General features: G+C 41.3%; 23 protein-coding genes across 23 annotated transcripts; 13 read left to right on the forward strand and 10 right to left on the reverse strand.

Annotated features, from left to right (window-relative positions):
- Positions 1 to 8,302: 8,302 nt before the first annotated feature.
- Positions 8,303 to 8,781, forward strand: MELLADRAFT_85988 (uncharacterized protein; the record flags this gene model as incomplete). Its single annotated transcript, XM_007409456.1, has 2 exons — positions 8,303 to 8,395; positions 8,488 to 8,781. 2 exons carry the CDS (start codon positions 8,303 to 8,305, stop codon positions 8,779 to 8,781), a joined length of 387 nt encoding a protein of 128 aa, XP_007409518.1.
- A 10,347-nt stretch (positions 8,782 to 19,128) lies between these two features.
- Positions 19,129 to 19,985, forward strand: MELLADRAFT_85989 (uncharacterized protein; the record flags this gene model as incomplete). The annotated part of the gene is made up of 6 exons (XM_007409457.1): positions 19,129 to 19,299; positions 19,377 to 19,418; positions 19,482 to 19,542; positions 19,629 to 19,697; positions 19,762 to 19,820; positions 19,884 to 19,985. The coding sequence occupies 6 exons, from the start codon at positions 19,129 to 19,131 to the stop codon at positions 19,983 to 19,985; spliced, it is 504 nt and encodes a 167-aa protein (XP_007409519.1).
- A 1,302-nt stretch (positions 19,986 to 21,287) lies between these two features.
- On the forward strand, positions 21,288 to 23,000 carry MELLADRAFT_85990 (uncharacterized protein; the record flags this gene model as incomplete). Its single annotated transcript, XM_007409458.1, has 8 exons — positions 21,288 to 21,360; positions 21,450 to 21,643; positions 21,723 to 21,933; positions 22,011 to 22,147; positions 22,236 to 22,333; positions 22,405 to 22,610; positions 22,656 to 22,718; positions 22,972 to 23,000. 8 exons carry the CDS (start codon positions 21,288 to 21,290, stop codon positions 22,998 to 23,000), a joined length of 1,011 nt encoding a protein of 336 aa, XP_007409520.1.
- A 156-nt stretch (positions 23,001 to 23,156) lies between these two features.
- On the reverse strand, positions 23,157 to 23,694 carry MELLADRAFT_106099 (uncharacterized protein; the record flags this gene model as incomplete). The annotated part of the gene is made up of 2 exons (XM_007409579.1): positions 23,157 to 23,451; positions 23,567 to 23,694. 2 exons carry the CDS (start codon positions 23,692 to 23,694, stop codon positions 23,157 to 23,159), a joined length of 423 nt encoding a protein of 140 aa, XP_007409641.1.
- A 245-nt stretch (positions 23,695 to 23,939) lies between these two features.
- Positions 23,940 to 28,015, forward strand: MELLADRAFT_85991 (uncharacterized protein; the record flags this gene model as incomplete). The annotated part of the gene is made up of 2 exons (XM_007409459.1): positions 23,940 to 24,242; positions 24,308 to 28,015. The coding sequence occupies 2 exons, from the start codon at positions 23,940 to 23,942 to the stop codon at positions 28,013 to 28,015; spliced, it is 4,011 nt and encodes a 1,336-aa protein (XP_007409521.1).
- Positions 28,016 to 29,620: 1,605 nt separating this feature from the next.
- On the reverse strand, positions 29,621 to 32,252 carry MELLADRAFT_106101 (uncharacterized protein; the record flags this gene model as incomplete). The annotated part of the gene is made up of 4 exons (XM_007409578.1): positions 29,621 to 29,796; positions 29,855 to 29,907; positions 29,988 to 32,052; positions 32,129 to 32,252. 4 exons carry the CDS (start codon positions 32,250 to 32,252, stop codon positions 29,621 to 29,623), a joined length of 2,418 nt encoding a protein of 805 aa, XP_007409640.1.
- A 2,006-nt stretch (positions 32,253 to 34,258) lies between these two features.
- MELLADRAFT_85992 (uncharacterized protein) lies at positions 34,259 to 38,339 on the reverse strand (the record flags this gene model as incomplete). Its single annotated transcript, XM_007409577.1, has 5 exons — positions 34,259 to 34,374; positions 34,454 to 37,292; positions 37,362 to 37,620; positions 37,693 to 37,929; positions 38,008 to 38,339. 5 exons carry the CDS (start codon positions 38,337 to 38,339, stop codon positions 34,259 to 34,261), a joined length of 3,783 nt encoding a protein of 1,260 aa, XP_007409639.1.
- Positions 38,340 to 41,044: 2,705 nt separating this feature from the next.
- On the reverse strand, positions 41,045 to 41,600 carry MELLADRAFT_85993 (uncharacterized protein; the record flags this gene model as incomplete). Its single annotated transcript, XM_007409576.1, has 4 exons — positions 41,045 to 41,150; positions 41,227 to 41,369; positions 41,442 to 41,476; positions 41,546 to 41,600. 4 exons carry the CDS (start codon positions 41,598 to 41,600, stop codon positions 41,045 to 41,047), a joined length of 339 nt encoding a protein of 112 aa, XP_007409638.1.
- Positions 41,601 to 41,780: 180 nt separating this feature from the next.
- MELLADRAFT_71777 (uncharacterized protein) lies at positions 41,781 to 42,534 on the forward strand (the record flags this gene model as incomplete). Its single annotated transcript, XM_007409460.1, has 1 exon — positions 41,781 to 42,534. The coding sequence occupies one exon, from the start codon at positions 42,091 to 42,093 to the stop codon at positions 42,418 to 42,420; it is 330 nt and encodes a 109-aa protein (XP_007409522.1).
- Positions 42,535 to 45,112: 2,578 nt separating this feature from the next.
- Positions 45,113 to 45,559, forward strand: MELLADRAFT_71778 (uncharacterized protein; the record flags this gene model as incomplete). Its single annotated transcript, XM_007409461.1, has 1 exon — positions 45,113 to 45,559. One exon carries the CDS (start codon positions 45,221 to 45,223, stop codon positions 45,431 to 45,433), a length of 213 nt encoding a protein of 70 aa, XP_007409523.1.
- A 1,603-nt stretch (positions 45,560 to 47,162) lies between these two features.
- Positions 47,163 to 48,958, forward strand: MELLADRAFT_85995 (uncharacterized protein; the record flags this gene model as incomplete). The annotated part of the gene is made up of 5 exons (XM_007409462.1): positions 47,163 to 48,114; positions 48,171 to 48,275; positions 48,370 to 48,504; positions 48,586 to 48,645; positions 48,732 to 48,958. 5 exons carry the CDS (start codon positions 47,163 to 47,165, stop codon positions 48,956 to 48,958), a joined length of 1,479 nt encoding a protein of 492 aa, XP_007409524.1.
- A 989-nt stretch (positions 48,959 to 49,947) lies between these two features.
- MELLADRAFT_123438 (uncharacterized protein) lies at positions 49,948 to 51,352 on the forward strand (the record flags this gene model as incomplete). The annotated part of the gene is made up of 6 exons (XM_007409463.1): positions 49,948 to 50,308; positions 50,391 to 50,480; positions 50,545 to 50,676; positions 50,744 to 50,803; positions 50,876 to 50,888; positions 50,964 to 51,352. 6 exons carry the CDS (start codon positions 50,101 to 50,103, stop codon positions 50,998 to 51,000), a joined length of 540 nt encoding a protein of 179 aa, XP_007409525.1.
- Positions 51,353 to 66,745: 15,393 nt separating this feature from the next.
- MELLADRAFT_123437 (uncharacterized protein) lies at positions 66,746 to 67,958 on the forward strand (the record flags this gene model as incomplete). Its single annotated transcript, XM_007409464.1, has 6 exons — positions 66,746 to 66,953; positions 67,039 to 67,128; positions 67,218 to 67,349; positions 67,417 to 67,476; positions 67,550 to 67,562; positions 67,638 to 67,958. The coding sequence occupies 6 exons, from the start codon at positions 66,746 to 66,748 to the stop codon at positions 67,672 to 67,674; spliced, it is 540 nt and encodes a 179-aa protein (XP_007409526.1).
- Positions 67,959 to 70,245: 2,287 nt separating this feature from the next.
- On the reverse strand, positions 70,246 to 72,275 carry MELLADRAFT_106108 (uncharacterized protein; the record flags this gene model as incomplete). The annotated part of the gene is made up of 5 exons (XM_007409575.1): positions 70,246 to 70,389; positions 70,617 to 70,903; positions 70,990 to 71,382; positions 71,468 to 71,527; positions 71,600 to 72,275. 5 exons carry the CDS (start codon positions 72,273 to 72,275, stop codon positions 70,246 to 70,248), a joined length of 1,560 nt encoding a protein of 519 aa, XP_007409637.1.
- A 1,503-nt stretch (positions 72,276 to 73,778) lies between these two features.
- Positions 73,779 to 74,533, reverse strand: MELLADRAFT_106109 (uncharacterized protein; the record flags this gene model as incomplete). Its single annotated transcript, XM_007409574.1, has 6 exons — positions 73,779 to 73,801; positions 73,891 to 73,966; positions 74,064 to 74,134; positions 74,220 to 74,284; positions 74,325 to 74,383; positions 74,450 to 74,533. The coding sequence occupies 6 exons, from the start codon at positions 74,531 to 74,533 to the stop codon at positions 73,779 to 73,781; spliced, it is 378 nt and encodes a 125-aa protein (XP_007409636.1).
- A 4,712-nt stretch (positions 74,534 to 79,245) lies between these two features.
- On the reverse strand, positions 79,246 to 79,944 carry MELLADRAFT_86000 (uncharacterized protein; the record flags this gene model as incomplete). Its single annotated transcript, XM_007409573.1, has 2 exons — positions 79,246 to 79,674; positions 79,753 to 79,944. The coding sequence occupies 2 exons, from the start codon at positions 79,942 to 79,944 to the stop codon at positions 79,246 to 79,248; spliced, it is 621 nt and encodes a 206-aa protein (XP_007409635.1).
- A 4,105-nt stretch (positions 79,945 to 84,049) lies between these two features.
- On the reverse strand, positions 84,050 to 86,479 carry MELLADRAFT_35740 (uncharacterized protein; the record flags this gene model as incomplete). Its single annotated transcript, XM_007409572.1, has 12 exons — positions 84,050 to 84,372; positions 84,466 to 84,521; positions 84,701 to 84,762; positions 84,853 to 84,962; positions 85,070 to 85,202; positions 85,302 to 85,427; positions 85,517 to 85,678; positions 85,751 to 85,813; positions 85,883 to 85,937; positions 86,004 to 86,098; positions 86,177 to 86,289; positions 86,392 to 86,479. Coding segments are annotated over 12 exons (1,386 nt in total), but the record flags the coding sequence as incomplete, so codon positions are not given.
- Positions 86,480 to 96,553: 10,074 nt separating this feature from the next.
- MELLADRAFT_106111 (uncharacterized protein) lies at positions 96,554 to 97,363 on the forward strand (the record flags this gene model as incomplete). Its single annotated transcript, XM_007409465.1, has 2 exons — positions 96,554 to 96,929; positions 97,230 to 97,363. The coding sequence occupies 2 exons, from the start codon at positions 96,554 to 96,556 to the stop codon at positions 97,361 to 97,363; spliced, it is 510 nt and encodes a 169-aa protein (XP_007409527.1).
- Positions 97,364 to 97,780: 417 nt separating this feature from the next.
- MELLADRAFT_86002 (uncharacterized protein) lies at positions 97,781 to 98,491 on the reverse strand (the record flags this gene model as incomplete). Its single annotated transcript, XM_007409571.1, has 5 exons — positions 97,781 to 97,920; positions 97,963 to 97,991; positions 98,182 to 98,218; positions 98,281 to 98,339; positions 98,469 to 98,491. 5 exons carry the CDS (start codon positions 98,489 to 98,491, stop codon positions 97,781 to 97,783), a joined length of 288 nt encoding a protein of 95 aa, XP_007409633.1.
- A 4,157-nt stretch (positions 98,492 to 102,648) lies between these two features.
- MELLADRAFT_86003 (uncharacterized protein) lies at positions 102,649 to 104,014 on the forward strand (the record flags this gene model as incomplete). Its single annotated transcript, XM_007409466.1, has 2 exons — positions 102,649 to 103,893; positions 103,967 to 104,014. The coding sequence occupies 2 exons, from the start codon at positions 102,649 to 102,651 to the stop codon at positions 104,012 to 104,014; spliced, it is 1,293 nt and encodes a 430-aa protein (XP_007409528.1).
- A 1,017-nt stretch (positions 104,015 to 105,031) lies between these two features.
- MELLADRAFT_62834 (uncharacterized protein) lies at positions 105,032 to 105,958 on the forward strand (the record flags this gene model as incomplete). The annotated part of the gene is made up of 1 exon (XM_007409467.1): positions 105,032 to 105,958. One exon carries the CDS (start codon positions 105,032 to 105,034, stop codon positions 105,956 to 105,958), a length of 927 nt encoding a protein of 308 aa, XP_007409529.1.
- A 4,351-nt stretch (positions 105,959 to 110,309) lies between these two features.
- Positions 110,310 to 111,637, forward strand: MELLADRAFT_86004 (uncharacterized protein; the record flags this gene model as incomplete). Its single annotated transcript, XM_007409468.1, has 6 exons — positions 110,310 to 110,378; positions 110,439 to 110,861; positions 110,924 to 110,938; positions 110,996 to 111,076; positions 111,133 to 111,251; positions 111,376 to 111,637. The coding sequence occupies 6 exons, from the start codon at positions 110,310 to 110,312 to the stop codon at positions 111,635 to 111,637; spliced, it is 969 nt and encodes a 322-aa protein (XP_007409530.1).
- A 17,720-nt stretch (positions 111,638 to 129,357) lies between these two features.
- On the reverse strand, positions 129,358 to 133,918 carry MELLADRAFT_106113 (uncharacterized protein; the record flags this gene model as incomplete). Its single annotated transcript, XM_007409570.1, has 9 exons — positions 129,358 to 129,371; positions 129,401 to 129,495; positions 129,886 to 130,002; positions 130,466 to 130,697; positions 131,822 to 131,990; positions 132,101 to 132,330; positions 132,571 to 132,684; positions 133,301 to 133,521; positions 133,779 to 133,918. 9 exons carry the CDS (start codon positions 133,916 to 133,918, stop codon positions 129,358 to 129,360), a joined length of 1,332 nt encoding a protein of 443 aa, XP_007409632.1.
- Positions 133,919 to 143,022: the final 9,104 nt, after the last annotated feature.

Below are 143,022 nucleotides of genomic sequence, written 5' to 3' on the forward strand. Positions count from 1 at the left end.
ACCGTAGTTGCTGCTGTTCGTCCAGCAAGGTATGTCTGGCTTCATTTCGTTAAGCTGCGAACCCGTGATTACAACAAGTGTGGTGTCATTCAATCTGACGGATCGATTTGCGGCAAGGAACTCAAGCGCGATGAGACAGGAAGTACGAAGTCCATGAAGTCTCATCTCGAGACTAAACATGGAATCCGTGACGCGAATCTTCCCAATCAAACCAATATACTTGCTTCATTCAAGAAGGTCAAGACGGACCACATGGTGAGTTCTTTTTTTTCTTTTTCTCTTTATCAATCAGTACGAAATAAGTTGCTTACGTTTGATGTTGGAAAGCGCAAACTGGATGCCACTAGCCTCATGACAGCCGTTTCCTACTTTATCGCCGACTGTGACCTACCTTTCTCGATCGTCGATCGGAACTCTTATCGCGAGCTCTTAACACTTTGTAACTACCAAGTCAATGGCATGCTCAGCAAACGTCATTCGATTGCTCAACACACTCGGAAGATATACTATTACTATGAAGAATACATCAAGAAAGAGTACCTTTCAGTATCTCCCGCTATAGCCATCACTCAGGACGCTTGGACTTCTCCGAACAATGTGCCATATATGTCACTAACCGGGCATTTCATCACCAACGAGTGGAAGTTGATGGATATCACACTCGGTATTGGCGAGATTAAAGGTGAGTCTCTTTTTTCACTTTTGTTTTCTTTGGTTTTTAATTCAAGTTACTCATTCTTCTGTAACTTCTTAACTTCTAGGTCCTCACGATGCAGACACCTTTGCCAATATCATACTCGAGTATTTGAAAAAGTACAACCTTACTGGTAAGTTGTCTGCAATGACTGCAGACAAAGTCGGTACCAATGCTGCGATCGGTGTGGTGATCTATTTATGACATTAAGCAAAAATGATCATTCAACTCAAGTCCACGGTTGTGTGGCACACGTTATCAACCTTGCTGCCAAAGAAGGCCTCAAGGAGTTTGGTGAAGTCGTCGATTTTGAAGAAGGCAACCTCCCCTCAAACTCGATGGACGTTCGCAATCTGGTTGACCCCCCAGATGTCCTTCAATTTAATCTCAAAACGATCTACTCCCGGTGTCACGGACTAGTGAAGGTTACTCGGTCCAGTCCACAACAAGCGCAAGCGTTTGCCGCTGTTGTCGCAGCGGTCCGACAGCTTGCAATTACTTCCCAACCAGATGGCAATCAATCCCAAACTCCAGCTCCCAGCGCGAACAACCCTCAAGACGATGAAGCAGTTGCGTACATGACTCAAGCCGCCACCAATGAAGAACCTCACCCTACGCCTGCCTCTCGTGATGGTGGGCCAAATCGATTGGTTCCCGACGTACCCACACGATGGAATTCGTCCTACTACATGTTCAGAAGGCTCCTCCTATTACGCAACGCTTGCGATGAATTCTGCAAGGGTCGTGATTTCAAAAAATTCGCTCTTTCACCTGCTGAGTGGGATTACGTACAACAGATGTGCGATTTTTTAGAGCCTCTTAATGCAGCAACAGAACTGCTTTGTCGATCAAACTATCCAACTATGCAACAAGTTGTGCCTATGTACATCACAGTCATTAAAGGACTCAAGTCGGTCAGTTACTTTTATAATCATCATGTAACATTTTCTACTTTTCTAACAAGTTGATCGAGATTGTTCCTTACTTCAGGTGGGTCAAAGGTACGATCACGATCAATTGATCCCGGCGTCGAAGAAAATGACCGCAAAACTTGAAGATTACCTCAAGAAGGTCATTTCCAAACCGGGACCGATTTGTGCAACTATTCTAGATCCGCGTCTCAAACTTCGTTACTTTGAAGTAAGTCGAAGACCTCTTCCTCCTAAATCGACTATGTGCTAATCTGGTCTAAATTATTAATAAATTTGATTACAGGAGCGAGAGATCCTGCTCAGCGATTACGATCTATTCACGCCAGACATCAAGGCTATGTTTGAAGTTCAAGCGAGAAAGTACGAGGTCACTCCGGATAACGAAGTTGAAGAAATCTCGAACAAAAGACCGCCACCCCCTTCAAGCGCTCAGTTTTTTGATGATGACATCTACGGTGATAGACACAATCGTCATGATCAATCGATTGCCAGTGAGATCAGCCGATACTTGGCCGAGGTAACCGAACCGCGAGAAACGGACGTTTTGGCCTATTGGAAAGCACGCCAGGCGATATTTCCTGGGCTGGCTAACATGGCGATGACATTCCTAGCCATCCCAGCGACCAGCTCTCCCTCCGAAGGGGTTTTTAGCAAGACTAAAAACATCCTAGGCCCCCAACGTGCTTCTTTGTCTTCTCTGAATGTAGAGGTCCTTTTATGCCTTAAAGATTGGTACAGATTGTTTGGTCCTTTATTTGTTTTTAAACCCGAGGTGGAACGTTTCCTTTCCAACAAATAGTTCTTTTCATTTTGTTGTTTCCTTTCAAAACCTCCTGTTTCGCTCTTTATCTGGTATTTACAATACAAGTCTTGACATCCCCTGAAATGCCATTACCCGCCGGGTAAACCCGGCGGAACGCCGTTTTTCCTAATCCTCGTCCCGAGCCCCGACCCGAGGGTATCCCCGACCTCCGGGGTCCTCAGAACCTCTGCCCGACTCCCGGACCTATCGGGGGCCCCGTCGGGGGCCCCGATCGGGTCCACCTCCGGGGCTCGGGGTGAATACAAAATGTTTAAAAAGTGGATGTGAGTGACACAATCAACTTGAATGAAAGGGATTGATGATGCGAGCAATGAGAAATTAAAGAAGACATCACCAAAAATGATGGTATGGAAATGGTCAAAAGTTGTGACAGGCAGTACAAAAACCTGTTTGCACAAGATAGGACAAGAAGAACCCAGATTTAATGACCAAAACGTTTTGTGTCTTAAAGGTTTGTCAGAATTTGGTTGGGAATTTACATACACAATTTGCAGTATAAACCCATACATCATGGGTAGGTGGGGGTTTCTCAGCATTCTCAGAGCGTTCTCAGGGGATCCCCCGCTTCTTCGGTTTACCGAATGATTCCAAAAAAGCAGAGTGTTTCAAACAGACCTCGCAGCCTATCAAACTCAACAATGTCTGTCGCTGCTTCTTGCACACACTCTCTGACTCTCACACAGGGCTTAGTTGGGTTTAGCAGCGTATGGGTTATCCAGACCCTGCCCAAGCGCCCATATGTCACATAACACGGTTGTATCAAGCTCAGGGCCTGTTTGGCATGTAGCCCTTGAAGCAAAGAAAATTGGAATACACTCACAGTGGCCACTGGCTATGGTCCATGTACGGGATACATAAAATCCGGCCGCGCGGGCAGAAATCCAGATCCCATCTTTTTCTGGATACAAGTTGAAATTTGGCAAAAAGAATAACCAACAGATCACTGGCCAGTTCTCAGGCCAGAATCAACACAATTAATTTACAGTCGTTCCAAGAAAGGTTGACAACTTTTTTTTGGAGAAAGTTGTCTCCGCAGCGGCTAAGACCAAAGACAAAACTTGATTACAGGTTTATTGTTTCCTGTATTCTTTCAATTAGCGGAGAGACAAAATCAAGTGAGGGACAAAACCCGGGTTTTGCACATTGGCGAGATTTCCAAAAAAATCAATCTTTGTTGGAACAGCTGTAACCTCATCTCCTCAATAACACCACTTACATATCAAACATGACTAACTCTGAAAGCCTTCAGTTGGATTCCACCAACCCTTCTTCCAATGGGGATGTTGAAGTTCTATCCGGTTCTCATTTGACACCAGGCACCCTGCAAATTGATACTTCCACTCTCAGTCAAGTGCTAACTGGAGCAATCCAACTTGCTCAATCAGGCAATTCTGCACAAAAACCAAGTCTTCTCAGACGATGCGCTGAAAAAAAGCTCCAGTGAAACCATGTGCTAAACAAACTCCAACAAAAGCTTCTCCTACTCCTAAGTCAAAACCGGCAGCTAAAGCCAAACCTTTTAACTCAAAGTCAAAGAAGTCCATGAAGACCAACAGGACTGAACACAAAAATGATAATTTGTCATCTTCTGACAAAAATTCTGACAAAAATCACAAGAATACTATTCATTGAGATAATGATGATAAAGAGGAGGGAAAATATTTGATGTACTGACTTATCAATTGGCTCACAGACAAAGACTACTTCACTAGATTCAAAACTAAAAACAGAAAAGAGAGGTTCAGCTGAAGAGATTGAGCAGTACTTGATCAAGAATGGCATCTTATGGCAAGATGCTGCTTCAATCCAAAAGAAGGTATTTTATACTTTATATCAGATTTTTCATGACTTAAGGGCCCGTTTGGCTGGTTTTCCAAAAATCTGTTACACAAAAACGATTTTTCAATCTGCCCCTTTTTCGAGGGGCGGATTGAAAAACTCGGAATTCGGCTTTTTTGTTGACCGAACAGTCGACCAAATAGGTCAACGAAAGATTGAAATGGAGGGGCAAACAGGGCAAAAACACTTTTTGGTCTCAAAAACAGCCTCAGGGCTGTCTTTCAAAATTGAAGATTTTTTGATCAAAAACCGTTTTTGGTTTTGATCAAAGACCGTTGCCGAACACCTGTGTTTTTCATGAAATTCAAAAACCGTTTTGACCCAAAAACGGTTTTTGGCTTTGGTGGTGTTTTTGACCAAAAACCGTTTTTGGGTTCCAGCCAAACGGGCCCTAAAGTCTTTCTCAATACCTTTAAATTTGATTTCACTTGCAGATTGGTCGTTTAGATACCGCTTGGTGTGCTGACAATTAATGTACGTGACCAAACTGGATCTGGAAGCTGGAAAACTACTTCTGAACAGAGGGCAATTGAGGGCTGGGCAGATGATGATCAAAAATGGCTTAGTATGGAGAAGGTGGCACTTGGTAAGCATAAATTTTCATGTGGTATTGAGTTTTGTTTGCTGAGTCTAATCTCTCTCAGAATATAGCACCCATCTTGAAGAAGTGCAAGTATTTCTTTGAGCTGAAGCCTGTTTTTGAAACACAACATGGTAATACAAGGCTTTCAGCGGCTTGCGTTCTACTTGATGAGGGCAAAGAAAACCTCACTCAAAAACAGCATAATTCACAGGAGCATTCAGTCAACTCTGTAGCAGGGTCTTTTACCCAAGCCCAAAGCTACAAGTAAGAACAAGTCCAAAACGGGCCCTTACAGAACAAGGACCAAGACGTTTCAGACTAGTCTCCAGGACCAAGTTATTATACATGAATAGAATGTATAAGGGTCCAGAAGAAGGCTACAAGCAAGGCACAAACCCTGTTCGAAGCATGACTCATACCCAGTCTTGACCTGCAATACTCACTCAACGGAAATGATATAAATCAAGGAACTATTCCTTATTGTAATAGTTTTTCAGCCAGACATTCCGTTATCTTTTGTTATCATCTTTCAATTCACCTTTTATCTGTTATCATTTACCTTCTGGTTCATAGTCGTCTTTTCTAGTTTTATACATTTACAAAACATTCAGAAATCAATTGCAGTATCCTCGTCTACGCGCCATACCTGATCAATTGTCTATTTCCTGTGTTGCATAAAACCCCAATCTCTACGAGATCTTTCATCTATCCTCTTTTCGTGCCCTCAAAGCTCGCCCCTAGGTTCCTAACCCTGAGTACTTAACGTGGGTAGTTTTGTCCCTGTTACAACTCTAATCTGGCTCATCAATAAAATAATAACAATTATCACTTGGAGCACAACCCTTTCAAACACTCTCTCAACTCTAAATTAGCTTATGAAGATCATTGTTGACCTCATGAAGATGTTCTTGGTGACTCACATGATGATAATCCGCACATGTTCAACCACAATGACAACTTTGATGATATCATCAACTCAAATCCTATCACACCATCTTGACCATCTCAAAGCCAATATCAACGTCTGATTTCCTCCACATCAATGAAATGTACATCTTCAAAAGCTTCTTTAGCATCATCAAGTCAAGGTCCCCCAAGCAAATGTGGCCAAAATCTAAGGTCAGGCTTGGCTGATTCCATTCAGGAACTGATTCAAAATAACCCATCCGATGCAAATTTGAATACTATTCAAGTGCCTGTCTTGCAACAGGCCCGTCAAGCATCAAATCACTTGTCACGTTTAGCTGATAATATGGCTATCACTATGTTACCCAAAAAACCTACATTAAACAAAGAGGGCTCTAAGAGGAAGGCAAAAATTGGACTTGAAATGGCTGATGTTCAATTATTGGACGAAAAAAGAAAATTGAAGAACATGCTTTCAACTTGGCCTCAAAGAAAGAAAAGCATTTGCTTGAAATGCAAAACTTCAAAGCCAAGCTCAAACATCAACAAATTACTAGGAATGCTCAACTCATCAGAATGTTGATGAAGGATGACAATCTCACTCTTCACGACACTATGGTGGAGGCTCAAGAAGCGCAAGAAATGCAGCAATCAAACTCCAGTAAATGATACATATCAGTGTGAGCTTGTGGTGTTTTTCTCTCCAAAAACACTTAAAACAAATCTCACCATGAGTTTTTTTGGTTGATAGGTGAATTTGGCGACCAATATATATTCAAACAGATTCAAAACCCCTATGACAATGGTTTCCAGAAAGTTGAAAATTGTAAATTTATCAAAAAGAAGCTGAAAAAAATTAAGAAAATTGTGTATATAAATTCTTGATGTCTTTCATAATATTGATCAAAATAAAATTAGTTATAAGTAGTGAATGTCTTGTATCATATTGAAAATGAAACTAGTCATACATTGTGAATTTCTTTCATCATATTGAAAAAATAATCAGGTGAAGTGTATTGAAAATCAAAGTAGGTGAAGTTGAATGCTTGTATCTTAGCAAAAAAATGGAAAAAAATAACAAAATTGTATATGGGTACTTATGTCTTTCTTCGTCTTGAAAAATGAATGAGGAAAAAATTTAAAAATTGTACATAGGCACTTGATGTGATGTCTTGCTTTAACTTGGAAAATAAATCAGACAAAGGTTGTTATTAAAAAGTAGCTCACAAAAGCAACCAATGACCATTGAGAAGTCAAAAATGCTCACATCAGACTCACAGTTGCTCATCAAAAACTTAACCCATCATGAATCAATTTTCATTACCATGATACATAATCACATAATAATCATATACAACAAAGTTTATTTTGACTAGCATCAATCCAAGTCTCTTGAGGCTAATCACATAATAATCACAAATCATATAGAACTGAGTTTATTTTGACTAGCATCGATCTAAGTCTCTCAAGGCTATGAATTCTGCACCAAGATAATTTCTTCTTGACTCATCTCTACCTGATCTCATTAGTCATTTCTTGTCTCCTAAATCAGGTGGGTTCTGTAATGGTTCTCAACGTTGAGATTCATTTCAAAGTCCGTCAGATATAGTACCCAAAACTGCTGACCACTCCTCCTTAATTAATATGAGGAAGTTATGCAAGATTAAGCATGCTCGAATCCACTGGTTTGCCTGCACGGCTCACACTGCATCACTGATAACCAATCAAAGTTCCTTCAGTGATTGAAAATGTCCTTTAACCATTCCGTTGGAATGCTCAATAGTCACTTGCACAATACTGATTTCTTTATTGAATGTGTCTTCATCAACTCACAGACTGTGACCTTCACATTGTTTGAGACATGGTAAGATAATTTCTGATACTGTGTATCCCAAATTAGCCAAAAGGTTTTCTCCAGGGGAAAAGAAGCATTCTGGAGATTCAAAGATCTTTATTGAGAACAAATAAGGCCATTAATGAGTTAGATAAAAACAAAGATAAGGTGAAAATGAGACCGACCAGTGTATTTCCTCACTTGTGAAGACCGGAAAACATGTCGGTCGTGTACACCGCCACACCACCTCAATTTGTAATAAATCATCCAACAATGTATATTGCAGACCAGCATGGTATTGACAACGCTGCCACAATTACGCTACCGGTATCGGTATCGTACCGGTATCGTAGTTTTTCGGGCGGTATCGTATCGCCAGTATCAGTATCTGAGGCGCAATACGGTACTGGCCGAGCCTCCGAGTAGTATTGGTTTGGTGATACTGTACTCGGTATCGTATCGGATTCCGGGTACGATACCGGGCCGGAGCCCGGGAAAGTATCGGGTATTGTCCCAGTATTGTAGTATTGTGTGAACTCCGATATCGGAGCTAAATGCCCTTCGTCTTGGCAGAATGATGTCCTGAGAACTAATCACACCATCTCTCTATTGTGTTCTAGCGTCGATTTTAGTCACCTCTCACCCCTCTGACGCAACATACCAATCCGACTGGTGTCACTTCTTGTTCAAAATGCGACCAGAAAGCACGTGGACCAACCAATTCCTCCCCTATTTTCCTGAATGGGCCAACCTGTGGTCGGACAGCTTCGATAACTTTAGTCTGGTGAGTTGATTCCAACTTTTGATCTTGTAAAGTCTCTTTTCGTTCAGCATCCTCATAATCTGTTTTTTGTTCCTCTGAACTTTTACTATTAGCCTTCCATTATGTCTTCCTGTTCTGATCGCGATGAAGAAACTCTTCCACCCACTGCCTCACCTCCCCAATCCCTGTCTTGTCAACTACCAGCACCAATACAACCAACTCCCCGTTGTAGTGCCCGAACTACCCCACTTCGCCGTCAATCTTCTATGATTATCCCTCCATCTGATTCTCGGAAGGCCGTACCAAGCGAATCTGAGGCTGAGTCCGAAGTCCAGGCTCCCAAGAAGTCTTCCAAGTGTCCTCGAGTAGACTCTGAGGATGAATCAGCCACGGCATCTGTCAACTGAACGAGGGTAGCCGTTCAAAGAAATCAAAGACGAAGGCAGCTAGCTCACCAGCCAAAGCCACCACTTCGAAAGCCACTACTTCGAAAGTTACGACTTCAAAAGCTACCACTTCGAAATCTTCCACGTCAAAAGCTACCACTTTGAAAGCTTCCACTTCGAAAGCTACCACCTCGAGTCAAGTCAAGAAGACTATGGTAAGTCTTGAAGTTTTTCATGAATAAAACCTGAAGATACCATTACTGACTATCATGGTATGTATCATTGTGCACTCTCAGAGCGCGCCTTGTTCTTCAAAGTCAAAGCGAAAAAAATTGGAGGTCGACTTAACTCAAGACTCTGAAGACGAACATTCCAAAGTCGAACGACCGGTTAAGAAGCGTAAGAAAGAAGTCACACTGCCAGCATTAAAGAGGTTCCCAGATGGGAATATGGGTCCTAGTGATCACATTCCCATCCTGCTACTGTTACACAGCTCCATGAATATTTCCTGAGTAGCCATTGTGATATATGTAGTCAATATTTTGAGATGTGTGGCTCAATCTGAACAAAGTTACAGCATGTATTACACATGAACTTCTTATCTAGATGAGCAGATAACTGAGCGGACCTGTATGTAGCTGATAGCTGAGCATTTACTCAGATGTTTGCACATATGTAGTGTATGCTTTATGGCTCAGATGTGCAGTGCAAGATGATTTGATGCACCATTCTTCTCTCAATGATATTCCCAGCCTAGGTCATGTTCCGACCAGGGAACATATTTAATGCTGGCAGTGTCAAAGAAAAAAAAGTTGTAGAAAAAGAGGGGGATGATGAAGAAGAGGAGGATCCTTATGACTACATCAAAGACTATTTTGAACCAATTCCTAAGCGTGGTGGAAAAGATGTGAGTGCTTTTATTCATATTCACTCATCAATTTTCCTTCTTCAAATTTGATTCATTGATAAAACTTGATATCTGAACCAGAAACCCGAGGGACCTTACAACTCCTGGCCATGCAAGTATTGTGGCTTCCATGCTCGGTCTTCCGGTGGTTCGCATTCAAATCTATACGCCCATTGAGACGGTTCCAACCAAGACGGCAAGTCTGGAAAGCCTGGCTGCCAAGAAAGGGATCGGGCTATTGCAGAAGGATGTATGCTTCCTCCCACGATTTTCGAGAGACGCAGAGAGGAAGAGAAGGCAGTCCAGCCCTCGATGGAATCCTTTGTACAGAAGGTCAACAAGTTTTCCAACCCTGTCTTAAATCAAATGGTTGGTTTGTGGGCTATCCAAACCTCTCAACCCTGGTTACGAATTGAAGACAAGACCCTGCGAGCCTGCTTCCGATACGCGAACCCTCATGCTCATCTTTTAGGCCGTACCTGGCTTGCCAAGTTTGCTCACCGGGTGTATCTTGGTCAGCGAAAGACGGTTATATCTGATCTACAGGTAAGTCATCACTTGATCTTTCTGGCCGTCTGTATAAGTTTTCATTAATTTATTCCAACACTCTTTGTTTCTTTTATTTGCTCACTTTTTTCTTTAATGTAGGCTCTTGACAGTAAATTTGGCTTAATCCTCGACGCCTGGACTTCCCCGCGTAATCGATATGGATTCATATCAGCCTCTGTTACGTATATCAACAGCGAGTGGAAATTCGTCACCCGGCATCTTTGTATGAAAATGATTGCTTGGCACCACAAAGGCGAGTGATTAGCCGAACCTTTGATCAACATCCTTGTAAAACATAAATTATATTCAAAGATAAGTATTTTCATCTGTTGGTTTCAAACATTTTTTTCGATTCACATGAACTAACATATTATTGTTAATAATACATGGTTTCTCAGACACATGATTCAGGTAGTAATAACAATACATGTGCTCGAGCCATGCAAGCTCGACTTGGAAAAATTGCCGAAGATGAAGATGAAGAGTTTAAATTTGATGAGCGTACTGATCGAGTGCGATGTGCCGGTCATAAAGTGGCACTGATTGTTAATGGTGGACTGCAAGCTTTGGGTATTGAATCTCCACCACCACCTCTGGTCAAGTCCACCATTCTTGGTGAATTCCCCCTCGATGATCACCGGATGACCACGATAACTGAAGAAGATGAAGATCCTCAAACCAACCAGGCTCAAGAATCTCAACCTGACAAAGATAACGGTACAGTTTTAGATGACGACGAAACTGATCTTAGCAACATACCTGGAAATCAAGTCGACGATAAATGGTACCAAATCATTGACGGACCGTTTGACCCCTTACCCGATCTTGAACGTCCAGCAACTAATCGAAATGAAGCTAATGCTGTTTATGAACTGACTCTCAAAGTAAGTTATTCCTGACTTCTCATGAATACATATAACACTTGCTGATCAATCTTTTTCATAGCTCGATGATATTGCTCGGAAGATAGGAGGATCATCCCGGATGTTGCAAGTATTTGATGCTACTTGCAAAAGTATGGACGTGAGTTTTCCTCGACCAATCCCAGGCTATGGAATTCGATGGAACATCAAACTCCAATGCTGGGATAGGTTGTACAATGCTCGAGAGGTACGTTTCTGTCGTCTTTTCCACCATTTGTCCTACTGTCTCTTTTGTAATTCAAAGTCACTAATACATACATACAAAATTATCAACCTAGGTAATCAATACTATGCTTAAAGATGATCAGAAGGAGCTTGCTAAAGGAAAAAATCGCAAGCAATCAAACCCAGCTCTTGCACCTAGCAATCCTGATGAAAATCGACCTCACGGAATATTTAACAAAGCAGATATCACGCCTGACCAGTGGAAGCAGGTCAGTAAGTTGATCAAGGTACTACGAGTAAGTTGACACTTATGATCTTCTCACACAAGGCTATTTGACATCTAAAATCGTTACCCAAACAGGAATTCGAATCACTCACCAAGCTGTTCGAAGCGAATGCACCTACTGGGTCACTCGTCATCCGCGAGTATGTTAAGCTCAAGAAATCCCTTCAACACAAAATCAATGCATGTACTTCACGCACCGACCCGCTTTTCCCTATGTATCACGCAATGCTTGCTTGAGTCAAGTCTTATCTCGAGGAGGCACTCAAATCAGACGTTCTAGTTTTGGCTACGATCCTCCACCCCTGCTGGCGAGCAGACTATTTCCAATTTGCTTTTGGCAAATACTCTTCTGAGTTTGAAACCGCCAAAACGTTGATTGAAACTGCATTTCAAAATCGAAAAGAACAACTTGAAGAAGAAGCTGGAAAGAACATCAACGCTTATGAAAATGATTCAAACGATGGCGAAGATGATGACGATGATGGTTTCCGTGCTCATAGAAAGAAACTTCACACACGAAACGAAAACGAGCTTTGTAATTACTTGGAACGTGTCGATGAACCCTCCAAACAGGTGGAAAAAGATCCAAATCTTGCTCTTGAATTGTGGAAGGTATAGTCTCTTTTTATGCTCTTTCTCATCTATGACTGAACTAATTGTTTCATATCTGTCTTTTCTATCAAGTTCAATGCTGCAAAATATCCGGTCTTAGCCTCTCTTGCCAAGGATTATCTGGCAATCTGTGGGGCTTCATGTGCTGTCGAAAGGACTTTCTCAGCTGCGGCTGATGTCTGTTGCCGGGATCGGGGTGCTTTGAAACCACCCACAGTTGAGCGCTCAGTTGGGAGTTGCATGTGGTCTAAAGATGGAATAAATATAGCTGGTGAAGATTTCGTCGAGTGCCAAAAATACATGGCAGAATGTATGGACTTGGACAAGGATAATAGAAAAAGGAAGGGTCGACCAAAGTAATTTCTTCCTTTTTGATCAAATTTTGTTTTTATATCTTTGTCTTCTATTTTTTTTCTTGTTCTCTTCATGATACACAGCAAGAATCTGGTTTGTAATGGCTGAAATACAAGAAATCCCCGCTCTACTTTGTTTTTGGTCTGAGAGTCGCGATACTGCGATACAGTAACGGTATCGTAGTCCCTTTAGACTACGCTACTAAGTATTGAGCGCCACAGTATCGTCTTTGCGATACTGTACTGAGTATCGTACCTGGGGCCTAGGTACGATACTATTTCCTGCTTTCCATGGTATCACAGACCAGTTACTTTACTGGGTATCGTCGATACGATACTGGTATCGTAATTGTGGCAGTGTTGGTATTGAGTGCATAAAACATCTTATGTGTCCAGTAGTCCTTGGGTGCTTCACGTGGTGCTGTTGCAAGAGGGATAAATGTTCCATCTACAAAACCCACACAGTCTTTGAAGAATGATTTTGTGCTGATTTCTTCTTTCAGAGCTGCTCAATGTTGGGGTGCAGGCCACCAAAGATATGTGGGTCCTAAATCAAGTACTGCAGTAATTAATGAATTTGTCCAATTCTGAACACTATCTTCTGTGAAGAGAGATTTAAATTGGAAGACCTTAAAATTCTGATCAGTCAAATTGTACAGAAACTCTCTCACCAGAGCAATTGAACATCCGTGCAAGATGATAATGGTCTCCATCATTTCCCAAAGTGCCTAAATTTGTCAGTCCAACCAAAGTCTGCCACCAAAAGGGTGCTTGCTTCATTTGTGAGTTGTCATGTTATAAGATGGGATGGTCTTCAATCAAATCACCAAGATGTTTGAATGTGGACTTCGACATTTGTGCCTGTCAGTGTCAAGAATTCCAGATAAGTACTCGTGTAAACTTGTGCATCATAATAATACTTACTAGCTTCATGAAGCCATTGCCACCTTCCTCCAAGAAACCTAGTGTTTTGCAACTGTTTACAATCACATGAGATGTGGGTGAGAACAAACCGTTTTTGATTTAATATTCTGAGGGTGTCGTCAACCACTTCAAGCTCTGTGATTTCACGTCTCAGGAGTTGTTGTCCAAATTGAAGAAGTCTGTTGCTCTGATCAATTGCAGGTATCAACTTGATTAGACCAAATAGATACAAAAATGATGCCTTCTTTTGGTCCTTGACAGTAACAGCCAGCTGATGGTTTTGTAAGGCTTGAATCATCTGGAAGAAAAATTGAAACCCAGTGAGATTGTGTTGAAAGATTGCAAAGGAGTCTAGGGTGTTTTGAACATGTGCCTTTCTTCCATGTTGTGCTGTTTGAATGGACCTCTTGAGGGCTAGTTTGCGAGTAAAACAAGGCATCAAGTTGCTGATATGTGAAGTGGGGGCAAGTCATTGATATTTGAAGTCAATGGGGGACTAGAGGTGTGAGGACACCACCAACATATTTACCTTGCATTGAAAAATCTGAGGTATCCTCGGATGCAAAACCTCGGACAGAAGCTTCCCGAGGTTTTGATCTGAGGTAATCCTCAGGGCAAAAGAATACCTCGGATGGAAACCTCAGACAAGGTCTGTCCGAGGATTTGCCTCTGATGATGCCTCGGATTTCTCAACCTGAGGCATCTATGCTGGCAGTGAGGAGGGTGTGGTGGAAAGTGACCATGGGACTTGAAGTCAGGGGATTCAGAATTGAGAGAATCCAGACTCAAGTCCAGATTCCAAATTACCAAAAAAAAAACCTGGATTTCTGGCCACACGGCCAGCTAACTTTGTATCCTGTAATTGAATACATTGGCCCAAGGTTTGAGGTTATCAACCTGCATATGGGGCCAATATAAAATCATGGATCCTTACGGTAGCAATTCCAGGACTTCACTTGAATGAAACAGATTATCTACTCTGTCATTGCTCTACATGGACAGGAAAGCTTTGGCTTTGGCCCTGTCAACCAAGAGAGATTCTGTAGAGCAGAGCCTCCAAGCGTATGACTAAGAACAATGATACACCCATAATTAAATACAAAATACATCAAAATATATGAAACTTTTACATCTCTAACACTCAAGTTTCAAGAGGGCAATCAGCTACTTCTTGATTAGAAGAGAACCCTTCTTTGTCCAAATATTATTATAAAACAAATACAGGAACAATAAAACTATCATTGCATATTTTTAATCAAAAGGCTGGTTGCTAGCCTTTCAATTAAAACTCGTGTAACTCCTATCATCATTACAACCCACCAAGGGTCAATTACATCACAATACAGACTGGGCAAAAAGGACTAAAGCAAGCAGTCCACTCCCTTGACAGAAGCCAATAGCGGGGTTCAAGTCAAATGAAATTGAAACCAAAATGTGTTTTAGGCATTTCTTGGAAGCCTTAATTTATAACTCACAATTTGAAGCTTTGAGTAGCTCTAGAGCCACTCATGGGCTCTAAAACTATAGGTCAATGCCTATGATTTCAAGAAGCTTGATTTTTTTTTGATTGAGAAAAAAAATCCGCCTTTTTTCTGTGTCAAGAAAAGGCGTATGACTTGTGTTTTGTTTCCTAACGGTTGTTTTTTCCTACTTCTCTGTTGTTGAGTCCATACCAGCAGATAAAATGTAATTCTGTCCAGCATTTGGACCTTTGTCTTAAAGCTTGTTTTTTTGTTATAAGATGTAGTGGCCTATTTTTAAACAATTCTTACAATGTCCAAGTGAGTTTTAGGTGAAATGCATCCTAAAAAAATCACTCGGATGTCATAAGATTCCTGCTTGGAATTTTTGAGTTGAACTCCGCTAATAACAACGGCAACCAGTCAGAGGTCTAATAAAACTAAAACCCTGGCAAAATAAGATTAGAGGTTTTAGTTAAATACAAGCTATATATCACAAAACATAAGAAAGAATCATCCTATATTTTTACAAATCTAACAAAATGCCACTTTTAAAAAACTCTCTTTGTTAAAAGCATCACCCATTCACTTTTCTCCTCTACACAATAACAAAACCATCTATACATTAGAAAACTCTCTCAGATTTTCCTTTTGCTTTTAAAAACCTTTGTTAAAGTTCAGATCTCTTTCATAAAAAGGACGTTAAAGATTGTTTAAGCTCAGCTCATCCTACTAAAGATCCTTCTATTACCTTTTTGATGAAGTTTGTTGTATTTAATCAATGCTAGAGCATCACACAGTATAACTATATGTCAGTATTGTATGTACCTTGGCAGATCAATGAGTAACTGTACTTAATGATAAACTGGCAGTAGTCCTATTCCGCACCACAGACAGCTACAGCTAACAATTGTAGTTTAAAAGGATTACTTACAAAGAATTGAAAAATCATTTTCCTCAAACCCAAGGGCTGATATTCAGGTTTGATAAAACACATTTTGTAAGTACTGTTCAGCTTGAAACTGTCTGATTTACCACTCACCTGCAGTCTCAAGTTGACAGGCCCGCTACACCAAACTCACCCTTCTCAATTGTATTATTGCTTTTCTCACTACAAAAACTGAAAAAAAATTCTGGGCAGAAAATATAATTATTGATATACAAAAATATTGGAAGGTCGGGAAGAAAGCAAAAGATACACAAAAAGCAGAAATTTTTCCTGGTGGTGAGAACTTTAATCTGAGTAGTTTGTGTATTTTTAGAGTGTACATTAGAGGTATTCAAAAGTTCAGATATGTGTGCCAGAAGTGTCAAGAAGTGACATCCAGAAACTTCTGGGACATCTCCAGATGTTTCTAAGTCTAAGAGCATCCCCAGTGGTGCTTGTATTCTGCGGGCTCTTGACAATACAGGCAATGAAAACCTTAAAAGAAACCGCAGCGGACCACACAAGATGTGAGGGGGGATGTCAAGAGTCTCCACATTTAGGGGGACAATCGAGACTCTCAACATCACGTGCACCCCCAGTACCAGCAGTCAACTAGATATGTCTTTGAGTACAAACAAAAAAAAGACTTCAATCACGGGATTTGTGTAAATGTAAGTGCTCCGCTGTACAGACATACTTTTTTGACCCCCTACATTTGAGAATTATTCTGGGGGTCTGTTTTTGACCTCTTACAATGTCATAGTATCCTACCCACTTGTCCCCCAATCTAAGGAAAGAGGTGGTGCTTCATTTCAAACTTGATTTTGTTGAAGAAACATAGCATTGTGTGTAGGTCATGACTTTTGATTCTGGGTTTGGAGCTGACTTTCCTGTGTTTGGTCTTGGAGGTAATAATAGAAATGAACAAAGTGTTTAGTGTTTAAAATGAATTTTGCAAGAATAGGGAAAACATTTTGTGTATCCACAATTTTTTACTGTTATTTGAATTCACTTTGATTCCTTCCTCTTTGATCTATAAATGCATTGATTATCTGGCTTTTGAGAATTTCATCCAGTAAAGTAAGAAATGGTTAGTATTTCCTATTATCCCACATGTACTAGTAGCACAGTAGGATTCCATTGAGCTTTCTCTCACATGAGTGAGCATTTAGTGTGCTGAAAATTGCTTGCAGTTGAAAAGTTGTGGCAGTCCCACCCTTCTCAAGAACTTCTAAGCCTTTTGCAATAAGTTTAGGATTTGTTTTGAATGTGCTTTTGCCTGGTCTAAAAGGGTAAAGTGTAGTATCAAATCTTTCTTTTGTGTGTCTCTTAAATTTAAGGCCCCCTATACTTGAGGGTAGGCACATGGCTGTATGTTGTGCCAACACAGCTTTGACTGCTAGTTGGTCTGCTAGCTCATTAAGCACCTTGATGACCTACCGTCCAATAAAAACATACATTGGTGTATTCTGGTAATTGTTTTAGTTGAGTTCTGATTTTAATCAGGAGATGGGTGGAGGTTGCCCTAGGGATGTTGGGGCCAGTTCTATAGCCCCTTGATTATTGAAGCTTGCTAGGTGACAACCAAGTGGTTGTAGATTTGGCCACTGTAATGATCCCAGGTGGGAATGATAGGGGACAGGGGCCGGCATCAGAAAACAACACTGGGGATCCCACAGGGCAAGGGCCTGGTTTTGACAAGTGTAGGGCAGGTGCCAGTCACTGTTATCACAAATTCCAAACTTATCAAAGGCCCAAGTAGTCAAGGGAGGGACTTGAGGCTAAAGTCCTACTTTTTGGCTCACAACAGCAGAATTTTTGACCATTTTTCTTTTTTTGCCCAATATGACAATCACAGACCTCATAGAATCAATCATCCAGCCACACTTAGCTTCCTTGACATCTTGTGTTTCCTCTTGGAATCAGATTGTCACTACAGGTAGATTCACTGCTATTTTGATTCTTGGACCTATGTTTTTGGGGTTTCAAGCACACATTGGGGGTCCTGTATTGAACTATATGTTGCAGCTGCAAGTTTTTACAACTCTTCAAGTTCTGAGTGAGTTTAATGAATAGGATAAGTGCTGAAAAATGCACAAGGACATATAGAAGTCTGAAGAGAATACCTCTGGAGCTACATGCGTCATTGTATGATGTCTGTGACTCTCGAGTCTCATAATGGATCATCAAGGAGAAAGGCCTGAAATTGCCGCTGTTGTGAGTTGAAAATTAGGACTTTGGCTGTGAGTCTCTCCCTCAACTACTCGGGCGGGGGGAGTTTGATAAGTTTGGGCCACTTCCGACTGGAACCGTCTTTTTAAGCACATGTTTTTAAGCGTGATCTCACCGAAATTCCTGGCAGGTTTCCAGAAAGACCCGAGGCCGAGGAACTTTACCCCCTGGTGTACATAGCTGGTGAGAAAATTCCCAGGACGTATGTGATACCTTGATATCTATGGAAAGAGATGGAAAAATCATCACTTGCAATCATGGTAGGGAGAGCAGGCATCTCTTGGGATCCAGGCTCATCCATGGCATCGATACGGCGAACTCGGACTCAAGTCTCATTGCAAGAGCGCTGGAGTGAGGATAATGCTTGGTTAAAGGTGGCTCGCTGCCTACCAGTGCCTACCACGCAAAAAGAAGAGAAAAATTGACAAATCTCACAGCAGCTCACAACGGTGCACCTCAAAGAATCATTCCGCGTGAGAGGGTACAGCCCTCTTTTCACAGCGCAGGTTTGGGGTCCCTTCCAAATTTGATTTCTCAGTTACATTTTACTACGAACGTGACATAATGACAAGTTCCAAGAAAAAGTCATTATGTGGTGAACACTCTCTGTGTATGCATTTGAAAGTCCGTCGTCGAGCTTTCAGCTGATCTCACGCACTCGTCGCGACTCAACTGTGAATCAAGTCCCGTTCTGCGAGCAATTGTTCTTCTTGAGAGACTATGCAATTGAGATTAATTCGATTCTGAAGGTCCTTTTCTAAACTGGACAGGCGTGATGACTAGTGTCGAGACTGTCGAAAACCTTTGATTGTCACATCAAATAGATCAAACTATTCAAGCTGACGTACGGGGACCACTGTGAGTGTCGACCAGCTCATAAAAGGAGGCCGAGTCCCCCCCTGCTCCGGCTCCCTCAACCAACCCTGCCTATCGTCGCGTATTTCAGACCCATCAATCGCTCATTTAAAAAATCACTTTACTCACAAAACATCGTAGCTTTTCTTAACTCTTCTTTTCAACTTAGTCAATATGGTTCGCACTTTATTCCTCCGATCTTTAGTTCTCGGCCCCTTGGCTGCTTTGGCAGTGGCACAAAACATGTCCGACTCCATGACCGGAATGAACGCGTCCGACTCCATGAACGGAATGAACGTGACCGACTCCATGACCACCCCGGAAACCGCTTCGGCCATGCCAATGGTCCGTGCCCATTATTGCGCGTCAAGACCTGAGTGATGAAACGTTGATCCCAACGGTGTGCCCTCCAATGCATGTAGGACGTCGACTACACCGGCTACACTGGAGCCTCTGGTAAACCTGTACGTGTATGGTTCTCCAATCCCAGGCGCTTACACAGGCAGCTTACCTAAATTTTTGAGCAGGCCCATCCAGGTATGACCCCTGGTGTGCTATCCCCTGATGGCAAGTGCTGGTGCAGTGCCCGTGAGTGAAACTCTGCATCACTCTACCGTGGTCCGGTAGACAACGAAATGTGGAGCTGAGTGAGCCTTCCATTACAGCACCTGCAGTACCTGCCATGCCTACAGGACACATGCCCTCTGATGTCGCCCCTCCTTCTATGCCCATGGTCCCTGAAAGTACGTGTATTGCACTTGTTCATCATCTTTCTGCCTGGAATTGACATTTTGAGGGATCATCCAGTGCCAGTAGCCAACACTACTATACCCCCTACTGTCCCAGCCACCACCCCCAACACTACTGTTGAGTCCTCGATTCCTTTCAATGTATGCCATGTCACATGCTGATACCATCTGTTTTCATAGGATGACACCACTACCAGCGGTGTGACCTTCCTTAAGGGTTCTTCCAACGCTTGCTTCCTTGCTGCCGCCGCTGTTGTCGGTATCACCACCTTGGCTGCCTAAACGGACGTATATTTCTGTCCTTCAGCTCTATCATTGGGTTCCCTTCGGGTGGCACTTCTTGATTTGATGCTCAACACTTTGGAACACTCTCTATTCGTCTTCGATTGTTGCATGGTTCTTTCAGTTATCTTTAGCTTTAAACAAATAGTCTGCAATATTTGATTCCAATTCCGCTTGTTCTTTGAGCTTCATGATTATTTTGAGTGCCCAGATCACGTTGACATCGCACGAGAGTGAGTCTTGACATTGCGGAGTATGGCCTACCTCCCTACCTCAAAAGTAACTCCCTCACTGCGTTTTGTGAAGCAATGCTCTCGCCCCATGCTCGTGTATTAATCCATACGCGTTGCGAGTTTGATTTGATAATGGGGCGAATACTTTGTAGATGGCAAAAGAGACTCAAACCGCACCCATGTCAAAACATCAGGTACACGAAAGGAAGTCTTCTACATGATCTCCAAGATTCCTCTCATGTTCGTAGAGCTAACCAAGCGCTGCAAGTGGTTGACGTTAGAAACCGAGCGGCTGAGCCTCTCGGTCCGCACAGGTTTGGCGTGCTCTGAGTCTGATGATATCCCTGAAAATAACGAACCAAGACCACCCGCGAACCAAATCAGAACACGAAACCTTAGAGGTTGTAGTTCCTCGTTCCTCCTCATATTTATCAAAAGTGGAAACGTATCAAAGATTTTGCGCCACTTTTTTTCTTGTCATAAAGCAATACTGAAATTCGCTAGATGAAAGTCTACAACATTTACTGTGCATCGATTAGCAATTTACTATACTCCACAGTTTTCGAACAGGTGTGTGGGTTCAGGATGCTGCCACTGGACCTGATTTTAAAAACACTGTGCTCGAGCTGGCTCGAGAATTTCTCATTTGAGTGAGGAGAAAGCTTTACATAATCGATCTGCGTCGTTTGCCCAAGATGGAATGGTGCGGAAGGGGTTCCAGCATTCATGACCGAGGGATGAGGCTCGCCGCTCAGGGTGGTCGGCTATACCGAAAAGCGAGCCCGCTCGTTCAGGCAGTCTCGGGGTCATGTGAGGGCCGGATCACTGACATCAATTTACCCAAGGCCGGGTCAAAAACTTCAACCTTCACCCATAAATTTTGAAATCGCGTCAAACCTTACAAAACTCAACAACCAAGAAAATCAAAATGACGGTAAGCTCAGATTTCCTTTCTTCGATTGTCCCAAGATGTCCATGAAAACAAAGTTACATCCAATTAATCGATCCTTCAATCCATCTGACTATCTCATAGATTCTTACAGACCATCATCATCTTTTCCTACAAGCTATGTTACTTCGACGCGTCGCGCCCTACAAAACATGGGACACGATTTTTAAAAAATGTCGTACTTTAGTAGATCGTAAGTTCTTTTTAAACCAATCTAACTTTAAATTGATTAGAATCTAAAGTCGTTAAGACTCTTTTGTTTTTTTTTTGTTCATCATCTAGCTCGAGATCGAGAACCAGTCTTTGAAACCCTTATACGAGATATCAATCATCGTTTAGAACCTTTAGGATTTCGAATCGCTCAAACTGTTGATGGTGGAATCGGACCAATAGATGAAAGTCAACAAGACCAAGTCTCAGATGAATCAGGTGGAGGTATCTACCCTCGTTCTCAAGGAGAACGTTGGATGGGTCTAGTGAGCACGATCTCCTTTTCTTTTTACAATCATCTGGACTAAAAGCCTTCTTTTCGGTTTTCGGTTTCGGTTTGCATAGATTAATACTAAAGTAGATAATTCAGCAAAACTAGCTACCGAACTTACACCTGCTGAATTGAATTTTTTTAGAAGAGTGATTAGTCGGATTATAAGAGCACCTAATCATCGATATTGTATTTCACTTCATGAAGCCATTCGATCACATACCAAAATTCAAGGAATGAAAAAAGGAGACGCACAAAACGTTTTAGATGTTCTAGTTAAAAAAGGTATAAGTTCTTTTTCAAGATTGTTTTTTCTTCATAAAGAAAAGTCTCTTACTGAATTTGATGTCTATGTTTTTCAGGTTGGTTATCGTATGTAGCAGGGATTTATACTCTATCTATTAGAGCACAATTAGAATTAGATCCATATTTCGAAAAAACCTTTGACCTAGAAGACTTACCACCACAATGTCTTAAATGTAAGAATATAGTCATGAGAGTAAGGAAACTTTTTTTTGGGTTGAATTTTTTTGGGTTTTTTTATTTCATTCCAAATGATTAATTCGGTTTTTTTGGGGTTGATTCAGGGATATAAATGTCCAAAGGATGAATGTCGAGGAGCATTACATGTTCAATGTGAAGCAGTTTGGAAAAGGACTCAAAGTAAATGCTCTGAATGTAAAGGGTAAGTTTTTTTCAAGTAGATAGTATATCTCAAAGTCTGCGATGATCTAATGTTTGATTCAACCTATTTAGGAAATGGTCCAATGAGACTCTTATTGGACAAGATGCACCAGATGGACTGGTGCTTGATACAGAAGAAGAATCAGAGGTAGAAGCCAAGGAAGAAGAAGAGGAAGAAGAAGAAGGAACGCAACAGACTCAAACTCAAACCCAAGCTTCTAAAGGTAAAAGACGTAGTACAGCTTCAAGTCAAAAGAGTCAAAAGAAGAGTCGAAATAGTAGAGCTCCTATACATGATTCTGATGATTCTGATGATGATCGAGGAGAAGGACCGAGTCAACCGCGTAATGGTCGTACTCCTGCTTCACGTCGAAGCTCTCGATATGGTTAACATCTGAATGAGTTGATTCATTTCACCAAGAACAAGTACATTGGTTTGATAACAACAATGGCAATAGCCTGATTTCAAGTCGATTCAATAATCATAAATAAATCTTACTGTGTTTTTTTTACATTTTTTAACATTCCATCATTTACTTACTTGTTTTATTTAACAACATCGGTAAGAATAGTCAAATCGAAATTAAAGTAAATATTGATAAATAAAGAAGAAATGTGTTTATGTTTGTAATTTTGTAGATAAGTTGCTTGTTTTAATGAAGATTTGAGGTCTTTCAAACAAAAAGCTTTCTTAATGACATCTTTTTCAATTGTTCAGTTCCAATCTTTCAAAACAACACGAAACGGGATATAAGCAAGTCAATATGATGCATAAGAAAGACAAAGAAGATGGTAAAATAAGATTTGAAGAGTAGAAGGATGATTCAATTTTTGGGTCGATTACGTAACCAACTGGGTTCAGGACCATTCATGAATCGATTCTTGATTGGTGAAGGATGAAGTTGATTTTGTTGAGTGGTAGCCCAAATCACTTTTCTTGATGGATTGATTGTATTCTGATTGGGGATTGAGATTGAATGATGATAATAATTAGATGAAAGGAAAACAGCTTGATGTTCTAATTGATCTGAATAAGTTTCGATTTCTAAAAGTTTAGATTCAAATCGTTGATGATTTCCTTCTTCTTTACCAATCTTGATCAATTCTTGAATTTCTCTTCTACACAACATAACAATTCGATTCGATTCATTTCATCTCATTTCGTTGCATTTCATTGGTTTCTTGTTTCTTTCTATTTCTTTTTTGGGGGGTTTTGTTTGAAGTCAAAACTCACCTTGCACAATAACCTACGAATCTGATTCTATGTCGATCTGGCATCTTGATGGCTATTCTGATTAATCTTCTATAGATTGAATTGATGATGGGTACCTTTTTTGACCAATTTGAATGACTGCTTGTCATCCTTGACCGATGCCTTGACCGGGCTTGTTGACCTTGAGTCTGCCAAGTTGAGGTCAACAGTTGCAGAACTCGATTCTCATCAATTTGGATGAAGCCATGAGATATTTGATAGTAGCATAATATGTTAGTAGTGAGTGAATGACCTCATTGAAGTCATGTTGGTTTTTTGAGGATTTTGTTTTGGTTTTTGGATTAATTTTTTTGGAATTTGAGTTCTTGACCAATCGATTTACCACTTCAAATCCATGACATCTTCATTCACCTCAACTCATTCTCAACAATTCATCAAGTCTAGTCTCATCATCAACAAAATCAAACATCAATCTTCTTCATCATCAAATCTAAAGATCATCAATTCAATTCAATCTAAACTTCGATCACATTCAAAAAAATCAAATCATCATCAATTCTATACTTCAACCTTATCAAAACATCTCTCAATTCATGCTACAACATATCCATCATCTCCTTCTAGTTCATCAGTGCAGTCTCATCAGCAAAATACCGCTTCTTCCTCTTCCTCATCATCCTCTTCCTGGTGGCAGCAGGTTTGTAGATGGTTTTTCTCGTCTAATTTATTTTGTATCTTAAACTGACACTCAATCTATCTCAGTCCTCCCATCAGTCAGACTATAATGAGTCATATGGAACTTCTCAATCAAACAGCGCTCAATCTCATCTAGTTTCCAGGCCTAATCAACTCTTAAGCCGACAAAAAGCTCAGATCGTCTTTCGTCAACACCTTCGTCATCATCCTGATCCAATCAACACCCTTCTGATCCCACACGAACATGGTGGTCTCCTCTCGATTTGTGATACAATTTGGTCCCATCTTCAACCTGGAGAAAACCTCGAACACGTGATCGAATTACAGAGACTTTCCATTTCGGATCTCTTCCTCTATGCCCAATCCCGTCAAACGCATCTTCAACCTAAACAAGCTCAAAGACTCATCCAAGATATCCTCAAATTACTCATCACTAGCGATCTCTCCCCCAAGATCTTGACCACTCTCGGTCTTGATCCGATCAAAGGATGGAGAAACATGGTTCGAGAACCCGTTCGGATCTTCATGCTCAATCAATTCCTCAAACTCTTAAACTCTCTCGATCTGCCTCCCTCAGACTGGTGGGAATCACAATTTCTATCACTCTCTGAAGCTCAGCTTAATCATTCATTCAATCTTCAGCAACTCGAAAGATTAGGTCTCACAATCATCACTGCACTCTCTAAACAAGGTTCATCCTATCAAGCCTTACGACTCTTTCGAACCCTGCATCTTCTTTTGCCACCTATCCCAAGTCACCCCTTTCTCTCGGATGATGGAGATCCTTCAAACCCAACATCTTCAATCTGTAAAGCTGCCACTGGTCTCATTCTTGCTGAAGCGCTCTTTGCTAAGAAACGGATTGACGAAGCCGATGAAGTCATACGTAAACTACCACGCAATTCTTCTCACGGCTTAATCCATCAGAGATATCTTCTGACTGCGTTATCAATTAAATCGGTCATTGGTGATCTTGAAGCTGTCGACTTACTTGGAAAGGATTACATGAAAGTATGGAATGCTGAGGATTTGAGAGAAGTCAATGCTCGAAATCAACGTCGAAGGACACTTCAACGTCAACCTGCTTCACTTACCTATGCACGAGCCAGAATTCAAGCCCTAAGCGTGAATGGAAAGCTGAATGAAGCAGAAGAACTTTTCAGACTCACGATTGAACAGACTGATAAACTTCAATCCTTGACGTCGTTTCATGAATATGGTCTAGCCGATCTTTATGCAGAGATGATGAAAGCTCATGTTGAAGTAGATGGTTTAGAAGCAGCACACGTTCTACTAGACGAATTGCTTTTGAACCGACCTCGGATAGTGGATCAAAGGCATTTCAACCTCCTACTTCAAGGTTATGCTACTCGAACAGATCTATCGGGTTGTATCAAGATACTGGAAGAGATGATTCAGAGAAAGGTTTCAGCGGATTTACATCTATATGGAAATCTATGTTTGATGTTTTCAAACGTTCATGAACCTGCCTCAGTCTTGAGAGTGATTGAGATCGTGATGGAAAGAGGATGGGCTCCGAGTCGAGAGTTGTGGAACATCTTACTGGATTGTTACGTCGAAGGCGGTGATTGGTTGAGAGCATCTAAATTATTGGCTTTCGTTGAATCCGAGGATCGGAGGAGACAGAAAGAACCAGATGCTGTGACGAAGGGAATTGTATTGAAGGCTCTAGTCTTGTCAGGTGCACCGACTGATGAAGTGGTTGAAACTTTCAAAGCAATGTATAACGAACGTACAGGTGGTGGTTTAGCTGATACACGAGCTTATACACTCTTACTGCAATCTGTTTGTGATTCAGGTATGATGGACTTGGCAGAAGCTATCTTTTTCAGTCTGAAAGAACACGCCCCTGCAGGAGTGGAGCCCAATGTATTTATGTATGGTATCATGATCTGTGCTTTCTTGAGGCTGGGGAAGAAGTCATTGGCTCAATTTTATTTTCAAGATATGCGACAATACGGACTCCGGCCTAATTCAATCATCTATTCGATGATCACTGCTGCTTATGCTCGATCATCTGGCTCACCTACACCTTCTCCCAACACGCCTCTCGATGATACCTCCCAGACCACCCCAACTCTAGATGAGGAGCCGGCAAGTGGACTAGCAAAGGATGGCGTCAGTCTAGCACGAGAGATGGTAGAAAAATTTAAGCGAGAGATGGCGGCTGATGGACTGTCACTCGAAACTGAGCAAGACACCAAGCTAGGCGAGACCCAAGATCTCGGACTGACCCGATCATCACCTCAATCACATCGACGTCGTAGGCGATTAGTAGCTTATGACATGCCATCTGTTCGTCAACAAGCTTCACATCGTCTTCTTGCACCTATCATTCAATCTTATGTGAAATTAGCTAGACCAGCTAAAGCTTTAGAAGTAGTTAAAGAGTTGGTGGAAAGTCTTGAAAATGAAACAAAAGGATCTCGTAAGAAAGGCAGAGGATTGATTGAGTTGGATGTATATACGATGTTATTAGATGGCTATAGACGAGCAAATGATCCGATGGGAGTGATGGAGATCTGGGAAAGGATCTTTAAAGAGGCCAAAGCAACAAGTGAAGATGATCGGCTTAGGTCAATACTGATGGAGAAGACTTTGAAGTTATCGGGACTTGTTCCATCGATCATCCAAAGTGGCAAAGGAGAAAATCCGAGTCAAACGAAGAGTTACAAGCTTTGTTTACCTTTATCAATTTATACTGATTCGCTCTCGAGTCATGGATTTCATCAAGAGTTGAGATCAACTTGGGAATCGGTTCAAGAAGCTGGTTTTGCATTTGATCCTGCTAACTTTAATCATCTTTGTTTGGCAAGTTTCAAATCAGGAAACCCTAGATTAGCTTGGGAGATTGTAGAGTATGTTTTATTGATAGATGAACAGGGTGAAGGAGGAGGAGAAGTTGAGAGTTTAGTAAAAGAAGAAGAAAAGCAAGAATTTGGAGGATGGTCAAATGAAAGTTCTTCAAGAGATCATTGGCCCAATTTTTTACGTGCTAGTGTGAGTAGAAGAAGAGCGATGAAACCATTGCCTATCTCATCATCATCATCATCATCATCATCATTTTTTAAAGGAAGTGGGATTGAAGAAACAGGACTTGTAAGAGCAGATGAAACTGATGGACCAGTTAGACCACCTAATCGAACGTCTTTACGTAAAACACAAAGATTTGATGATCAACTTGCCACACGAAGTTCATTAGAAAGTTTATTAAATTCGTTAAGATCCACTAGTATGATAGAAAATCCAATCCAATCCACTTCATCAAATGAAATGGAATATGAAACTAGAATTCAATCCAATCAACCGATCATGAATCCAAAACAAAGATGGAGTTTTCAAATCTTATCGATTGGAAAAGCAAGAAAAAGTTTAAATTGGAAACCATATGAAAAGATTTTAAGAAGATTACATGGATCGATGTGGAGAGAATGTTCAGAAGAGATCATCAAAGGAAACCAAAGCGATGAAAACATTCAAGAGATTGTTAATGGATATTTAAAAAAGTATCCCAAGACTATGAAATCAGTTTTGGTTTATGCATTAGGTGAAAGAGGTATCAAGAATTTAATGATCAAGAGTGAAAGGAAAAATCGTGTTGATCATCAAGATGCTTGGTTAGAATTGGCTATTGAGGATTTGGTACATAGAGTGATTGGTAGAACTAAAGAGAGGATTAGAGGGATTCGTAATTCTAGGTTTGAGATTGATGATCATGATGATGATGAAGTGATTCAAGGAATTAATGATTGATTGGATTGCAGTTTTGATTTTGGATGTGTATGGGTTTTGTTTTGTTTTTGAGTGAGAGTTTAGATTGAGGTTTTAAGTTTAGGTGAGTTAATTGAGAGTTTGAAGAGAGAAATGTTGAGATTTTGGAGAATTGATTTTTTGAACTTTTTGGTTTTTTTTTTTGATTTAGAAAACCAACTTGATGAGAATTTTGTTGATCAGAATTTGTTTGTGAGATTTGAAAAACGTGATCAAATAGAATCGTGCAGCTCGTTCACTGGCCCAGTCTCCTCGTGACATCTCGAGATAATTTCGAGCCAAAGTGAAAGCTGAGCTGTGTGAGTCGAGAATGGCATCTTGATACATATCAAGTCTCGAGGGGATATGCAGGTACTTGTTTGTATCTCTGAGAAATCAAAGGTAGAAGATCGAGTTGAGAAGCTTTGATGGAGAATGAATGCCTTGATGATAGTATGTACGAAGATGGTGCGCGAGTCTCACAGTTTAAAATCATCAATCAGGTTAAAATACATCTCTCGAGTCTACGCACTATTAGTATAGTCAATCATGATTCATGCCAACACCAAATGTCTTGCTGGTCTGCCAAGCAATTGTCGACTTCATGCAACAGTCTTAGTATCTTTGATGGAGCTTGGAAAAACAATTATAGAGGACTGAGACTTTGAGGAGAAAGGCGCATACATTTGATTATGAAAAGAGTGTGAATGAGCCAGTAGATCACCTTGATAGATTTTTCTAAGCCAAAGTTCACCCATCTACTTTGTCTCCTTTGAGCTTTACTGTGATGAGTTGACCTGAATTTGCAGCCCAAAAGTATCTCTCATAGGTTGTGCTGCGGTCGACTTGCTTGTGAGAGGTTGATTGGGAAACAGACTGTCCAGAACATGGCTAATAACATTTTTGGAGTGTATGAAAATAAGTATGTATACCAATATAACACTTCTGTGGATGATGTCGCGTTGTAATCATCTTTCTTGGTGAGACGCTGGATTGAAGATTTAAAGATGTCACACGGGAATGAAAGTACTTCGAGCCCAGGTATGAGGTTGGCTTATGTGGTGTGTGCATGAAGTTAGAACTTGCTTTAACTCAGTCTGTACCAGATCTTTACCCTTTCATGAATTGATCATGGATTTCATGCACTGAATCCATTAAATGGTCTTATAAAAGGATCACAAAAGGTTTATCAGAGTAGTCATATTACATGCAGTGCAGTTTTTATTAAGAGTAGAAGGAGAAGTCACATGATAATCAAGAGTAACTGAAGTGAATTAAGATGCAACAAGAGAGTAAGAAAGTTTACAGAGTAAACATGTGAGACAAAAATGATAGCTTCACTGCACATTCTTTGATCATATGTGTCCTCATACACATTGATGTAACCTGGAACATGAAAGGCAGTCAGAAAAGGAAAGCTGAACCGAGTTCAAAGAAGACACATTTCATGGGTTCTGTTTTGATGTTATTGATATGATGAATTGCATTTGATTTGTGTAGTCCAAGTATTGGTATCCCCAGGTTTTTTCACTGTGTGATTGCAATGAGATGATTGGGATCAGGTGGTGTTCTTTCCTGAATAGTCTTGGTTCTGATTAGATCTATTCTTCATGGAGTCATCATGATCTTTTCATTAGGACCATGATGAACTGGAGGTGAATCTGATTCTGGAAGTTCATTCAGGTCAAACAGATAAGCCTTCTCAATGTGCAAGTTGTGAAGTCTTTGGGGAGGCAATTGATCCATTTCTGGTGGAAGTGATCTGTGGGAATTTTTATTTGGGTCTAAAGTTTATGTTTCAGTTTAGTGAAGTCCAAAAGAAAAATCATATAAGAAACTCACCTAATGCTGCAGGACTGGAGCCTGCGGTAGAATAAAATCCTGGATTATCTGGGCTGAAATTTGTTTGTGTTGTGATAGGTTGTCTTAAAGTTAGATATCTTCTCTTGTATCTGTGTTTTTGTTGGGGACTTACTTGATAGAAGATGGTATTTCTATAATTTCTGGTGACTCATCATCTAGAACATTAAAAGTCTTTGTCCTAGACTTTTTTGGCCATCCTTTATCAAAGAAGCCTTTCTCATTGAAACCTTTCCTTTTTTCTGAAGACTTCTTGGTTTTGGAGAATGTTGTACTTGGATAAGGTTGAGAATAACCTGAATCCTGCTGGTCTTTTAATGATTTACAAGAAGTTATGTCCCTTTGATTGTTTGACAATCCATCTGACAACATTGTATATTCATTGAGATTTGGTGTTCCAAAGAATTGAGTCTTCTTTGGAGCAACTCTTTTTGACTCAACATTTTTCCCTACTGTTGATTTCCCTGTATTATTTGTTTTTTCTGATTTATTCAATAAGAAAGCCCCATGTAGTTCACCATTAGAGTGTAGCTCTTTCAAATGATTAAAAGCTTTTCTTTTGAAAGTATTGTATTGATCAGCCATTGAATCCTGGCCTCTGGAGAAATCTTTGGCACTGTCAAAAACAATTTCAGCCAACTGAGACTTTCTGTCAGTTTCAATAACATAGCTTTGCTTCCGACTAGGGATGATTTTGGAAGTGACAGGATTCCTTTCTTGAACACCTTTTTTTGAATGCAGAGCCAGGCCCATTTGATTGTAGAAATCATTAAGCTTATCAGATGCAAGAAGATGCTCTTGATAGACTTGTCCAAGCTCAAAATTCAGCCATCTCCACCGCATTGCTTGATCTTTACCGTAATGATTTGACTTGAATTTGGCCAAAGACCAATGGTATCTCATTGATTGTGCTGTAGTCAGTTTTTCTTCAAGAGGTTTATTGGGGAAAAGACTCTTCAAAACATGGCTGAGCACATTTCCAGTCCTTCTGATGAAGAGGTAGAACATAACACTGTTGTTTATAACTCCTTTTTGTTCCTTGTAGTCACCTTTCTTCACAATGAACTTGATTGAGGTTGTGAATATTTCACACAGGATTGAAAGTACTTCTGGATCATCTTCATCAAGGTTTGATACTAAATCAATTGCTCTAGACATATGCTTCACTGCCAGGTTGTAGGTCAGTATGTTGTCTTGTTTGGCTTCCTGAAATGACCCCAAGTTTTCTACTCCTTCAAGCTTCTGTGAGACCTTGTAATCCTCAGCTAGAACTTCTTCTGTAATCATGCCAAGCTGATTTGATATCTTGCGGTCATTTTCACCAAGGATAAACCAAAGCTTGTGAACTTTTTCACTGAACTCAGTGGATTTGTGGCCATATGTTTTCAAGGGATCTTCAAAAAATGGAACTGGAGACCATGGATGTCCATTCCAAGGGGTTCTGTTGATTAGGTGCCTATGTATATCAATTGCACTACCTGTATGATCATTAAGAATTTTTGTTTCTTTCATTTTTTGTGACTGAATTTTAGCAAGATTGCAAATCAAATTCTGATGTTTTAAACCATCATCCACCAAGATTTCAAAGATTTCAAACATATGCATATAATCCCTGTAATAGGCACCATATTGTAATTGATCATTCATTTTGAATTGATATGAGATCAGATGTTTTTCAAGTGAGTGATTTGAGCCATACTCCAGGGTCATTGACTTCTGGAAATTCTCAAGTAATATGTGCCATCCAATTTTTGAGATAGCATAGTCAACAAATGGTGCAACTATTTTCCTTATTATGCGTGGATCTTTATTCTTTGACAATTGATTGAGTTTGTTTGACAATTCTGCTTCCAGAAGATCCAGCTTTAGCTGTTCTTTTGTTTTAGAGTGGCCTTTCATCAGGATCAGGATGAGTTGATGAACAAGTCTTTCTAAAGGAGACTTTATGTTCACGTTCACTTCGGTAATGCTACTTTCAATTTGTGAATTTTCAGTCATCCAAGAAGGGCAGTCTTTCAAGATGGGACCTATGTAATAGTTCAATCTTTTCCCAAACATCGTGCTATCTCTGTTTTGCTTGACTACTTCTTCAATTGTTCTTATGTCCCTCCAAGTTTCAAGGTTCTCATCCTGTAACATGATTTTCTCTATTGGGCCAATTCCCCGCCCAAATTCTTTCACTTGAGATCATGAGATGAAAATCCTATCAGTTATTATTCAGAAATTGATCTTCAAAAAACTTGAAAATAAGCTGACCATTTTCTATTGCAGGTGATGCCGTTTCCAGTTGACTCATTCCAGGATGGACTGGACCTCCGGGTAACAATTTGACTGAGACGACTGAGTGTATAAAAGACATGATAACCACAATAGTAAGCATTTTGGCTGAAAAGATATTTGTGTAGGGCAAGCCGGCAAAATTGATGATGAAAAGTAGATCAGACGTGAATGCAAAATCCTGGCTTCTTGGTTAAAGAATATTTAATGCAAAGATACAGGTCATCGTATATATATAGTTTTGATTCATATGCAACTGATCACGTACCACGAAGGAGGAAACATGTAGCCAACAGATACACCGGCCTGATCTCAAACTGCAACATGCAGCATTTGTTGAACCAGAAATCCTTGAGGGTGATCGCACCGCAGCGGTCAAGTTACATAGATGTTTGCCAATGATTGTTTCACAGCACAGACGATTGAATGTTTTCACATCAACTGCAGCGCTCTGCGTAACTAGTCTTTGCTGGACATCCTCTACTAAATAGAGGTCTTCCAACGCACCACCTAGTTTGAGCATGAGTTTAGATTGTTAAAACTGATATACCTTAAAACATGAAATAAGCTAGGATATGATTTGAGGATGTATCGAATTTATGATGCCAAGTCATGTTACACCAGCTGTTTGATTGTGATCCTTTTGGTCATTGAAAGCATCGAGATACAGGTAATGTTGTGAGCTATGCACTTTTGTAGACGCAGAAAAACAAACTATTCATCTCCTGCTCAGCATAAGGACCAACTGCAATCCGGCGTGGTCCAAGAAGGTCGACCCGGTCACCGCACCTTTCTTCAATCGAGGCTGGCACTTGATGATTACCGCGGTGTGATTCGTGAAAGCCTTCCAACTAAACTTATCAAAGTCCCATCTCACGACTACTCGTGAGGGAGGGACTTTGAGGAGCTTAGGCTATGTTGTATGTAAATTTTGTTGATCTGTCTCGAAATCCGATGATTATTTGCCGCAGCTCGAGTTGCATGTCGAGTTATTTCTCCTCTGTCTCGCTGTAGGCCCATCAATTGCTTGCAGATAGACTCTTGATCCATCAGCTCGAAAAAACTTCGTTAGTGCGGCATTCCTAAAGTTACACCGCCCACCCCGGTGTAAAGCACACCTGTCGTAAACTACGAAAAAAGGGCCCGATTCTTGAATTTTACACTGGTTTCGTGTCTTTTTGGTCCGTGTAAAAAGTCACTGTATAGAAATGTCTGCCGGCGTGATTTACATCGGAACTTTACACAGAAAGTTGATGTAGGAAATCCCAGCGTTAAAGTCAAGACTTGCCTCCAAAAGATCAATTAACACAGGCTGCATTTACACCGACAATTTCTGTCATGTGAGATTACCCTGCGTAAAATTGCATCCCAACACATACAAAGCGCAATTTCAGACCGCCGCAAAAAACTCTAACACCGACTTTCAAAAAACAGAACAAAGAGAGAAAGAAAAAAAGGAACAAAAGATATTAAATGATATTGTAAGAGATTAAATGACATTTAATAATAGGAAAACTTTTCACAGGAAGCCTGAACGAGTAGCGAAATTTTTTATCTGGTAACCTGAGTGAGTCGTGTTCTGGTGCAATCAAAGTCTTAGCTAGGTGATCAGCTCTTAACTTCCTTATTGAGACTTACTGACGACCATGACTTGATGATTTATAAGAGTTCGTAGCGCGATGGTTGATCAGATTTCCTTTTTCATGAAACAAGGTAAAATTCGTACAAAGTAAAGAAACCGAATGCCTTATCTGAGATAGAAGTCAAGGTTGAGGTTCGGTTGTCAAAACAGTTCAACTCACAGTAGTCGCGGTCTTGGTGTCAAAATTTAGTGTCTGAATTAATGGGATGTATCAAATTACATAAATGGATATGAAGGGCAATCTTGGATTAACAAAAGTTTAGCAGACAAATAATACAAAAAACACGTGAACAAGTAATGAAACAATCTCATTTGAACTTATAAAAAGGCATACAGACATCTACTGGCAAAGATCGAGGAATGCAAAGAAAACGTGCAGGGAAATGAGCACTAGAAATTACTGAAGTGATAAGAAAAGAATAACTCTAAGTAAATATTCTTCATCTCAAATTAGTCCTAACACTCAATCAATTAAATAGCGCTTGAACGCCAGCTGGAATGAATTGACGACGTTTCAATTTTTCATCAGTATGATCAGGGTGAGCATATCCCTCCTTGTCATTCGGAGCTGATTCAACATCACCTACGGAATATGAAGAACAGGCAAGATGGTGAACATCTGTGGGATGGAATCTCCGAATCAGAGTGTAGAAAATGCTTACCCTCGTTATGCTGAGATTGATGAGTATATCCACTCGATCCTTCAGGATGGGTCGAGCCTTGACGATTGGTAGTAGGACGGTCTTGGTTTTGTGTGTCGCCCGTCATTTGGTCCGGGTTTGGTGACTGGCCAGTTGTCTCAGAATCAAAGTTACCCTTGGTAGAGTTTGAAGGCATGGTAGAGTTTGAAGGCGCGGTAGAGTTTGAAGGCGTGGTAGAGTTTGAAGCCAGGGTAGAGTTTGAAGCCGCGGTAGAGTTAGGAGCCGCTTTGGAGTTGGAATCCGGTGATGTTGTCCCAGAGGTGGAAGAGTTGGAGGTCTGACCAGATGAAGAGTCGGAAGGTGAGTTCGAAGCGCTCGGTTGACCTCCCGAAGAACCTCCAAGGATGTTACCGATCAAGGACGATGGGCCGGAGTTTGATGGGCTGGGTGTTCCAGAGTTTTGATTTGATGCGGTATTACCATCAGGTGATTTGTTGTTGTTCATAGTCTCCGACTGAGAAGGATGAGATGAAGCGTCAGTGCTATTCGAGTTTTGGCGATTTTGAGAGTTAGGCGAGGTTTCAGAAGGCATTTGATCGGATCCGGAACTTGGGGTGGACTGAGCTGCGTTCCCGTTGTTTCCTCCATGTGATTGACGAGAGGAACTGTACCCATCTTGTCCAGAACTACCACCCCTTGAATATCCGCCAGTATTTTGATATCCATCCATAGCTTGACTGTGATCATCAGATCGACGGAAAATGCCCTTGACACCATCAGGGATAAATTGCTCGGCGAATCCAGGAATGAATTGGCTTCCCCCGTTGTTCTCATGATCGCCACCTTGTTGATGATGACCGTTGTACCCTTGATGTTGGTTGTTGCCGTTGGAGTTTCCATCAGTGTAAGACTGGCGTTGGTTTTGATCATTCATGTTTCCACCTTGATTCCCATTAAAAGACGGCGATTGTTGTCGTCCTGAAGATGCGCCATTGGACGGAGAACCTTGGGCTTGACCTGAGTTTGATTGTCGCAAGTTTGAGCCGCTTGTACCACTGTAGGGTTGGGAAGACTGTTGACCGTTTTGAGTACCTTGTGCGCCTTGTGCGCCTTGAGCATTTTGATTGCCTTGACCGTTTTGACCTTGAGCATTTTGATTACCTTGACCATTTTGAATATTCTGGCCATTTCGAGGAGCTTGACCGTTCTGAGCATTCTGACCATTTTGAGAACCTTGACCATTCTGACCATCTCGAGCAATTTGGCCATTCTGACCATTTTGACCAGCAGAACTACCATAGGAAAATCCTCCTCCGTACTGATGACCATCCATGTCATGACCTTCAACGTACTCACCGTCAGATCGACGAAGAATATGCTTCACGCCATCGGGTATAAACTGTTGCGCAAAAGGCGGAATAAAGCCGGCTCCGTTTGAGTCAGACTGCGAGTTGGGGTTGTTGTACTGAGATTGATCTTGGTACTGATTATATTGGTCACGTCTAATGATATGCTTGACTCCTTCAGGAATGAATTGCGCGGCAAAGGGTGGGATGAATCCGGCTCCGCCTTGTTGTTGAGAACTGTATGAGTCAGACTGCGAGTTGGGGTTGTTGTATTGTGATTGATCTTGGTACTGATTATATTGGTCACGTCTGATGATATGCTTAACTCCTTCAGGAATGAATTGCGCGGCAAAGGGTGGGATGAATCCGGCTCCGCCTTGTTGTTGAGAACTGTATGAGTCAGACTGCGAGTTGGGGTTGTTGTATTGTGATTGATCTTGGTACTGATTATATTGGTCACGTCTGATGATATGCTTAACTCCTTCAGGAATGAATTGCTCGGCAAAGGGTGGGATGAAGCCGGCTCCTCCTTGTTGTTGAGAATTGTATGAGTCAGACTGCGAGTTGGGGTTGTTGTACTGAGATTGATCTTGGTACTGATTATATTGGTCACGTCTAATGATATGCTTGACTCCTTCAGGAATGAATTGCGCGGCAAAGGGTGGGATGAAGCCAGCTCCGCCTTGTTGTTGAGAATTGTATGAGTCAGACTGCGAGTTGGGGTTGTTGTACTGAGATTGATCTTGGTACTGATTATATTGGTCACGTCTAATGATATGCTTGACTCCTTCAGGAATGAATTGCGCGGCAAAGGGTGGGATGAATCCGGCTCCGCCTTGTTGTTGAGAATTGTATGAGTCAGATTGCGAGTTGGGGTTGTTGTACTGAGATTGATCTTGGTACTGATTATATTGGTCACGTCTGATGATATGCTTGACTCCTTCAGGAATGAATTGCTCGGCAAATGGTGGGATGAAGCCAGCTCCGCCTTGTTGTTGGGAATTGTATGAGTCAGACTGCGAGTTGGGGTTGTTATACTGAGATTGATCTTGGTACTGATTGCCTTCATCATATGAACGTCTGAGAATATGTTTGACTCCTTCAGGGATGAATTGCTCCGCAAAGGGGGGGATAAACCCGGCTCCGTTTTGTTGTTGCTGTTGGCCGCCTTGGTACTGGCCAGTTTGATGGTTAGAGTTAGATCCATAGTTGGAACGATAGTTGTTGTCAGATTGCTGATAGTTGTTCTGATTGTTGTATTGCTGATCATCCGAACGGCGGCCAAAAGGCGAACTACCTGCACCGGAGTGTGAACCACCAGAAAGTCCGGGAAGGCCACCCAATAGGCTAGGAATGCCGCCAGAGAGGCCAGGGATGCCGCCAGAGAGGCCAGGGATACCGCCAGAAAGGCCGGGAATACTATCCAGCCCGGGGATTCCACTGCGAGCATTCATCTGGTGGTAGCCCATGCCCGCCATGGATTGCCAGTGGAAATCATCAAGCGCACAAGCAACCTAGAAGATAGTATAAATATATAAGTCATACGCCAGAAGAAGATTATTATAAGCACAAGTGTATCTCACATCAACAACTTGGTCGCCCTCATCAGCAACCAAAAATTCCATGACAATCTTTTTGTCCATAAAGCTAGACATATCAATAGCGCGCTGGTTGAGACCGCTAGACTTCAACGTCTGAGTCGAGTTTCCTTGGGTTGAGTTTCCTATCGTATGATCGGAATTGATAGTTTCATTGATCATAAGCTGTGCTTGTGTCATGTTGCCAGGAGTACCGATATAGACTAAGAACGAGTCGGCGTAAGGCGAGTGGTCCAAACCGATTCTGTCATTGTACATGAAAAGAAGAGTGGTCAGCTCTATCTGCCAAACAGGATGGATGAAGCATTGAACATACATTTGATCAGTCCATGCGAGAATTACAGGCGTCCCGTTCAACTTCTTGGAATCAAGGTTGAAGGAGATCGAAAATCCTCCTCGGTCAAATAGCATGGTTCCAGGCTTACTGTCGTAGGTCTCTTTGCTGATCCCGTCGTTGGAGGTAACGAAGCCAGAAGATGGCGAGTCAAAGAAAGTCTTGGTGCGACTGTCACCAGACTTGATTTGCACATAATTAGGGCCTTCGATAGGAAACCTGATGATATACGCGGTTGACAAGAGATAATTGTCAGTTAATGTGAAAAAGGTAAAGCCGAAAACCGAATGATCATACCCAAAATTGTGCGAGTCGAGCACTTTTGTTTGAACGGGACTCCCAATCACACTAACATCATCAATCAGGGACTTGAAGACTGCTTGTTGATCCGATCGGACAGCAGATCCAATGAAAGCGTTTGCACCAAATCGACGTCTGTCGTTGGCTGCATAAGTGGCCGAGTCTCCGATCATGTCAGGAGCAGGGCGGGTGGAATTCGCTGTTTTCGTAGTATTCGAGTGGCTCGAGTCTGATGAATTGGCGGCGCTGTATCCACTATCGGGTGCCTTACAGATCGCAGAGGATAGCAACGCTACCACTGCCAACGGCACAATCGGAGAATTCAACATCTTGGAGGTTTGACCACGGAAGAAGTAATACCGGTTGTTTTCTCGACAAAAACGAGCTCGCAATGAAAGCGGTAAAATAAGGTAGAACAACGCGTAGACAAGTTGGTTTGTGTGGATAGATAGCTATCTGGAAGATCTGAAAGAGGTGATGAAGACGGTGAAGACAAAGGAACTGTGGTCGCTGAAGTCTGAGGATGATGACAGAGAGAGAGAGGAAAGAGCTCTTCTTATATGCAATAAACCCAACAGCTCAAAGAGGTTTGTACCCAATATCGTGAATGATGCGAAAATCACCACTGTCTTGCTGACAACAAACCAAGACACGATCAAGTTTGAAGGGCATCTGGACCTGGGATAGAGAAAAAGGTCAATGTGCATCACCCGTCGCGGTTCCCAGGTAGTGATCGGTTGATATCTCCTGCAAATCAAAGCAAGTCCTGAGTCCCTCAAAGTTTCAAATTTCGCTGATTTTGCTTATCCGAAGCTGGGCTGTGGAAAACAAGTGAGTTATTTAGCGCACCGTGGCAGTCATGTCGGACTCAAAAATAAATTCAATACGTACAGCCCTTTGCAGAATTGATGACTTTGGAGAAAAAAAAACCTCGAGTTTTCAAAAAAGAAACCTTGAGTTTTGTCAAAAAGTGACCGAGTTTTTTCAAAAACTGGGCAAGAACTTGGTTCAATTGATCGATATAACACTCACGAACAAGAGCTCGCTCAGTTTTTGAAAAACTCGATGAGTTTTTGAAAAACTCGATGAGTTTTTGAAAAAAACTCGCAGGTTTTTTTTGAAAACTCAAGTGTTTTTTCTTTTTCCAAAGTCATCAATTCTGCAAAGGGCTGTATCATATCCTACCATGCTCCTTCATAGGCTATCTCTTGGGTTATCGCAGGCTAAGCTTTGTGGTACGCGACGCGAATAATCGTGGTTTGCGGAAATTTACAATTTTTGTACACTCAGGCTGGTCCAATCTCGTCCAGTCAGATTTGACAGGGAAATATTATCACGAGAACATCCATTTGCATTACGTTCGGACACGGTGCAAGAACCAGGAGTGTAATATCAGCACTGAGCTTTGAGATGCCCAAGCCTTTGGATGGTTTTTTGGGCTTGTTGGCGCGTCGATTTACCATTCGAACCTGAAGGAAAACAGCACATCCCGCGAGAGGCAAGACCCGTCTGAGTAGACATCGCCATTGAAGACACAGGTAGATCTCACCTGATGAGGGTACGACAGCGTCTGTGGGCACTGAGGTCTGAAAGACACACGGACATCCAGACGAAAGGTGTGACAAACAATTGAAAGTCAAAGTGACTAGATGTGAAGCTTACTCGTGACCGAGTTGCCTTTGTCGACTATTCTCTGGAATTGTTTTTTCGACATGTGCTATTCAATATATTATCACAAGTAGAAGATACAATTCTCCTCATGGCAATGCTCTGGAAAAACACGAGCAACACTGTTCCAAGTAATCTCTGGTGAGCAAGCAGAGCATCAGAACCAATTCTGTGATAACATCAACCATACATCAATGACAATTCTATAAAGCCACTAAAAATTGACTGACTGATTACAGAAGTTCTTGAAAAAATTTCGTTCAGACAATTGTTTAGGAATAATCAACAATGCCTTTTAATTTTACTGTCTCTATTTTTTCAGTAAAAAGCACGATGATGCGGCAGCTGGGCACCCAATTCCCAGTATATGTTAAGCTAAACTTTTTTGTGAACAGTCTAGATGTGATGAGACCCTGACCACGCTGACAAATAAATGACTTGGCAAGATCGAAACAGCAGCATTAACCTCAAAATATACTTCCTCCAGGTCTGATTTGTACTCTTATGAGACAGTCTACGGAAATCTTGATTGTCGTAGGTCATTACAAATTCTTCTGCTATTTACAACTTTTAAATAAATCAAGTGAAATGAGACATAGACAACTAAGTGGATAAAGCTGCAGATCAGAGCACAATTTTACTTCATAGGGATCGATAAGATCCTTGCTAAGAACCAAGAAAATATGAGCTCTCAGTATGTTTTTTTCAATGTTGACACATTGACACTCTATGACTGACACCGGCTTAGGTGCGGAGCAAAAAATGCATACACTAATTCCATTTTGAGCTTTCTGGATCATGCTTTGCCATAAAGATCTTGTTATTTTTGAGCAAACTTCTTCGGTTCAAGAGTTCTGCTGGTATTTAATTCATAAGCTAAGATCTCTAGGCGATTGCACGGAACTAATAACAACGGCAAAGGTCACAAGGGTATCTACTGGTATCTCGCCTTGTCGATTTTCTAGCCAGTTGTGTCGCAGATGGCGTCAATGATGTGAGACGATCATCTAGCGCATCAATTGTCATCAAACTTCTATCCAATGCTACAGGCAGGCGCAGGAGTTATTTTGAGTATTGCGTAGTTGATGGTCAGAGCGAGAGATGAAGTGGACATACCTACTTATCGGAAACTGAACTAGATGATTTCGGTTTGATGGGTTCAAGCAAACCCGAGATCAAGTCATCTTTCTACTTTCGTTCCTCAACCTGTTCCAACGGGTCACATAAGATTGTTCCCCGATCATTAGCGTCATCGAGATCCAAAGAAGTACAGATTTGACGTTCTCACCATGATAATATGATACCTATCAAAGTAATTATGAGGTCAGGATAAGATATCTCGTGTCGCTGTGGTTGGAAAGATTGCTTACCCAAAGTTTGTCTTTACCGGTGGATCGGTATAGGTAGGCGAGGCAACCGTGGATGGAGTCAAGAGAAAAGCTGCTTCCTGAAACGGACCAACCATGGAACCACTGCACAAAAAAATTCACCTGGTCGATCAGGCTCTACACATAACATGGTCCGTATAGCTGAAGCCAAGCTACTTACCGAGTCATCCAGCCCAAAGAGCCACCATTTCGAGCTTTATCTTCGCTCAGCTCTGCGGCCACTTTGTCGAACCCAACGCCAGCCTTCAGGCGCGCGATCGCTTCTAGGGCTGTAGATTGTTTTGAGCACAAAATATGGCGGACCTACCGAGTTCATTTTTAATCGATACATACCAAAAACGGCTTTCAGCATTGATCAAAGTTTTTCGCACTCACTTTGAGACTATTGGCTGGCTTCAACTTGGTACCCTCTGTGGCAGGAAATGATCAGCATTCGATATATTTTATGCTTCCCTAGCCGATCTTGGGTTAGGGCTGACCTGATCCAGCATCCTTCTTCTTTGATCCTCCAGTCTGCTTTGACGAAGGGGCCATGTTGTAAAATATGTTCAAGTGATGATAAGAGTCGTCGACACTGATCAGTTGTGCGGACCAATCCGGTGCAAGAGAGTGAAGACCCGGTCCGGATAGAGTCCGATCGGGCCGAGTGGTAGCCGGGACCTACTCAAGCCGAAGCGCTCTCTTTTGACTTCAGTCTTCAGCTCGCCGCCCTGAGCCGTCTCCTGAATCAACCTCTCATGCGGTCAAAGTAGGCCATATTCTGATGTTTCTGTGGATGTAACATACCCACTGCAACCCTTGATGCACGAAACTTTACAGAAAGACAACACGAAGACTCACGAGGCCCAGATGGCCTTGAGATTTATGGATACATAGTTCGAAGGTGGATTGGTCCTGAGCTCGGAATTTCTTGATTAGTCTCTGGCTCGATGCTTTGCCTGTATGTTTGAGGAATCGTGGGAGCTGGGAGCTTTTGAATGGTGATATGTAAGAGATGTAGTATCGGCTGAACTTAAGTCGCGTTATGAAGGCCTTTTCCTCTGGTGTTAGAGACTATCATTTCGATGCGATGTCTCTGACTCTTATTCTGAATCGTTTACGAGCTATGCAAGCAATACGATCACGAGTGTATCATAGCCCTTCTGAACTCTTCCTGAAGGTGATGAGGTTATCCAAGAGCCCCAGGCTCAGTCAGATTTGTGTCTTGTCTTTAACCCAAGAGCGCACACCTCACCCTGTTCTCACAAGGATCATCATCTTCGATCGTTTTTACTCTCATTATTCTCATTGTTTATCCAACCTCTCGTTCGTTAAGGTCTTTGGAAAACTGGATTCAACCACCCTATTTTATTGAAGCTTCCTCAAAGGTTTCGCCGCTGTCGTTCTTTTTCGGCTTAGGGAGGTGCGACTCAATATTTATAACATCTTTCTCGCTCAAAATTCTTTGATCCTAGGGGCAGATCGCGTTTTCAAATTCGTAAGCTGTGCGGCTCATCAGATCTTGAGGGTGTCTGCTCATCACACCTGTTTATCATTCCATATTAACCATCATTAGGTATCACTGTCCAGCGTATATACGATTCAACAAGTGGCAAGCGAGATCAATAAAAGACGACAGCATGCATATGTCACGCGCCTTTACTCTTCCGCTCAGCTTTCTCGTTGGCTATGCCATTGACTCTACCAAGGCAATGGAACTATTCCATGACGGGCAAGAGGTCGTGGGACTTTCGCACACTCAGGTGGCCTCCAAAACTTCGGCACTAGACCTTCATGGAATAGACCAATTTAATTGTCTCCATCGTAGAGGCCTAGCTGCAGGACGCTTGAGGTTAAGACGACGATGTCAAAACCCGTTGTCCGAAGACTTCCATCATGCACCTCAAGTTCATCATGCAGATCATCCACCCGATGATGTAATCAACACTGGAAGAGAAAAGGCTGCCCCACCACCCGACAAATTTGTCGAAACGGATCCTGGATTCGAAGTTCGATCTTTCACAGTTTTCTAATTGTCTTGGAACAAATGACTTATCTTTCTTCGTGTGACATTTTTAGATGGGTATAACACGATTTTCTCGAACAATCAAGGACGCTTTTGCAAAAATGAAGAACTATTTCAATCGAAATGAAGTACATGCTGCCAATGGTATGTCTGTTGTCTGTTTTTTAGGAAGTTTTCATTAACAACATCCTTCCTTTAGACGAATCTATACCTTCGATCGCTGAGAAGGGCGAACATAAGCCTGGTAAGGCCCTTTTGATATACGCGCAGATACCTTGCTTCTACATTCACTCTCGCTAACCATCACAACTTTGGTTTTTTTGCGCCAATAGAGCTACCACCCAAGGTCTGTAACAGTCACTGCAGCTTCTTCCAACCTCCTGAAGCTCGAAAGGTTTACTAGTAGTTCTTCAACGTTTTTGACGCGGATTTCTCTATTCCACATCACAGAAGGTTACGGAGAAGATCTACGGAGGTTTAGCTCGCTTTTTCAAGTTTCTAACCAAGGACCGAGCGCCAGACGGAGTCTTACTGGCTAGTGGTAAAAAAGGTGAATTTCAAGTGCCGACTCTCACAGCGCAGTTCTCACTGGCAATCTCTGACGGCTCTGTATTTTTGTCACGTCTATCGGTCAGGCGAAATTCCTTTTTGGGCGCTCTCAAAATACACGGAGCCTTGGAAGGAGATGGAGAAGTCTATAGACGAGATGCAAGACGGGCTCGGACGCTGTGAGTTTTTGTCGCCCTAGCTTGAAGCTACAATTCCAACTTGGAAGTAACTCCATAAATTCCATCGTTTCTTCTCTAGTGTCTCTGGAAGTGCTAGGCACGCAAATGCGCGCTTCGCAAGATAGTGAGCTTTCAGAGCTCGGTGTCAAACTCTTGAGCGACCCCCTCGTGGCCGCGGATGAGATCATAAGATGGGCCACGAACGTACTCTCACACTCGCCCAAACCCAACGAAGCGATGACAACGCTGATGCGTGAAAAGCTGATAGTCAGTGTGAAGGCACTTTACGTTTACGCACACGGGCCCTCAGGGTCCTTGGCTACTGAAAGGGCTCGTACCGTTCTTGCGATTGAAAACAAAGCATATAACAATGATCCAAGTCGCACGGGACCAGGAATAGCTAAATATCTCCAGGCAGCTTCTAAATCCACGGATTCTAAGCCGAAAATGATTCCCGTGGATCCCAAGCTCCAGGCGAAACTCATCTATGGTCAGTTGATTTTGAAAGCCTATTCACTCTCATGCCTGCAAATTTAGCATTCTGACGTCATCGATATTCCGCAACAGCGAACCGAGAGGACCTTTATCAAACACTCAAATCCCGGGTCGCGCAAGGAGTCGAGATGCCAAACGAGATTAATATTGGTACCATCATCGACTTGTCCGCGGCATCCATCAACGAAGCAAAGTATGAGTTTACTGCAACGCACCCTATCCCGGAAGAGCAGTTAGCAAAGATCCACGAGAATGCGAATTGGGGACTTCAAACCCTTTTTTACCTTTTCCTACAAGATAACGATCATGCCACCAGAACCATAGAGCTCCTTTACCAAGACTGGATGAGGTCTGGGGCGCACATCACGGGTGGATTCGGCGAAGATTTGGTGGCTGCACATAATCTGGTCAAGAATGCAAAGTCTGCAGACTGGTTGGCCAACGTTCAAAGGATTTCACTGCCAGACCGTCTTGCCAAACGTGAGTTGCAGAAGAATCTCCCTCTTGTCCATTTCTTTGTCCGCCCACTTCTCACACGAGATACAAGTATGACCTGGTACAAGATGAAGACTTCTTGAGAATGATCATCAAATCGCATGCAGGTTGCTAACATGTTTTGTCTTTTCGATTTGCTCAATCGACGGTTAGTCGAACCCAAGGACTGGTTAAACAGATTTGACAAGAGTGAATCCCCTCAGGTCAAGCAGGAATTTACCAAGATGAGCGAGGTATCAACACATACAAACTCGCCATTTGAGCTATTCAAAGGCATCATTCTTTGGGCAGGCAAAAAGATCGATCCACTTGAACAGACTACGAGGCACAAACAAGATGATATTCTTCTTGCTATTGAGACGCTCGTGACTCACGCTTGGAATGAAGACGAGAAAACAGCCCAGCTTGCGAAACTACAATTGACAACAGCCATGTCTCACTCCTCAGAAGAACACGATGCAGTTACTACCGCACTCACTAAGCAAGCTTATGAGATCGTCACACAGGCAAAAACACGTCCCAGCTGGGTTGGCTTCGAAGAAGCATTGAAGGAAAAGACGGAACCAGTCTTAGCTTATCCGGTACCACCCCATCCTCAACCTGAATCACCATCGTCATCTTCTTCATCTTCACGTGCTGAATAAGACAGGTTGGGATAAAGACTTGATGATGTCAAACTTCGCTTCGAGTCCATTTCTATATCTATTTTTTGTATCTATTTTTTGGTTCATCTCTGGTGACCTTTGCATGCTATCTCATACATTTGCTCTTGTTGGATGCTGCCAAGTACACATTCATTTGCCAAAATTTTACAAATCTGTCTACAAGGTCACTTATATCATGAGGATCGAGTGTCTTGTACATGAGTACATAATTCTTCAGCTCGGGAGTCGGGACCTGGGGAGTTAGCGGCCCAGGCAGCCCTTGATTGTCGAAAGCTTGACATCAGCTACATTTCATAAAGTTTGTCGGAAAGCCTGTGTCAATATTATGGGAGCCAACAGTGTAAATCGTTTGCGACAATCAGCATGGGAGATGCGATTTTATTGTATGGGCTAACCGAGGCTAACCGTCGCACTTTGTGACGAGGTTCATGTGATGCATTGTGACTTCTACAATGCGGGTTTACATTGACACAAACAGGGCTCTGAAGGTTGCAAGCTGATATTACATAAAGTAGATAGACAGATATCAAATACATCTTGCATGGTGTACAGCGGATTGGACTGGGAAACGATTCCACGCCATTTTGCTCGGCGTTTCTGAGATCAAAGACATTATGCATACAAAGGTAATCCGAGTCTCAGTTCATCAACGCATACGGTGTTTAAATGATCAATAAACCTGTGGGGATGCGGAGGAGAACGATATGTTAGTTGACCTGAGCAATACAAAAGTCAAGGATATCTGAGGAAACAGTGGAGGAAGTTGTGAAGGTTCAGTAGGATCAATTGGAAATATATAAACGATGTGTGTCATCTATAAGGTGATATGTATATCTAGCCTCTATGGATGTTAACGATTCTTCATCATGAAGTATTTACGATGAAGAAGGATAGGACAGGATGGAAGTTTACCTGAAGGCCATAGTGTGATTGTCATGTTCAGCCGATTGTTGCCGTGCTGCCGAGACCATTGATGGGTTGGACGGCTGAACCAGAGTCGTATTTCAAGTTCGAATGAAACCTGTCTCATCAAGTTAGCCCTAGAATTCATTGAATCTGTGTTTTGTGACATTCTCTGGTCGTTAGGGTTAGAATTCATGATCTAGACTCTAGAGGGTGACGAGCGATGTCGTCATTCTGGACGTCGTCAGTTTGAGTGGTTGACTTGGTGTCATTATGTCTGACTCTCGTGAAACATCGAAGAGTTGGACGGTAATATTAATTCCGATGTCACTGTAAACTCATCAAATTATCAAAGATAGCTTCCGAGATCAGCTTGATCGATTTCCGCTTTCATGACCTCGATAAGACAAACCCGTTACCCAACTATGTTGGATGTGTTAGAAGGACTCCACTAAACTCTTGCAGAGCTTTTCAGGTGTACCGCCTTGTCGATGGCACAGTCAACTCACTCAGACTCATGATGAACCGATGACGGTCTATAAGAACTCGTGGAAGATGTTCATAATTTCCTCCCTACATTCCAACCAAGTTCTTTATCTTGACTTCATCGCTATCTTCAGATTTCAACCGATATCTGTATATATATATATATATCACAGGACATTTTTCATTCCATTTCTTGTAAAGCAAAAGCTTAAGATCGTTTTTATATCATTCTATCTGCTTAACTCAAGATAGCCTTCAATTGCCTACTATTTTATTTTATCTAGTCAATTCAAGTATAACCTTCAAGTTTGCTACAATTATGCGTTCCGTATTTTCTGCCTTTGTGATCGCATCAGTGTGCTTGTATAACTTGCAAGATGTTGCAGCCCAAGTAAACAACACACAATATACCGCACAACCTCAGACCAATGCTACTGCACAAACTCAAAACAATGGTTATACTTCGACTGGACAACAAAACAATGTAAATAATCCGACCAACTCATATCAGAACACTGGACAAAGTCAAAGCAGCGTATATCAAAACAAGGGACAAAATCTGGGTACAGGAAGTCAATATCAGACAACTGGCACGACAAACGGTGCCTACTCGGCTGGAGGCCAACCTACAATGGTTTCCTTGCAATGCACTCAAGGTTACATGCCTATCACAGAAGACGAATTGATGGCCATGAGCAACGATGCACAAAATGGAGCCGACGCCTCTGGAACTGTAACGTCCTCAGGCATTGGCGGCGGATCAACTGCTGGATATGGAAGCGGATCCTCTTACGGAAATGGGGCCAATGGCGTTAGCCCACAACTCAGTTCTAGATCACTTCCTAATCAAAGCACCGGAGGCGGATCATATCAAAGCGGAAATCTTCAAACCGCTCAAACCAACCAAAACACACAGTACGCGAATAACGGAGACTCTCAGTACGGCAATAACGGAAACTCTCAGTACGGCAATAACGGAAACTCTCAGTACGGCAATAACGGAAACTCTCAGTACGGCAATAACGGAAACTCTCAGTACGGCAATAACGGAAACTCTCAGTACAACAATAACGGAAACTCTCAGTACAACAATAACGGAAACTCTCAGTACGGCAATAACGGAAACTCTCAGTACGGCAATAACGGAGACTCTCAGTACGGCAATAACGGAAACTCTCAGTACGGCAATAACGGATACTCTCAGTACGGCAATGATGGAAACACTCAATACGGCAATAACGGAAACACTCAAAGCACCATGGCCCCAGCTCGTAAGTTATACCATCCCTCGACTGTTTGAGTTCGAAGTCTTTCCCGGACCGACAAGCTGATCGTTACGCAAAATCTTCTGGTCTTACAGAGGCCATTTGCGCCGGCAACGATGACGGGTCAAGTGGTTTATGTGACACCTCTACGTGCACTGGTGCGGCCAGTGAGTGAACCGGATTTACCTACATTTTATGCTGAAATTCTCTACATTTGTGATATCTCTATTATGGCAAGCTAATCCTTTTCGGATTATCTAGCATGCAAAATGTGTCAGCAACTCATAATCACCGATGCGAACAGCCCCCCACAAACAGACCCAAACATTGTTCAACAAGTTAACTGCCTTGGCAACTATTTCAAAGCCGGTCCAAATGACCAGGACCAAAGCAGCAGTGTGTCTCCCACTGCTTAGTGATTTCTGTCATCAGTGTTATCACTCAAAAACTAATCGTTTGTGAAATTATTTCTAAAAGTGTGCACAGACGCCAATCAAAATATGTTCACTTGTAAAGGAGGCTGCGTGGGGGAAATGAGTGAGTCGGGTTTTCTAGAGTCTTGTAATAAAGGGTTCATATTGTTGGTTGTATTGACTTTTTCGTCATTCATTTGTTTTCATCAGCCTGTGCAAGCTGTATTTCACAGCAAGATCCCGCGTTACAAGATGGTAATAGTGGACAACCAACTGGTACCCAGACTCAGAGTACTCAAACCGCAACTGCTCAGAATGGCGCTCAGAATGGCGCTCAGAACGGAGCTCAGAACGGAGCTCAGAACGGAGCTCAGAACGGAGCTTCTCTAGCTGACAACGTAATAAATCCTCAAACTGGCCTTCCAAATATCAACTAGATGCTACGTCTGGCTTCAACTCTCGAGTGTAGGAAGCTTAAAGCTTGGGAACAGCTGTGTTTAGGAATCGGGCGTCTTGATGACCAGTCATTGAGGCTAACTACCTCACATGGCTTACTGATGCTTTAATCACGATTCGGAAATGTCGTTGTGTCTCTGATTGCTTTATATCATTGTATGTCTCGGATTTGTATTTAGGACAATAGATATTTCTTCATCTTTCTTTGCAAAAAATATCGTTCACCACCTTAACAAATTATCCTTTACAATGCCATTCTGAAGACTCCTACTATTCTTCAGGACATGTAGGAATTTTTCCGTCAGTTGATATGTATTAAATCCTACGATCTTGGTAGCCAGCTACTAACCCACGAGTCCGCAGACCTCACCAAGCCCGGAGCAAGATTAAAACGTGTTCGATCGAACTTCAATACGCCTTCTTGCACATGTTATAACAGGCTCACAGCCAAGCTCCTCTGATCAAAAGTCATTCTGATCTTGGCAAAGTTGAGACCGCGAGTTGAGATGCATCTGAAACTCCATTCTCGAATGAAGAGCACACTGTTCACCGACTCGTTCTGGCAAGAATGCGATCGCCTTTCTGATCATCCACCGTCAAGTCACAAATTCAAGCCAAGCACCCGACCGCAGCTTTAAAGCAGTCGGTGGCAGACTAGTCTAAGAAACTGATTCCGCTCATCTAGAAATCTCCACAAGGTACACGAAATTCCTTAGCCTTTCGCACTCATGCTCAATCTTGTAATGTACACTCGTGTACGAATTGGAGCCCTCATATAAATGGAGACGCAGTCGTTCATGCTACCATCGAACGGCAAAGTCAATATGCTTAACGAGTTACATGACTTCGAAACTCTTCATCAAATCCTGATGCGTCAAACCCTCATAGCCACACTTTACGATATGATGCAGACGCAGCTAGGCTCTGATCTATAAAAACCAGCTCTTGCCAGCTAGAACAACTTCCCTTCATCAAATCCCGATCCAAACGTTCTTTACAAGCCTCATTTTCAGTCGCTCTGATATTATCATACCTTTAGTCAGATTCAACTATCACATCTTCCTTCCACACGCATCAAATCCTCGAATTAAACACCCTCCTATCCTATCCAAGCAAGATCATCATGCGTTCATTCCTTTCTACCCTTGTATTCGTGGCAGTGTGTGCTTACTCAGCCCGTGCTGATGCCCCTGCTAGCCCAGCAAACAGCCCAGCGGGTGCCCAACCAAAGATCGTTACCATGAAATGTAGTCAAGCTTTCATGCCTATCTCTGAAGCCGACCTGGCGGCCATGAACTCGACTGACCCTACGCAAGCTCCAGCAGGAAACTGTAAGTTCAACAAGTTCTGATTTATAAGGCTATGGTATTCAAGTAGATCGCAAGACCTTACATCTGTTTATTTCTCCACCAGACTCGACTGTTCCCACAGAGGCAGCTTGCAAAGCCTTCGATGATCCCACTGGTGGGTTCTGCAACCCCAAGTCTTGCGTTGGCTACCCAGGTTCGTACTTACAAGCATAAGTGGCGATCGCAGCTCAAGGTACTAACAAGTGCGAAAAAAACAGTGGGCGAGCAATGCAATGAAGTGATCATTACAGGTGCCAATAGCACTAGTCTTTCTAACACTACTGTCGCTCGTGTGTCCTGCGAAGTCAATTACTTCAAGCCTGCGCCCAACGATGCCGACCAACGAGTTCGTAAGTAAATTTCTAGCTCTCTCTTTGTGAAGTACGGACACCACTAATTTTCCATCGTTTTACAAAGTCTGCACTGCCCAAGATCAGAAGATCTACAGCTGCAAGGGTAAATGCGCAGGCGAAGCCAGTGAGTTACAACTTCCTTGAACATGACTTCCCTTGAACAGAATCTGATGGTGCTCCTCGTTTTTTTTGCCAGCCTGCACTGAATGGTGAGTCACTGATTGGGTTTTGACAGATGTCTTCTTACCAATATTCTGACGAGGTTCCGTTATTTGTGCATTCAGTGTCAGCATGAGCGATCCAGCTCTCGCAAACTTGTAGGCCTTCGTTGGTTCATCAGATAGGTCATAGACGACGAGATCTGGGCCATGGAGGTCTAGTTGGGAAACTCTTTCACGATTTTTGTTCATTTCCTTCACAATAGTACGCTTTTGAAGCCAGCGTGTAAAGCCTATTGTTTACATTATGACTTCCAAGGATGAACTACAAATAGATGTGACTACACTGCTGCTTACTTAGCATGAAAAGCACTATCGATCTGAACACCCATTCCTTGGGCATTTTCGTATCTTATCACCTTTCTCTTATCTCTTGTTGGAAGCAATTAGTCAATTTAACTTCAAGGATCACCCTTTACTGGGTCTTCTCATGGTATAAATCGAGTTCCCGCCTCTTAAATTGACTGTCCTTGATCAAATTTGTCCGTTCAATCTACGATATCACCCTCACTCACATTCTACAATGACCCTTAAGGGAAATCTGCACTTTTTATGTGACATTCTGAGAAACTACAGCTATTCAAGAAAATGTCACGGTCATACTTTTTTTCCCGTTTTACCCCAATTGCCACACACAAATACAGCTGATGCAGAGCGCAGCCAAGCTGTACAGGACCATCAATTTGATCAACCCCAAATCCCAACTTGGCTGTCAACCTACCTCCAATTCTGTGCTCTCTATCAAAGATGCTCATGCCCCTTGATCCCATACCCCCTTGGTTTGTCATCACCTCAGCCCACCTCCTCCTTACTCCTGTTCTTACTTTCAATTCCAAATCACAGGGCCAAATCACTGCCCTCTGGCCACCCAGAGCAGTCCCATACACCCACAAAACTTCTGTCAAAACTGTGCTTTTTCTTTAAGCCACCAGGTGTTTGTATGGAAGAGCAGTGGGGGTCAATCCTGTATAGTCCAAATGACATTCAGCCATCTTTAATTCACCCAAGTATTGATGTGCATATAGTGTGGTAGGTTGAAGAGGCTCATAGAAGTCCCAACAATTGGATACATCTTGGTTGACATACATTCAGAATTGTCAGGAGCCCTAAGGAGAGCACTATCCAAGCTTGAAATCCTCAGTCATCAGCTGGAGTCACTTGGTGTAGAACTTATAACCCAACAAGGTCTATACAGAGCATGAAGGGGATAATCTACCAATAAAAGACTAGTAGAAGATGTCTACGGACTGCCCTCCTAAAACAAGACAATCAGAAAGGGGAACTCTGCTGTGAGTACTGATAAGTATCAAAAGAGAAAATCAACTTGATTTAATTCTTGATGGACTAAATCCATGTTTTTTTAGATGAAAAGCACCATTTTAATTGACTGTCAACACTTATAGTGTTATTACAGACTGAGAACTAAAGAAAAATAGTGCAATATCCTTTTGATATTATTCTCAAAAGACTTTATAAGTCAAAACACTACAACACTAAAGTAAATTTCTCTTTGTAGCTATAATAAAGGGCATATTTAAGTGACCAGGTACTATTAAAATACATTTAGGATGATCAAAAAATGATAATGTTGTAAATGATGAAGAAAAAAGGGGGAAATCAACACCCAAATCCTTCATTTGGTAATGTATCACACCAATACAATGATTAACAAATTCAAAAATCAACAAAAACCCTCTGATATAACCTTATGATGTCATTATTATTATGGTTTTCCGTGATTAAAGCTGTGAGCTGGATCAATTGATGTTAATAAATGATGAACTGATCTTCTTATGATGAATACAGGTGATTTGTTCCTAATATTCATGGCTGAAAACCATTTTTAGAATCACAGATTTTTTGTAAAGTTATTCAATTTTGGATTACTATAGCTCCTTTGATAGCTCCCTTGATACTGATCATTTATTGCCCCAATATGACCTATCTCGTATCAGTGATGAAGAAGTTATTGAGCTGTAGAGATTCAGAAAATAAGCTTTTTGTCATGTAAATTTTGCTAAATGTGTGTATGTAAGCTCAGGTTGTGGGTGTGTTTTTTGTTTTGTCTTGCGCTGAGGCGCAACTTGGCGCACCAGGCGCATTTTTTGCAAAGCAAAATTTTCAAGAGCCAAGATGTTGTTTTTTGTCAATACTTTTTCTAATTTTGAAGTTGCTGGAGCCATCTACCAAAACACTTTTGCCATGTAAAGTTGAGCAAGAGATGTCTTTGGGGTTCCTCGTTAGTATACAAGTCCTACTGCTGATGTCAACAACTCTAATATTGGTGACAGGACATAGGATTCCCTAGATTTGATGTGATTTTCAAAAAGGTGTGCTGAACCCCCAATTTCCCAAATTTTCTGACTCCCAGGCACACCCAACACACTTTTTTTGTGCTGCACCAACAACCTGAATGTAAGCACAAAATTTGAAACTCACACCATTTTCTTTGTATCCTTATATCTTTTTCACTACTCCTCTGTTACTATTGATTTAAATGTTGTACATTATGAAAAAATGTATTGCACATCAAATGAAATATCAATAATCCTGATCTGACAAGTCTTGACATATGTAATTAGCTGAAAAACCTCCAATTTCAATGGATTTTGACCATTTTCAACACATTTCTCACCTAATATTGATTTCTCTTCTATGAAAAGATCATCCTTGTTATGGACAGACTTGGGGGTTTTCGGCGACGAGGGTCAAGGGAGTTCTGGTGAGGATTTGTATCTATTACCAGTCTTCCTATGTGGATTGTCGGATGAGGGAAAATCTGTACAGGCAATGTATCTACAACTATAAGATGGTTCTCGAGCTTGTGACATGTAATGTGAATATGTCACTCAAGTGAAATAGAACCAGTTCATAACATTATCCCCCCTTTAATGCCCAAGCTTCCTCTTGCAAGCTCTGCATTCTTTCCACGGGCTGCGTTAAAAAACCCAGTGGGAAAAAGCATAGCCCTCTCACTTCTTCCGCCTTCTCCTTTTGTACTTATTTGTTGCGTCGGGATATTTTAAATTAAACTCATTAACTAAATCTTGACTATTCTTGAGGTTGATTTCGGGTTCCCATGAATTGTTTTCCTTGCCAAATCCTTTCCAACTCACAAAGTATTCCTTCTTGTTGTACCTTCTTCTACAATCTAGTATCTCGTTGACTTCCCATTCTTCTTCATCCTGTATTATGATTGGTTCGACTGGGGGTTGTTTTCGTTGATGTATTGTATCCGGGTTATGTTTCCTGAGTACAGAGACATGAAATACAGGATGGACGCTTTTCATGGAAAGAGGGAGATTCAATTTATAAGTAGAATTTGATATCTTTTGGATAATGAAGAAAGGACCTAGCCATCTATTTTCTAATTTTGGGCTTGGCCTAGTTGTCGAAATGTTTCGTCCGTTCAACCAGACTTGGTCTCCTACTTCCCATCTTGGTGTTTGTTGTACTCTTTTGTCAAATTGTTCTTTCATCTTCTCTTGAGTTAATTCTAAACATTGATTTAATTCAGATTGCACTTCGGCGAGTGTTTGCATCCTCTTCTCTACTGCTGGCACACACTGTTCAGCTGATGGTACTTTGTTGAATGATGGGTTAAATCCATAGTTAGCTTTAAACGGTGAAATGCCCGTGGATTCATGGTCTTTGTTGTTATACGAGAACTCAGCTGTGGGCAGTAGACTTTCCCAATCGTCTTGTCGATATTTAACGAAATGTCGTAAATATTGTTCGATTACTTTATTGACGATCTCGCTTTGACCGTCTGTACGTGGGTGGAAAGCGGTTGACGGGTGAAGGCGTATACCTAGGCGTTTGTCAATTTCTTCCGTGATCTGTGAAATGAAAATACTACCCCTATCTGAGATTATCGTCTTGGGAGTTCCATGAAGCTTCCATACGTTCTTCATCATGAGATCTGCTAGGTCTTCAGCCGACATTGATTCAGTACAAGCAATGAAATGACTCATTTTCGTTAATCTATCCACCACGGTTAATATGCTGTCGTAGCCGTTTGATGCAGGGAGGCCGGTGATAAGGTCATATGAGATATCCGTCCACGGGCCAGCCGGTATCGGTAATGGCTCCAGAGTCCCAAAGGGTTTCTGTGTGGTTGATTTAACCCTTAGACAAGAGTCACAACCGTCCACGTACCTGTTGACGTACGCTTTCTGAGATGGCCAGATGAAGCTTCTCCTGACCAATCCGAGAGTCTTTGCTCGACCTGGGTGGCCCGCAAGCAATGAGTCGTGTCTGCTTCTTAGTATTGAGTATTTGATGTCGTCGACGTCCGGTACCTCTATTCTACCTTGGTTGTAGAGGATACCATCTTGTACTTTGTAATGCTTCAAAGCTGCTTTCGTCTTGGCTGATATCGGGTTCAAGGTTGCGTTCATCAGTTCCCCTATCCTGTCACACTCTTTGCTTGCGTCTCTGATTCGTTGTATAATTTGATCATCCGTAGGAATGTCCGGTGCCTTAGTGTCAGTTTCAGCGATGCCCAATACATCCACCTCAAACCAGTGCTCAGAATTGTCGAGTGCAACCACTTCATCTTCGAAGAACCCCTCTACGCTAGCAAGCTCGACCGGGAACGTGTCTGGGCCGATGTTTTCGGGTCTTAACAACTGGCCAAAGGTCAATTTTTCCTCGTTAGTAGGCGCCAGGTCCGGTCTTCTAGATAAGGCATCTGGTTTGGTAGCTTTACTGCCGGGTCGGAATTTAATCACGAAATCGAAACAGCCCAGTGTCTCCGCCCATCGAGCCTGTCTGCGGGTAAGCTGCTTGGTTGTCATGAAAGACTCCAGGTTACGATGGTCCGTGTAGACTATCACATCTAGGCGGTTGGGGTTTCCCTCCAGGTAGTGGCGCCACTCTTTGAAAGACGCGACAATCGCCAGTAGTTCCTTATCAAAGATCTCGTAGTTCCTTTCAGCTTGGACTAGTGATCTGGACAGGTAAGCTACTGGGTGGAGTTCTCCATCGTCCTCGCTGCGTTGTGATAGCACTGCTCCTAATGCAAAATCGGAGCAGTCACATTCCAGAGTAAACGGCTTGTATGGATCGGCTATCTTCAGTACGGGTGCGGTGGTGAAGGAGGTCTTCAGGCTCTCAAAGGCTTTTTCGCATTTTTCATCCCAGACATAGTGCGTGTTGAGCTTGGTCAGATTATGAAGTGGTCTTGTGGTTCTTGAAAATTGGTTGATGAAACGTCGGTAAAAATTGGCGAATCCAATGAAGCGTTGGAGTTCAGATACTGATTGGGGTGCTGGCCATTCTTTGACGGCTTTCACTTTCGTCGGGTCCATTCTGATTTTATTCTTAGAGATAATAAGGCCAAGGTATTCAATTTCCTTCTTCGAGAACTCGCATTTTTCGGGTTTCAGCCAGAGTGTATGCTTGGATAGGACGTCAAGTACGCCATCAACAGCGCCTTCGTGATCTACTTTAGGCTTTGTATAAATCATAATGTCATCCAAGAAGGCCGCGGTGTCTTTACCTATACGTCCCAATAAGATATCTTGAATAAAGTATTGGAAATAACCAGGGGCGCCAGTTGGCCCAAAAGGCATAGTCAGAGGTGCAAACTGGCCTTGTTTGCATATAAAGGCCAGTTTATCCTCATCACCCTCTGCTACTCGAAGATTACCGTACGCATTGCGCATATCAAGCTTGGTAAAGTCTTCGGCATCCAGCAAACTGTCGACTAAGTCCATAGTCAACGGTAGTGGGTATTTGTTCTTGACGGTTAGGGCGTTGAGCTTACGGTAATCAAAACAAGGGCGCAGATTGCCGTCCTTCTTCCCTGTGAATAACACAGGGGCAGCCCATGGCGAAGTGGTTCGACGGATAGTCCCGTTGGCTAAGCCTGAATTCACCAATTCCTCCAAAGCAGCGTCCTCGGCTGGTGATAATGGAATTATCCTGCTAGCCTGCGGTTGAGCTCCTGGTATCAGTTCGACACGAAAGTCGTAGCGGCGTCTCGGGGGTAGGCGTTGGGCATTGGACTTCCTAAACATGTGTAAGTGCCTATGATACCTAGACGGGACAATTTCCTCTAGAGCTTTGACGGGTTCGAGTTTCTTTTTGTCGGCGGCGAGTCGTGCTGAGGTTGACCAGGACGTCTTGGCTGCTGTGACCTGGATTGATGTGTTATTCAAGGGAGAAACAGGCTTGCCAGCTGTTCGGGTTGAACATGGGTTGGAATCAGTAATAAACTCACATTGCGGGGGCGTTGATATATCTAAAAAGACATTAGCCCCCTCGTCACTGTTCCTTGCGTGCCCCTGAGGCTCCTCCTTGGGATCGTCGGGGTTCTGTGGCGGGACGGACGAGGCCGTATTCACTACGGCCGCAATGCTCGTATCCGGGTCTTGTGTCGTGATGTGTTCGTGGTTTTCGTTGTTCGTGGTGGGTGTAATCGTGATAAGGGGGGAACTATCGGGAGATAGAGGGTTGTCATCTGTTTCAAGGTGATTAGGATTAACTGGACTCTCGAACTCACATTGCGGGGATGCTAACGTGTCAGAATTGACACACATCCCCTCGTAATTGTGCCTAGCGTCCCTCATGGGGTCCAACGAGTGGCCAGATAAGGGTGTTTTCGGCCAATACGAAACCAATGAAGTGGTTGCAACGTGAGTCTCGGCTGGGTGTACCATACTTTTACTCCAGTCAATCAGGTGAAAGTTTTTCTTGATCCATGGCATGCCAAGTATGCCGTCGTACGAGTCTTTGAGTCTTGTAATGATGAATGGGGTCGGTAATGGGTCGGATTTGATAAAAAGGTGGGTCTTGAAGGAAGATCGGCTCTCAGAGCCGTCGAATCCAGTGATCAATTGGTCATGTCGATCAGCACCGGCTATCAAGCCAGCGTGGTAGGCAAATGATTCACTGAGCACATCGTGCGTAGCACCTGAATCAATGAGGAACGTAGCGGGAAATGTTTGGGACGGTGTGGCTCGGGGAATTTGGGACATGGATAATGTGGTGTGTAAAAAAATGCGCGGGTCGTTTGTATTGCACAAGTTCATTCTACTAGATCCCACATTAATTGATGACAAATTCTCCAGGTGGCTCAGGATGGGCACAACCTTCAATCCTGAGCTTCTCCATTTTTGAAGTTTCAGCTCGTCCTACTCCTTCTAAACTACTGGTATGATTCACCCTCTGATTACTCAACTCTGCGACTTTAATTTCCAATCCAGCTATTTTTGATTGATAACCACCTCGACCCTTCCCTTTCCTACTAGCTCTACGATCGGGACATGCGCTGGAGATGTGACCCTGGCCATTGCAGCGGAAGCATAAACCCGCTCGCATACGTCGTGCTCGTTCCTCTTCGGACAATCTAACGTAGGCGGCTGATAAGTCCATGGCATTGGGGTCTGAGATTCCTGCACTCGTGCTTGGCGTATGGAAGGTTGGGTTGGTCGCGCCGTGTAATTTACTGTCTATCTTGATAGCTAAATTAGTGATTTGTTCAATTGACGTGAAATCCTCTTGCGTCATAACCATTGCCACTCTAATCTCCTTTTTCAACCCTTGCTCGTATTGACTAATGAGCGTCGGAGTTTCCCAGCCAGTAGAAGTTGCGTGAATGTTAAATTCATGGGTATACGCGGCCACGGTGGTCTTCTGCGATAAGTTTCGCAGCGCGCGTTCCGCCTTCGATTTCTTCTCAGTATCGAAATACATAGCTTTAAAATTTGTAACGAAGCGTTCAAAGGTTACGAGGTGGGCGGTAGCGGGGTCGAATAACTCCTTTGTCAAGGGTTGCGCCCAACTGCTGGCTGCTCCCGTGAGGTAAGACAGCGAGAAAACCACCTTACTTCGGTCGTCGGGGAAGAGGTAGGGGTGTGCCAGCATATAGAGCTGGACTTGACTCGCAAAGATCTCTGCGGGTTCGCCTCGAGCGCCGTTGAATTTATCGGGCGTCGAGACTTTGGGGCCCTTCAGGACCGGTTCAGCTGGTGGTGGCTGTGGCGCAGTGGGTGGTTGAGTGGCTGCAGCAGGTGCAGATGGGCCTCGGGATTCCAACGCCGCTAAACAAGCTTCGGACTGCTGGTATCTGGCTTCAGCTTGTCCTCGCATCAGGCGTTCTTCAGCCAATGAGGTGGAAAGCTCCGCAAGCTTGCGTTGTATGTCTTCGAGAGAGGTCATGTTGGTGTCAGACATATCGATCTCGCTACCGGTAAGGCTAGAATCGGCGTCGAGAAAAGGGATCGGAGTTTCACTATCAGAGTCCTCCTCCTCTAAAGGAGCACGGTAAGATGGAGACGTGGTTGCGTTTGCTAGTCCAGGGATCACAGTCGGGATCGACAGAGTTTTTAGTAAGTAAGATAAGGTTCTGGTGGATTCGGTTTCAGCGTATGCAGATTAGTTAATAAGGTTTTCGATTTCGAATAGTTTCTTGGGTCTTTTCAACTTTGAATTTCTGAGATCTAGATAAGGTTTTCTAATGAGGTCGAGATTCGCTAGTATTCTGAATCTTGAGGTTCGGTTTTCTTTCGATTTAAGTCAATTCTACTTGTTTCTTCTTGGTGATCTATCTATAGTCCTTGAGTCTCGTCTATAGATCCGACAATATGTTATGGACAGACTTGGGGGTTTTCGGCGACGAGGGTCAAGGGAGTTCTGGTGAGGATTTGTATCTATTACCAGTCTTCCTATGTGGATTGTCGGATGAGGGAAAATCTGTACAGGCAATGTATCTACAACTATAAGATGGTTCTCGAGCTTGTGACATGTAATGTGAATATGTCACTCAAGTGAAATAGAACCAGTTCATAACAATCCTGAATCAATCCAATCATAAGAATAAGTACAAAATTGATCCGAAAAACTCTTTGCACCATAAATCCCTCAATGACATCACCACACAGGAATTAATCCCATAGTACCCTTGTTTACCATCCTTGAAATTCCCTCTTTCTTCAATAACTTCACTCCTCCCTTATCAATTATCATGACTGAAGTTGTTAATGACTAGTGTGACTTTCCTCTGTAATAATCCAACATTCTTGAACCTTTAACTCCCAGGGGAAGAAGCATTAGAAGACATATCAGAAAGCAAGTAAATGAAAAATGTACCCTTCAATTTTTGGACTCAGAAACTCGGACTTGAAGATAAGAGACAATTCATAGGTGCTTACCTTGTAAATGCCTTGTGATATGATCACACTTCACACAGACTTTTTTGCTATTCTATAAAGCAGAACCCAATCAGTCTAGTGCTTGTCAAGCAAACAGATGTGGGAGGCTCTACCTTCCAATGACATTTCAAGGTTAAATTCCCTGTCAATTTGCAACCAATATGACAATCGCATAGGTGATGATATCATGCTGTTTTTGAATTGAAGTGAAGTTGAATTAAATAAAGTTGAAGATTAAAATTGATTGAAGAACAATTAGTTTGATGATGATGGATTGGAATCAAAGGCAATGGATAGTTTGGTGGTTCTATCTTCTATAGAGTCTGTAACCGCTGATTCTTTGACCACAGTGATTCAGTTGGTGGTAATCCTAGTAAGTTGTGTTGTATTTGTGGTTTGTATCTGCTGATGTCAATGCTGTTATCAAAGTGCTCACAGAGGGGTCGAGCAACCGTACTTTGAGATACATATCAAACTCAACCCGTCAAAAAACCGGTCTCTGCTCAAAAACCCGCGTCATTTGAGCTGGGTTCTAGCCATGATTGTTGGGTAACCCGCAAACCAATTTTCAACAAAAGCGGGGTAAATTTGTGGTGTAGTGCTGACATGTATTGGGAAGGGTGGTGAAAAAAAATGAGTTTGTTACCATCTTCAAGAGGTTCTGAGTGGATCCCACTGCCAGCATTAAGTATGTTCCTTGGTGGGAATATGGGTCCTAGGAACCATATTCCCCTTCTGCTACTGTTACACAGCTCCATGAATATTTCCCAAGTGGCCATTGTGATGTATGTATTCAATCTTTGGAAATGCATGTCTCAATCTGAACAAAGTTACAGAAGGTATTACATGTGATTTGTATATCTAAATGAGCAGATAACTGAGCAGACCTGTATGTAGCTGATAGCTCAGGACTTACTCAGATGTTTGCACATATGTAGCATAAGCTTCATGGGCCAGATGTGCAGTGCAAGATGATTTGATGACCCAATATACTCTCAATCATGTTCCCAGCTTAGGTCATATTCCCACCAAGGAACGTACTTAATGCTGGCAGTGTCCTGAATACTCATCTCAGAGATTGAGCCCAAAGAATGCTCATCCAAGATGAAAATGAGCATTCTCCAGCAACACCAAGCAAAATCTGAGCAGAACAGCCTGATTGCCTGAACACTACCAAACTCATGAATTGAATGATCCTGAAACAAAATTAATCTTTTTTGGAGACTTCAGGAAAGTCTACAATGCTCACATAGTTGTGAGCATCAATTTTGGCCCCTGTGAGTTACCAGAGCTTCAGCAACCCAAGTGTTGTTGATTGTAACTAGAAGGTGGTACACCATCAAAAATTGGTGATTAATTATTTCATTGCTATGGATTGAAACCAAGAGAAGACTTATTTTCATCTTACAGATCAAGGTCCAATTCCAGCTCAATAATTTTGGCAGGCCTCTTCTTTGGTGAATCAACATCATTTCTTTGTTTAGCTGCAGTGGAAAGGGAAAGGGTGATCCAGACTGTTGAAGGGGGAGCTATAGGGGGGGCTTGCAAAGATCTGGGGTTTCAAAAATCTAGATATTGATACGGGGATTGATTGAAGTCGCAGAAGACACCATTGAGAAGAAATGGGTGGTGTCGGAAGGACTGCAGTTTATGAAATTCTCCATCAAGGTGGCAAACAAGGCAATCAAGTGAGGAGCTGCTCCAGAAGGAGATTTGAGGGGCAACAAGAGAAAACAATTTGGTGTGATGGTTGATCCAGAACTTAGGAACCACTGGGTCTTGCAAGGAGAAGCCAATCTAAAGAAAAAGGAAACCAACAGTGTCAATGCCATCTTCAACAAAAAATTATAAAATACAAAAGCAGAAACAAAAGGAACTTGGTAGCTGCAAGTACATATTGCAACGTTGTTTTTGTTTTTGGCAGGCCTGCTGAGATGACATACCAAAGAAAATTATCAATGTAAGCCCCAATGAAATCAAAAGGGAAGAAACATGCCAGTGATGAATTCAAACAAAAGAATGAATTGAAAAGAAAGAAAAGAACAAAAATAGGCTCATAGAAAATGTACCATACTGCAATTGATGATTGAAAAGGATGGTAAGTTCTTGCTGTTCTTGGAAATGTTTAGTTTCTTTCTTGGGGAACTTGCTTATAAATAGGCCATTGTCCTATGTTAATCTGGAAGTTGGTCAACTTGTGGTTGAGGAATTCAAGTGCTGAGGTTTCCTTATGGGAATTAGTTAGTCAAAAATGGTGGACCAAACATAGGAAGGCTGGCATTCAAATGTTTGGTTTCTGTGAAAAGTAAGATAAATGAAAAAACAAGGCCGTTGCTATTTGCAGCCCACATGAAATCCATGTAGGTGCTGTCCAAATTACGCCTACACGGTTGTTTTCCGCCAAAAAGCACCTACATTTATGATGTAGGTGCTTTTTCCTTTTTCAAATGACGCCTACAGGCTGAAAAACCAATGTAGGCGTCATTTGTGTACGCCTACATTCTAAAAATAAAATGTAGGCACTATTTTCAAGCGCCTACATTCTAAATATAAAATGTAGGCGCTTTTTTTGAGCGCCTACATTGTTTTTTCCATGTAGGCGCTTAAGTTAGTTATAAGGGTCTTATACACGTGTGAATACAAATCTATAAGGGTGCTGGTATTAATATATAAGGGTGTTGGTATTAAATTATAAGGGTGTTGAGATTAATTATAAGGGTGGTGAGATTAATTATAAGGGTGTTGGTATTAAATGATAAGGGTATTAAATGTAAGAGTGCACATTTGATTATAAAATTATAAAAGGGTGTTGGAATTAAATTATAAGGGTGTTGGTATTAAATTATAAGGGTGTTGGTATTAAATTATAAGGGTGTTGGTATTAAAATATGTAGGCGCACAAAAATTACGCCTACAGTTAAAAAAATAGATGTAGGTGCATTTTTGTGACGCCTACAAAATGTAGGCGCTTCAAATTTACGCCTACATTTTATTTTTAGAATGTAGGCGTACACAAATGACGCCTACATTGGTTTTTCAGCCTGTAGGCGTCATTTGAAATCGGAAAAGGTGCCTACATCATAAATGTAGGCACTTTTTTGTGGGAAACCTTCATGTAGGCGCTGTTTTGGCAGTGCTGTCGTAACTTTACTGCAACAGGCAGTAAACAATACTCAAAAGGGTTCAACTAGCACTCGCGTACTTGTTAGTGCTAGGAGTGTCTTAGACTGCCCTTTCTAATTTTTGTGTGATGAAATAAACTTAAATATGAAGGAAGAGATTGCGCACAATTTACACGCTCTCGAGATAAGGTAACTCAACAACCTTAAGATTGTGAAGCTCTTGCAACGATGAAACTCAACACCCTAAAAAAAACAAAATGGTGTTATTCCCGTGAAGTATTACGCAACTTAAACAGCACTTGGTTGAATTACTGAATGAAATATAAAAAAAAAAAAAAATTATAACTTGGACTAAAATTAAATATCACCCTCGTTTAGAGGGGGCCGATTTTAAAGTGATCTAGGACTATAATAGTAAGTCTAACAATTTTTATTAAATTTAACCAATACGCGGTCAGAGATGCAGAAAAGAAGAAAAAAAAACCTCCACAAACCCCCACAACCCCTTCCCTTTTATATCACTAATCATTATCGGACGAAACCAGGATAAAGGAACTTATACAACAAGAGACACAGGGTCCAAATTTTGCACTCACGACGTGTTAGCAAAGCTTTTTCCAAGATTGTGTCAAGATTGTTGTATGTTTGGTGCCAGGCTACACTTTGTGCAGCTTTGGAACACACTCTTTACACCTGGTTGGTGTTGAGCGAAGTCAATCTACAAATAATCAGTATGAGTAATACCTATCTTGATACCAAACATGTATGATTCCTTTGCTAATGTGTCGTGAGTATAAAATTTGGACCCTGTGAGACAATCCACACAACTCCCAAATTCTTATTCTACGCATGTCCGAGCATCTATCTATAGCAGGAGCGGCTTTACTCATGATCGAGGAACGAGTTTTCAAAAACCGGTATATAATATGTAATGTAAAACAAAGACTAAGGCCGAGGGATCCTTATTGAAATTAAGGTAATTGAATTTCGAGCAGCTGTTTCGTGAGTCCGGGAATCGATTTCCCTAGTTCTTCCCCTTTTACATCCTTACCCCAGTCTGGTTACTAATAGCACGAGGATTGTAAGTGCCTTAGCTCGTTGAATTTGATTCTGCAAGGAACTTGTACACGCTGTTTATAACAATATACAAATACGGGAGTTCGCCGCGAGGGCCGTAGACTAAGAGCGTAATTTGTGTGTTTCAGTAGTGTTATCTTTTATCGACTTTCTCGAGGTGATGAGTAGCCCTCATCCGTTATCCCTTGCACTTGATGTTCTACCTAGGCCACAAAAGTTAATCGTATTGGTACCCGAGTCGCTTGTAAGTTCTTATTTTGTTTGCTTAATGCTAATGCGAATTGATGTTTGATTACACCCCAAACCACAATTTCCTCATAAGACGTTTCCCCTCGGAGTTTCCGGAGCAGACCCCCCCTTGATAACCGATGCTTGTGATAGTCCTCGTCCACTTCCCACTGTATACACTGCCCTTATCACCCCTTTACCATTTACTCAGTTATCCGCGCCCTCTTTTCCCTTTCTTCCACCCCTCATAAGTTATAACCAAACCAATGAACATAGATGAAAAAAAAATAAGATAAATAATAAAAAAGATTAAAATAAGTTAAAGTAGAAAAATAATAAATAAAGAAATGTATATATATATTTATATATAATAAAAAAAAGCAATTGATTTGTTGATCAAGAAAAACAAAAATGCAGCCTTCCACCCGTTATTAAACCTTGATGGAGATGTTGAAGTGTTTGCCGATTCTCACTACACTTACACTCATCTGATACCCCTCCTTTTTATCCATTTTATTTTATTTATGTTTTTACTTTATTTTTTTATAAATTCTTGCTTGATGAGCCCTTTTGCTCACAACAGCGCCTACATGGATTTTGTGTGGGCTGCAAATAGCAAAGGCCAAAAACAAAAGATTATCATTTAAGTGAGAGGTTTTGGTCTGGTGCAACAGACTGGGTTGGGATACACTTGGTGGGGATTTCAGGGTGAGTTTCCAGTGTATATTTCCATTTTGAGGTTATGGCACATTTGGTGTTTCTTACAGTGGCTCTAGGATGTTACTTGAATCACAATGCACATCATCAACAATCACAAAATTTACATCAACAGCCCCCAAAAATCCCCGCTGTACAAGTGCCGACTCTTGCTGGCCTTGCCTGGCCGTGTTCACCAATGTTCTCATCAACAACTTGAATCCATTAAAAATATTGATAATCCAGTGCCTTGAGCTAATACCATCAAGCCAATCATAAAGTGTGATGAGAGCTCATAAAAACCCAAATAAATAATTAAGATGGCAGATTCAATAGTGAGAAAAACAAACCAAAAAACAAATGAATCAATTGCACTTAATGATATTGTTGCCAGGTTTTTTTAGTTTCTGTGCCTTCTAAAGACAATTTATCATTGTTGACCTTGTAGACATCTCACCGTTTTGTTCATAGGACTAGCATAGCTTAGTTGAGATTCACCCATTGTGGTTCACTTTGCTATACGTTTGGATAGAATCAGACGACCAACGCATGGTTGATTTGATCTCAAAGTTTTTGGTACAAGACGTTCATAACATCGACACATTTCTTCCGTTCTTTCACCCTCTATCAACTCTTCAAATAAGCTTTATGACTGTAATGACATGGCATCAAGGTCTGCTTTGTCCATGATGAGATCAGCACTGCCACAGATCTGGACGATTTTCCGGGGTTGCCGCTTGTTCATTGGGGCTTTTTTGACTCAAGGAACGTCGTTTTTGTCAATTCTGACAATGTGACTCTAGAGGATAACTTGACAAAGTCATTCTCGGACAAACAAGTAGTTGAGAGGTACTTTTCCTGGGTCCTGCCTCAGGATGGTGAGCGCAGTCCACGCGGCCTCTTCAACGCAGAGACAAAATCAAAGCATGTTTGATCGAACTTCAATGCGCCCAAGTTTTGCATACATTCTACTAGGCTTGCAGCCAAGCTCCCTTTACCAAGCAGTCTTCCCCATCTTGGCACAGTTGAGACTGCGAGTCGAGATGGATTTGGAACTCAATCCTCGAAATAAATGAAGAAGACACTTTTCGCCGACTCGTTCTCGCGAAATGCAATCGTGTATCTCATCATCACTGATTTCTGTCACAAATTCAGATCGTGGAAGGACTTGATTGACAGTCCCTGGAGTTGTGGATTCCGTTCTGACAATATCTGGGACGTGATATAATTGTGTCCGCAGTCATTCCTTCTACGATCAAACGGCAAAGTCGAGATGCTCGATGAGTTACATGACTTCGAAACTCTTCACCAGATCCTGATGCGTCAAACCCTCATAGCTACACTTTGCAATACCATGCAGAGGCAGCTAGGCTTTAATCTATAAAAGCCAGCTCTCGCCAGCTAGAATAACTCCCCTTCATCAAATCCCGATCCAAACATTTTTCACAAGCCTTAACATCAGTTGCATTGATTTACCACTCTTTTAGTCAAATTCAACCAATACATTGCCACGCAAATCCAATCTTTCAATCAAATCACTTTCGTTACTTATTTAAGCAAGATCATCATGCGTTCATTCCTTTCTACCCTTGTATTCGTGGCAGCGTGTGCTTACTCAGCCCGTGCTGATGCCCCTGCTAGCCCAGCAGACAGTCCAGCGGGTGCCCAACCAAAGATCGTTACCATGAAATGTAGTCAAGCTTTCATGCCTATCTCTGAAGCCGACCTGGCGGCCATGAACTCGACTGACCCTACGCAAGATCCAACAGGAAATTGTGAGTTCATCAAATTCAAAGCTATCTTCCGATGCCATTTTGGTATATTCAGAGGCCTAACGTCTGTCATTTATTTCTGTGTCAGACTCAACTGTTCCGACGGAAGCAGCTTGTAAAGCCTTCGATGATCCTACTGGCGGGTTCTGTAACCCCAAGTCTTGCGTTGGTTATCCAGGTTCATACTTGCTTTTACACTTTTACTCCTATAACGCCATGCGCGGTGACCACAAATCTGCGTACTAACGAGTGGTGCAATAAAAACAGTTGGCGAGCAATGCAATGAGGTGATCATCACAGGTGCCAATAGCACCAGCATTTCCAACGCCACTGTCGCTCGCGTCTCCTGTGAAGTCAATTACTTCAAGCCTGCGCCCAACGACACCGATCAACGAGTCCGTAAGTGGAATTCTAGCTCTCTAGCTGGGCAGTGCAGCCACAACTGATTCCCCATGATTGTTACAAGTCTGCACTTCTCAGGACCAGAAGATCTACAGCTGTAAGGGTCAGTGCGTAGGAGAAACGAGTAAGTTGATGGTTTTCTCTGAACAATAATCCCTTTGAATATACCCTGATAGTGCTTCCTTTTTTATCTGCAGCTTGCACCGAATGGTAAGTCTATACCTGATCTTTGTCAGATACATCCTGGCCAATGTTTTGACAATGTTTCTTCATCTGCGAATCTAGTGTCAGTATGAGCGATCCAGCCCTCGCAAATTTGTAGGGCTTTGGTTTTGATTCATGAAATAGGCCCTACTCTTCCCCGGCTCGAAGTACCTAATTGAACATGAAGGATTAGTCGGCAAAACTCATCTTCATGTTTTATGCTCCTTTTTTGACTTAAAGTCTTACAATTCTTCTCTACACAAATTGCTTTGGAAACATGGAGTGAAGTTTGTTTTCTCATTGTGATCTTCACCGGGAAACTAGATACATACACTGTAGCTTTCTTAGTATGGAACACATTATAATGCATTAGCAATCTGTTTCCCCGGGCATTTGTCTATATGCACACCTTGCTTTTGTCTAGTTGCAAGCCTTGTTTATGTAACTTGAGATATCGGTCTTTTTTAGTCTTTTTTGTGTTCTCGTGGTCGCAATGGAATGCCTAATGTGCCAAATTGACTCTCTCTGATTGAATATGCCCTTTCAGTTTATTCTCAAGCCTTGTGTGACATTCCAGTATATTCCATTCATATTACAAAAAATTAAAAAATTGTAAAAAAAACGCCCTCTGACTCCCACTCTTTTTTTAAAGTGCTTTTGGCTTAATTGCATATAACACTAACAGAGCATATTGTTTGTATAAAAGACTAGTACACCTTAGAGAAAAACAGCCATCTAATCAAAATTGGTGGTGTTTCCAGAGCTTGCAGAGGTACACAAAATTCCATTCTCAAGTGGAGAGGGAGTGTCAATGACAGGCAGGATGTCACGGGGTAAACAGATGACATCTGGTTACCATGGAATTTGGAGGAGCCATAGAGAGGAAAAATTTCTACTCTCTCCCCTCCTACAATTCTCTCCTGCACTGTCTCATTGACTCTCCTGCAACTTGGATTCTTCGTATAAAAATTTCTCTCTTATCAAAATTTCTGAAAAAAACCGACCCACCACCCGGGGGGTTGAGAAGCATGATCTTCTCAGGCCTGTTCTTGCCTCAAAGGTGAGATGCATAGGGAGGGGTTTTTCTACCCCATCCTAGCCGTATCCCACCTTTGAGACTACCCCCACACCACGCCAAACTGGTCTGCTGGTCTCATGGAACTGAGACTGGATTCCACAGTGGTAGAACGGTCCTGGTAAGATTACCTTCACAGTCAACTGTAGGGTTAAGACTGAACTAGGGTTACCATACCTGGAGTTCTTCTCCCACCTCTTGCACATGCTCTCCACATTAGATGAATGGATCAGGAGTAATCTATGACAATAAGTACAAGAACTTTTGAAGAGTCCAAGGTTCAAGCTTTTTATTCCCTTTGTACGTTTTTTTATACATAAAATCTATCTTTAGGTGTTTAGCCCACCCGCAGGAAAGCAATGGACCTCTAGCATCATTCTGTAATAATAGACCAAATTTGAGATGTAGCGCAAGTGGGTCTATGTACTGCCCTGCTTCTTAATTTGTGTATGTAGCAGGTCTCTCTCCTTAAGTGCAGCGGGAGTGGATATCACATGTAGTGGTTTTGTGAACCATTACAAAATGCATTTGAGATTCCACTTCTAAATACAGTCCTGCTTCTAACATCAGCAAGCTCACTGAGTACTATTTTTAGATCCATCCAAATTCAGGAATCATTACTTGGACTATATCATCTTTCCATTACTTGAAAGCTTTGCGTGTAGTCTCTGAGGTTCACCGCTGTGTTTCCCACAAAAAAGCACCTACATTTATGATGTAGGCACTGAAAACCATCTAAAATGACGCCTACATGTTAAAAAACCCATGTAGGCGTCATTTGGTTACACCTACATTCAAAATTTCAGAATGTAGGCGTAATCTTTGAGCACCTACATATCTGATTTGAAATGTAGGCACTATTTTTGAGCACCTACATGGGAAATCCAATTTAGGCGCTAAAAAATGAGCGCCTACATCCAATTTTCAGCTCAAAAAAGCGCCTACATGCAGTCTTTCATATATTATGTTGAATTCATTTTGAAATCTTTCTGAATCTTTCATGGAGTCAGTGGTAGGCTCTGGTGTGCCAGACACGCCAGAGCCTAGAAGATGGGGGCTGTAAAGCACCTCACAACACTCCTTTCCCTCACCCCACCTTGGCCAAGTTTCTTTCACTCATCTTACGTAACTGTTAAGGTCTGAGATGAGGGACAGGGGCAAGGATGCTATGCGTGATAATGAGATTGCAACATAGAGAAGAAGCAAAGTCACGACGCTCAGTCAAAGGTAGACATGGGAGTGCAGACGTCTACAGTACAAACATATGTGTATAATGTGTAATATGCTCATAACAATAACCCTGTACAATGGCTTTATTTTGCCTTTGTGTTGATTCAGATAACAATACAAAATATTGTAGATTTTCACAAATCCCAGATAGATGCATTTCCCTCTTGAAACTCAATCCTTGTAGTCCCTAAAATCAGAAGGGAGTGGTTTGCCTGTAGTGCCCTATCAAGGTGTTCATAATTCTGCGGGAAAGACACATTATCATGTGTCTAATAGCACTAGAGGCTCTAATGACACTTGAAGTTGAAGCAATGATTTAGAAAAACATAAAAAAATTGATTATCATGATTTCTAACCCCATCCCATAGCTTGAAGAGGAATTGCTCATGGTAAAAGATTGGCCTTTGTCGTCATAAAACTTGATTGCGAATCAAATTGCATAGTATGACATGGAAAGAGCAGAGAAATGTTGTGAATATATATATGTGGTGTTCTATTCACACTTGTGTTTAGACTTAAGTTATAAGTCTATAGTCAAATTTAAATATCATCGTCATCCTGAAGTATTTTTCAGGTTACACATGAGATCTAATGAAGCCATAAGCAAACACCTCCGTCCAGCACTTGACAATCTCAAATAATTGAAAATCATCACATGTGACTCTCCTTCACCTCACCTTTGGCCTAAAGAAAAATTGTGTCAGAAATAAAATTGAAACTTTGAATTAGGTAGCATGTCTATATGCTTCACTCACTAGGGAATCAAATTGTGGCACTAGAGTAGAAAGCTGTTCCTTTTCTCCACCCGATAATTGTTGTAGTTTTGATTCGTATTGTGAAATTACGTTTTGCCATCGAGTCAATTCTTCAGCCGGTTTCCCATAAAGTTGTCGTACTCCTTTGGCATGCGTCTTGAGTTTGTTCCAAATTACTGTAGATTCCTCTTCATTTTTTCCTAAAATGTTGCTTTTCAGTACCTTTTCAAGAAAATTTGGCTCCTTTACTAGCAAGTCTAGTGAACCAATCGGAATGTGCTGAATCCCTTGAATTCAAACAAATTTTGAAGTATAAATAAACATTCACACTATAGGAGAATTTTGATGACAATTAGGAATTTAGGACACTTACAAGGAATATAGTGATCCAATATATCTCGAGGAGTTGCATACTTTAAACTTTCATCCTTCAAGCCTTCAGTATGCCGAAAATACTCAACGTACTTTCCAAATATTTCTTCCATTGAGTCTTGCATCTTGGCTTCGTCTTGATAAACATTAGAGACGCGTTGAACAAGTGGATCTAATTCATGTTGGTTATGCAACAAGATTTGATGAGCTTGGAAGAGATTTTTTTGAGCTTCTAGGTAACTAGGAAGTTCTCTCAATTCGGAAATCACACTATCTTGTTGATCATGTCGATTTTCTCTCATAGCCGTCCTGATTGCTTCGACACCTTTACTTTGTACCTGTTGTCCGACTAAACGAGCTCTGTGCATCATATCATCCTCCTTGATGAAAGGGACTAGAGATTTTCAAAAATTAAAATTCAATGAGAACCTCTTCTTCAGACTAAAGTATTAGCATGCACAGCATCATGGATTACTCACACTGGGTCGGTGCTTTTGAAGCTTTATCTTTGTCCAGGGCAGATTCAATTGCCTCTTTTGCTATTTTCCCCGAGAAAAAAATCTATTAATGATCTCTCGCTTAAATTGAATTGAAAGTATAATTTAACTCACGTTTTTGAATTCCCGTAGCCAGATCTACTTCTTCCCTTGGGTCTTTGATGATGGTACGGAACGGAAATGAGATCACCTTCCATAACCCTCTAAAAAAGTAACCCAAGACCTTCTTCGTACCCCTTCCTAATGCTTTAGTCCACCTTACCACATGCCAATCATACTTTTCGGAGTGTAAGGGTGGAAGTCGTGCCTTCTTATGAGCTTTGATCCAAGCCTTCTTTTTTTGTTCATTTGTGAGTTGCTGAATTGGTTTTTCGTCAGAATAGGTTGGATCTACACGGAAGTTGTGTCCCGGGGTCTTTGAAGTCGAACCTGGTCGATGCGTATTCTCTAGTGCTTCACTCAATTTCTGAACTGTCTGAGCTAAATCATCTTGCAGCGCTGCACTATTTCCAATACCACTAGGGGGTTGAAGGTTGTTCAATGGGAACGGCCCACCAATCATGTGTGATGGTACCAGTGGTCTGTTTGCAATCTGTGATTCATGTTCAGGATGCTTTGCCAGTGCTAATGACTGTTCAGGCCCAGACCGTAAGGCATCTGAACCGCCAGCCCCAGTCCGTGCTAAATCTTCAGCTACATTGAACGCTCCTTCCACGCATGAAAAGGTAGAAGCAAAGATCGGTAATAGAAAGAAAATTCTAAGGCTGAAGTCTTTGCGATTCATCTCCATTGTATTGAATAATATTTTTGGCCAGTAAGGTGGTCGGAAGAAGATGCGATGAATTTTAGATAAGGTAAGCTGAAAGCAACGAATGTTAGAGTGACGGGATAGGAACAGCGAATACCCCGAAAATGAAGGACTCTGCTCTGATAACTTGGAGAATATTTCAATAATCGTTTAAACCGTGATGGAAGGGAAGAGAGTCTCAAGCGAACCGGCCAACTTAATCTACTAGAATTCCTGCTGGGTTTCATCGCTCAACTGGAAACTGCGCTGAAGGCCTATTCCTGATCGTTTTGATGAGGAAATGACATGTCTGCGGCGTTTTTTCATCTGTATCTTAATCTTCATATGACTCTGTGATCCTGGGGCTATATATAATTCGCAGCCAATTAGGTCTCAACGAGGCTTCTCGACCCCCTATATCACTCGCAAATATATTCGCTACAGCGTAGTACTCGCAGAATGAAACAAATGCGCTATATCCTTTGATACCAAAAATCCATCTTATTTCAGTTGCAAATCCGGGTATTCGCCTGTGAAGTTTACGACATAAGGCATCAATCCAGGTCTCGTACCAGTAACTACAGGGAGTAAACCATGACAAAATGTATCAGGCGATGCTGGGTTTTATCTTGTGAGATGGATTTTCAAAAAGATGAAGTCCATTTTGGGGTTGTGTTATAGTCTCCATAAATTTTTGTGAAGCAATGCTATGGATAACCAAAATGGTATAGCCCAAGATCAAAATGTTCGGTTTGACACATCAGAAAAGCATTATGAAGGGCAGGAACTGCCAACTCCAGCACCGAAGACAGCTGTCTCTAGCTCAGAGTCGTGGTCCTTGGGAAAATGTTTCCATCATCTGGGCTACATTCCCATATGTTCCTTTGTGCGCTTCCACTACACTTTACCCGGCCTATTTCCTTGATAATTACTATGTGAGTTCCTCTGATACACTGGCGGCGGCGCATCCTCCTAGAAGTGATTTTGTGCTACTCGAGTCTGAAGGAATCTCACAGGAAGACATCAACAGTTCTCTTCCATCTCTTGAGTGCAATTGGGAGTATACTCAAGTTATGTCGATGAACCGATTTAGTACATCTAGATGATGATGAAGTTTACTTTTTGACAACACAAAAGAATTGAATTATCAAAACTTAACCAAGACCAGCCTCATATCCCTTGATTCAATGGTCCAAAATGTGACTTTTCTACTAACCCGACTTGCATGGACACCGTGTTGTGGTTTCCTTTTTTGGTGTGTGATGGATTACACAACAAAACGTATCTTCATCATTCAGACGGTCTTCAATATTACCACAAATCTTTACGAGGTGTATCCAATATCCATGGATGTCAGTGTCACAGTGAAGATAAAAAATCGACAATCAAGAGGCGGATTTTTCATTCTCAAGTACTTAACAGGATCCAAAATGAACCTTCAAGGATATTCAGTAATGATTAAAATATACATAAGAAAAAATTACATTTGATTCCTTGTCTTTTTGTTTATCTACCATACTTTTGTAGCTCTACAGAAAACAAAACAAGAGTTTTGTAAAAAAAAGCAAAAATCGTTAGTCAGTTGATGGTATAAGGGAGAGAAGACTTTTCGACTTACCCCATTCACGGTTATCTAATGGGCAAACTTGTCTAGTCTTCAACCATCTGGATATACAATGAAAATGAAAAGCGTGCTAATGAATAAAAATGAAGATGACAAAAAAGACGCGTAGAATCAGTTAAGGATCATCAATGAAAAAAGTTTGATTTCATAAAATCGAGCAAACTGACGTTACAAGTTCCCCAAGCGACTGTGCATTCCTCGTTTGTCGCGCTAGCTTGATTGGCTTGACACTCAATGCCTATCAAGGCAAAGATCAAGGAAAATTGTCAGCACTGTCATCCAGAGTTGTACTTGCATGGATAAAGAAGGTATGAAAAACCAACAGAGGTCCATGATATGATTCCTAAAGATTACCAAGATCGCGAACATTAGCTTCTCATCATCGAAACTATAGTCGATTAAAGAGTACGAATGTAAGACCAACTAACCGACAGATAGCGCAATTATCAACAACGATATCCCAGGCCCATAAAGCTACCGCGTTCCACTAAAGTGCCAAACCGACAAGAGATAAGTGAAAGAATTTCGCCAAAGAGAAAACAGATCGAATGACCTTTTTAACGACAAATCTCTTAGGAGCAGAATTAGAAGATTCAGCAACTTGTTTGGTCTCATCTACTTCCATTGCTTCAGACATCTTGATATTGAGCTATTGGGTTTTGTGTTTGTGAGGTGGATTGTGTGTGTTCGAGTGTTGGAAGTCGAATGAAGGGTTGGCTGAGGTTCTGATTGGAAATTCAAGCCAAGAGGGTTGGATTGCCCTTTGTTTCTTTATTTACAGTTAAGAGGCTCACTCTAAGTACATAAGCCGGACTTAAGCTTAAGAGTTGTAATGTTAAATGCCTTTTAGAGCACCCACTATGGTGGGAGTGTTTTATCGTAAAGTTTGCGTTCCTGAGCGCGAAGTTTGATCATGCGTGTTTTACCAAAGTTGGTAACCGCGTGAAATCCACTATGGGATGATTTATTGTCTGCTTTCCCTAGTTCCTACAATAAATCAAGTCGTAGGCTTGCGTAAATCTGAGCACACGAAGTGCAAGACTTGACGCAGCCGTACGGACCGCAGGTCTAAAACAGGTCCATAGTGGACATGTTGGTATTTTAGCGTTAGGGTAACGCTAAATCACCGAGTTAACGCAACCATAGTGGGTGCTCTAAGCACAACCTTCTACAAAATGTTCTACGAGAAAGAACTCTGACCTGTTATCAATTCAGGTTTTATAATGTTAGCTATAAGTTATCACAAGTTGATAACTGATCTTTGGTTCTGTTCAAGGAGATTAAAGACTTATAATGTATTCAATAAAGGATGAAATTAACAACATATCAGATAAAACAACTTCAGTCACTGTGCCCATGGAGAGCGCCCCAGACGTCGGGGGCTCCAACAAGTACAAAGGCTTCCCTTTGTACTCTTGAGGGCCCCCGACGTCTAGGGCGCCCTCCATGGGCACAGTGAGTATTGATTATAGTGAAAAGATAGAAATGTACTTACTTCTCTTCCCAAAGATGGGAAAGAGAAGTAAATTGAAGAGAGACAACTACTATAAGTAACTAATTCGTTGAAACTCATTGGGGCAATTAATTAACATTGTAAGTCTCCTTTTGCTTGACAATATTTTCAAGTTAACCATTTTACTCGTATATCCGACTCTTCTCTAGACTGATTTTTCTCTGTCAATTGCACACTTCAACATACTTTACCCAACTATACTCAGTATAGTATCCTTTCACCAACTATACCTGGAAAAGTGTTATACATGTTTTCCATCAAATTATGCAACTATACTGCACAGTATAGTTTGATATATCTGAGTATAGTTCATCTATACTATACCAAGTATAGTTCATCTATACTATACCAAGTATAGTTCAAGCTCAGTATAGTTTGACTATACTATACTAAGTATAGTCGAGTATAGTATAGTATAGTTGCAGCCTTGATTCCTGCACAAGCTGTGAAAAGGGTTTGGAAAAGAGTTGTGCAACACTTTCAGTTTGACCACAGGATGTGCAACAGAAGATGTAGCACTGTGTCCTTGTGGCAGTCGCCCTACAACAAGCGCACACAGAATGCCTTTGAGGCACAAAGGCAACTCGTGTGCGCTTGTTGACAAGCAAACACCACAGAGACATGGTGTAGGATCAGTTGATAGGTCTACAAACATTTTTGGGTTAGAATAACAGATGATAAGATGTGCCATGGGTAAGTTACTTGCACTGCCGGCATTAAAGAGGTTCTCAGATGGGAATATGAGATAGTCACAAAGGCTGTCTGTTCCCTACGACCCATATTCCAATCTGGGAACCTCCTTAATGCTGGCAGTGTTGGTCCATTCCCTAACCTGATGAGGCATTTACAGGATGGAGTCAGATGCCTGAGGCCCCCAAGGGGCCTCTGAACTTGAGTGAGGCTATGCAATTTTGTGAACAAACCACCTTGGAGGATCACTACTGTGATTGTGAGAAACTCTTGTGCAGGATGACAAGGAGGTGGAATTTTACACAGGGTGCTTTACACCGTGTTTGTTGGTGTAAAGTCAACCCAGTGTAAAAATCAAAGTTAGGGCCCTTTTTTTGAATTTTATACATATTTTCATCTTTTTTGTCCGTGTAAGAGAACTCGGTGTAAAGATGTCAGTGTAAAAGTACGGAACCCGGTTGATACTTATAATTTTACACTGTGCTTTTTACACCAAAAGTTACGGTGTAAAAAATGTCAGCGTAAAAATCAAGACTAGCCCTGTAAAGTTGAATTTTACACTGAGTCCTCATTACACCAAGCCAGCCTGTGTAAACACAGCCAGCGTAAAAATAAATTTTATCACATTGAAAGTGTAATTTTACACCGGCTCGCAGAATATATAACACTGACATTTTAAAATTTGTTTTAAGTCAGAAAAAAAACAGAAAATCATTTGATATTACTTGATATCAAATGACAGTTCACATCATGTATACATCAACTTTATTTATAGTAACGGAAGGAAAGATACAAGCCAAAAAAACATCATGCACGTCGCTGGCGCCTTGTTCTGGGTTTTTCCTCGCCCTCTGATACCACCACATTATCTTCTTTGACGTGCTTGTCATCCCCATCTTCAAGAACCACCCAGCCTTTCCAATTGGCTTTCTTAGGTGCTTCTGCTGAACACCCAAAACAAATCAGCTGAGACAATCAAAGTGACTACAGAGGATTGGATGCACACCTTTCTTAACTTTTGCGTCTTTGGAAACGGGGGCCTTGGAAGCCTGTGATTTGGCCTGACACTTTTTGGGCGTTGCTGTCGGGAAAAGAGAGAAAAGGAATCGTCAGTTAGCTGTTTGGATCATCAATATGTAATGAAGCTTTTTTTATACCTGCTTTAGATTTTGTCGCAGGTGCAAGTTTGGCGACATCATGATCAATGTCCACTTCCATGGCGGCCGCAGCTGCGTCTTCAAAATAATCAAATTTAATCTTTTCCTCCTTGTTGACTTCCTTCTTCTTACACTACGCCAGATCACTGATTTACCACTGAGTTTAGAAAATTGAAACTGTAGAAAAATATCACCAATACAGGAGAGGTCAGAAAAATTTGAAAAAATAACGATTCCATTCATGGGTGCTGTCCCCTCATTTTGCATATTTTTGCATATTTTTGCCATGATTTTTGAAGTCTTCCCAAAGCAAACTGCTCACAGGGGATATTATGTCAGAAACTCAAATTTGGTCCAAAACTAGCAATATTTGGGCAAAAACCTCCAAGCACAAAGATATGAGTATTTTTGTTCAATCATCTGAACACTTGCAATTTATGGAAGCCACATGATGGCTCTACAAGGTTTATTAAGGTGCTGAAGCCATTGTAGTAATGACTTCTATGCTTATATATGGTTCCTGCTGTGTACATCTCTTGATATATCTCACCCATTCTTGGAGACACACAACTTTTTTGTGCACCCAAGCTGTAGAGCCAGAGTGGCATTCAGAATGTCAAGACACTACATGTTTTGGAGCAAAATTGATGATTTTGTTGGTGTTGCAAGGTCACTGTGTCTCTACCTGCCAGTTTTGGACCAAAATTGGGTTTCTGACATTATTTGAATTGTGGTTGTAAAAATATGAAAAAATATGCCAGATGATTGGAATGCACCAAAGGGCCCAACCAAAATTTTTTCATATTTTTCTGACCCCTCCCAGCTTTTCCATAATTTTCTATGTCTGCTCAATTTTCTAAACTCAGCGGTAAATTTTCAATTTGGCGTAGTGTTAACTTCTTTCTTCTTGACCCCCTTCTTGACTTCCTTCACGTTGATGTCGTCCAATGTTTCCAAATCAGATGTATTCAAAGGTTCTTGATCTTGAGCGTGATTCTCTTCAGGGAGTCCCCCTCCAAAAGGAAATGTGCGAGTTGGCATGGAAAAGGGGATGGTGGAGTGCTTATTTGGAAATACCTTCATGAGGTCACGAATAGATTTTTCAATATGGGCCAATTCATCGCCCTGTGGCATCCGAGAGTAGAAAATCCAGCTGGTGGAAGGAGAACAGCCACCTATGCTGGTGACATCAGTACCTTCAAGCTGCGCAATACCTCCATTTTCACGCTTGTTGAAGTGCCATACACCCAGAATACCGCCGATGGACCTGATTACCCTACACCAATAATGAAAATGTGCCCAATAACCATGTGCAACCATCATGTAATCCACCCCACCAAGTACCATTCGAGCCGGCCAGTTGGTTTTGCCTTGATAAATTTTGTGCTTGTCCGCCGTCATTCCAGCTACGCCGTCCAAGTAGAAGTATAGATGTAGAGGTGCCGACTGTGGATCAAAGACAATGGTGAAGTTATTTTGCACAAATGACAGATTTTTGATGACTGGATTCACGTTTTCACGGGAGACTTTTGGCTTCGATGGGTGACATTGATGGCACAATATCCCTTCTTTGGTAAAACCTTCCGAAAGCCACGTAGATATCAACTTGTGAACGTTGGCGTACGGAATTTTCGCATTTGTGAAGCTGTCTCTCATCAATCTGATGATTGCTCGACGTTGGTTGGTAACTTGAATATGCTTCGAATTGCGAAGACAAGAGACCGTTTTCTTCATAGTGTATTCAAATAGAGGACTCAAAGAAGAGTTTTTGTCTGCAGCAGTCTCTCATAATAGCTCCATGAAGCCATCAGCCAAAGACAAGGCATCATTGGCATACGAGATAGATCGGGCTTGGACCCCCTCGTGAATGAGCCTTTGCCAACGTGCCATGCTTTGGGAAGAGCCATCCGCAGAAATTTTGAAGTTGCAACGTGCTGTGAAATGGCGCATGAGTAAGTTGACCAAATCCGAGCTGTTCACCGTTAAATATCAACTCCAAGAGGGGCCAAAAAGGGCGTAAAGGCTTTTGAGAGTGGCAGTCTGCCAACACTGGTTCAAAGAACCCGCCGTGGTCCCAGCGGTGTAAGATTGATAAGTTGTCATGGCACTTTGGTTGACGTTCTGCGATCCAACTGGTTGACCTAGTTTTTTGGGTTTGCTATGCTTTTTGTCGAGTAGTTTGTTGGTAGTGTCAGGTGCACGGCCGTCGTTGCGAGTGTACTTTTGTTTGGTTGGTGGTGCCATTCCTAAGGCGGTTACAACTTCCTCCCAAGTATCATGGGAGGTGCCACCATACGTGATCAAAATGCCCTTCTGAACTGCGTGGTAATCCTTCTCCATGCACTGGGCAAACACAATTAGCTGAATGATACCAAGTATCACATTGCATTTGCCATCGCTGAGCGTGAAAGTGACCCACTGGCATCAGCAATTTTTTTCTAAATGGATCAGATCAAATCGGAGAGAAGAAAATAAATAATTTGAAAGAAAACTTACCACAGGATGTGATAGACACGATGCATGGACTCTTGTCCATTTGTAGTCATAGGCAAGTCCGGTCGTCATTGAGGAGCGATTTATTCGTCGTCGTTCTCTTTGCCGGGCAAGGGAGGATTGTCTTCCGGCATCCGCTTTCGGGCGGGAAATAACATTGCTTGGACGTTGGAAGCCCCCCACCAATCTAGCCATGTTTTGGCTAGAGGGAACAGCCGGCGTAATTTGTCAAACCTTGCATTAAGGTCTGGTAAACCGGGTCCATCTGGGAGAAGTAATTCCTTACATTTCTTTTCTTCTCCCAGTTTCCCTGTTTGGAAAGCACATCAAAGTATAAATTCCACAAGAAATTTGTCAGAGATGATGAGAAATTTTCACAGAAGATTGACTCACCACCTGCCTCAAGTTTACAATCTTACCGTTTTTCTGAATTTCAGTGACAGACTGATGGAAGTGCCATCTACATCCATGCAATTTAGATAAGGCTACATTTTTATCGTGGCAATTAAAGACCTCCATGTACGCGTCCTGAAAGCCAACTTTCTGAGCTAGAGAAAAATCCACTACTTGTTCCACCATCATCCCCTTGTTCTTTTCGGACATATCAGTTTTTTGAATCTGTTGTAGTAGGTTTTTGAAATGGATCTTGTAGTGTTCCGCGAACAGCCCGCCGAGCCATGAAAATAGCACAGGTACCCATCGTTTTAAAGTTTCACAGTACTTTGAAGTGGTCAATAAGTAACCATTTTTGAAAAAACGATAAGTCACGTCTGATAGAAGACCCCCCGTATACATGTTGGATTTCTCGTCTGGTTCAATCAAAACTTCCGACATCCATTTTGTCTGGAAACTTATGTGAGCATCATGTCCGGCCACAGATGAAGAAATAAAATTCAGGCCTTTCCTGTAGGAATTATTAAAGCATTAGACTATATCAAACTTTCTTTACGAGAAAGTCTGATGTTGCTCACCATGACCAATCCATCATGGTACAGAGCCACTTATCACCTGCTTCGGGGTCTTGGGTGTTAGTCATTATACCGGCCTGGGCTAGAAAATCACGTTGCAGGTAGCCTAGACAATCAGCATGGCCAAAGGAAGGATGAATATCCGTGACTGATTTGATTGGTTCTGACCCCACATGCGCGTCTCCAACCTGATGGTAAATTGTGTAAACAAAGAGGTCATTTATTGTGACTTTATTCAAAAAAACATGCGAAACATGTGAAGTGTAGTAGGAATGAACTCATACCTTCAATGGTAAAGGTCCGGTCTTGGGGTCGCTGATCATGCTTTCTTTCAGCTTATCTTTAGATATTGGATCCGCCTTCTTTGACTCGGGCCATTCATGATAATGAGTGCCTTGATGTCAAAGTAAACCCCAACCCTCCTCTTTGTTTGAGTCTAACTCAACATCCACTCAACAGGTAGCATTGCATGTGACATGATTTCGAAATCCTTTGCAGGAAGAGATAGGACAGGGTTTTAGTCTGTCCGTGATCATAATCAGAATTAGAGAGTCATGATTAGCACCAAAAGTACCAGCTTGACTTAGTCTTAGATGCAGACTCACATATCTACAGCAAGTTTTTTCGGACACGTTGGAGGTGAAGCAGCAAGGTGGCATTTCTTGTTGGTACATTTTATAACTCCCAAACAGTAGTATCACCTGATTATCAACTCTCTTTTCTTGGTCGTTTCCGTTCACATGGTGTGGGTCCAAGCAATAAAACGGAAATTCCGGGCAGGATGCTTGGGGTTGTTGACATAGACAGTGTTTCCGTTTGGATAAAGAGGATAGTTTTCCTCATCTACTTTGGAACCGTGATCAACAAAGGTTTTGTACAAACCTTTGTCAGTAGGTAGTCGGAGATTTGGACAGACTTGATGTAGGTCTGGCCGCGTAGGTTTCTTGGCAGCTGCTTCGACTTTAATCGGAGATGAAGCGATGCTCATGGTGGCCGGAGGTGAAGATGGAAAGTAAAGGTCTTCTTGATAACCGTTAAAAGATGTTAAGGAATAACACTTTTGACGGGGGACAGAATCACACAAAGTACTGAATACGTTTCCTTTGTCGCAAGAGGAAGACGTGGACACACACTCATCCAGTTCATTGTCAAATGGAAAGCTGGATGAGTGATTTTGAGGTGTATTCCGTGGAAATTCCACCGTTGCAAGGTCGCCATCATAGTGGGATGTGGCGTCTCCCATCTTGGGATTTGTATCAGTTGATTGATTCAAACAATCTTCAAACAATTTCAGAATATATAGCAAATAAGGGTCTTAGCGGATATGGCGTTGGAATATCTAGAGTCTTTTCGACTCCAGCCTTTATGGTCCAAATTGGGATCAGATTGATTTTAATGTTCATCCAATCTCCGGCTCACTGAGATGTGGGTATGCTTTGGATATTTGGTCATCTCATATGTTGAGGTATGTGTTGTTTGGATGTTGTCATGGGATTGTTTGTTGAAGGGCTTTGCAGCTGTGCGGTGTAAAGGATATGGTGTAAAATTAGAATTTCGAAGCTTCTGTGGTAATTTACCACAGGCCAGTTTCACACAGAGCGGGGTCAGTGTAAAGGGACCCCGTGTAAAATTCAAACTCGCCGGACGGTCCCAGATCATTACACTGTAACTATCTACACCGTAACTTTATGTGTAAAAGTCACGGTGTAAAATTACATGTATTGGCCGGGTTCCGTAATTTTACACTGACATCATTACACCGGGTTTTCTTACACGGACCAAAAAAAAATATATGTATAAAATTTAACAAAAAGGCCCTAACTTTGATTTTTACACAGGGTCGAGTTTACACAGGGTTGGGCGGTGTAAAGCAACCTGTGTAAAATTCTCCTACCCCTTAATTTATTCTCATTTGTTGATCATATACCTTGCAAAATTTAACCTCTTATGAAACAAGAAATGGAAAAAAGCTCATCATTTTGGTCAATTTTGAATGTTGTTGTCAATTTTTTTTGTGGCAATGTAAGATTGCACTTCGACTGTGTAGAATTGCATTTTTACACCAAGATTCTCTGTGTAAAAGTGGACTTTTGGCCGCAAGCCTGCATTTTTACACTGGAATTTTTGGTGTAAAACCGTTTGTGTAAAATTGCATATTACCCATGGGTTCCAGTTTTTGACACTGTGATTTCTTGCCAACACAAAATTCAAAATATCAATATAAAATTTGAAAATATGGGCATTTTTCAAATTTTGCACCAGGTCTGCTTTACACCGGGGTGTAAGGCTTGGAATTAGCCTGGCCTGGCCTCCAGAATCTAGGCGGAGCCGGAATCATCATTCTTGGTGACCAACCCGGCCCAGCCCAAAAAGAAAATGGTTGGTGTAAGTCTGTGTACAGACATTTTGACAAACATTGTGTTTTTTCGAAAATCTTGTCAACATGCAAAACCCGGGTTTTGCCACTGACTTGATTTGGCAGTCCACTAATTGGAAGAATACAGAAAAAAAATAAACCTGTAATCAAGCTGTTTCTCTGATTTTGGCCGCTGCAGAAACCTCGCTGGGGCTCGGGCCTTTGGCAAGGGACTTGGTTAAGTTTGCTGCAGAAACAACTTTCTCCAAAAAACATTTGTCAATCTTTCTTGAAACAGTTTGAAATTCCACCTTGCGTTTTTACACCACAAACGGGTGGAAAAATACAGGTCCCCTTTTTTAGTTCAGTTTTGCAACATAGGCTTCAATGGTTGCAGATATGTATGTTCCCTTTCATTGCATATCACTCTATTTTACTGTCTTGAATCACCAAAATCCTCAAATCATGTTAGTTGTGAAGGTCAGACTAGGTGCCACTGGTACAAGGCTAATCTGAGAGCTACAGTTTGTGGGTATTCAAGTGACCTGAAGCTGAATATGCAGTGGAAAACATGAGCACAAGTGAAACAAGAATAAAACAAAAGCCATCCTCATCAGATGAGATGACAAAGGTATCAGATCAACACAGACTACATAAAACTACAACAAAACTTCTCATTAAAATAGGTGTGATCATCTTATCTTGAAAAACTTAATGGTGATTTAATCATGGACAACAGACACATGTATGCACAGGATCTTACACGAGATGGGGTAATTAGGAATTCCTATGCCAGATTTTGACAAAAGTTCGTGAAATTATTTTCTACACAAGCTTATACTTGGTAGATGCCACTTGGACATTATGAATGGCGATCATTGTTGTGGAGGTGCTTGATTTTTTTGTTCCTCGGTCCCTTCTTTAATCATTCTTAAACTGAAAATCAATATACATACCGAAAATCTGTGGGATTTGTTTAATTGCTTGACATGGACTCTTCTCTGTGAAGATTAAATGATGACGTACCTCTGTTCTGGAGATCCGTCAGATCCATAAATGCTTTGTCCACCTTAGGTTCCAGCCCTGTTGGATGGTATTTGTTTTCTGAACTTCCTTCCACGGTTGTTTTCGGCGATCCGGCACATGTTACAAGCTCGTCTTGATCTCTTGTTCGATTCTGTTTCTTCAAGTAAAACCTCATTCCGATGATCAATGTGGAGCAAATCAAGTAGCAGGCCAATATCAATGACCAAGGGACAATGTTTCTAGGCTTGTACTGGGATTGCCACAGCTGGGGGGCTTGAGTAAGAATCGTAGTCACGAGATGATAACGGATAAAGCATTATGAATTTCGGTTGTCTGAAGTGAAGAAGCAACGGAGTTGGACCATACCAATGATGTTGCCAATACAGTAACCTGACCGTTTCAAATTAGGATAGCGAAGATATCTGTCAATATGCGATTACAAGGATACATTAAAGAGAGGGCGATCCTACCTATCATAGCTAACGATTGTACAGTTACTCGCTCTAACAATTGCCGTTCATAGATTGTGGATGGTCAGGTGAGGTCTAGTGGATAAACGCATTTGTCGCATGATATGCCGTTGTTTATATAAATCACAAACCGGAACTTACTGGTATGCCCGGCGGTAGTGGATGTGATCCATCCTAGTACAATGACAAATGGCTATGCATGGCCGGAGAATTGGAGATGGGTTAGGATTCAACCTGTTTCTGTACATAGATACATCAAGATAGGTTGTCGAAGCCGACTTACTGTCGAAGCAAACCAGCTAAGATAGATAGCGATGAGAAGCGCAACTTTCGAGCTCCAAGGAAATACGATAGAAATTATGGTGGCGCAGATGTTCGGTACCGACATAATTACTTCGTAGTTGGAAGAGAGTAAGAGTTTCAATAAATTTTGTTGTATCCCATGGTCAAGAGCGCATTAGATTGCTCCAATCGGAATGAAGGAAAATGCATGAACGTACTGGCTACGATAGCTCGTGAGTTTTTGAACGCTCTCACTAACAACACCCCGATGAGTATCGAGCCGGCTTGTACGAATCCAATGACCGAGCTCAAAAGTGTAGTAGAAAGCGTTGAATGTCCCAGAGATTTTATCTGAGTAAGAATGGCAAAAATCAATTTTGTAGATACAATGAGTTTCGGCCAGTCCTCATGAAGGCCGTTGAAGTCGAGAAAGAATAGGATGATGCTTACTATGAGTGATTGTTGGTTAGTGATGTTAGGTATGGTAGCCACAAGAGAATAGAAAAACCACACCCAGGTCTTGGGGTCTTTCAAAGCCTCCATAACTTGATGTCGCTTCAAATGCTTGTTCTCAACCTGAGGTGTGTAATTGAATTTTCACCCGTTATGGTCATCTCACAGTTCATGTGTTATTTCTAGAAACAACAGTCTCGACCATGACTTACGCCTGTCTGATTGACTTTGATGCGTAAGATAGCTTTCACCCTTTCGTCCGGTGTCAGAAACCAAGCGGTCGCAGGGGAGTCGGGAAAGAGAAAGAGCAACAGGAGTGATACACTCATTGTGATGATTGCCGTGAAAATGAAAAACCATTGCCAGGGATGGAACTACGTTGAGGTCATTGATCAGCTGATTTTTCAACGGGATGCAAACTATTATCCGAGCTTCGTGTGACTTACGCTTTTGCTGCGGATATGAAGCACACCAAAGCTAAGGAAGCTGCTAGTAGCCACCGAGATACCCTTGAGAAGAATAAATTAATAGCTTCAGCAACGCATCGCCGCATAAACCAGCCAGTCATAACTGTTTACATTCATCAGGAACCAGTAACCTGTTCTTGATCCTTGCTCTCGATGAGTGTAGAACCTATACATTTTACGTCACATCATGAGATCATCGCTCTGTGCGGGGATTGGAGTGAAGATATCTTACATTGAGGTGCTGATCATGAAAGCCGACGTAGCACATCCCTCGCAAGCTCCCAAGAGAAAGCGGCACAAAAATAATTGCCAGAAATTCTTGCACGCCTAGAAGCAGGGAATCCGAAATATGAGACAGTCGAACTTCGAGTGAGCCACAAGGGAGCAGGTAAAGGGCATATTCACTACTTGAGAGGCGACTAAAATCGCCCAAAGTATTCCATTGAAAGCTAGCCATTTTCCGACTGGGTAACGTTGAAGGGCGAGGTTCTGAGGATATTCAAACAGCAGGTATGATACTTTGCGCGTTGAAGGTGCGAAGATTGTAGCGAAGTCCGGCGTGTTAGTTTTTGTTAATCATCATGCACTCGAAGTACGTGCATTTAAAAGACTTGACTTACCATAAAATATGGTACCCAGCCAATTGTAGTCAGCCGCAGTCAGCTTCAAATCCTTTTGTAATCCGAGCAGAGCGGCGTTTCCTAAGGACAGCGCGCAGAAGATAAGTCGGATCAGAATTGGTCACAAAACTCAATCGTACATGGCTATAAATTACCTAAAGTGGTTTTATCCATGCTGAAATGTATTTATTATTTATGGCTCTTGTCAGCAGAGTTTTCAAAGAGCTTTAGATGCGACAAAGCCTTTCCATTCAACTCACAAGTGTACAAAATTTGTCACCATCATTCTGTTCAGAAAAAAGAAGTATTATTCCATCAGGCGCCACGGTTAGACATTGCGCGACAAAGGCTCATTTGAGGTATCTTATCATGGGCATACAAAGGGAGCACTGCAAAGGCAAAAGGTTTGAAAATGAATCATAGGCTGGGAGAAGCTGCAACATCAAGTCTCAAGATAATCAAGCTTACGGTTCCTATCAATCTTGCGTCGTATCCTGACATTCTCCTCTGGAGTAAGGCCGGTGAGTTCTTGGTCGGCAACTATCTTCGCTGCTACGTCCAAGTCTCTTTTGGCGATCGATGACGAACGAGTAGGACCTTCATCTTCGAGCCATTTCGAATGTTGAACGACCCCGTCTAAAGAGAGACTCATTATAGTCTGTTTTGCCTTTTATTGATGATAGAAATTAAGTATGTGCGAAATTGACTAATACCCCAATGCATAAAACAAACAGGAATATCTGCAATGGTGAGACGCGTGAGAGTGGATGAAGAAATATAGCTTTGGAGAAGCGCTCTCTCTTTCCATGAACGAATAACAATAGGAATCGAAGGTCCAGCCAATAATGCCGGGCAGCATTTGTATCAAAACACTTGTTCAAACTTTGAATGAGATCTCTGTTCGTATCGTAGCAGATCGTAGCTCATCTTTGCTTTTGGTAGGCGGAATCTAAGACGGCTCAAAGGAGAATATCCAAGAAGTTCAGATAGGCGGACGATAAAGCGCTTTATACTTTATCAAGGGCTTTGGCCTGTGAAAGTCAATAAAAGCCAGAAGAGACAAAGGTGGAGATATACACAATCTGATAACACAACGTGCTTCTCCTGAATGCCATGAACTCGCCGGCGTCTTTAAACTTTTCCATGTATGAATGTAGATATAGCATGTGAGCACCTGAAGTTGATGGCCGCCTACATATATGTACAACTTTGAGTACCAAATGGTTCATAAAACTTCACTTGTGAATCTGTCAACGTCTTTCTGATGTACATTCAAGCATCATGCCCGAGCCCTACAATCAATCAGAAGCCACCGAAGCCGAGCATGATCTGTTAAAGCCGAATCGAGGTTGCCTGATGGGCCCGATCGTCGTTTGAATCGACTTGCTCCTACATGCCCCCGTTGTGGAATTTTGGTTGATATATAAGTACAATAATCATGAACATGAATGAATGACCCCCTTCTTCTGCCTTCCTCTGTCTCCGCCCAAACTGCCCCAAGACCCCGAGCTGGAGTTATTCTAACTTGTTCGATATCCACACCCCAGTGGAAAGAGATGGTCAGGTCAAAAAACTGTGTACCCTACATGACTCATCACACGACCAAGTCTCTGAGACGCGAGCATGTTCGTCTCCAACATATACACACATCCAGTTTGCCCGCAAAGACATGGCTAGGCACACACGAACAAGGACACTGCGGACATGTACTGTCACATTCATGCGTGACTTGGTGTATATCATACGTATTTGAATGCCACAGAATATTTGCCCCGGTGAGAGCATCCACAGTCAGGTGGTGGGCGTGGCGTGTTTGACGCGCCAAAGGGCGCGTCCGCCCACGCCCGTCAAAAAATCTCAAAAATAGGGGATGGCACGCCCATATAAGATGAGGCTAGTTTTTGATGACGTGGAATGGTTGATCTCTTCTATCTCTTCCAAATCCTTTTTGTATCAAAGAATAAGACAGATTTATCAGATTTTCTAATTGATCAATACTTCTGCTTTATCAACATTCCAAAAAAACTATCAAGTGGGAAACTCCCAGTGATCAACATGGCAAGAGGTGGCATGGATTTCTCATGGCAAGCAAATGCTGTTCTGTTGCTGGCCGTTGGAAAGCCAAATGCATGCATTGCTTGGCTGAGCTTGATGGAAAGCCAACATTACTGTTTGATCACATCAAGGAGAAGTGGAAGCATATATCAAAGGAAGGTAGATCACCATACATTCAATACAATCTTAACAACAAAAAAAGTGAAAACCCATCCAATGACACCAAGGATCAGGTGGTCTCCAATTTAAATCAGCCACTCATACAACCCCAATTTGTTCACAACTTTACAAAGGAATCACTTCATCATATCAGTGGCACCTCAAAGGAAAAGACAGATCAGCTACACAAACTGCTTTTCAAAGCTTTCATATCTGGCCGTATCCCCTTTTGCTTCCTTCAAGTTAGATACTTTCAAGAATATCAAAAACAGCTTTGTGTCACAACATACAAGGTTCCATCCTGTTATATCGTGATGGATCAAATCCTCCCACATTTACATGCCAAGCACAGATCTTTGTTCAATCACAGTTACGCCAGCAGACAAACTTGACTATATCTCTTGATGGCTGGACTGATTGCTCAAGGAACAGTATCTATGCTGTTCTTGTACTACGCAGAGCTCAACCCAAACAATTCATAGATGTCCTTGATCTTCATGAAGAACACCATACCTCTGAAAACATCTGGACTGCCTTGAAACAATCTCTGGTCAAGACAAGCATTGACTGGCAGCAAATTAGTGCTGTTGTATCAGACTCGCCATCAGTCATGGTCAAATTCAGGGGTTGTTTTGTTTTCTTTACCTTTTGTGTATGTATATAACAAATTGATGACTGATACCTTTTTTAATGATCTGTCAACAGAAACTTCTTCTTGAGGCTCACCCACATATCTTTGGCTTAGCATGCTGCCTTCACACCTTCAATCTTATTGCAAAGGATTTCCTTGGGCACTCTCTCATGAAGGATGTTGTGGACAATAACAAAGCCCTTGTCAACCTCTTCACATCCTCAGCTTTTGGGGCCAAGCACCTCCAGAAATGCAGGAAGAAAGAGAATATCACACATGGCCTACAGACAGCATGTGAGACCTGTTGGTTTTCCATGGCCAAGGTGTGCCTATGTGTTGAGGACCATGAGCTTGGATTCTGCTGATGTGTGGCAATGCTGGATGATCAAAGCATTGATACACCTGCAATTAAAAGAAATGTCCAATCAATTGTTGATAATTGTGATCACTTCACCTCTAATCAAGTTTTGGTCAAAGTCCTTTGACCCATTGTTGATGTGATTGCTTGATTGATTGCTAATGTATAATGTAGACTTAGAAAGATTGATCTACATATGTGTACACACTTCATTAGTTCCAAGCAGCACTTCTTGAATGCAGTGCATCAGCAATCAAAAATGTACAAAACCAATATCTATATCATCGGATTCTTTTTGAATCCATCATGTCGTCAAATAGCAGCCTCTCACAAGTTCTCTATTGAAAAAATCACCCAGATGATTATCAGTGTTGCTTGGTCTTGGGGATTCAACAAACCAGATGCCTTAAGTCTCAAATATTTCCTCAATATTATAGTGGAAATGATATATTTCCAACCTTCAAAAAAGGTAAAGTTTTTACAAATCTTCAATTGGGTAGTATAGATCACTGATCATCTCACATCTGATAGATGAAAAACCATTGGACTACTGGCTCCGAGCCACAATATTTCCACATACAAATCAGTTGAAGACAATTGCAATAAGGATCCTTGAGCTCGTGGCACATGCAGGTGGTGTTGAAATTCTCTTCTCAGATATGACAGGTACAAAGACCAAGAATTGTAATTGGATGGATCCTGATACACTAAGCACTACACAAAATGTAATCTTTACCGGGCGGTAAAGAAAACTACTGACATAGAAAAGTCCGGAGGCAACAGGAAGAGAGCTAAAAATCTGGAAAAAAATGCACCTTGTTCCTAGATGTTGGGGCGTCATGATGAGTATTTTTTTGTATTTTACACACGGATATTGGTTAATGTACTAACAATAAAGGCTGAGAATCATCAAAAACCCACCGGTAACAATACCTGAAATTTGGCTCTTGATTTTGAAGACAGGATTTTGGAATCTTCAAACATCAATAACTTTTGCAGTTCTGAATCAAATCACTCAATTTGAAGTGCATTAAAAAGGTGAGCCTTTCCTCTACATTTTTCATTCAGACATCACATCTGTAGCTGGTCTAAAAAAGATAATACAGAGATATTCATGCAGAACTTTTTGAACATATGTAGAGTGTTTAAATGGCTAGATAGCACCTTAATAACATTATGAAGTGTGAAGGAGGATAGTTCAGCTTTTGAATGAACCAAAAATCGAGTTATTTGGAGCAGAATTGCAAAAGTTATTGAAGTTTTTAGACCACAAAATATTGTCTTCATACTCATGACCCAAATTTCAGGTATTGTTACATGTGAGTTTTTGATGATTTTCAGCGTTTATTGTTAGTACATAAACCAATATCTGCATGTAAAATACAAAAAAATACTCATCATGACGCCCCAACATCTAGGAACAAGGTGCATATTTTTTCAGATTTTTAGCTCTCTTCCTGTTGCCTCAGGACTTTTCTATGTCATTAGTTTTCTTCACCGCCCGGTAAAGATTACATTTGGTGTAGTGAAGGATGATCTCACAGATTGGTATGGGACTTTCTTCCAAGCTAAGCTCTTCAAAGAAAAGTATCTTGCCAGCACCCAGTCAAGATCAGGTGGCTGGAAGCTACTCGGATAACAATTTTGATGGCCTTGATGCTCTCAAAGAATTTGAAGCTGGGATATACCCACTCAACATGGTTGATCAAATTGAAGGTCTTCTTTATCCCACTCTTGGGCTATAGGAAGGTTACATCAATAGCCTTTTTGACTTATCTAACTTTGAAGTTAGAACAAGTAGTGCTGATGATCCTCCAAATTGCAACATCATTGTTATTGATGACCCTTCAAGCTCATGGGACCTAGAAGATATTTTTTAAACATTGTCTTAGCCTTGTTGTATTCAAAACATAATCCGGTCAACCTGAAGATGCTTTCCTGAAAACCCAGCTTGTTTCTGAGCATCACAATCACTGTTTTTGAAACAATTGTTCCCTTTCCTTCATTTTTGTTTTATTTTTTATGTACCGCCCTCTTCCATTTGGGCGCGCCTGGGCTCAGGACAGTGGCATCTTTGCCAGCAGTTATATACCGTAGTGAAGATGATAGTGAAGACAATACTGATGATGAAGATCAGATGGAATGGTATGATTATGAGATGATGGATAATTAAAATGAATATTTGAACGAACTTGATTTTTCTGAATAACAATCAATTTGAATCTAGTTTCAAAGACAATGATGGATCAGAGTCTAGTTTTGAGGAGCCTGCCATTGAGGGATCAGATCACATTAATCCTTGGCCTATCATCAATTAAACTCACACTTTACCAAGACTGATAAACGGTCAAATCCATCATTGAACAGCATTGCAAATTAAATGAATCAATTGAGAAATCTGCATCATCATATGACCACAACACCAGCTCAGTTCCAACAGCAATGTACCAATTCAATATGTTGGCTGAGATCCGCAAGTTTGATTGTAATTGAAAAACACTCAATCTTGCCAAAACAGGCTATTTCAGCATGCGGTCTTCAATGGAGGTTGCAGCAATCTCTTTGCTCCAAAGGCTAGCACCTCTACCTGGTTCTGAGACCAGAAGAGGACATGCTGCTTGCATACAAAATAAAGCCTGTTATATCATCATCATCATCAGCTGTCTATATTACAGCGGGGCCTTTAAACACCTCACCCTTCAATTTTAGATGACCCAACAGTACTAAATATGGTGAAAGATTGGATAGCAACACAAAAAGTTGGTAAAGTGGGTTTGATATCTTTCTTTTAACCTTCTTGAACCAAACCATGAACAAAATTTGACTTGATTTTACATCTTAGGTTACACCCAGAATACTGGTTAACCACATCAACAACAAAATTATACCAAAGTTTGAAGAGCATCAAGATGTGAGAATATCCAAGAGTACCTGTAGTCATTGGATGCACAGGATGGGTATGCAATATAAGCCTTATTTGAAATGTCTTTTTCATGGTGGTCATGAGCGTGCAGACATTGTAGAACTTATAACCCAACAAGAGTTATACAGAGTGTGAAGGGCATAATCTACCAAATAAAGACTAGTAGAAGATGTCTAAATACTGCCCTCCTAAAACAAGACAATCAGAAAGGGGAACTCTGTTGAATTGAGTACAGATAAGTATCAAAAGAGCCAAGTAACTTGATTTAACTCTCAAGGACTAAAGGCATGATTTTGAGATGAAATAGCACAATTTTAATTAACTCTCAACACTTATAGTGTTATTCCAATCTGATAACTAAGAGAGAATAGTGCAATATCGTTTTGATGTCATTCCCAAAAGAATCTTTAATTCAAAACACTACCACACCAAAGTAATTTTCTCTTTATAGCTATAATAAAGGGTGTATTTAAGTGACCAGGTACTATTAAAACAAGTTTATGATGATAAACAAAATTATAATGTTGTAAATGATAAATAACAGAGGGGAGTAACCCCACCCAGATCCTTCATTGGACAATATATAACACCAATACAATGAGTAACAAGTTCAAAAACCAACAAAACCCCTCAAAAACTGTCAAAAACCAACAAAATCCCTCTGATGGAACCTCATGATGTCATCATTATTAATGTGTGTTGTGATTAAAGCTGTGAAGTTGATCAGTAGATGTTTCAAAATGATGAACATACCTTGTTATGATGAATACAGGGGATTTTTTCCTAGTATTCATGGCTGAAAATCATTTTTAGAATTTCAACCTTTTTTGTAAAGTTGTCTAATTTTAGATTACTATATCTCATTGTATAACTCTCTTGATACTGATCATTTATTTCCCAAATATGAACCACATCTGATGTGTGATGAATACATTATTGAGCTGTAGAGATTGAGAAAATAAGCTTTTTGTCATGTCACTGCCAGCATTAAATAGGTTCCCTGGTCGGAACATGACCTAGGCTGGGAATATCATTGAGAGAAGAATGGAGCATCAAATCATCTCGCACTGCACATCTGAGCCATAAAGCATACACTACATATGTGCAAACATCTGAGTAAATCCTTAGCTATCAGCTACATACAGGTCCGCTCAGTTATCTGCTCATCTAGATAAGGAAATCATGTGTAATACATGCTGTAACTTTGTTCAGATTGAGACACACATTTCAAAATATTGACTACATATATCACAATGGCTACTCAGGCAATATTCATGGAACTGTGTAACAGTAGCAGAATGATGTGTGATGAATACATTATTGAGCTGTAGAGATTGAGAAAATAAGCTTTTTGTCATGTAAATGTTGTTACATGTGTGTATGTAAACGCAAAAGTTGAAACTCATACCGTTTCTTTTGTTTCTTTATACCTTTTTAAGTACACCTCTGTTAATATTGATTAAAAGGTTGTAAATTGGGAAACAGAGCATTCTGTGTCAATTGAACTATTACTCATCCTGATCTGACAAGGTTTGACATATGTAATTAGCTGAAAACCTTCACTTTCACTGGATTTTGACCATTTCCACCTCTCTTCATGTCCAATATTGATTTCTCTTCTATAATAAGATCATCCTGAAATAATGAAATCATAAGAATGACTATAAAATCACTCTGAAAAACTCTTGGCGCCATAAATCCCTCAATGACATCACTACACATGAATTATTCTTGTAGTATCCTTGTTCACCATTTTCAAAATCCCCTCTTTCTTCAATAATGTCACTCCTCCCTTCTCAATTACCATGAGACAAATTGGTGCTGACTAATGTGACCTTCCTCTGTAATAATAAAACCTTCTTGAACCTTTAAATCCCATACTAATAGCCTAAAAACCATTTTCCAACTTTTATACCTATATTGTTGACTTTTTTATGAATTTCTTTTTCTCCCTTCTTTCTGACAATAAGGGTACTCAAATTAAGTATGTATGTGTACATACTTTTTGCTATATACTTTTTTTGGCGGGGAAGACGAGGCCAAAAGTATTTTTTTTTCTTTGTCCCCGCCAAAAAAAGTATGTAGCGCTACATACTTTACTTTGAGTACCCTTAATGATTACATAGTTTTAAATTGAATAACTATCATGTAAATCATTGATTATTACATAAGATTGATTTTTAATCAATGCACAATGAAATAATGAAAATATGCAAAAACACGACTTTGCCCTAAAAACTTCAATTCTTCTGTTAATGATTTTTTTGTATTTTTCTCAATTGACCCTATAAATTGATTACCAAAACAATCTGCTTTATTGAAAAGAATTTGATAAATTATTGAACAATTTGATTCAGCACAAAAACTGTTTTATTGGACAAAGCCTCAACATTCCTGTTTATCCAATGCTTGCAGGCTTGGATCAAGAGGTTGTGAAGGTTTATCATGACAATTGCACACTGCACACTGGTGAAGGGCTAAGGATGGGATGGTTTGCAAACAAATGACACCACACTCAAAATGAAAAGTGAGGGCTGCAAGCTTATTCATCAGTCTGATTCTATTGAGAGGAAGCATGGATGCCTTGTTGTACCTCCAGATACCGTCACCAACATGACCTTCAAGGATGTGGCTGCTTTAATTTACCCTGGGGCTAAAGGTGATGACTGGTGGAGTTGTCATAGATTAATTAATCAAGTTGTAAACCTGCAAAACCAATGTTTGAATTTCTCAACCCAAACTGCCAAGCTCTCTTCATCTTTGACTGCTCCTCTGCTCACAAATCATTTGCAACCAATGCACTTTGAGTTCAATCAATTAACCTTGTCCCTGGTGGAGTCAAGGCCAAAATTTGAGATACTTGGATTCATTTTTACAATCCAAACATCCCTCAGCACCTTCCCAGAATCACTCAAACAATGAACTTGCCAAGTGATCATTTGGAGTCAAAACTTTCTGGTAAACCTAAAGGAATTACACAGGTTCTCAATGAGTGTGGCTTTTGGTGTTATCACAACAAACAACACCAGCTGCAAGGACTTTCAACGATGAATTTGAAATCTGCTGACTGCAAGAAGACTGGTCTTGCTAAAGAGAAAAAGATTCAAGTGGAGCACCTTCTCTGGAATCTTGAAGCAACCAATGCAAATCTCAACACAACTGCAAGTGAAGATTTAGAACAACAAATTGACTGCTGTGCATTAAAAGTCCTTTCAAATCAGTCTGACTTTGCTGATTAAAAGCCAAATCTTCAGATGGTCATTGAGAAAGCGGGTTGCTTATGTATGTTTTTACCATCCACTGCAAATGGAACCCAATTGAGCTTCTTTGGTGCTACTCAAAGAGTGTTGAGTTTTTTTCCTTGTCCATATCTCTCAAAGCCTTGTCACTGATGAAAATTTGTCTCATCCTAATCTAGCATATTGGTCATCAAGTGCCACCACTGTTACTCTGCAACAATCAAAAGATCTATGGGAAAAGGCAAGAACCAGATGTCCTCTTATCACCATACCAAGGTTTTTCAAAAAGGTCAACCAAATAAGAAACCAATTTATGTAAGTACTGATAAAACATCAATTTTATCAGCCAGTATTGCTGATTGGGGTCCTTGTTCTTTCTCTTTCTAGGCAAAGCACCACCAACATATTTACCTTGGTTGTTCAGTCTGAGGTATCCTTAGATGCCACACCTTGGACAGCAGCTTCCCAAGGTTTTGATCCACGGTAATCATGAGCGCAAAAGAAGACCTTGGACAGAAACCTTGGAGAAGGTCTGTCCAAGAATTTGCCTCCAATGATGCCTTGGATTTCTCAACCCAAGATGTTAGCAGTGAAGGGTTGTATACCGTGAGCAATCTCTATCGAGGGAGAAATCGTGAGATCTAGATTCTCACGAATCAAAAATTCTCCCCATCCAATATCACCACTACCCAGATCCAAAATCATCAAACAAAAAGGAAATTCACTTTTCGCTTTCTCATCAAAAGTTTTTCTTTTTCGAAATTCATATACAATAAATTGGCCAAATACACTACAATATGTCAGCTCAAAACTATGCAAACGTGTTAGAAGGAATTGAAATCAATAACTCAGATCAAGGAGAGACCAATGCGACTCAAAATACAAACATGATTCAAGACGAACAAGTAGTGAGAAAAACTCGGTCAGGCGCAATTCATAAGAAGCAACAAGAAGAAAAAGAAACACCGGAGACATTGAAAAAGAAAGCTGGGAAGAAGAAAAAGGAGAAAGTGGTAGTAGGAAATGAGACTATAAACGAAGTGCAAGATCAAGACATTACCCAAGTTAACGATGAAGATATAGACAAATTAGAATATGTGGATCAAACAGATACGCAAGAGGAAGAACAGATTAGAGATAGTAATGATGTAATAGGAGTTGTGACTGGCTTAGGTAAGTAATACTCACGTGAAGAGTATAATTATTTATTTCTTCTCTCTATTTCTTTATCTATTTCTTCTTGATTATACCCCATAACCCCCTATTTCCGATTTCTCTCTATTTTCAACACCCCTTATTTAATCCAACTCACTATCTATCGGTATAACCTGACTAAAGGTCAATAAGAAGCAAACGGGAAATCAACAATCTGATTGACCCTGTGTTAAAACAACACGAGACTTCGTTAGAAAGAGTTAACCTCAAAAACAAATTAAAGGAAACTTGATTAAAGATAGTTAACCTGGAAATAAGATGAAAATCAATTAACCCGAGAAAAGGGAAATTGCAAAACGTACGGGAAATCTACAAGATTGACCCAGAAAACAAGGGAAATCCACAGGATTAACCCAGAGAACAAGGGAAACTATAGAGTTGACCCAAAATAAATAACGTTAAGACAATATATAAAAGAATAAAGAATAAAAAGATCAAAAAGACTTACCAATTCTCTTAAATACCTTTCCATCAACCTTCAGGTCGATCAGTAGAAAATTCAAACACCCCCACTATGATCGAACTAGCCCACAAAAAGTGGATTAACAACATCCAGACCGCCTTCTTGAAAGGGAAAACAGCCCAATTCAACATGTTACAATCCTCATACAAAAGCTGGTGTAAGAAAGAGAAAACCGAAATGCAAGATTGCGAATTTCATGAACTTGATTTAGACGATCTAGATATGGATACCACACCTAAGACCTCCGAATCTAACAAGGATAAATCAAAAGACTCGTCTAAAAATAAGAAAGAAGCTAATACCAAGATGAGTATCGGAGTGCACCTAGTAGGATAAATGCACTACTTCAAGCCCCTAGTATAAAATACTTTAGTGATGCCTGTACAGACCTTAGTGAGTCTCTCGATAGCGCTGCTATGATATACAGCGCAAACGATTGCAGCTCTGTCGCTAGATAAATCGAAATTAGGTTGACTAGTCTTTCACCTTACTGGAATGACATAATGATAAACAAGAACTTACACGTACCGGTATCAATCTTTTGCCCCAAATGGCTCCTACAAGACTTAACGTACATAAGAAGGAAAGCAAAAACGTCATCTTGTCACATAGAAACTTCAGCCTATACCGGTTCACCAGTATTAAATGAGTACAGATTGACATTTGCAGAATGGTTAGTTAGATTCAACTTAATGATAAAATATCAACAATTGAAGTATGACATATTAGATGAACAAAAAGACTCACCGATAGCACCAAGATTGATAGCCCATAGAGATAACTGCTTACAGATTCAAATAGACTGTTATGGAAAATGGCCAACTGCGATGAGATATGATATCGCACATTGACGGAACGTATGGGAGAACCGTTTGGTAGATGGAAGCATGGCGGATGTCGGTACCCTAGATAAAAGATTACTCGAACAAGCTGAAAAAGATGCCAAAGATTTTAACGATTATAACTATGCTGATAACCCGTATGCATTCGGAGCCCCAATGCAAAACATTAGCCCTATGGATGGGAAAACTTACCCCGCAAACAACTCTTGGGACATGACAGGAGCTTTAGTAGATTCACACGTTGATATGATAACAGAGAGGAACTTACCAATTTGGAACACTTCCCAAGGCAACACAAACTCTTCTTTCCATAACTCACATCATCAAACTATTGATCGTACACCGATGAGTGGACCAATACGGAAACCTAAAGGTTACCAAGGGCAGAACTTCGACCCAAATTACCATAAGAAACAGTTCTATCACCCTAAACAACAGAATTTCCCGATCCAACCAAATTATAACTATAGGACCGGAAATCATCCCTACCAACACCCGATGCAATATCCTAATGTTAACTACAATACCAACATGAATCAAAACACGAACAGAGGGAGCATAGGAACGTACCAAAATACCCAAAATCTCAGAGGGAGTTTTAATGGCAACCCTCAACAAGGATACGGGGGTAGACAATTGTACACAAACCAGACCACAGATAGACCAGCAATCGGACAAGGGAGCTTCACTCGATTATTACTTGAAGGTAACGGAGGGAAAAGAGGAGAACCTAACGTACCAGCCCAATCTGGATCAAAGTAAGTATTTAATAAATCAAAAAAAAAAAAAACTCTTCCCTAGTATACGTATTTTGAATACTTTCAATCAATGACCTCCTTGTTATTAGTCTTCTGCTGTTCTGCTTTGTTATTCTCTGTTTTGTTATTCTGTTTCACAACCAAAACGTAGTTAGCCTGCATGTTATGTCGAACCCCATTTTCTACTTTATTTTGGGAATAGTTGTTGTCAAACGAATTTGAAATAAGATGTTGAAGGTCGCGTACTGATTGATTTGTATTGTTTTGGTCGCGATTTGTTTGTGATGCAATCTTACTCCATGTTTGATAGTCTTGAACTTGGCAATACAAGGCCTTTTAGGTCTGAAACCGACCACGATGCAGAAAAGAGAGTCAGAGATAATGCAACAAGTGAGAATAGAAACGAAAGTAACGCTTACATTATAGATGACCCGTCGGCAATTTGGCCGCACCAGAATAGGTGCGAAATGAATCTGGAAGCCTGGAAGACAATGTTAGACAAATGCAATCTCACGGAGAAATGGAAAAAGGTGTGGATTGGCATTACGAAAGGATTTGACCAAGGAATCCCTCAGCACTCGTTAGGAGACCTACGCTGGTTTACACCCGATAATCACAAATCAGCACTCCTTGTCCAAGAAAAGATAATGAGAAATTTATACAAAGAACGAAGATTAGGGAGAATATTCGGACCTTACTCACATGAGACTGTATATAAACATTGGGGATTCTTTAGATCCAACCCAATGGGAAGCGTTACAAATAACGACGGATCCCTGCGCATGATAAATGACTTATCATATCCAAAATCAAACATGAAGAAGTCAGCCAAGATTCAAGAAGAAGATGATACAGAGAGTGACGAAGATGGCGGTAACGGAAGCGAGATGGAAAATGGAGGGAGGAAGAAGAAATACTCCGACGGGTCAGACAAGTTAATTAAGAACCTACATTATGAGATAGAAAATAAATCAGTACCCTCAGTGAACTACTTTGTAGACAAAGACGATTTTACGACCACGTGGGATGACTTTAATGATGTTGCAGACTACTTCAAAAAGAACCTAGGAATAAAAATATGGTTAGCTATAGTAGACTGGGAAAAAGCTTATAGGCAGGGACTTACACTTGAATCTCAGTGGAGGTATTTAACAATAAAAGATTTCAGAGGAAATATTTGGATAGACACAAGAATACCTTTTGGAGGAGTTGCAGGCTGTGGGACATTCAGATGGATGGCGGATGCGTGGAAGGAGATAATCCTTGAGAAACTTAAAGTTGAACGAATTTTTCGTTGGGTAGATGACAATATGTTTGTTAAATTAGAAGGTAGCAAATTAAGCATGGAGACAGTGATTGAAATCACAAGAGAACTAGGAGTACAATCTAACGAGGAAAAATTTCAAGATTGGGGAATGGAGCAGAAGTATCTCGGATTTATTTGGAATGGTCATGAAAAATCAGTACGACTCCCTAAAGAGAAAATCATAGAAAGATTAGACAAAATTAAGGACTTACTTAAACCCACAAAGAAATGATCAAAGAAGGAGATTGAACAATTGGTAGGACAACTAAGCCACATGACTTATATATTACCATCGATGAGATGTTATATGTGGAACTTATACAAATTTGATAAATCCTGGTTCAACCACCAAGCTTTACGAGAACTACCAATAGGGGCGAGAGACGAGTTGTTAGAATGGGAAGTTAAGTTGACAAATTTTGATAGGATGGTTTTTAAGGAAGATCTACCGGAGGAGGAAATCCAGTGGGTTGGTGATGCTAGAACGGGATTCGGACTCGGTATACTGATAGGTACTAGATGGGCCCGATTTAGACTGCGTGAGAGTTGGAAATCTGTCGGACTGTCACAGACCGGGAAAAGGCGTGACATAGCCTGGCTAGAGACACTTGCAGTTCGGTTAGGTCTCCTAATGATTGAAAAGCTCTTAGACACAAATAATCGCCGATTCGTCGTCTATACCGACAATACAACAACAGAAGCAACAGTACGAAACAAAAAGTCAAGAAACAATCTCGTGAACGAAGAGTGGAAATACATCCAAAGAGAACTTACAAGACTAAAGTGCGAAATCGTAGCAAAACGAGTGTCGACCGGGGAAAATAAGGCGGATAGTATATCAAGAGGAATACGAACCGAAGACGAGAGAAGTCAGGAAGTGGCAATTCAAGTACCAGACGATTTGAAACAGATCCTACAGAGGGATTAGGTAGAAGGATGAATGAGGCAAAGATTAAACACTTCTTATGTGATGAAAGAGGGTCAGTTCGAAGTTAATAGAGTCGAGTAACAAGTAAGAAACTGCATGAATATTGAAACTGACCAATTTCCCCTCTTCATTACCTGTCCTGTCTTGACCAATTTCTCCTCCTACTCACCTATCCGACCTTACTAAAACCCATTTTTCAATTTCCCCACTAAAATATCTTATAACCTTGATAGGTCATATGATTGGAAGAATCGTACAAGTTAAGAGCAAACCCAGTTCGCCCTAAACTCCCCAAATTTTGGTCAAAACCTTACCGTTACCTCCCTCAGCAGCAACACTTATGCTTACCCCTCACTTCACATTGCCCCATACCTCATTTTTCCCACTCTTTACTTCTCGACCCCTAACCATCATCTCAGCTCATCAATACAACAACTCATTTTTATTCACGCTCATCACACGCAATGATGAGTTTATTATCTAACCACCCCCAGCTTCAAAGCCAAACCACTGGAACTTATTCACCCGCTCACCACGCGAACACCCGATCACTTCTTTATCTAATGTCACCTGTGTCCGAGGTGCCACATTCACCACAGCGAAACTCTCCCCTCACCCGAAATAACATCCATTCTATTTTCTTACCTCCAAAGCACGCAGATACCACTTGAAACATAGTTTTCACACACCTCAATCTGACTCCAACTCTCCCGCTAGGTGACTTCTTACCATTCAACGTTCAGCACCAGTGTCAACATGGTACGTTGGCACCGTGAAAACCACCCAAAACGTCACATCGATTTGACATTTGTTTCAGCGCAGGCAGATCTCACACGAAGCTCCCTCGCTTTCAGATAAACCCATCCGGCTCTAGCCTCCCGGCGCCTTCTCCTCAAGAAACTTCGGAGGATTACTTTCATCCCTGTATTTGCCGCTTTCACTTCAATTGTCCGCGACAAAAGTTTCCACCTTTTTATAATTCATGCCTAGGCTCATCCAAATTTCAGTATGCGCCGCCGTCTTCGCGTCATTTGAATTTAAATGTAGCCTATGCACCACACCACACATACGCGAAGTTTATACCCTCGTCATTCGGCTCCTCGACTCTTCAAAACCTTTCGACACCATGTGGATCAATGTCATCGATTATCCAGGTTGTCTCATCCAGTCCACTACAATGTACCCAAATATCTACGCTTTTTCTCCCAACCTGTCTTTCAATTTTGCCAGGTCTAATGTCACTCCGCGTCATTCCCCTTTAAAACTAACTCAAAGATCGTTTGTCAGGTTTCCCCCTCAGCCTCGTCAAATTATTTATTCGATTGACCCATCTCGATTTCAGTACCCTACTGTTACGCCCACTCCAAGACACTTTCCCTGATGCAGCGCAACACCCGTCTCCCAGTTGAAGTTACTGAGATCATTCTCCTATACGTCTACGAAGACTTGGGCAAAACTCCCCCTCACCTCGTTAACACAGCCGATCGTAGTCATACTAACTATGCCTCACTTACTTGGCTCTTGGGCCTCCGATTACTGGGCCGAGACTGGGCTGATCTGATCATGACCTACATTTTTCGCGAGCTTGACCTACGATGGTCCTTCTTGGCTTCGAATTTGCTAAAGCGGCAAAACCAATCTTTCGTCTTTCGCGGCATGCAACATTTACGCCGATTGAGCATCGGTCACGTTTTCTATTCAAATCCAAACCTTGTGTATTCTAACTATCTTGGTGTCGAACTCGAGTTGCAACCGTACCATTACCCATCGTCTGTCATTTATATGCACGACATCGAACGAATTCTCGAGCTTTGTATACACAATTTAACCGAGTTAAAGCTTGGATTCGTTGGTTCCGTTGGCTTTTCTGAAGCGGTAGTGGAAACCGCGAAACGCGCCTCAAATCTCAAAGTCCTTATCCTTGGTTCGACACTAGCTCGGCGCCACGATAACGGCTCTGAATCTATCCATGCCCGTCGCATTAAGCACGATTACGACTCTTTGATTGCCCTGCTCAATGAGGTCCCCTCATTAGAGTCGCTGTCACTCAACTTTCTTTCACTATTCAGCTTACATGTCACTCCCGGTTCGCTCCCCAATCTACAACACTTATTTTTTCTTAGTGACGAATCAAATACCCACGCTGTGGTTAACTTTTGCCGACTCTATGCCCAAAAACTCAAATATTTAGAATTTTCTTCATCAAATGATAGAGAAGCAGCGGGTTTGGTAGTATTCTCCATTTGGAATTCGATTGAAGTACTCTCGGTAGATGCATTCCCCTGCCGTACCCCGGAAACACTATTTGCGTACAAGTTCTGCCGACTTCGCGTTTTACGATGTACTTCTTCCCACATTCCCACTACTAAACTTGAATGGTTGCAATGCCCTTTTTTCAGCACTATTGAGATTTTTATCACGAACTATGCGTCATCCAAGAAGAACTGGGAAGACATCTTGGCCGGCATACAACAAAATCCCACCATTCGCCCCGCCAGCCTCAAGCACATCATCTTCATAACAAGCAGCAAGTCAGCGCTTCAAGACCGTGACTTAGTTCAGGCATTTCAAGCGCAAAACTTAACTTGCCACTTCAGAGGCGGGATGACATACGCTGACGTATTAGTCAGTGTTTATTCCTTCTATCTTCACTATTTAATGATCTTGGAATTTAATATTGATGCATAAAATTTTATAGGAAGCAAACGTTTGGGTCAAAAATCAAATAGCCCGATTGACATACTGATGCGACCAAAGAAGACACAACATACACTGAGGTTTTGGTAAGCAAATCTCTTACCTCCTTTCAAACACGTAGCCATGATTTTATACTAATACATTGCCCAACGTTGACAGGATACAATGGAATCACGCAGCTTCATAATGCTGCATTCAACGGACATAATTCCTTCTTTCTGTTTGGCAAACCAATAAGCCTTCCCGTTGGGGGCTCGCTTGAACAGGATATGATTTTTCACATGTCCACAGGACTTAGTATCATATTATTCTCATAGGGCCTTTGTTTTCACTCGAGTGGTACTGCTTCCAACAATAACCATCCGATTCTTTCTTGCTAGACTCTTTATCCTATTCTTTCACCACTCTAGACGTCCAATAACAATAGAATTCGTGACCCGACCCATGCCAGACAAAATACCTGCGACACACAAAATTCTGTCACCTGTAGAATCCTTAGAGCTTGTTAATCATCTTGCACTTAACTTTTATTTCATTGCCACGTTTCATTCTCTCAATCTCTGTCACAACGTGGTTCAATTCACCACCGCATCCCTCTTTATAGCTGAGTCTGAGTTAACCAAGTAACCTCGCAACCCACAAGCTGTTCATGCTTAATTTCAATTGAGGAAATGCCGCATTTACGCGCAAAATATCACTACTACTTAAGGTCGTTTTTATTACCCAGTACTCAGTTGGCAGATGCAGCACGGAGAGGTTTCTCTCTGGCAGCAATTGAACCAGGTGTCCCAGTAACGGTAGATCATCTCATGTACACTTCTCTCTTGGAAGTCAGCGACCCTACTTGATGTCATTCACGTCCGGCAAACAATCTTGGCTGTCGGCTTATTTCAACCCTGCTACATTCCTTCGACGTCGTGGGAAAGTATCTAAGCCTGGATAAGCCCCATTAGTCAATCCAAGCCCCAACCAAATTTTGGATACAATCCGCCTGTTATTTTTAAGGTCTTCTCTAAAATGACGCATAGTCAATTCATTTTTGATCTTATTCTCGTTACCCATCAAAATGATGTTTGCACTCATTCTAGCTAACCATTTTCCACTTCGTGTCGAGATCACAAATCTAATGATATCTTACTACATTGATCTGTTTGCGAAATCACCTACCAATCTAATCAAGAGTGCTGTTTCAACTACAATAAGGCGCCCTCTTTTGATTGTGCTTCTGAACCTAAGATTCGATGCTAAGACTTGGGTAATTACGGTATTTTCCTACGCCTATGATAAACTTCTTTTTGGCTCGGGTTCCGTGTTGAACTGCATTATGACGAATTGGGAAATTTCTCCGACCGTTTCAATTGCATCCCGCTTACGCCATATTAGGCTTGACCGGATCATGGCTCCTGCTTTCGATTCCCTACTCGCTTTGGAATCGCCCGGTTTCACTTCGAAACCACTGCATCAAGCAGATTGGTACCAATATAAATCTAATTCTTTCGTAACCAAGATGGGAGATATAGAGCCCCTTCCTCATTTATGTCAAGATACTCTTACGGACTTGAAACTTAGATTTGAAGCAGGCATCACATTTACGCCCGCAATCATCCACATCCTGGAACGAGCTGCTAATCTGGAAGTGTTAATACTTGTTGGCAACCGCCATGGAATCCGCATCAACCACTCGGAGTGCGTACAGAATTTACTCAAGGCCACCAACCATGTCGAGTCATTATCGCTTGATCTTGGCTACTTAAGAGCCATTGATCCGTTCTGGGAAAACCCTCCCTGTCCTTATATAAATCCCTATGTACGCTGTCCAATCGCTCATTTTAACAACAATGGGCAAAGGCTCATATCCAAACTCACGAACGTACAGAACGCTCAAAGGTCAATCACCAAAAGGGACGCGACCAACTCCAATTGCCTTACATTTGGAGGTTTCGCAATCAAGAATGCTTTCGGTGAGATTCATTGTCAGCACCTGCTTCTCTAGAATCATATGGATCTATCAGCTCACAATCCATTCTTCCCCCGCGAATCCACATGCAAATTCATCAAATCCACCCACTTACTAAAATATGCTGTGCTTTTTCCTTATCTCCAAAGGACTTACGCTCCAAATGGAGACTTACCCAAAATCATTTACCCGGCTCGATCCTCGCCTTCACCTTTCAAAATGGAGCATTTAGCGACTTCGCTGTCCAATGACAGTGATTTTCTTCTGAAACTATGTACAACATGTAAATTCGGTCACAATCACACTATGATCCGCCAGTCATTTTTGTATTTTGCGAGGGAATACTTTCGAAGTCAAGCTTTTACACATCCCATTCAGGCGAGAAACTTTCTGGGGACGCCCCTCGAACTTTGGCCAACTATTTAACCTTTGGTACTTTGGATGTCACATACCATCATCATTTCGTCTCATTTCGACAACGTGGTCAGAGATGCACCGCCCTGCTCGACTCCCGGTCAAAGTCATTAATATCATTTTGTTCCACTTCTATGAAGACGGCACCAAAACACCGTCTCACTTGGTTAATACTGCCGACCGCGGTTACCTTGGCCCACGATTTCTCAAATCACTTCTAAAGTTGCGCTTCTTTGGCAGAGAATGGAACATAGCAATAATGAGTTTTATTTTCCGCGAACTAGACTTACGATGGTCATTCCTGGCTCTAAACCTTCTGAAGAAACAAAATCAATCTTTTGTGATTCCTGGCATGCACTCTTTGCGTAGGTTGAGCATTGGCAACGTACATTACCTGGATCCGAATCAGAATTCGACAGGCCGCCGTAATGCCCAACCGGGTCTACATCGTTTTCGTTCCCCCGTTCTTTATACACCCGCGGTCGAAGAAATTCTTGAACTTTGTATAGCCAATTTGTCCGAATTGAAGCTCAGTTTCGTCGGTCCAGTTGTCTTTTCTGAAGAGATGGTGTACATCGCAACAAAAGCCCTAAACCTTAAGGTACTGATTCTCGCCTCCAGCTTGGGTCGCCAGAACCAGAACGGGTCTGGCTCTACTGTTGCGCGTCGCGAGCAACACGACTGTGAATCTCTGATCGCTCTCCTCACTGAAGTACCCTCCTTAGAGTCACTTTCAATTAATTTTGATTTCCTGAACAGTCTTAATGTCAATCAGGACTTGTTGCCCAATTTGCAACACCTATTCTTCGCCGATGATGAATCAAACACCGCTGCCATTGTCAAATTCTGCCATTCGAAGCCAAAAAACCTTAAGTTCTTAGAATACTCTTCTTCTGACGACACGAATGAAGCTGCATCTGCGATCTTCGCTCTCTCGGATTCAATTGAAGCTCTGTCAATAGATGCATTCCCCTGTCGGATCCAAAAATTGATTGCTCTTCACACATTTCCGCGACTTCGTATCCTGCGATGTTCCCACTCCCACATCGCTTATAGAAACCTTGAATGGTTGCAATGTCCCTTTTTCCAAAGTATTGAAATATTCATTACTGACTATGTCAAATCAAAAAAGAACTGGCAGCAGATCTTGGTTGGAATCAATCACAACCCCGCTATGCAACCCACCAGCCTCAAGCACATCATTTTTACCTCGGCCACACCGTCTTCCACCGACAAAACTGATTTAGTTGAAGCATTCCAGGCGCAAAAGATAACTTGCCACTTCAGGGGCGAGATGACCTACAATGATGTATTGGTGAGCGCATCTTTGTCCCCTTTGACGATTTAGTCATTGTCTAACATTTTTATATCACGTTTTAAAGCAATCCAGTACTTGGGTCCAGTGTCAAAATCGTCAAACGTCAACCATCAAAGCAATATAAGAAGAGACCATTTGATCTTGGTAAGCAATATATTTTGCTACTTCAACAATTATTGTTTGTCTAATATGCATGTATTGCGTCGTCAATGAATCAAATTTTTGTTTCCAGGATGAGAACATTTCATTATGAGCACCGATGCAATGTAGTCAAAGGCAGTCTGCCAATAAACTGTATTTTTCTAAATGTGGACTTCGCATTGCCTTTAGTACTGAACACTGAAGACTCCATGTGTGATATCATTTAAAAACCGGGAGATTTCCCGGCTTATTTACAATTTGTTACATGATTTATTACATGATGCGCCTCGCACAAATTGTTTTTGCCTTCAGTCATATTTTTCCATCAACTACAAAAAAACATTTTTATTTTCACTTCAATTTGTATGCCTTATTGACAAATATAAAACATTAACATTTAATAACCCGTGTTTCACACTTTCATGAAAGGTTGCTTACAATCTCTTCCAAATAAAGATGGGGTCCCATCCACATTGGTCCCTGAAAAATTTACTGATGCAGCCTTTGAATCTTATATCATCCAAATTTTTGGCAACAGTTCGCCCCATTGCAAGTCCAACACAAAATTTTGATTTCTCCGCGGAGCCGACTAATGTCTGTTCATGGAAATAAAAGATATTTCCTCATTGACTCAGCCTCACCACATGAATTTATTTTTGGTCTGGTCCAACTGATGGCCTTGATTCATCCTTTCACTTCAGCAATGAATTCCCCAACCAGCAGACACTACAAGAAAGATAACATTTTCTGGGCAGAAAATTAAATTATTGATACACAAAAATATTGAGAGGCCAGGAGGAGAGCAAAAAATGAATAAAAATATGCATCTTGTTCCCTGCGTTGAGAACTTCACTCTGCATATTTTTCCGTATTTTTACAGTCCATATTGATAAGTGTACTAACAATAAACCTTCACAATCATCCAATTACAACCTGTAACAAGCACTGAAATTTGGCTCATTAGTGTTTAGAGAAACTTTTGATTTCTGAAAATACTCATAACTTTTTCAATTCCAGTCCAAAACGCTCAATTTTGGGTGCATTGGTAAGCTGGAATTGTCCTCCAAATAGTTCATAATAGGACCACACAGCATGCTGGTCTGCTAAAAAAGATATCATCTTTTTTATACATTTGTACATACAGATCCATAGAATGATTGTCATACTAGCTACATAGTTTTTGATCTTATGGAAGTTCGAGAGGAAGAGTTCAGCTTTCTAATGTACTTAAAATCGAGTGTTTTGAGGCAGATTTGACAAAGTTATAGGTGTTTTCAGAAATCAAAAGTTTCTCTAAACACTAACGAGCCAAATTTCAGTGCTTGTTACAGGTTGTAATTGGATGATTATGAAGGTTTATTGTTAGTACACTTATCAATACGGACTGTAAAAATATGGAAAAATATGGAGAGTGAAGCTCTCACCGCCGGGAACAAGATGCATATTTTTATTTATTTTTTGCCCTTCTCCTGGCCTCTCAATATTTTTGTGTATCAATAATTTAATTTTCTGCCCAGAAAATATTATCTTTCGTGTAGTGAGATGATGCCACTCCACATTCAGTTCAAATCCAACCTATCGTCAATTTACTCGAAAGTTGCAACTCGCGCCCAGGCACTTCGGTACTTTGGCGACAAGATTTAGTTTGCAATATGTGCATTCTGTTTAACTTCAACGCATCACCGAATCACTCCAAACACAGTTTAGTTTGTACTGATACTCCTAATTTGTCTACGTTCTAAATTCATTTGCAAGGGAGAACCGATCAATTTGCGAACTGCTTTATTGGACAGCGAGAGTCAAACTCTCCCTCCTGCGCATCTCTACGTCAATAGTAATTCTCATGGTCCATCGCTTACTGGGTAACTGGGACATAAACTTTGAGAACACTCCGCAATTTCCTTCGTCACGTTCACATCGATTTTTCTGATGATTAAATGTATGATGGTCAGATGATTTCTCCTTGCTGGTACTCGTTCCGAACAGTGTCGCAAGATTAACTAACTACATGTTTAATAACAGTTTGATTCTAATTGAACTCGAGTAATTGGCTTGGATTCCAATCATCGAATCGATTGATACGATGCACGGTGGGACACATGCATATTACAATTCTCGAATCAGTTGTTGATTGGTTATCCATTCAAATGAAAGTACACGCTGTGCGATTAGGATTTTATTAGCGGCATCTTATCTCAAGGGTGAAGCTTCGAAGTAAAGGGGATTGCTGATCGATACGAATCACTGTCATCATGTAGTTATTTTGTGTATATATGGAGATCGGAATCCGCCTTTATCGATTCGCCTGATCATGGATCTTCAACGCATGTCTGCTCTCATTGTTAAAGCACTCACTGCCTCTCAGTTCATTCATTGTCACTAGGGCCTATACCATATATAAACAGGTAGAGTCACACTGGTTACGCTTTTTATTCATCCCACATTTGTTTGTCCGACGTTGAACCAAACCTTAGCTCAATTGACTAAACGAATCGGTCATTTTTTCTTCTCACCATGTCAGATGAAGATAGCGTCACCGGTCATGGAATTTACCTTTCCAGCAATTTTGAGATAGAAGAGAAGGTAATGCTAATAAACTCGTGTCATTACCGGTTCCAACTGACAAGTTTTGCTCATCTATAGATCACACCAGAGCAACCCCAACGCGAGACTCAATATCGAACTTACGTTTTATCCATACCCTGTAGCGGAGCCGATCGTGATAGATGTTTTACTTATGAAATTCGTGCTACTGGCTTTAGCGGAAAAAATCTCAAGCTTATCCCGAAAAACATTTATCATTTGCGTGGAGCTTTCTTTCCGCGTAACTTATTGGATACGAGCGGTGATCAATTATTCTTTGAAGCGTCTGATCGTGGAGTTATTACCAACGGCAAAAGTTTTCCCTACAGCCTGATTGATAATGTTGGTATCACTGGATTGGGACGCATTTCAAAGATCACCACGACTGTTGAAACTTCCATCCAACACATGATACCGAAGAACCCCAACAAAGACAAAGTGACCACCATTGTCACAGTTGAACATTCAGACTATCATCCTGAAGTAAGTAAATCTTAGCTACTTCTATTTAATTAACAGTAATCACATTTTGGTTCTTTTCTTAGTCCAAATCGGCCAAGGTCAGCAAGGTAGAATACCGGATTTGACCTTTCCCTCATCTAGCCGGTAGCTATAAGGTAGTAAAAGAGGGTCGTGAATGTCTTTTCCACGGATACATTAAGGACCTCAACGAAATAACAAACTGCTACGTAGTCATTGTAAGTCGCTATTTAATTACATTGCTTTTCAATCAATTGACCAATATGAACTACAGGTAAGCAGAGTATCACCTACTTCTGGACATGTCGAGCCGTCGGAAATGACTACTGAACCTGGCATCAAAGCACGCCCTGCCGATACCAAAGGCAATCAAAACCCTAACAAACCGGTTAAGTAAGTAACAGCTCATTGTGTTCCTGATGGAGGTTGTTGACCGCCATCGTCACTCCAGATTCAACCCCCGATCGGTAACTTCACCATTCAAGTCACCTTTGATTACGTCTGATTCAAAATCAAGTATTCCATTTGGTCCCTCTGATTTCGCCGAGACTTCATTCTCATCTGCATCGAGCCGATCTCAGACTTCTTCATCCAAAGATAAAGTTCAGGATGAAGATATTGAGGAAGAATACTCAGTCCCAGCAAAGAAAACCAAAACTAGAGCTCCACCAAAACCGACTGGCGCTCCTGCCAGTCAACCGGCCAAACGACCTCGCGCTCCCCGGGCTCGCAGAGGTGCTGGACCAGAAAAAGTGCTCGACATAGCATTGGATGATTAATTGATCATCAATTCAATAGTCCGATTACTATTAACTCTATTGTTTTGATCTAAAAGCTGTCGCCCTTTGGCACTTGACTTCAGAACTATTTGTACCAATTTGGTCTGGTGGCATTCTTTCCTCGCATCTCTCTTCTTACAGGAAACAATTTTTAACTTCTTCATTTCCTTTTTCCAATATTCATTCAAAAAACGCGAAAAAATATCTCTTAAACCAATTTTCCAAACCAAATAAGTTTAAAATTATTCATGTGGAAGATATTTGTTCGTTCAAGACATTGATCAAATACACTTTGCCTCTGCCAAATGAAAAGGCTTTACATATAGATTGCGTTTCTTTTGTATCTGATTTGAATGCTTCAGACTCAACTAACATTATTCATTCTCAAAGCCACTCTTTCCTGGGGCTAACGATTAATCTGTTTTTTATAGTTAAGAAAATGTGCTCGTGCCGCATTCTGCTTATTTTCTCATTCTCCTTCAAAACAATAAAAAGATTCAATTTTCAAAATTGTTCCATTTTAGCCTTTCAGCTATCTCACTCCAATTTTTAGACCTGTTTTGTAACAAAGCCTTTAAGCCTTGCAGAGCTATCGTAATAACTTAAAGGTTTTTGTTAAGACCGGCCCTCTCGCATGCCCAAACGTTCAATCCCTATCATCGATTCATTCCCTGTAGGTCATCGTGCCACGTGGAACATTTAATAACTGCCTGTACTCAGAATGTACTGAAACAATCGCATTGGATTTAGTTTAATTTTTTGTTTACAATTACCGTGATGAGCACAATTGATCATGATCATAAACCGTTCAGGGACTTAGCCTTTTGGGTTGCGATTTGGCCTGTGTGAGGTTCTATTCTGGCACAGAATGAATGGCGATTAAATTTTATATGCCTTGGCCATGGAGGTCGAACTGATCCCACGAGTGATTCAACCATGTTAATCACAAGTTAAATCGTCTATATCGATCCCTGGTTATTTCAGATCGGGACAAGATTTGCATAGTGCGGGTTGCACGAGGACATCAACAATCAGACTGATTTCGAAACTTCTTTCAATCATCTGCATGGATCTCTTTAACTCGGACTATTCCTCAACATCCTTCAATGCCCAAAAATTTATATTTGGACGGAATTTGTATTCTTGACGCTTCATCGGCCAATCAAACTTAAGTTGTACTAATAACAATTAACACCTGGTACCAATGCGACACAAAATGAACTTTAAATTCGGCTCCAACCTTTCACTTTCACGATTTAAAATTGAAATCACGTTTCAAAAACAACCATGATTTTAACCATGTACGTTCAAGACTTTGTCACTGCGTCGTCTGCTTCGTAACTCTCCGGCTTCAATGTCTGATATTGGCCCAATATTTATCAGCCTCATATTTTCCGTCGGGAACATTCAAATCCGGTTCAAATTTAACACCACGTCAAGTTAATGTATCTATATTTTCATTAACACTCAAATCCCAAATTGACATGCGCTGTGTGTCCCCAACTGCCATTGACAAGTCATCCTGGAGCACATTCGACGCAGACTTTAACCCCAATGACGGAGATATCACATGATATTGCACTGTTATACGTTTTCACAGTCCACGATCACGAGGAGTGAACGTTTGTGTCGCGATCTAATAAGGCCTACATAAAAGGATAACGCTCAACATGTCTTAACATTGATTCCAATTTTCCTCAAACAAAATTGTTTAGTCATGTCATCCAGTACGAGCCTTCCCATCGAAGTGATTCAGATGGTTCTTTCATTTCTGTATGGAGCTCTCGAAACAAGAGACACATATTGCATCAACAGCGCCGACTTCAATTACATCAAACACGCTTCTTTAAATTACCTTCTGGGATTAAGATATATCAGTAAAGCTTGGAATCTTGCAGTCATCCCCTACGTGTTTCGCCACCTTGACTTACGACTAGCGTTTATGGCCCACAATTTGATCAGGCAAAAAAACACCAGATTTATCAGCACGGGCATGTTTCAATTGCGTCGACTGAATATTGCGAAAATATTTTACCCAAACATGAAGAAACGGTTCGTTAGTGGTTTGTGTCAACAAATTACCGACACAGCTCCCAAATGCCCAGAGTCAGCGGTCCAAATGTCCGAAGTTAATCAAATTATAAAATTATGTAGCCACCATTTAACCAATCTTAAACTACAATTCATTGAAGGGGTAGGGTTTACTCCGACTATGTTAAACTCGATGAAGCAAATATCAGGTCTTAAGGTACTAATTCTCCGCGGGAGCCCAGATCACGGCATCGTCAACGACTCGGATTCTATCACAGCCTTACTGAATCAACTCCCGACTCTAGAATCTTTGTCATTTGACCTTGTGTCTCTGTCTAGGCTGAATGTGAATTCTGGGTCGCTCCCTAATCTCAAACACCTGTATTTCTTCTATGATCAGACTAACATGGAAGCCATGATCAGGTTCTGCCATTCCGAAGGAAAAAAAATTAAACTGTTGGAATATGCTCCCCAAGAATACGGCGATGAAGCGGCATCATTGCTTGTTGCATTAGGCCAATCAATCGAAGCGCTTTCAATCGATGCGATCCCAACTCATATTTCAAATTACGGCTTAAATAGTATTTACCCACGGCTCCGCATCGTACGCTATATCTTTTGTGACATTGAGCGGTCAAATATTAGTTGGCTTGCAATGCCTTTTTTTGATAACGTTGAGGTTTTAATCACCAATTATGTGAATTCAAAAGATACTTGGGGAGAGATCTTGAGTTTGCTGGGTCGCTATTCTTCGACAAAACGACTGCCTTTAAAGCACATAATTTTCACAACCCCGAGACACCTTGATGTGTTTGATGCCCCATTGGCAGAGGCATGTTTGGCCCAAGGAATAAATTGTTATTTCAGAGACGAAATGACATACGAAGAAGTTTTGGTAAATTTTGCTTAGAATCCATGGCATTAGTTAACTCGGTTCTGATTTTGAACTGAATATTTCATAGGATTCAATGACATGGGTCACGGAACAGGGCCTTTCGAATCGTGAGTAATTGGAGCAGAACAGGGTAAGCACGGTCAAAAACTCAGGTCCTAGATCACCAACAAACAATACTGATCTACAATTCTTGATGGATGTCAGCTTTTAACTTAGGAATACTGTTACTCAGAGTCGTAATGAAATAATTAATATAGGATGTTGTTTTTGGATCGAATGTCCTATTTCCGGATCATGAAAACGAGTATCTCTCATTAGTTGTAGTGAAAATGAACATCGCTTTCATTCCTGTACTCCCAGTGACGCGGTCGAATTGGCCCAATTGTCTTACATAATCCTATTAACCCAATCTTTGATAATCAAAATTAAATAAGAATCAATTAAGAAAATGTGGACACTATATACACGCATTTCCCATTTTCGCCTCTGAAGAAGAGTAAATATGTATTCCTTGACCGTGAATGTGAGTTCAGTCTATCCTTGCAATCGCATTTGCCGACTTCCAGAGTCAAAACATTTGCATTAGATTGAACTTAAAATGGTGACACAAACCAAATAACTTGAGGCATGACATCTTTCGCGATCTCTTGCGAGATATTCCCATTCTCCATTTGGAAGTATATGATCTCCTATCTCAATTGGAAAACATGTGAAACCTATGCGATGAAAGTTCAAGTCACTTTCAGCTTCCGATATACTCTATACACAGACGGACGCACTTACCCGAATTTGTTTCTTAGTTTTAGTTTCAAAATTCCTGCCCGAGTAATCGACTGAATCGCCGAATTGTGCAATCCGCAGCGATACTGGATTTGTTCTGAACGCATTTGAGCAAGTTTATCTTTTCACGCCGGGTATCCGGGTATGATCGTGTAGATAAAGACTTACAATTTTCACACGCATCAACTGAGAGTGAGCATTCCTGAGCGAATCTCCTGGCAATATTTTGCACACTATTTATATAGTCAAATCAGTTCTAACCTTCATTTTGATTTGATGTGTCACACTGGCCACCGTCCCATTTGACTGCAAACCATGGTGCCTTACAACATCCGCCTTCCTGTCGAAATCATCGGACATATCTTGGGGTATTTTTACGACGATTGCGTCCAGACTCCTGCAGATCTGATCAACAGCGCCGATCGAGGTCGCCCGACTATTGTTTCCCTGTGTTCTCTTTTGAACTTGCGCTATGTTGGCAACGACTGGGACAGCGCTGTCAGACCTTACATTTTCCAAGACATTGATTTACGACTAGCTTTTATGGCATCCAGCATCTTCAAACGTAGATTCGATGCTTTCTTCATATCTGGGATGCATTGTTTACAAAGATTGAGCATTAGTCCTGTGTTCTATTCAAGTGGCACTGAAGGTTTTGTTACTTACGAAGGCATTAAGACTTCTTTAGGCGTTCACCCTTATCCTTCAGACGTAATTCACATGTCACAAATTGTGGGGTTACTCAAGATGTGTAGCGAAAGCTTGACTGATTTGCGCTTCAAATTTATCGGGCCAGTTGGTTTTGATGAAGAAGCGATACAATCCTTTAACCACCTTTCGAGCCTCAAGGTCTTGATCATTTGGGGAAGCCAAACTCGGCATGTTGAAAATGACTCAGACTCTTTGATCGGCATTTTGAACCGAATCCCATCTTTGGAATCTTTATCTCTAAACTTTTTCGCATTGAATCGTTTAAAAGTCGATTGTGGCTCCTTGCCAAATTTAAAACATTTTTATTTTGCATTCAATCAGGGAAACGTAAATGCAGTGACCGAGTTTTTTGGTGATCAAGGGAAAAATATCACTTTGCTCGAGTACAGTCCACCTGAAGACGACGCTGACCAAGCTGCGTCTGCATTATTCAAATTGAAAGATTCTATTCGAGCTCTATCGATAAACGAAATTCCTATCCTTCTACCTCACGACATCCTGATGGATCATTTTCCGCAACTCCGTATTTTGAAGTCGACGTGTTTCAGGACTGCAGGAACGACTAATTGGTTACGATGGGCTTTCTTTCAAAAAGTAGAAATCTTTATTACAAATTATGCTCAATCAAAGGAACACTGGGAAGAAATTTTAGACTTAATGGCTGCAAATCCGCCTGCTGGACCAATTTCATTGAAACATGTCATCTTTATCACGTCATTTGGGTTGACCATTCACAATCCAGCGTTGGTGGAGGCTTTTAAGGCGCAAGGTATAAGGTGTCACTTTAGGAACAAGATGAATTATATTGAGGTATTAGTAAGTTTCTTGACATCGTTAATTCAAATATAAATTGTACATACATAATATTAATCCAGATTAATTCACAGGAATCAGACACCTGGAGCAAAAATCAAATCACTTTGGTTTAAATTTTAATTAAATACGACGAATGCCAATTTATGAATACAACGCGAGAATTGGTTTCAAAGACTTAAATATTATCAATTCAATTGTAGACTAATAAATTAACTGAGGTCTATCAACCATGAGCACTTTAAATCATATTTCAATTGCCTTAGGCGTTGTTTGTATAATAAATATTCTCATTTTTAATATGGTTCTTGATGTGATGAGAATAGTTCAATGTTCAAAAAACATTCTGCAAATCACCTTCATAAGCCCATGAAATTTATGTCGATGCATTTTCTATTTTTAAAAGATTGTATGAGCGGAGCCAACTCTTCCTATTTCAATTAAGAATACCACTTGGCAGTACGCCTCTATCTCTCACTAATAGCACATTGCGCTAAAGTATTCTACAACAAAGAAAAAAATATGTCTGAAGATGCATGATCAAAAATCTGTGGTTGTATTTAGCTGTCTTGCGGTCTCTATAGCATGGTGAGAGTTAACAACTATTCACAACTTCATGCACAAACACTGGATTTTGAGCAGATTACACATATGTGGCAAACATCGTGCTGAAATAGGCTGAAATCTACGGTTGATTTTGATAGCTGTTGTCAGGGAACAAACTCATCAAAAGAAGCTCATTGACCAACATGCTTGATTAACATCTCTAACACTTTACTGATATCGAGATCTTAATATGTATACCCTAACTCCACTTTGTTCCAATTTCAATGTAGTTTAAGAACAATCCACATTAGGAAGAGCGACGCATTACCGGACGTTTCAAAACCAACGAGTGATCGCTAAGTTTCAAATGAGAGTAATTAAAGAACTAATCAAATGATGACAGTTTGAAAAATCAACATTGGTCTAATTCAAATACGGGACTTCTCATTACGGGGAAATCCTGCGTCAACCTTTTGAAATGCTGAAGTTTTCATTCCTCATGAAACCATTTCGAATCAACTCAATAATTGGATGAACTGGCAATCCAGTTGAATTATATTCCCGAGCAATACCAGTCACGAGGACAAGCAGGATACCAAGTATGTTTACCTATCACTATGAATCTCGTCACCTCGGCTGTATCAACACGCTCATGCGGGTGCGCTTAAAATATTGTAACAAATTTGATTGCGGAACAAATGGTGGCACTTAACTGGCCAGATCCGGGGATAGGGTTGATTAGAATGGTCGCGGAAGACTCTGAAACTCGAAGAGGCTGGGCCCGAAATATTGGTCTCACTGAATCTAAGTATCAGAGTCCTCAAAAGACCAACTTCATAAGTTTTTAAAGACGATCTCGACATTGACATCAACAAAACACTGAAATTTATATAACTTTCAAATATCAAATAAGACTCATCACACAACAATGTGTTTGCTCGATTTAGATTTGATTTGCTATATGGCGACAATCAAACATTAGATGGAGATAATTGAAATCAATTTCGCAATCCGTCCAATTTACGACTACAAGATCTTAACAATTCAGTTTTGTAATTCACAGCTCGGTATATTGAGTTATATTCATTCAAATTAATGCCAATACGAGGAAAGGATACCTCTTGAGTAAATTATAAAGGTGAATAAACGATACAATAACATATGGTACTAGATCCATGTAAATTAGATCATCAGAAGGAATTTTGCCAAACGATCTTCCGGCAAGCAAGCGGCCTCGGGTATGGCAAAAATCAAATATTTGATGTCTCCTCAAATATTGATGAACCAAAGAATCATTAAACGTTCCCATTACCGACTATATATATACTATAAAGTGATAGAAAAATCGACTTACACGATTGAGATTTATTGTAAAAGTTAACGTGTTAGTCCAAGTTCGCATTTGGATTTCAATATATAATATATAGACTCGGCAATCATATAATTTATCGTTGATTCGTAGCGATTATGATAAATCGTATAGCATTAAGGCTGTCCAACAAGAACATGTACCTTCAGATTAAGCTCATGATACACATCAACCGCAACGTAACAATTATTAACTCTCGGGTCCAGGCATCGTGATCTGATAAGTCATCCTGCTTGATGGGTATTTGTTATAAGAAGACTCCATTTGTGTCCGTGTTAGTTTGAAACACAACACATTTTTTTTATTCATTCGAAATCATAATATTTACATTCCAAAGATTCAGAATAACAAAAAAAATCATCTTTCAAATATTGGATAACCCACCGCTTACTTGACAAAATTTATTTAGAAAGTTAAAACAAACTAGAATCGGACTGTTTCATCACTTAACGTAGACAGATTAACAGTGTTCTCCAAGAATTACTTCCAACCGATTGTTGCCATATTGAAAAAGTAGGCTATTTACGCTCGATTACTGTGTCCTATTATTGGAATACTCATTACACAGGGTAACTTTTGATCAAAAGCCTTGATTGTGCGTGTCCTGTCGTACTATCTATTTGATCTGTGTTTGAAATTGCAAGATGATTAATATTACTGACATTTGACTTTGTTCTTCAAACGGGTACTCAGATCGGTTTCGCAAGATCACTTTCTGATTGAATTGTAATGTAACTTCTTTTCGATTAAATTTATTTTGAAATAGGTGCTACATGTTAATCAGCGGATTGCTCTACTTCAGTGCCAAAGTGAAAAATGAACCGTCCAAGGGCTCGTGTACGAGGACCAGCGATCGCCACTGAAGCACTTGGTACAGAATCAAGTTTGCTCCGGCGGTTTCCAAATGAGCTCCCTTTCAGTATTGGTCCGCAAGACGATCGCTGCGCGGCATGTGGAGCTTTCAGATGGAGAATGGAACGTCGTCTGAAGGATGCAAATCACCTAACAGCGACCTTTTCAAACTGCTGCCAACAAGGAGCTGTTGAATTACCTTTACGATATTTTCCTGAGGATGTCGGAGAACAGGTGCCAGATTTTTATCGAGCACTTCTCAGTGGTGACGACGAGTGTTAGTACGTTTTAGTCTCAGATTAAATACTGTTGAGTGCTGAGAAATCTGAAACTCAATGTAGTCTCACAAGACTTTCGCACTCTGATTCAAAAGTATAACAACGCATTGTCCTTTACGTCCCTTGGTGCGAAGATTGACAAGACGGTAGCGGGGCAACGAGGGGTATATGTGTTCAGAGTCTCCGGGCAACTATCACACTTGATGGGATCGCTCATGCCATTACCAACGGAAGGACCTGGATTCGCCCAAATCTTCATTTACGGTGGGAACGATCAAGAAGAGGCAAATTTGCGTATCCGAAGGTGTCGCAAAGACCTTAATCCTAGAATCTTGATGGCATTTCAGCGTTTCCTGGACGAAAACAATCCTTATGCTCAGGTATTCCGGTCGGCGGTGGCTATCTGCAACGATGGCAATACTCAGTCACTTCGGATCAACACAATTACTGCTGCTGGGACTGATCATCGCCGCTACAACCGACCAACAGCGAATGAAGTGGCGGCTATAGTGGATGGTGATGGTCAGATTGGTGCGCATCCACGAGACATCGTGCTACATCGTCAATCGGGCGACTTGCAGAGGATTTCTGAACTGCACACTGGTTACTTTGCGTTACGATACCCATTATTATTTTTATATGGGTCTCAAACATGGTCTGATGGTTACCAAAACCCAAATGATGAGAGTGAGTGGTCTTCACGTTGACTTTTTTGAATTGAACGGACACGAAATTGATGGGATGGGGTTCGGCCTTTTCTCGGTCTGCTTAGATGTTGAAGGGGATATCACAAATCTAGAGTGGTTTGCCTACCTTTTGTTTAAGAGACCAGCTTACTCAGTGATTCTCGCGGCCGGACGGTTGTTTCAAGAGTTTGTGGTTGACATGTATTTATGCGTCGAACATTCAAGACTGCAGTATCTTCTTTATCATCAAAGGGAAATTCGCGCAGCCCTTTACAGCGGGGCAATTGAAGCTTTGGGCAACGAGACTGCAGATGAAGTTGTCGGTAGAAGAATTGTATTACCGTCGAGCTTTATTGGTGGCCCACGACATTTACAACAACTTTACCAGGACGCGATGAGTCTGGTTGCAGAATTTGGGAATCCGAGTCTGTTCATCACCATGACTGCGAATCCTCAATGGTCGGAAGTGCTAGATGCTCTCGATCCGGGTCAACTACCAGAAGATTGTCCAGATATCATTGCCCGTGTATTCTTTTTGAAATTGCAAACATTAATTGAGGATGTGACAAAGAGAGAACGATTTGGAAAATGTGTTGCTCATGTGTATTCGATTGAATTTCAAAAGCGTGGATTGCCTCACGTTCATCTGATTTTATTCCTATCCCGCGAGGCCAAACCAGAAACTGCCGAAGCGATAGATGCAATAATTTCAGCTCAACTTCCGGACCAAAATACCGAACCGTTACTCTTTGATTTAGTTACGCAGTTTATGCTTCACGGCCCATGTCAAGACTACAAATGCTGGACAGGTTCGGAGTGCAGATTAGGGTACCCACGTCCGTTTCTTGAAACAACAAACGTCCAGGATAACTCGTATCCAACCTACAAGCGCCCTAACAATGGCCAGTTCTGTGAGAAAGGAGGTTACCGTTACGATAACGGATCTGTGGTGCCATACAATCGATTCCTGCTATTGAAATATGGCTGTCACATCAACGTAGAGGTAGCGATAAGTATCAGGGCTGTCAAATACTTATTCAAATACATTTTAAAGGGACATGATCGGACAATGGCGAACTTGGAAGATGAAGAACGTATTGATGAAATTATGGCCTACGTAAATGCAAGGTTTTTGAGTGCTCCTGAAGGTAAGGGATCTGATTTGTAATCTGAGGTTTACTGATTGGGAGCTAACGTTAAATTGTATAGCGGTATGGAGACTGCTAAAATTCCCGATTGCGGGCCGATATCCAGCAATCCAACGCCTCAGTATTCATTTGGAGAATGAACAGACGGTCTACTATCTAAATGAACGAGGACTCAGAGCAACGATGGAGACTGGGAGAGCAGATCGAACAACTCTTACGGAGTTCTTCAGACTTTGCGGGGAAAATGCTCCGCTTCAAGGGTCTGAAGAAACGATTAGATCTTTGAAGTATCAAGAAGTGCCTAGGTATTTCTGTTGGAATAAGAAAAGCAAGCGTTTGACACCACATCGTAATTCAGTTATTTCAATTGGTCGGGTGTGTTTTGCCAACCTCAAACATGGAGACCTTTATTACCTTCGACTGTTACTTTGTCACGTTCGAGGACCGAGATCTTTCGCCGATTTAAGGACTGTGGAAGGAGTGCTATACCATTCGTACCGAGAGGCAGCCGACAGATTGGGACTTCTCCATGGTGATCAACACTACCATGCAAGTCTTAATGAAGCCGCGAATTGGAAAACTGAACACCAGTTGAGGCACATGCTAGCAATTATCCTAACGCAAAGCGGACCAGATAACCCGAGTCGCCTGTGGGAAGAGCACGTTCAAGATCTATCTGACGACTGTGAACGCCGAATCACTCGATTAAATCCACATATAGAACCGACTGAGAGTCAAGTTCACAATTATGCTCTGTTCTTAATGCAAAGGATTCTTTCAGCCATGGAAACAACTTTAGTTGCCGTTGGTCTGCCCGCGGTAGATGATCAATTGATTTTTGAATTAAGATTGCCTGACAAGGAGCAAAATGATCGCACTAACATACCCGATCCGGAGGAAAGCGCAAGAATTCACAAAGCAATGTTGAATGTGGGAACTGAGGAGCAACGGGCTGTAATTGATGATATTCTCAACGCAATTAATGAATCGGCACCTTACTTAGCTTTCTTAGATGGCCCAGGTGGAACTGGAAAAACCTTTGTGCTCAACTGCATTTTACACTACTGTAATGCCAGAAACGTACAATTCTTAGCTTGCTCAGCTGCAGGAATAGCTTCATTATTGCTGTTGAATGGGCGAACAGCACACAGTGCATTTAAGATTCCAATCCCAGTGTACGAGGATTCTGTCTGCCCAGTTACTTCAATGGATGGTCTCGGAAAGCAACTACAATCTGTTCAATTCATTGTGTGGGATGAGGTGGCCATGCAACACCGACATGCGATTGAATGCGTGGATCGCACACTTAGGGATCTTACGGGCTTAAATTTACCTTTTGGAGGAAAGGTTGTTTTGTTTGCCGGGGACTTCAGACAAACTCTCCCGATTGTTAGAAGGTCGAATCTTATGGAGCAAGCGGCAGCAAGTTTGAAGGCTTCTTTTCTTTGGAATCACATCACAAGGTTTGCACTCACAGTCAATATACGCCTTGGGGGGGCATCAGCACGGCCCAACCCAGTGAACATGGCCTTCGGCCGATGGTTGTTGGACTTGGGGTCTGGAAATTTACAGCAAGATTATGCCGAAATGATATCTATAATGTATTGCAATGTTACGATTGTTCAACCACCGCTTTTATTTGATTCAGAGGCCTTGAATACGGAGTACAACGCAGCCATTGCCATGATTCACCATCATGATTGGGTTGGTTTGACAGAATTGTATTCGACCAGATGCATGATCACCCCGCTGAATTCGACCGTGAATGTTATCAACAGCACAGTCATGGAATCACTGCCGGGGCCTTATCACACATCAACATCAATTGATATGGTTGACGAGGCTTTCTTTGAACCGGTGACAGTTGATGTTTTAAACACCTTTAATTTCCCTGGGTTCCCCACACACAAACTGGAATTGAAAGTTGGGGCATCAGTTATGGTTGTTCGGAATTTAAATTTATCTACCGGGCTTTGCAACGGCACGCGACTTCTGATCACAGACTGCGCCACAAACGCATTACAATGCAGAATATTGACCGGGGAGTTGAAAGGGACCATTGTGAGCTTACCAAAGATCAAATTGAAGCATGAAGGGAATGAAGAATGCCCTATCCCATTCTTCCGATATCAATTTCCCGTCACGCCGGCTTTCTGTATGACAATCAATAAAAGTCAAGGGCAAAGTCTGGAAAAGGTATCAGTGTTGCTACCAAAGTGTGTTTTTGCTCATGGTCAATTGTACGTGGCTCTATCGCGCTGCACGAGCGCATCAAACGTTCATGTAACTATAGCTAATGATTCGGATGAGATCAAAACCAACAACATTGTATTCCACCCCATTTTGCTCGACTAATAATCACAAAATGGAATTGGTTAGAAAACAAGTAAGTGTATTCTAGGGTACAAATTTTATCTCCAAGATATGGTTAGGCTAACCTTGCATGGTTCAATGCAGGCTAACTACGAAGCATACAAAGTGAGCTGGTACACTTTGCTGACCTTTTGTACCCATGATTGAATACTTGCCCAGATTGAACACAGCTTTTGTGTAGTGTGATTTCAAGAGTGGAATTGAAAATTTGACACATTTGTGTAACCTTATATTGAACTGTTTTGTACAATTAATTATCTGTTAGAGAACCATAGTGATGAGGGATTGGCCTCTAATTACCAATAACCTAAATGAAGCCAGAGTCAGTATTTAATTAGTTGAAACATGTTTTATTGTTTACAAGTCAGATTCACCTAGGAATTTGAGTGTTTAAATCAAGTGATAAAATTGAGATATATGCAATTGAATAATGTCCTGATAAAAGCGGAAAAAGTTGTATCAGTATGTACAATTAAGAACAATTGCGTGAGTTAAGCCAGGGATGTAATAAAATCTAAAAAGGTATCACACATAGTGAAAACATACTAAGGTGATAGAGTAAGGGAAAAATCTGGTTGTTTCAAACATTGAGTGAGACTGTAATATAAAAGTAGTAGAGCTGGGTTCAAACACAATAGTATGTTAGATATCATTACCAGCCAAGGGAAAAAATTAGGACCAGGGCGGCGCCCGCCGCCTAATTGGCTAGTGATGTGATAAAGGTGAGGCTATTAAGCGGAAGTTGGTCAAAAACAACACTGGAGAACTACAGTACGGCGATGTCGAAGCTTGAGAAATTCGGTACCCATCGGAAAATACAACGCAACCAACTATTACCATTAAACCAACAGCTGCTATGGGAATTCATCATTTGGGCAGGAAGGCAGAATAACATCGATTTCAGTGAAGAGAATAAACTTGATGGAAATAATGAAGAACACAAAATAGCGGCGAAGACACTTACTAAATATATCACGGGAATACGATCATGGCATCTTTTCCACAATTTACCTTTTCCCAATGAAAACGATAAAACCGTAAAGTTATTATTGAAAGCTTCTAGTGTAGCAGACGCGGAAAAGAAACAAACGCAGAGACAACCGAAACAACCAGTCAAATTACGCCACTTAGCAGAACTAGCAAAATAATTGTCAAAAGGGGACCAAAAAGAACGAATTGCACTTACAGTAGCATTAGTCGCATTCTGGGGGATGGCGCAATTAGGTGAACTGGTATCAGACAGGAAGGGTAGAAGATTAGTCTCTTTCAAGGACATCATTTCACATGGTACTTACATCAAGATAGCCCTGTATAATGCAAAAACCGCAAAACCAGGAGAAACGCAAATACTACACCTAGATAAAATCCCTTCCCTACTTTGCCCTTGTGAAGCAATCCGTCGAACAATAGAAGAATCGACCTTGCCATCAATCCACCTACCATTATTCTCGTATTATGAAAAAGGTAACCTCGTAACCTTGTCAAAATCGGCAGCAATATCGATCTATAGGAAGGTTTGGAGGAAGTATGATGCAAATAGTCAGCTTTCAGGACATTCATTCAGAGTAGGAGGAGCAACCTTTAAGTGGAATGACTCACAACCTTTAGAAGACGTAATCCGATTTGGTAGGTGGGAATCGAAAGCATATGAGCTTTATTTGAGGAAATACACAACAAAAGACATAGAAGATGCAAAGAGAATATGGAACTTGTTAAGGCTGAAGGGTGAAGACGTCGAAACAAAACCGGAACTGACCAAATGAAACGTGACAAATCGGAAAACAGGAAGCAAGATACCAGAAACAAATGAGATGTAGGAAGTGGGGAAGAGGAAATTAGCGAGAGAGAGAGATAGAAAGGAGACATACCTAAATCTTGAAGGAAGAGCGATATGTACTTAGAATTGAAATGCAGCTAATCAACTAAAGAAACGGTAAATCCTCGTGAGATACTCATAAAAGATTGAGAAAGGTTACCGAGAGAGAATGAATTGAAATACGGTTGAGAACGTACCTATCCCGCGAAACGTACAGTCTTGGGTCTTACCGAAGAAGGCTCTCCGCAGGCTCCGGGCGTCGCGCCCCGAGAGTTGGAGCAGAGAGCCTACCACGGTCAAACCCGGGGCCTAAAGGCCCCCCCCACACACGAGTAGAGTGACTTAAGTTATAACTTAAGTCACTCACTGACGGTTATGACTACTGTAGACTATCTGAGTGGTAAGAAGATAGAGACATACGATTGTAGTTACAGTTAGTATAAGTAATAAAGTTAACATAAGTAATAAAAATAGAAGTGGACAATTATGACAAGTAAAAACAAGACAATCTAGAAAAGACAAAACAGTCCCCAGGTGAATGAAGTGAGAGGAAAAAAAGAATAAACTTATTAATGATCAAGTACGAAAAGTGAATAAGTATTAATGGAATGCTACAGGTGCCCAAAGGAACGACGGCACCTGTACAGTTCCATGAATAGGATGGAACCCGGACCAGAGACACTAGGTACCGCAAACCTACAGCGGTACCGTGAGCAATCTCTATCGAGGGAGAAATCGTGAGATCTAGATTCTCACGAATCAAAAATTCTCCCCATCCAATATCACCACTACCCAGATCCAAAATCATCAAACAAAAAGGAAATTCACTTTTCGCTTTCTCATTAAAAGTTTTTCTTTTTCCTCCCACCCGCCCCTGCGCCCTACCGCGCAGATAGCCTACCACGGTCAAACCCGGGGACTAAAGGCCCCCCCCACACACGAGTAGAGTGACTTAAGTTATAACTTAAGTCACTCACTGACGGTTATGACTATTGTAGACTATCTGAGCGGTAAGAAGATAGAGACATATGATTGTAGTTACAGTTAGTATAAGTAATAAAGTTAACATAAGTAATAAAAATAGAAGTGGACAATTATGACAAGTAAAAACAAGACAATCTAGAAAAGACAAAACAGTCCCCAGGTGAATGAAGTGAGAGGAAAAAAAGAATAAACTTATTAATGATCAAGTACGAAAAGTGAATAAGTATTAATGGTCACTCGGCGTTATCGGTAAGATCTCTGACTTGTCAATGTTGTTTACGGTTGCGAATCGATGAAGTTTAACAACTCCTGAGTTATAGCTCTTAAGAGTTCCGTCTCCCCAAGCTCCTCGTAAGTAGTGCTTCTTTACTTCGTCAGTCTCCGAGTCATCTTATCCAAAGGCATCTTTCTTAAATGCCCTGAAGGGTTTTGTCGCTTTCTTTAAGTTCAATTCAAGTTTTGATCCGACCAATAGTCTTTTCGGCATCTTTTCCGCCCGATTCTGCACCTCACGAGCTCTTCTTTAGGTATCTTTGTTCGGCTTCGCAACTTTCTTTGGTGGGAAAACTTGCTTCAACAAAGGTCGTAGATCCGCCGGCACTTCTACTAATATCTCTCTGAACCATAATAAATCTCCGAGATAGCCTCTCGAGAGAGCGTCTGCATTGTTTCCTTTTGATGTAACATGTTTCGCCTGGATGTCACAAGCTAGCACGGTAAGTAGCCTTTGTATCTCTTTCCATTCTTGATTCACCATGCTATCTTTCGACTTCCTCTTTCTAACAGCTGCCTGAGACGTGGTATTGTCTGTCCAAACTAAAAACTTCTTGCCTGTTTTCACACCGACTGTCAGAACTGCACAGCACTTCATCGCTGGGAGGCTACTCACCAGCTATCTTCCTCAATTTCTGGAGGACCAACAAACCCATCCGAATCGCTACAGTTTCAGCCCACGCTATCGTGCGCTTATCTTCTGACAGTCCAAGCGTTTGCCAGCCCTGTGTTAGTTCAAAAAAAGCCCAGTCTTTTCCAATTAAGACTCCGATGCCAAAGGATGATGATGCATCTCCTACCCAAGCTACCTCTGTCGCTTTGGGTGACGGGATTATCTGATGTGAGTCGAAATTCGATAAGACCCAGTACCACTCCTCTACATCCGCCTTCACGCTGACTGTTGTGTGTCTCAACGCTGCTTTGTTCTTCCAACTCTTCATCCAGCTATAGAAAGAGTTCAGATAAGCTTTCATATGTGGTACAATGTGCACCGTGTGCACCAATTTCCCCACAATACTCTCTACACTATTTAGCGCCCACTTCTTTGTATGATCTTGTAAGTCTAAAATTAATTGCAGTCTTTCTCTTAACTTTTCTTGTGGGAGTCTGACCGTGTGATCATGCCCGTTCCAGATGAACCCCACGAATTTTTGCTCTTTTGCAAAGTCATGATTCTTTACTGGGTTTGTCGCGATACCCATTTCGTTGCTGATGCTCGTCACGTCGTCCAACAAGACACTATGGCCTTGCCTTCTCAACATTAAACTGTCGTCTACCCACCTAAAGAGGTTATCTTCAAGATTCTTTCAATTACCAGCTTCCAGATGTGCGCCGGTGCACTGAACACTCCACAGCTTGCTACGCCTCCAAAACCTACCGCCAAATCTATCCAGATGCGGTTGTAGAATTCCATAATGCACAGGTAACGTCTCTGGCACGGGTGTACTGGCAGTTGCCTGTACGCAACGCTGGACTGCTGCGCTGCGCCGCGTTGCAGACGGAACGCTGGTTTCTCTGTAACCGGGCAGCGCAGCGCAACTAAAAATTTTGTTGCGCGCAGCGCAACACAGGCGGAGAATTTCCGTTGCAGAATTCTGCAACAGCAACACATCAGAGCAGCGTGAAAAAGAGGGGAAATTGCTGCGCTGCTTGATGTTGCAAGCAGTGCAGCGCAATGAGCACTAGGAAGAGGCGTAAAATGCCTATCGGCTTTGTTTTCATATATACCCTTACTAACTACCATTTATTCCTACTATTTCACCCATAAGCACCCTTTATCAAATCACCAACTACATCCATTGCCGCCCCCATTGAATCACCTAATTCAACACCCTGCCTAATCCACATTCGAGCACCTACAGAAGTCTCGATGGTACGAGGTACCAAGCTGCCCCGGTCAGCACTTGCAACATCAGCTGCTGCTGAAAAAAGCCGCTCGACTGCGCTCAAAGCCGCAGTGATACTGAGATAATCGCGTGCGAGGGAGGAGAGCACCGGGTATCTGGCTGCATGAACCTTTAAAACAAAACCAAAGGTCAGTAACAACAATAACGATTAGAAGGCTAAAAACGTGACTCACCTTCCACCACAGAAGGATTTCTTTTGGATCCCCAATCTTCTTGGGATCAGCATATTCAACGTTGCTGAGGTACCTATCCAGCTCGTCAACTACCTGGGACTGGATACCAGCCCCAAATGCAAACGCACCCGATGGTGCGCTATCTAAGCCCGTACTGTCAGGCTCTGATGTAGAAATATCGATTGATTGAGCTTGTAACTTCTCGGCCTCGAGCTTTGCTTTTCTAGTATTGAAGTGGGAACGAAGTAGTTGTTGGGTGTTGATAGTGATTGGGTCATCTTTACCTAATGCACCCTCAAAAAAATGAAGGCGCAGTCCAGGATGAAATACAGATGCCATTACCAAGCTTTCACATTCGAGCGCCTCCTTGTAGTAAATTTCAACCCTTTCTTGCATCTTGAGAATCATCGGCAAGACAGCTTCATCAACCACCTTAGCTTGACGTTTCAAGTGAGCAGCAAGGTCGTAGTACATGCCAAGGACCATGCATCCGCTTGGTATATTACCTTCCATCTTCTTAGTAAGAGTTACAAAGATCTTGAGACAATATCTTCAGTCAGATTATGCTCGCTAAGTTTAAAATCAATTATTGAAGATTACAAAGATTACACACCTTGAGCTCAGAGTTGACTTCCTCAATAGCGTCCCAGTCGCTTGGCGAGAAATATATTTCATGAAAATATCCGCGAGGTTTACCACTAGCACAACGTCGAGAGCCGCTCCCTTTAACCTTGTCAAGGTCAGCTTTAAGAAGCCCATCTATAACCTGGAAACATGACGAAACATATCAAAAGAAGTCATTTGAACTATACTCGACTTTGGTTGATCAGTAGAGATTTAAATAGCAACTCACTTCCTTTGCACCAATTCCTTTACCTCGTGATTCATATTTGATATTCCATCGGATCCCGTAACCCGCAATGAGGCCTGGTCCTGTATAACCAAGGCACTTGGCCTCTTGCTTGAATACCATTCGCCATGCGCTAGATCGAGTTATACGGCGTATAACAAAGTCGAGCTATGAGATAAAAATAAGTATATGTTAGTTTGACATCTAAAGAGTATGGATCAGAAAGGTACTCACATTTGTCATCAAGGTCAGTATTCGATGCTTGTTCTTGTGTTTGGTAGTAAGCTCAGCAGCTCGGTCTGCAGCTGAGTAAGCATCTCCTTCATTCTCAATTGCAGCTAACTCCTCATCTTCTAACCGGTCAAGCTTGGCATCTTCTAAATCTAGTGCATCCTCAGCATCCGCGTCATATTCGATTTCGGCGGCTTCCTCAGGTATTTCTTCTTCGTCATGATCTTCAACCGCATTCGATGGAGCCAAAGTTAGTATTTCAGAATCGACTGATTCAGTATCATCAATCACTATCGCCACTTCGTCTTCACACTCCTCATCGATGGTTGGGAGAGTACCAGTGACTGGAAAAACCCCCAGAAGGGTCTCTCTAAGACGAGAAGGGGGCTTCGGAGTCATACCAAGCTGTGAAAGGCCAGCATTGACCACAAGCTGTAGCTTGTGGCAAAAGCACTTGACATGAAACTTAGGAGTCCAGCTGTACTTTCCTGTCGTGTCCTTCTGGCTGAGCTGAGAGTGCATCTCCTTCGCCATCGTCACATTTGAAGAGGCTGAGTCCGTAGTTTGGGCGAGCATGTGCATACAAGAAAATAGAAAATGTGTTAGTATTTCACCAAGTAATTCATGACGATCAAAAGGAAACTTATCTTGACATGAAGACCATGTTTAATTAAGTAATTGACAGTTGGGGCCGCCAAAAACCGACCTTGATGGTGCCATGCTACAAGTTTGAGAGCCAGATGGTGTTCGACAAACTCCCAGTTTTCGTTGACGTAGAAGACAGTGGCCCCGATGAAACCGTGTATGTTGCCTTTTGATGTCCAGACGTCGTGAACAAGGGTAAACTTACCCGGAATATTCTACAAGTATTGTTCATCAACTTACAACTTGAGCCAATAATGAATAAAGAAACAAATTAAATAAACTACTAACCGAGAGTTCTTTGATAACAGTCTGTTGAAGAGACATGTATATTGTTTTGGCTTCATTTGCCATCCACTTTCTACCAAATATCTTGCATTCCTTGTGGCAGTACGAGAAGGCTGCTCTGAGTAAAGCATCTTCTACTCAAATCCAAGGTTGTGCATGCCTGAGAATCCACAGACAAAGGATCTGGTTAAGGACTCGGTTGTTGAAGATAGGAGCTGGATTGCCAAAGAAAGACTTGATGACCGGTTGAGCTGATGATTGCTTTGCTTCAGCTGCCTCTTTGGCTGTTGGAGGAAGTTTCATACCGGACTTGAATGCTGCATTTCGTCCTTTACAGGGTTTCCGAACTCGACCGGTGTGTACACCATCTCGATGGACCTTAAGATTACTGGTTAAGTTGTCCTTACTGACACGAACCAATCTGAAACAGAATCGGCAAGGGTAAGAGAGAGGTGGGCCATCGACATTCTAAAGAAAAAAAGGCAGAACGTATGAGTTACACTACGTACACCTGATGGTAGACATATTGATTATAAACTTACATCTTCTTTTCCATGCAATGGCTTATCATAATAGGCCAGTAGTTCAACTTGGTCCTCATCAGTCATAGTAGCCTTGAGTTTTTTTGCGCGGTCTTCTTGGCTGACTTCGTTATCAGAGTCCTGAGCAAGATTGACTTCCATCTCCTTGGATATTGTTGCATCAGACTGGAACCAAAATTTTATAGATTCATAATGTATTAAACAAACACATCATTGTAGAACTAGTGAACAGAGATACGGTTGACAGGAAGTGGACAATTAGCGACTGAACTTACGGATGGTTCTTGTTGTCCTTTTTCAGCTTCTGGTCCAAGTCGCTTACGTTTGTTAGTCTTGGAAGCACGCACAGTCGATGGACTTGATACAACTGAAGTCGTGTTGCTTTTGGGTGTACAGATAGGGTTCCGAGTCGGCAGTGCACGGCGGCTATCAGGCAATGGGGCACACATGTTGGTGTCTCTACGGACAACCGGTGGTCGGCTGGATCGACGCGGAGTAGCGGGAACTGGTGGATTGACATCAGTCTCTTCAGTTGAAGGAGACTGAGGTCGGGTTGGTGCTGAGCTGGATCTGGATCAAGTCATGTTGGTGGTATGGTAGTCGTAGGTGGTGATGTGGTTTGGGATGTTGGATGATACGGTTTCCAAAGTATGGAAGACCTGAGACCTACAGTCCTTTGGGCTCGGGCTGGCAGCAAAAACCCCACAGGCCGACACTAGGACCGGGCATCGGGACCGCAGCGTACCGGCATTAGTGCGTGCAGCGCAATGCAGCGCGACGGTGTGCAGCGCCTGAGCACCGATGTGTGCAACGGGTTCTGCACTGCACCGCTTGGCAACGCAGCGGACCCATGGCACGCCTGGAATCAGCAGCGGGCAGCGCACCGGTGCCTGAATGCAGCGCAACGCCATGCAGCGTCCAAATTTAGGTTGCGCAGCGTTCCGCTGCGCGTTGCCGCAGCGCAACCAGTCCAGCGTTGCTATACGCCTTCTGCCAGTCAAAAATGGCTACATCCCACTCTCCTTGGTTATCTTGAAAGAATCTAGCCACCTTATTAAAATCATCCCAATATGTACCATAGTTGAGTTTATTGACAAAAGAGTTTACTAACGGTAACGACGCGTCATTTCTAGGGAACGACAAATTGTTCACCATCCTTATTGAACCATTGCTGTTGATCGCGCTCCCCATGGGGTTTGATCTGAAGAACCCGATCCTAGCGTACAAATCCTTGTGAGTAAAAGGGCCTGCTATCCTACCGGCTCGCCATTCCTTCTCTAACGTTGCTTCAATTTGTGGTCTTGCTTCTAGTGACGACTTATGATTCTCTGGGGTGTACCATCTCATTCCTGGTAAATCATGTTGCGGTATACCCAAACAAAACCCGTTTTTGAAACCGTCTACTATATAAGGGATGTCATCGTCTAGTCCAACAGCTTTCATCAAGGCTATCCACTCTTTCACTACCATCTTACATGAAACTGGTGCTGGCCACGTATTGGTAACTGGTATCGTGAAGATCTTTCTTTGGTTCAAAGGCAAGGGGATTTTCTTCCTTTCTCTCTCATTCTCCTCCTCCGATACTTCCCCTGCTGAATCGCTTGACTCTTCATCTCCTTCTTCTTCTAGATCACTCAACCCAACATCTCCCGTTCCGGAAGGTTGGCACTCTGTTGGAATTGTTTTGGTCTCAAGACTAAAGACAGCTGTAAACAGATCGCATTTCATGCACTCAATTTTGGATTTCTATGCACCGCTCTCTCAACCACAAATTCTAAGAACTAACTAGTACAAAAAGTGGTACAAAAATTTCCCCCCCACGAAGCGCAACCCAACGCATCCCATTCACCCATAACCCAAATTTGGATTTCATCGGAATTAGGATTTTCAAAGAAAGATTGAGCCAGTCAGTATCTCCTTAGGGTTTCTCTTTTTTTTTCATCTTTTGCTTACGTGGTAGGATTCTCATCTCTAACAACCGCCTTCGGGGTGTATTTGACTCCTTTGTTTTGATAATAATTTGGCTTATAGGACGTCGATGCTACCGGAGCTACACCATCCGTTCCTGCTTGATTATCTAAAAACCAACACATGCATAAGTGAGTCAACTACCCATCTCCACCATTAGCATCAACAAGAGATTTACTCACCTGCTTTATTGGTGAAATAGTTATTCTTTTTGACATATGGTTTCTTAAAGCCTCCTCTCTTCCCTCGGAAGTTTGAGGACGTTCCATCATTCAATCTTTCACTCGACTTTTCTACTACTTTGGTTGACGCAGGCTCTACCTTCTGTCTACCAGTAGTAAAACTGAAGCCATATTTCGGTCCTCCTACGGCGTACGGATTGTCTTCAAACTGTAAATCACCCGCATGATCCGCAAAGAACTTGGCATCTGCCTCTACCTTTGGTTGAAGGCCGTTTGGTAGTCGAATCTTGTCTTTGTAAACAGTTTTACCGTTCACCTTTGTCTTGATGATTTTCCTCCTACGGAAGATCACCGTTCTGACAGCCAAATGATATCTTAAGCCAACCATCCAGCAAAGGTACTTCTTCTTCAGTTCATATACGATTTTCTTATGCTTCACGATATAATCTGCATAGCTATCTAACTGATAAATCTCTCGAGCGTAATGTTCCTCTAAATCACACATCTCTACAAAATCTCCAAAGGCAATTTGCCTTTCCAAAGTCTTCTGTGACGTTCTCTGCTTATCTCTCTTGTCCTTGACTTTCTCTTCTTCATCATCATCATTGTAAGTGTCTAAGAATGACTTTTTGAAAACTGATAAAGGGACATATGATCTTAAGCGTTTGAACCCTTTGTCCCACTTCCTGGGTAGATCCGGTAAATCAGCAGAATCGAAATCGGTCAAATTGTAATCAAGTTCCGCTTTCTTGGCGATTTCCGATTTGTCTGAACTCGAGATTTCTGAAGAGGATGACTTGTCTGAGTCTGATTCTGACAGATCCTCTGATGGGCTAGATGACCGTTTCTTTTTGGATTTTGAGCGTCTCTTTTTCTTCCTCTGAGCCTTAGAGGCATCAGAGTCGCTGGAGGATGACTCGTCACTCGGACCTCCTCTCTTCTTTCCACACTTCTTCTTTGACTTCTTCCTAGGCTTAGGCGCCTCTGAATCGCTTGATGGTGAACTATCAGAAGGATTTTCTCTCTTCTTGTCTCCACCTCTCAACTTGGCTTTCCTCTCATCAATCTCATTTTCTCTAGGTATGTTATTGCTAACTTGATCAGATCCTGAGATAGCCGCTAGGAGTCTACTTGAGTCTTGTAAGGCTGAATTAGTCGACTGCTTAGGAACTTTCGGTACATTTCTCACATTTGACGGCGTAGGGTTATCGTATTCCATTGATACCATGGAACTGAAGGATGAATTGAATTGGTCAATCAATCTTCTTGCCGATGGGCCGTCTCTGCCGTCTAAAGCTTTTGTGAGTGCTTCTAAAAGCGACCTACTTTTGGAGTTGTTTGCTCCTGATGCTTCTTTGAACGAATCTCTAAGAGCTATGAAACAGAAACAATTTCAAGATACGTAAGTCTCTCTGTTCTTAGACCTCTCTGCTCCTACAATCAACTGATGGATCTATCACAGGGGCAAAAATTGATGCTCACAACTATGTGAGTGTTGAAATGATCCTGTTTTGTTCCCATTTGTTTTCTATTTGTTTCCAATTTGTTTCCCTTTTCTTTCTGCTTGTCAGCTGATTACGTGATCATCCGGAACTGAGCAGACAAACTAAGCCTTCCTCAGCCTGTATTCCTGAGCAAAGAAGTCTGAGGAAGGGCTGATCCTGAGCGGCATTCCCTGGTTCAATAAGTTCCAAGGAATGCCACTAATGTATAGCTTAGGGGCTGAGCTGAACTGAGTATTACCTTAGCTAAGTCTCTGAAGCATCCCCCAGACGGATCACAGAGCGCCAAGTGTCAGCCCTGAGTACATATACATGTACCCAAAACTAACCTGTAACAGTAAAAAACATATGTATAAGATTAACTACATGTTACATACTGAGCATAGACTGTATGTAACATGTAATACAATGTATCAAAACCTTTATTACATATACATGAACCTGTAAAACAACATGTAATATGTAACAAAACGCCATTTACACCTCATAACTCAGTGTCAAGAGTTAAATGCTTATATTACATACCACACACAAGAAGTATATGTAATTAAGCATTACTAGTAACAATAATGACTACATGTTAATAACTAACCCTGAACCAATGTAGTGATAATAACAAATGTCACTACAGTTAGGTTTGGAGAGGAGAGTATATAAACCCCTCCTCTCTCAGCCTTCAGAGAATCCCCCAAGCAATTATTACCCACTACTTTTAAAGAACAATTAAAGTTCACTGAAGTAAAATATCAAGAGTCTTATACAAATAAGACTAGTGATAAGCTTCATCAACTTTAATCAGATTCCTGATTAAAAGTAGGTAATACAATTCTTCATTTCCCTCTGGATCCTCTACTTCCCCTAAGTAGAAACCCAATCAAGGCTAGTGACCTCCAACAACTCCAGGCTAGTGACCTTAAGAAGAACTTCAGGCTGGTGACCTTAAGAATAACCCCAAGTTGGTGACTTTAAGGACAACCAGATTGGTGAACTAACTCACTCTTTGATCTGTTACTATAAAAGATTAAAGGAAGGTCCAGGATCCAACCTTCATATATTATAATAAACATCATATTATAGTTACTGAATCTCCTTCTTAGGAGTCAATTAACTGAAGTCTGTCTGGATTTGTCCAAACAGACAGTCAGTTCCTTTCTTCTCTTTAATTTTCCTTCTTTACTTCAATTTGTAACTACTACATAGTTGAAATAAAGAAGTTAAATTTAATAAACCTACCATTCTACCCTTCAGTGAGCACTGAGTACTCCTACAAAGAGCACCCAGCCCTCACATTTGGGGGCCTCATCGTGTTGAAACCCAATTCAAACCTCAACTTTTTACCAAAGTAAGAATTCATACCTCTAGACAAACAGTGTAAGAACCATCAGAATTGAAATCAAGTGTAATTAACCACCAATCACACTACTCAACTCATAAAAACCACATCTTGATACAAATTATCAAGTAATACATATCAAAACAAGAATAAATTGAGCATTGTGATTTAAATCATCAGTCACCTCACTCAATAACAACACCATATTACTTTAAAAACTTAGAAATTAAGCAACCCTCTAAAAAGAACATTTTTTTTTTCAGTCCAGGAGATTTCAAGCAGTTGTAGTTATTTTATTACATAACCTTGAGTGACAAACTGAAGAAAGGTATTACGAGTAATTCTTGAAAAGCTAAAAAGCCCTGAAATAACACTACAGAAACGACGAGTCGAGTACCATAGTTACACATACATATAACAAATTCAAGGACCCCAACGAGATATACATATACAGAAGACATTGAATTTTGAAAATCATTAAAGAAAAGGAACATATTCCTTTAGAAACATTCATAATCAGAGAACCGAAAAGGACTATCGATTTCAGGATATTAAAGTGGACGAGTGAATCGAAATAAGAAAAGAGGAAGAATCACCAAAGGAAATCGAATCAAAATCAGAAATCAAAAAATTCGCCGATTGGAAAGCCACCAAACAAATCACAGAGTAACAGTAAGTCCAATAAAAGCCACAAATAATCTCAGATTCCTTCCTTACCTATCATTTCCAAATCCCTACATTCCATTCCTCCTTCTCTGATTCCACCTAGAGAGATTCAATTCAAAACGAAGCGAAACCGAATAAGAAGATCTAAATTACTTACAGAATTGATCCGGTAAAGAAACCAATAACGTTCGATCCTACTTACCACCGCAGGCAAACCTCAACCAATCATCACCTAGTAACGAACACAACAAAAGTAATACAACAAGTGAGTCAGCAAGTAATATAAGAGAGAGAGAGAGAAGAGAAAAACTAACCTATACCAATTTGATTAGTGATCATAGAACAAATCTGTACAAGAAACAGAACCAGTAGACGAGTCCGAGAGTATAAGAAGGCTCCTATCCTCGAGAACAATCCATCTTCAAACAATCCATTTGAGAACAAATCAAATTGTTATCCTTCCTTCATCGAATCGATCAACTTCAGAAAACTCTTTAACCTTGTTAAAGTTATTTATAAAATTAAAAGTAACATCATTAATTCATTCATCTCTAACTATACTCATCCAGCATCAGAACCATAGATTACTGATTCTATATTTTTTTTTCTTCTTTCTCTCCCTTTTGTCCCTTTTTGTTTACTTCCCCATCGCTAAATTTTTGGTTTTGTCTTCTCTTTCTTCCTTTTCTCATCTTCGGTACCAACTACTGTAGTGTCTTTCCCACACCTATTTAACTCCTTAGACCTAGCCAATCACGGTACACCTCAACAGCAACAAGCTGAGGCAAATCGTACGCATCAATCTACCCCAGCTTTACCAGATCAACCTAACTACGACGGTTCCGTACTAGAATTTGAAGACGCGTACGGCAACACGAGTCAAGAACCGATTATAGTCGATTCTACTACCACGACCCCAGCTGCCAATCCTCTAGTTGCCGAGATAGATTCTCCCGGTTCAGACGATACCACTCGAGAGCTAGTTTGAGCCGAAGGACCTGCACCAGAAAACCCGGTCATCAACAATAATAGTACGGATTAAAATATTTTTTTCCTTTTTGTTCACCATCAGCAAAATCTATCTCTAATTCCGAATACTAGAATACCAACTAATAATATCATTTTTTTTCTTTCTTTCTTTTTCTTCTAACATCTATTCGATCCAACTTTAGATAACCAAAACGCTCATCCTGTTGGCTCAGGACAAGAACATCAAGTTCAAGGAGCTCAAGGATATTGTAAGTAGTAAACCTAACCGATAAATTCGAAATCAAACAGAAATACTAAAAAAAAAAATTATTTCATTTTAATTTTTTTTTAAAAAAACCTCTTTTTTTTCCTCGTTCTCTATCTACACTCCACTCCACGCGATCTGCATCATTATGTCATCTAGAGGTTCCCAACCACCAAGCAGCGCAAGCTCAGCAAGCGCGAGAGGATCATCAAAGACCAAACGAAGCGCCAAACCAACGACCAGAGGAACAAGGAGGACACCAATGGGGGACCTATACGAACCATTACCCCCCTCAGGTAAGCCCATTCCAGCTCTTGTTGAAAGCTTTGCTAAAGAGAAAGAGATTAAGAAGAAAACCGTTTCTCTTTCAACTTTAGACTCAACAACAGCAAGCGGGTTATCACTACCAGCCCCACTATCATCCGAATCTTGCAGCCCCGGTAGCTCAGTACCCACCGGCACCGTCCCCAGTCTACAACCCCCAACCTCAGTACCCTCCACACCCTTCCCCGGTGTATCGACACCACCAACCGGCTCAGGGTTCGAGCAACCAACCCATGCCACCGCCTCCTCCTCCGCAACTGTCGTACCAGCAGACCCGCGAAACCAAGGAAGCCCGACTCCGTCAGGCGATCATCGGTCTCAAGCAGAACCTGGACGAAGCTCGCGTTGCGAACAACAACGCAAACTTTTGCCGGATCCTAGGTATGGCCAAGGAAGCCCACAAGGAACTCAAGGAGTTCCTTGGCGGCCGTCGTCACCGAGCTAAAGTAGAGCAGGTGGCCAACTACAACCCTTACCATCTGAACCCCCGTACAATGGAACCGTACAAGAATCCACGAGCAGCCGGTCCATCCAGCCAATGCCGCAAGAGAGCTCGCGACGAAGAGATTGATGCTTTAGCGGAGAACGCATCCAACTTACTGGACATGATCTTAGTCGTGAAACGGATGAAGCAGGACGATTCCGACCCAGACCCGAAGGGAAAAGGGAAAGAGAGGGAGAGAGATCAGTAAGCATCCTACCTCCTCCCAGCTCTGCCTTTCACCATCACCCATCAGTGTTGTATACTGATACTCCTTTTACTGGTCCCCCTCTAGAGAGTGATTCCTCCAATCTACTATCTCCTTCAGTAGAATCTATTAAGATGGAAGAAGTCGAGGTAGGGCAAGTAAACTATCAAGGGCTGTTCAACCAGCCACATTCAGTTTCAAATTTAAATTCCAAAGTTTCATCTTCTTCAGTTTCTGTCTCAACTTCTCATTTAGACCTAGATGACCTTATTCGACGAAAGAGTTATGCAATTTATGAAAAAGTTGAACATTTGAATCCAACTCTAAGTTTGCTAAAAAGTCAATGTGAGATAAGTGAGCAAGTGAGACTAAAAGAATTTCAATTAACTTGCCAATTACATAAATCATCTTATGATGATATTATGAGTAAGTTTATAGAAATGAGAGAACAAATAGCAGAAGTTAAGAAACTTTGTGGTGAGCTTGATATCAAAAGATATCATACAGAAGTACAAGATGACTTAATCAACAGATTTTCAGAATTAAAAACACACCTTGTTGAAGTTAGAGACCAAATAAGTTTATCTCAAACTGAAGAGAGCCCTAAAAATAAAGGGAAAGGAAAACAGCAAATACCTTCTTCTGAAAATAAAGACAACAGTGCATCAACTTCTAATACAAGTCGAAATGTTGCACCAGGAGAAAAAGAAATTCAGAACCCTGAAGTTACTCCAATAGCCGCGTTCAAACCTAACCCGGTTGACACAAAAACCCGGTTACCCAGTTGCTTTCCTGGTGGTAACTTTGTGTATCCATTGACAGTTCTTGACAGCTTCCAGCCAAAAAGTCCACCGGGTCAACTGGGTTTTTTGAAACCGGGTCAGGTTTGAACGCGGCTAATGTACAGCTTGAATAAAACCCAAGCTCTAGTATTACAAATTAGAGAAACTTTGAATAAGAGACATGAAGAAGCAACTCTAACAGCTTCTCAACAAAACATGATCAAACAAATAACCAACCTAGCCAGTCAAATTGCCACAAGGATTTCAGACAATGAGAAAAAGAGCTCATTAAAATTTAGCAATTATGAAAAGAACTTCCAAGACGTAATCACTAAGATATCTCAAAATAGAAATGAAGATAAAGAAAGTATCAGAGAAATAAGTGATGCACTTGTAAGTGATTTAGCAGAAACAAAGATTGTGACCAAACAACTAGATGTCAAATTAGACAAACAATTGAAACTACCAATCAAAGACCCATACAATAAAATTGAAGAATTATTCAATAAATTTGAGAAACACAAAAGTCAAATAAATTCAACAATTGATAAATTGAGAGAAGAAGCAAGAGCAACAAAAATCCATGAGGATTTGAATCAACAACAACAGCAATTTGAAAGTAGCATGCTGAAATCCTACCACACATTGCAGGAGAACATAAAAGATAACCACGAACATTTACAAAAAGAATTTATGAAACAACAAGAAGAACAATTTAGAGTTTTTTCAGACCAACTGTTGAAAAATCAAGAAATGTTCAATAACAGGATATTACAAAAGAATACTGAAATACAACAACAGCTAATAAAAATGGATGATAATGCCAACAGTGCCAGGTTATCAATTATTCAAGAACTTAAACCTGGAATAACAAGTCAAAGTAATAACAATTCCACACAAAGGAATTTTTCCAGTCCACCGGTGGTACACCAACAAGTGGAGAACAACCATGAAAACAATCCTAGAGTAGACCCTTCACTTAGAGGAGAAGCTAGATTTAGACAACACGCAGCAAACACAAGAGAAAATACGGTGAACTATGTAGAACCTCTACTTAGGAATAATGAGACACACATTTCAAAATATTGACTACATATATCACAATGGCTACTCAGGAAATATTCATGGAACTGTGTAACAGTAGCAGGATGGGAATCTGATCACTAGGACCCATATTCCCATCTGGGAACCTCTTTAATGCTGGCAGTGCATGTCTGAAACTACACGAGAAGATAAGTTAACCAAAGCTTTAACTAAACTTTGGCCAACAGGGAGAGATTGGAAAAGATTTAGTGGCGACGGAGAATATAATCATAATGATTATATTGATTGGTGTGACAGCTTGATTACAGACCTGAAGATGGACCCACTTGTTGTGGTGAGCCACTTGAGTACAGCTTTCACTGGAACAGCAGGACAGTGGTACATAGACAAGCGTAAAAGCAAAGGCTCAATGACATGGGACGAGTGGAAAGATGAAATCCATAAGAGGTTTGGTAATAATGTTTGGAGAAACAATATGGAAGATTTGTTCTTGAAAGACAAATTTGACGCCAATGTACATGCAGATCCAACAGCATGGTCTTTGAAACAAAAGAAAAGAATTGCAGCTTTTGATCCAGAATCTTCTGAGGAAAGAATTGTAAACAAAATCTTAAACAAAGTTGACGGTGATGTCAGAACTGCAATCAAAAGTCAATTGACCACACCCTATGAATGGGATAATTTCTTACTAATATTCAAGGACATTTATGAGAATACTAGTATAATTAATAAGAAAAAATACTTGAACAAGCCAAGGAGACCTTTTAATGAAATTAAAGCTACTTTCAATAGTGATAAAATGCAAGGACCCTCTAGTACAAAGGTTCAGCCAAGCACATCGGAAAAGAAACCTTTCAGAGCATGCCCAAATTGTGGAAACAAAGATCCAAAACATCAATGGAGAGGATGCAAAGATAAGAAAATTAATATGATCGAAGAAGATGAAGAAGATAGTGATCATATGAATGATGTTAAAGTAAAAGTGTCAATCATGTTTCATTTACATATCACGAGTTGAACTTGTTTGTGTTATATATTTCATATCTCATTTCACATTATTATTGCATATGTAACCGTGTTTGTAACAGTTATCTTTTTGTTTGTTATCATCATTCTTAACCTATATACCACTTAGAATCATAATGTATAACCTTGAAGAGCAACGAATAGAGTTTCCTTCCTCATCCAAGATCTTCTTAATCATTCTTGGGTGATAGGTGTGTACTCTATTCGTGGGATTTGAGATAGTTCATAGGTTCAGTTCTGAACTTTATCTCTCCCTGCTCTGACAGGTATGTAGCTTAAATTTGTTTTCTCATGCTTTCAACTTTGTGTTTTTTCTCATTTATATTCAGTATGATGGAATTAAATGCTGATCCAAGATCTTCTTAATCATTCTTGGGTGATAGGTGTGTACTCTATTCGTGGGATTTGAGATAGTTCATAGGTTCAGTTCTGAACTTTATCTCTCCC

The sequence above is a fragment of the Melampsora larici-populina genome, assembly GCF_000204055.1.
Source record: "Melampsora larici-populina 98AG31 unplaced genomic scaffold MELLAscaffold_16, whole genome shotgun sequence".
Classification (NCBI taxonomy): Eukaryota; Fungi; Basidiomycota; class Pucciniomycetes; order Pucciniales; family Melampsoraceae; genus Melampsora; species Melampsora laricis-populina.